This window comes from Suncus etruscus, chromosome 20, assembly GCF_024139225.1.
Source record: "Suncus etruscus isolate mSunEtr1 chromosome 20, mSunEtr1.pri.cur, whole genome shotgun sequence".
In the NCBI taxonomy this organism is placed as follows: domain Eukaryota; kingdom Metazoa; phylum Chordata; class Mammalia; order Eulipotyphla; family Soricidae; genus Suncus; species Suncus etruscus.
In genome coordinates, this window is record NC_064867.1 from 31916285 (window position 1) to 32048187 (window position 131903).

At 48.7% G+C, this 131903-nt stretch overlaps 1 protein-coding gene across 1 annotated transcript; it reads left to right on the forward strand.

Annotated features, from left to right (window-relative positions):
* Window positions 1–8056: 8056 nt before the first annotated feature.
* FGD5 (FYVE, RhoGEF and PH domain containing 5) lies at window positions 8057–107552 on the forward strand. Its single transcript, XM_049766105.1, has 20 exons — window positions 8057–8099; window positions 17931–18586; window positions 18668–20553; window positions 62158–62290; window positions 75742–75800; window positions 75894–75924; window positions 89279–89439; window positions 89611–89767; window positions 90501–90591; window positions 91460–91510; window positions 91779–91837; window positions 96155–96226; window positions 101445–101513; window positions 102690–102773; window positions 104504–104583; window positions 105247–105346; window positions 105568–105705; window positions 106415–106544; window positions 106995–107125; window positions 107532–107552. The coding sequence occupies exons 1-20, from the start codon at window positions 8087–8089 to the stop codon at window positions 107550–107552; spliced, it is 4122 nt and encodes a 1373-aa protein (XP_049622062.1). The 5' UTR covers window positions 8057–8086.
* The last annotated feature ends 24351 nt before the right edge of the window (window positions 107553–131903 follow it).

The window sequence follows — 131903 nt, forward strand, 5'->3', positions numbered from 1 at the left end:
CCCCTCCTGGGGCTCCAAGGTCAGCTGGGGCAGGGGGGACCCCTGCCCCCCAACTGGGCACTTGCAGCTCCTCTGTGCTACTTACTGGCTTGGTTCTCTCTTAGTCCTGCTTCACAAATCCTTCCATCCCCTTTCTGCTGGTGGGATCCTACCAAAGTGTAAAGAAATATTCACCTCCCCCTGGAAGCCTTCCCAGTATGTTCTGGAGCCCCTCGTGTCTCTGATCAGGGACATTCGGTGAGCTTGGCTAGGCTCTCTGGGGATCTTTGGTCATTTGCCCTCCCTCCAGGCTTTCCTTCTACTCTCCAGACACCCATTGGGTGCTGCTACAGAGAGAGGAATCTTGCCTGTTTTTGAAAGGGCTTGCTGTGAGATCATAGGTAAGGGCTAGAGACAGCACAGGGCATGTGGGTCTCTGTCACTGGCTTAGGCAGTTTCCCACTTGAAACATCTGCCCTTGTCCTGCCCAGAAAGATGCCACTAAATCAAAGAGTAACCCAAGGTTATCTCAGTGCAGTCCTGTCCCTGCTTATGCCCAAGAACCATGGGTGACATGCTCTCCACTAGCACCCATTTGAGCCAACATCAATGGGACAAAAGGAAGGAAGGAAGGAAGGAAGGAAGGAAGGAAGGAAGGAAGGAAGGAAGGAAGGAAGGAAGGAAGGAAGGAAGGAAGGAAGGAAGGAAGGAAGGAAGGAAGGAAGGAGAAAGGACAGAAGAAATGAGAAAGTGAAGGAAGGAAGGAAGGAAGGAAGGAAGGAAGGAAGGAAGGAAGGAAGGAAGGAAGGAAAAAGGACAGAAGAAATGAGAAAGTGAAGGAAGGAAGGGAGGACAGAAGCAGAGAATAAATGAAGAGGGAAGAAAGGAAGGAAGAACTCAAAGGAGGAAGGGAGGGAGGGAGGAAAAAAGAAAGGAAGGAAAGGTGGAAGGAAGAGAGAAGGAAGGGAAGGAGGGGAGGAAGAAAGGTGGGGAAGGGAAGGACAGAGGAAGGAAGGAAGAAAAGGACAGAATAATGAGGAAAGTGAAGGAAGGAAGCAGAGAGAATGAATGAAGAGGGAAGGAAGAACTCAAAGGAGAGAGGGAGGAAAAAGAAAGGAAGGAGGAAGGAGGGAAGAAGGGAGGGAAAAAGAAGGGAGGGAAGAAGGACAGAAGAAATAAAAAAGTGAAGGAAGGAAGCAGAGAATAAATGAAGAGGGAAGGATCTCAAAAAAGGAAGGAAGTTAGGGAGGAAATAAGAGAAAGAAGGAAAGGAGGAAAGGAAGGAAGGAAGGAAGGAAGGAAGGAAGGAAGGAAGAAAGGAAAGGAAGGAAGGAAGGAAGGAGGCAGGAAGGAAGGAAGATGGAAGGAAGGAGAAGAGAGGAGAGAGGGTTGGGCGGGGAAGGACAGAAGGAAGGAAGGAAGGAAGGAAGGAAGGAAGGAAAGGGAAGAAGGAAGGAAGGAAGGAAGGAAGGAAGGAAGGAAGGAAGAAGGAAGGGGAGGGGTGGGAAGGAAGGAGGAAGGGAAGGAAGGAGGAAGGAAGGTAGGAAGGAAGGAAGGAAGGGAAGGAAGGAAGGAGGAAGGAAGGAGGGGAGGGAGGGAAGCAAGCAAGGGAAGAAAGGAAGTCTGGCTTTTACTCTTGATTCAGGCCACTATAACCTTATTCAAAATGTGTCCTTGTGTGAAACAGTACTGTCCTGGTGACAAGACAGACCTAGGTTTAGCTTCAGCTCCTCTACTAGCTAAATCCTGATTAAGTCTCTGTCCTTTCTGACCCTCGGGTCTCTCCTCTATGGACTGTGACCGGTCACCCTGCAGTTTGCTCAGCCGCCCTCACTGTTCTTTTCTGGTTGCTGCTGTCCAGTTGTTCCCTGTAGCCTCCTGGGTGCAGAGGTTCCTACCTAGCTGTCCCCATATGGGTGATTCAGAACAGGGGAGTTGGCTCCCCTGCCCACCCTTCCCAGCCTCCTGCAATATGGGCTGGAGACTGCTGGCCATCTGAGCAGCCAGGAAGAGAGAATAGAGACAGAAAGAGGGAAAAGATAGGGGGAGAGGGGGCCTCCTTAGAGAACCCCCCCTCCTGCCCACCCACCTGATCTACTTACAGTGCAGTGACCCTCCCCATCCTAGCACTACAGAGATGGCCAGGGGGTTCAACCATTTGAGGGCAAATCCAAGGCAGGGCACCAGGGAGAAGGAATGTGTTTCTAGACTACAGGGGAGTCTGTTCTGGGCCCCTCTGGTTCCGGGTCTGGCTGTTTGCCTAATTTGTGGTATGATTCTACCAGTTACTTCCCCCGAGGCCTTGGCTTCTCAGCCTGGCAGGTGGGTATAACCTTGCCTGGCTGGCTCATCATCTGATGAGAATTGAGAGAGCAGGAATGACTTAGAAAAATGTGAAAATCTAGGTGAACTATTTTGCCTAGCACAGGGAAATCATGGAAGCTGATTGCTTCGAATTCTGATCCCAGCTATGACTTTCCCTCTGTGGGTCTTGGCTTTCCTGGGTGTGAGTTTGTCGATGTTCTGATAGGAGGGAAAAATAGATGCATGAAAAGTTCAGAACAGGAGAGAGAGAGGGGTTGCACCCTTCGTGGGTAGCTACAGCTGCCCCATGTTTGGAGATTATGTAGGGTTCATTTTCATAAGACCCCTGTTTCCCCATCCCTCTGGATCAGCCACAGTGATTACAAAAAGCCTTATGGTCCTTCACATCCATTTTCTCTTACTAGGGAATGCGAACAAAGGGGTGAACGTTTGATCTCACAGCTCCTCATTCCACACAATATGCAGTTTCAGCTAGCAAGTTCAGACCTGACTTCTTTCCTAACCGCCACTGATGCTATGATCTTTTGCTGAGCTTCAGCTCCCAGATTCAGTTGGAGTGGAAAACAAGGAGATGTATCCGGCCCTCCTTCCTTAGGCAAATGGACTTGTGACCACTGACTTGCTACCCTGAGGCCCTAGACTATTTTATTGCTAGGAACCCATCTGACTATTGGAAACATCTTTTCTTTGGTGCATCGAACATTGAAGCCCTTGCTCATTTGTCACTCTATCCCCCACATTTTCATCACCACCTCTACCTCTTTCAACTATCATCTCTCCTGATACCATCAATAACTCACCCAGGCTAACTCTACGGCCTCACTCTACTCCACCTACCATCTCCATAATCTTCAACACCTTAACCCATTCCAAGTCCTCTATCAACTTCTCCATCCCATCTCTATCTCTATCCCCATCTCCATCCCTTAAGGAACTCATAAAATTAGGAAGTTTTACTTAAGCATGGAATCTACAATGCCCTTTTGGACTCCAGAGACCCCATTTTTTTCTCCACAAAAGGCAAAAGGTCTAAGTACTCAGTGGCAGTTCAGAGATAAATATATATATGTATATATATATATATTATATATATATATATATATATATATATCTTTAAAGGCTAAAATTTCGTTGTTTCATTTGGGAAAATTGAAAATCTCAATTTGAAATAGAAAATTTGAAAATTTCAATTTTCAATTGAAAAATCTCGAAAATGGGAAAATCTCAGACCTGGCCTGAAAGTGGCCATAATCAAACTCTATACTGTGAGCTGTAAAATATAAAACCGGGGAATGGGGCAGGGTAGTTGGGCAGGGAGAAATCTGGTGAATGGTGTGGTATTGGAACGTTGTATGCAGAAAATCCTGTCATTAACAGTATTGTGAATCATGGTGCCTAAAAACAAGTCAATCAGTCAATTAAAGATAAAACAAATCAAACAAAACTTGAGAGCTTGGTTAGTTATTTGCAATTATTCAGTGGTGTGAAATGAGTGAGGTTTTTCTTTTTTTGTTTGTTTTCTGTTTTGTTTTTGTTTTTGTTTTTTGGGCCACACCCGGTGACGCTCCGGGGTTACTCCTGGCTATGCACTCAGAAATCACTTGGGGGACAATATGGAACGCCAGGGGATAGAACTAGATTAACGTGTACAAGGCAAATGTCTTATCACTTGCGCCACCACCACTCTGGCCCCAAGAGTGAGATTTTTATAAAGATGGGATAAAAGAGTCTTTCACAGAAGACCTCATGGGGACTTTGTCCATCCTTGCTTCGGCACCAATGTTTGCCTCAGTTTCTCCTGTATGCAGGGTACCAAGTAGCTAAGTAAAAGTTCAACACAGACCTCCATGAAGGCTATTCACCTGCTTTCAGTGAGTATATACCCAGAACTTCATGGACCAGCGGATTCATTTCTCACTTTATAAGAACGTAGGGGAAATTTTGAGATCTCTTCTCTACTTCTATACACTGAAATAGCACAGCTACTCAGGAAAAAACCAGCAACAACAAAGTTGTAATACAGATTATTATTCATACAGAGTCTGACTTCTTCCTTTCAGCCTGTGTTCTTTAACACACATCTTGCCTGCTTGTCTCTATATCTTTTTGCTTTGGCTCTCTTCCACTCAGGAGACGATTTTGCTCTCTCTTCAACACATACTTCCTCTCTTTCTCTTCCCTCACATCTAAGTAAAGCTTTTTCAATAAAAATTATCTTATACCCTAGGAACACAAAAATACAATACAAAAATCCCTTCCCCTCACCTATATTCATTGCAGCACTATTTACAATAGCCAGACTCTGGAAACAATCAAGATGCCTTTCAACAGATGAATGGCTAAAGAAACTGTGGTACATATATACAATGGAATATTATGCAGCCGTCAGGAGAGATGAAGTCATGAAATTTTCCTATACATGGATGGACATGGAAACCATTATGCTGAGTGAAATACGTCAGAGAGAGAAACAGAATAGTCTCACTTATCTATGGGTTTTTAAGAAAAATAAAAGACTTTATTGTAATAATGCCCAGAGATGAGGGCTGGAAGGATAGGCTCACGATATGAAGCTTACCTCAAGGAGGGGTGAATGCAGTTACAACATTAATAATTACCATGACAGAAAAAAAATTATCTTGCTTCTGGGGCTGAAGAGATTTACACTGTGGTAAGGCCTTGTACATAGCTGATCCAGGACAGATGGTGATTTGAATCCTGGCATCCTATATGGTCCTCCTTGCCTGCCAGGAGGGATTTCTGAGCACAGAGCCAGGAGTAATCTCTGAGCACCACCAGGTGTGACCCAATAACCAAAAATCAAAAGTATCTTGCTTCACTAGTAATAAAGGAAGATACAGGTTCTCATTCAGTAGGCTCAAAGAGGGGGTGAAGTTCTGTCTGTCTTTTTTTGAGGGGGGGTTGGTTTTGGTTTTTGGGTCATACCCGGCAGCACTCAGGGGTTACTCCTGGCTCTAGGCTCAGAAATCGCTCCTGGCAGGCTCGGGGGACCATATGGGATGCCGGGATTCAAAGCACCATCCTTCTGCATTCAAGGCAAACACCCTACCTCCATGCTATCTCTCTGGCCCCTGATGTGCTGTCTTTCTAAGAAATCCTGCTCCCCAAGACTGACCAGCTTAGAGCACTAAAGGATTGTGTCCATGCAATGAAAACATCGACTTGTCTGAAAAAGTTGGCCCAGCACAGGGCCAAAACGAATTAGGTTCCATGGAGACACCATTGAAATGCCTAAAATGCCTCAGGTCCTCTTGGAATCTTGCTGCCTTCCAAGGTCTCAACCCAACTGGTAGGAGTCAAACAGTTCTATCCTCTGCCTCCTTTCATTCCAGACAACCAAAGTGACCCTGAATGCTGATGGTCTGAACCTAGATTCTGAACTCCAACTTAGAATGGCTGGGCTATCTAACACTTAGAGGGTTTGGCTGAACCAGTGAGCAAGCAACCAGTCAACCCCTGCTCTGTACCCTCACAGTCTCCCAGGTCTCATTTCTGCATCTTCTCTTTTATTTGGTGGACAGAAAAGGGGAGATTTATGCACCATTCCACCCCAACTTCCATACAGTTAAGTCGATACTTGTCACGATCACCTTGGATGAAACTGGGCCTTCCCTCTTGTTCCCACAGAGGCCCACAGTTTACCACTCTACAGCTCTGAAGTCGCCATGCTGGGAGCTGGGTTTGGGAAATGTAGAATCTCATGGGGAACTCAGGTCTCTGTGCATATAACAAAGAGAATTTGAATCTGAGTTGGAAAGGACTGAAGTACACGGAGCTAAGTCTCAAGACACTGAAGTTGAAGATACACAAATTGCCACCACGTAAATTTATTTATTTATTTATTTATTTATTTATTTATTTTTGGTTTTTGGTTTTGGGGTCACACCCGGCAGGGCTCAGGGGTTACTCCTGGCTCTACACTCAGAAATTGCTCCTGGCAGGCTCGGGGAAGCATATGGGTTGCCAGCATTCGAACGACAGTCCTTCTGCATGCAAGGCAACGCCTTACCTTCATGCTATCTCTCCAGCCCCACCACATACATTTTATCAACAACAATGAGGTCTTTTGCCTTTTCTGGCCACAAGCTCCTCCACTCTACCCTGACATTCTACCTGGGATAGTTCGAAGTCTGTTCACTTGCCTACAGATATCAGCCCTCATGACTCAAGCCTTGACTTTGCTAGAACCTTCTCTACTCAGAAGCCACCTCCCTCTTCCCCCTAGTGCCTATGCAGGAGGCAAAGCCCTGTCTATGGCAGGGGAGACCATGGTAGAAGGAAGACCGGGAGCTCTGGTTCCCAGATTTCCCATCACACAGTCAGTTGGAAGAAGGCCCCAGCTGGGCGGTGCTATCTGAGCTTAGAAAGGCTTCTCATCCTTCAGGGGTCCCTTTCAATGTCACCCCAGCACCACCACCTTCCTGAATGACTCAGTCTCTACTGAATGTGCTTCTCAGACTTCAGCCAGGGGGTGGGTGGCCAGAGAGAGAGAGTGAGGAGTGAGGAGGAGGAGGAGAGAGAGAGAGAGAGAGAGAGAGAGAGGTGAGAAGAGAGAGAAGAGAGAGAGAGAGAGAGAGAGAGAGAGAGAGAGAGAGAGAGAGAGAGAGAGAGGAGAGAGAGAGGAGAGAGAGAGAGAGTGAGAGAGAGAGAGAGAGGGAGAGAGAGAGAGAGAGAGAGAGAGAGAGAGAGGAGAGAGGAGAGAGAGAGAGAGGAGAGAGGAGAGGAGAGAGAGAGGAGAGAGAGAGAGAGAGGAGAGAGAGAGAGAGAGAGAGAGAGAGAGAGAGAGAGAGATGCAGAGCTGGATCTTGGGCACTGCCGGGTTCTGAGGGCCACACAGTCCAAGGAACACCTGCTGGGAACCTCCCTACCCTAACCTCACCTCAAAAATCCAACTTTCCTGAAGTACCCAAAGGTTGTATTTTATACACTGTGGGATTTCTGAGCTGGCAGAGTCTGAAAGTCTCCAGGAACATACCTTTGAACCGTTTTCCTTGCCTGCGGGTGGGCTGGCACACTTTCGGAACAGCTGCTCTGCCTCCCCTATCCCTCCCCAAAAGAAAGTGAGATCTGGGGGGTTTATCCATCATCAGTCTCCCCTTCTCCTACTTAGAAAGAAGTCTTGCCCTCCTCCCAGACTCAGCCCAGAGGAGCAGGCAGGCAGGTAAGAGTGGAACTATGACAGAATCAGCAGCACCCCCAGGGTGAGAAAGGGAACCCCCAGAAGGGATCCCCCCAAAAGTCCCCTCTGTCCTCTCCATCCCCCTCATGGCCACGGCCCCTTTAAATCTCACTCTCTCACTCGCTCACTCGCGCTCTCTCTCTCTCTCACTGCTCGCTCTCTCTCGGCGGGTCCCTGACAGCTCAGAAAGGAAAAAGGCTAGAGCCTGGCTGGCTTGGGAGGAAACGGGGAGACGTCGTCGGGGGGAGCCCAGGCGGGCGGTGGCCAGAGCGCAAGAGCGCACAGCGCGCTCAGCGCCTCCAGAGACCCTCTCCGCTGGCCGGGTCACCCCAGAACCCTCCAGCCCGGCCACCCCACCCCTGGCACTCCTGGACCCCGCACCCCCTTTCCTGCCCTCCCCTCTGAGGCCCGCCCAGCCCTAGCCCTAGTGCTTGGGTCCAGGGCGCACAGGGAGGTGGAGAGGGGGACCTTGCTGGGCTGCCATGGAGTGAGGCTGGGGACGGACAGACGGAGGGACAGACAGACGGACACACCGACGGACAGACAGACAGACAGACGGACAGACCGAAGGCGCCCTGGAAGATGAACAGAGCAGGTAAGGGGACCTCCCCACGACCCACCACCACCTTTTCAGTTTGCACCTCCTGGGGGCCCCCCAAAAGTGACAATCTGGGGATCTGAGGATTGGGGTGGGGGACCTGCCCTAGACGCCCAGTTTTTGGCAAGCCCCCTCTCTTTCTGGCCAGGTACACTCAAGCCCCGGAGTAACTGATGGCCCCAATCTCTAGATTAGAAAGACACCCCTTCTTTGGTTGGCGCCCCAAGTTCCCAGCTCCTACAAGTCCCTGCGAGATGTGCCTCGGAGCTCCCCTATATCCAGGCTAGTTCTTATCTTTCGCTGCTGTCCGGACAGAGGCAGACAGAGGCGCACCCTGAAACCATTCTGCCCGCCTTTCCCTTCTCTGCACACCCAGAGACTTGGAACTCACACTCCCAAGTGTGAAAAGAGTGGAAAGGGCCCCTCTGCTCTCCCTCCTCCCTCCCCAGCTGTGCACCCCTCATTCAGCCTTCATTGCACACCCTCTTTCAAAGCCCCTCACCTCACCCTGCACTCTGCCCTCAAGCCCCCTATATCACACACACCCCTCTCTCACAGCCCCCTGCCGCCTGGAGTTCCCTCACCCCTGCTCACCCCTCCCTTATCGTGAGTGCCCTGGCAAGGGGCCCTCTTTGTGCCTGCACCCCCTTCCTTAGGCACCCTTGGTGCTGGGATCTTCCCAAGGGGGTTTTTTTCCCAGGGGTTCCTTCCCATATCTCAACTGCACTGCCTTTTTTGGGGAGAGGGATCAGCGCAGCAGCCTGCTGATCCCTGGAATGCAGGCGAGTTCTATCTGTGAAATGCCATTTAACAGATGAAGAAACTGAGGCCCGGGCAGGGGTGGTGCCCGGACTGCTCAATTCCCCACCCACTCTCCGCTCCCCAGTAAAGTTCCCTCTTAGTAGTCATGTTCTGCCTACCTGGAAATCTCCCCTTTCCGGGGCCTCATATTTCCCTGAGGGGTCAATCAATGGACTCTGCTTCCCTGTCCAGGGAGAAGTCTCCTTCCCCCTGTAGAGGCCATTCTCCAAAACACACATCCCTAAAGAAACAGGAAGCCACCATTTTGGCGGTCTTAGCATGGTATCCTGCTCTGTGTGTGTGTGTGTGTGTGTGTGTTGTGTTGTGTTGTGTTGTTAAAGGAGTGTTTCTTTTTTCTAAAAAAAAAAAAAAGCTTTTCAATGAAGTAAGTCATTTTCTTAGAAGTGTGGGTACAGCAGAAGGTACTGGGCTGGAATGGTCCCACAAAGAAGCCTCTTGGGGTACCTGAGAGGGACAAGGCAGTGGATGCAGCCAGTTCTGAGGCCCTGGACTTGTAGACCCTTGGACTAGGAGTTCTGCCTACAATGGGGGCAGCAGGGTGGTGGGCAGAAGGGCTGGCACATTGTGGGAGTGGAAGAGGCTGGCCGCCGGGTCCCAGCGTCCAACCAGCCACTCCTTGGAGGAAAAAGGTCGCCTCCTGCCTGTTCCGGCAGGGCCTGGACAGAGCCAAGTGCACTTTTTCCTCTGCTCCTAATAAAACACCAGCTCAAACAATGGTGAGAGCCATTCCAGTTTTCCCACTGTTTCTCTCAACTGCCCTGAGAACCTAGGGGCTGGAGGGAGCCTGGAGACACTTTGGATCCCAGGAAAGCTGGTTGGCTGCTCTCAGATTTCTTCCTTGCTGTGCTTTGAAGCCAGTGCACCCTGGACTCCCCTAGGAGCTTACTGTCAGGGCTGGGAATAGAATGCCACTTTTTCCTGCTCTGGGTTTCCTTCTCCGGGGCACGGTGGCTTTGGGGCTTCATGGAGCCACATCTCAGCAAAGAGCCTCTTTCTTTGATGACATGGCCACAACCAGCACGTACCATCCATGGCTCAAGCTGGAAGGTAGTTTAATTGAAGACATTGTAGTGGCCACATCAATGTGGGAATGGGACCAAGAGTCCAGCTAATTTCTTATCTGGCGCTTCAGTTTCCTTATCGAAAAAATGGGAGACAGTGAAGTCTGGGACATTAAACTTTCCTGATTAACGAGAGCTTTATTTATAAAGGGCTTGGAACTTGTCTTATGTTGTAAGTGATTCGTCAGTATTTGCAAATACTGACGGATTATGGGGGCCACTGTTCTGAGATGGTTACCTTAGTTCTGTTGTCATAACTCGGGTCTAGTTGTTAAACCCCCCCCTTTTTTTTTGGTTTTTGGGTCATGCCCAGAGTGGGGCTCAGGAGTTACTCCTGGCTCTGCATTTAGAAATCATTCCTGGCAGGCACAGGAACCATATGGGATGCCGGGATTCGAACCAGTCTGTCCTAGATTGGCTGCATGCAAGGCAAACACCCTTGTGTTTGCAAACACCATTGTGCTATCTCTCCAGCCCCTAGCTATTCCCCCTTTTCTAGAGAGGAAAACTGAGGTGGTGGGCATTTTGAGGGGTGTGATTCCATGAGGGACCTGTACAGGATTGAAACAGACCGAGCAGCTTAGCAATCTGTTTTTTTTCTATCCCCAGGCCCTACACTCTGTTCGTTGCACAGGGAGCAGGCTGGAACTGCCCGTGGGCTTCATTAGATAGCCTCTCTCCATCACTTCCTGGGGTGCCTGACAGCGTGATGAGAAAGGGGGGGTGTGTCTCTATGAAGAAATTTGGGCTCAGAGAGACAAAACTGCCTCTCCCAGATCCATGTGTACCCTGCTGGTACTGGGCAAGAGTCCAGATCCTCCTGAGCCTGGTACCCCTATCCTTCCCTGCAGCCCCGGGGTCCTTCTCCCAGCTTCGTGTCCTGCTGTGGATCACTGGACTCACTTCTCAGCAATCTAATTAGAAATCAGCAGGCGTGGTTTGGACATTCCAGTAGGCACCCAGGAATGGAAGTTAAATTTAGATGCAATTGGAAGGTGAAATTGGGAGATAATTACTCTAGGAGCATATGGTTATGAGAGTTCCAGGGGGAGAATGGTGAACTGCAGTTGAAACAGGGAAAGGAAAGAGGGGACTCAGTAGCCTCTGCTACTGGCTGCGCCCCCTTTACTCTGCTGAGAATAGAAAGGACTTGCCTTGCCATCACACCTCCAACGGATGGCAGAGCCAGGAGTTGAGTTGGGGACACCCAACTCCTAGGCGAGTGCCCCTTCCCAGAGGAACTCTGGGGCCAGTGCTCCTCCCCACGCCCCTGATAATTCAGTCTGTACATAGTTGTTGTATGTCGCCAAGGAGGGAGCAGCAAGCATGTATGTATGAGTGACAGATATTTAATTAAACTAGATAAAATATAAACGGGTGCCAGGGGGCTGCTCGGGGATGATCCTATCACCAGAAGCTGTTAACGATCTCTTCATCTTGTCACTCTGGTTCCCCAACCCACCCCCCAGTTTAACTCTTGGCATCTGGGCTGGAAGGGTACCAGACTCCTTGGGCAGTTCTGGGCCTTGGTGACTGAGGGACAGGAAGGGGTACCCTCAGGCTCTGAGATACAGGAGAGAGAAAGTCCCCGCTTATAGCCGCTAAAATGAGAAGCTCAGAAATTCAGAAATTAAACCCATGGCAGGAACCCAGCCTTGACTGATCTGTGACTCCACCTTTGCTGTGAGTTCAGCCTCTGGAAACTATTTTTTCTACCTGGGATCCCCCCGTTTTCTAGTCATGCCCCTCTGCCCACCTACTCATCCTCTAGTCCTTCATATGAGCTCCCACAGTTGCCTTTGGATGATGCAATTGGAAGGTGAGCCATTTTTATTTATTTTTGTTTTTGTTTTTCGGGCCACACCCTTTTGATGCTCAGGTGTTACTCCTGGCTAAGCACTCAGAAATTGCCCCCGGCTTGGGGGGACCATATGGGACGCCAGGGGATTGAACCTGCGGGTCGCTATCATTCCTTGGCTAGCGCTTGCAAGACAGATACCTTACCTCTAGCGCCACCTCGCCAGCCCTTTTCAACTGGGTTTTTGGGCCACACCTGGGGTTACTGCTGGCTTAGGGGCTACTCCTGGCTCTGCACTCAGGGTTCACTCCATGGCTGTACTGGGGGGGACATGTGGGATGCCAGAGATTGAACTAGGGTCTGCCATGTACATGGCAAGCGCCCCTCCCCCACTGTCCTATGATTCCAGCTCCAAGTCTGTGCAGAATCTTCTGGAATCCAGAGACCATGGGGCTCCATATGATGAGGGCAGGGGGTCCTTGGGTCCTCTGTGGCCAGCAGGCAGGGCTGAGGTAGGAGCAGCAGCTGGGAGCCCACTAACCCTTTCTTGCCTCCGCAATTCCCCTTCTGCATTTGTGAGTTCTCTCTTATAACCTCAGGCAATGGGGACACCCTCCCAGGTGGGCCCCCACTCTTTTCTCTGTCCACACTCAGACACTTACTTCTCATCAGGTTCATGCCTTAAATTCCAGGTCTGGGACGGCTCCTTTCAGTCTCCAGTCTGCCTCTCCCTACAATTCAGACAGGCAGAGCCGAGGGCCCACTTGAAAAGCTCTACTTCGGGGTGCACTTGTGGATTTGGGGGCGGGACTGGAATAGGAGCCCTTCCTGCCCCAGCTCCCACCTGGGGCCTTCCTGGGTCCAAAGTTAGAGGGGTTGGGACTCCACACCCATCTCCCTTCTTTCCAACAGCCAGTCATTGGTCAGTCCTGTCTGCCTCTTATTTGGAATCCAATTCCATCCCCTAACATTTGTACCTGCCAACCTTGCCCAAGCCCCCATCACCTCTTACCTGTATTATTATTATTATTATTTTGTTTTTTGGGTCACACCTGGCAGTGCTCAGGGGTTACTCCTGGCTCTACACTCAGAAATCGCTCCTTGCAGGCTCAGGGGACCATATGGGATGCCGGGATTCAAACCACCGTCCTTCTACATGCAAGGCAAACACCTTACCTCCATGCTATTTTTCCGGTCCCTCTCCTGCTCTTTCCATCTAGGTTATTCCATTTTTCAAACCATCCTGCGTCCAACTCAACCTCTCCCTGCTCCCCATTTCTTGTGACTCCTGTGATCCCATCTCCTGCTCTTTCCCCTTTTTTCCCCTCTCATCCTCCATCCTTAAACTTACCTGATGAGTCCTGAGTTTCCCCCATCTCTTCCTTGCTTTGTGCTCCTGTTTGTTGAGTGAATCCTAGGCTACCACTTTGTCCAAAAAAAAACTCAGTTTTTATTTCCTCACAGCTTCCCTGGTTCTTTAACATGGTCAACCAGGTATTCACATACTCTATGGCTTCTCTCTCGCTAGAAGAGAAGGTCCAGCAGGTCTTTGTTCACTAAGATATAACTCAGGAGGTTGATCCATACCTGGAGCACACAGTTATTGCTCAGTAAATATCGATTATGATGAATTAGGGTCGGGAAGTCAGTTAGAAGCCAGTGAAAGTCAGTGATTCACCGTAGATCAGGAAAGTTCTGTGACTTGAGTCCAGGCTCATACATTTCTGATTGGGCAAAGCGGGTGCCCATGTTTCTGGCCTCAGGACCCCTTGTTTCACCCTCAGTGCCATCCGTGGCAGAGGAAATGCTCACGAGGAAAAGGTTCAGGGATTGGGGTACAAGAAACATACCGAACTCTTGGAAATATGGAATCTCAAGAGCTCTGGGAACCCCAGAAATACCAGGAAACTCAAGACTCCTGAAACTCCAGAAAATATGGGAGATGCAGGAATTTTGAGAATTGTACCTCAAGAACCCTGGGAACTCCAGAAACCCTGAGAATCTCCAGGAAACTTGGAAACCCTAAGAACTCCCAGGAGCTCCAGGATCCAGGAACCAGGAAGCACCCGGAACCTGGGAGCCCTGGGAAACTCCAGGAAACCTTGGAACTCCAGGAATTCTAGATCCAAGGAAACATGGATGCCTCAGGAACCAGGGAACTCTGGAAATCTCCAGGAAACTCAGGAACCCCCCAGGAACCACAAAATCCCCAGTTCACTACATGACCCTCTTGTATCTCAGTAACTTCAGATTTTAGTGAGGGTCTGACAAGGCATTTCTGATTCTGGTGTCCTTTGCTCTCGAGGCTACTATGGACTTCAAACTGAAAGGAGATGGGCCGGAGCAGTGGCACAAATGGGAGGGTATTTGCTTGCACATGCTAACCTAGGACGGACCTCAGTTCGATCCCCCTGCATCCCATAGGGTCCCCCTAACCAGGAGAGATTTCTGAGTGCACAGACAGGAGTAACCCCTGAGTGTCACTGGGTGTATCCCCAATAATAGCAAATAATAAATAAATAAAAAAGAACTGAAAGGGGAGACTGGGGGTGTGTGGGATGCTCCTTGTTCTTCTATTTCCCAGGCTGGAGGTGGTGGGAGCATTTCCTTGCAGGATCGCACCTGATCGATAACTGGATCAAATAAAGGATGGGGTGAGAGTGGTGGGGGCCATGAAGCCAGGGTGAAGGTTATTTTTCTGGGTCCGCTAGTCACTGTCAAATCTCAGGGTGCCCTTGTGAAATGCCGCCTTTATGGATGAGAAGTGGAAGTCCCTGACCCCCAAGAATAGTTTCCTGCCAACATCTGGCCTCAGGTGGAGAGTGGGAGGCAGATGCCTTAATCTGTGTGAGTGGAGAGAGATTCCCTGAAGGAGCCAGACAAAGGCTGAGCTCTCAGAAGAGTGAAAGCTGGTTGTGTTTACTCAGCATGCAGGCCTACCCTGAGCTCTTCAATATTATACCTTGGTGCACCTTTTATCCTCAGGCCCACCATTTGAGAGTAGATGCTGCCTGTCCTCACTATACAGATGAGAAAACCAAGTTCTACCTTCCTGACTTTGAAGTGGCAGAGTCAGGATTCAAACCCAGATCAGCCAAGTACCAGAGTCTGATCCCCGCTAGGACAGCGAACTCAAGACTCAGCCATTAAAATCTCGAAAGTCCTTACTTGTTACTAATTTAGACCAATATTTTTCCTTATGAAGATGTATTTGATTGCTTATGAAACAAGGAGTCCAAAACCTCTGGCTTATCACCTGCATGTGGGTGTCTGGCCCAGGGCGTAGTTTTTGCAGAGGAAATGGGTGTGGACTGAAGTGGGGTGGGGTACAGTGGCAGTTCTCACCCCAAAGTCTTGGATTTTTTTTCTCCCTGTCTCGAAGTCAGTTCCCAGTGTTCCTGGTATAATTGTGACACCCCCGCAACCCATTCTTTTTGGTCTGTTTTTGTTTGGGGGGGCCACACCCAGCAATGCTCAGGGGTTACTCCTGGCTCTACAGTCAGGGTTCATTCCTGAAGGTGCTCAGAGGACCATATGGGGTGCCGGAGATCAAATCCAGGTCTGCCCCATGTAAGGCAAATGCCCTACTCACTTTGCTGGCCCCCACATCCCCATCTAGCCCCTTCTAATGAAAAACTGGGATCCAGAATCCCTTCATTGTATTTCCATATAAAGAGGCACTATTCTTGTTTGTTTGTTTTTTGTGGGGGGGTACATCCGGTGATGCTCAGGGGTTACTCCTGGCTATGCACTCAGAAATCGCTCCTGGCTTGGGGACCATATGGGACGCCAGGGTATCGAACCGCAATCTGTCCTAGGTCAGCTGCATGCAAGGCAAATGCCTTACGCCTGCACCACTGCTCCGGCCCCTATCCTTGGGTTCTTTCAGGAATTGAGCACATGAAATTTTTGCCCTGGGATCACTGCAACTTCAGGCCTTTTGATTACCTCCAGGGGGTCCCAGCTGAGTTTGGTGTGGTTTTCTGCATCCTGAGGAGAGGGGATACTGACTTTGACCTCAGACCTGTTGAAATTGGGGACTTGGTGGGGCATGCCATGGACATGTCTTAATTCTAGGTGCACTGGCCAATAGTCCTACACCTGTGGCGACCATCTACATCTATTATGGATATATCTGAATGGTCACATGCTATGTATTTGTTTGTTATTTGATTTTTGGGCCACACCCAGTGGTGCTCAGGAGTTAGTCCTGGCTCTGTGCTCAGGAATCATTCCTGGTGGAGTTGGGGGACGATATGGAATTCTGGGGGTTGAACCTGGCTTGGCCACGTGCAAGGCAAGCACTTACCTTCTGTGCTGTCACTCTGGCACTGTGTACTCTAGGCACATGTTTGATGGGGAAGGACTGGGTACAAGATGTATGCCAGTTGTCTTAAACTACATTTTGTGTTCGTACCGTCATGAGTATGAAGTTAGACTTGGTTTACTGGTTATGTCATCCAGGGTGAAACTGTTTGGAGTTAAGTAGAAAAGAAATGTGAGCCTCACCTGTTTCTTTTTGCTTTTTTTTTTTTTTTTTTTTGAGATGCCATGCAGAGGTGGAGATTAAAAAAAAATACTGTGAGAAACTATCAGGGGTTCCCCCTTGGTTTTTGTTGGACAGCTCTGGATTAGAGAGATGATGCGGGGGACAACTGCTACAACCTGAATTTAACAGGGTGAAGCGTATGATGCACTGCCACCCTCCTCCTCCATTTTCCCCTTCCTTCTGTAGGGGATCTTTGAGGTCACTTTGGCTTGAGCCTGGCCCTTGGTGGGGATGGAACTGAAGGAGACAGGGCAGAGTGGGGAGGCTGGTGGCCTTGGGAAGCAGGCGGAGCTGCATTCCTAGAAACCTGCATTCCTCACTCCTGAGCAGGTACTCAGAGGCAAGTACAGGAAGCAGAGAGCAAGGTGCACAGAGGAGAGATATGTAGATGTGGGGGTGGCATGTGGCATGAAAGACGTGAATGTGGGCCCACTAACCTAGATCCCCTGTCTCCTCTTCTGCACCCTGAGAAAGGAAGCTCAAATGTCCCTTCTAGGGGACCCCAGGAACCAGAGAGAGTTCTCAGAATTGGAAGGGGGGGGGGGCTCCCTAGCCAGCAGCTTGTCACTCAGGCAAGGCACAGAGTACAGTTTCAGGAGTCCCTCAGCAGCCATCTGGAAAGAGAAGAGGCTCTTTGCAAATGCCACCATGTTTCCCCCAGGCTGTCTTGATGTCCACCATTAGCTAGACTCTTGTCTTGCTGCATGATGACTGCAGAGTCCTTGTCACAAATCTCCAGCTCTGCCTTTCAGTGGTTCTAGTAATTTCTCCACCACCACCTCCCCAACTTCACAAGAGATTCTCTTCTTCCAGATCCTGGGGGCCTTTGCTGCTAGCATTATTGTGTGGAGAGGGAAGGCAAGTGTGAGTTCTGGCCACAGAATGTGGTCATTAGTTTAGTGTTGTCTAGTAGATCCCTGGCACACAGGTGTTATAAATATTATTGAATAAATGGGCATGTGTCAGGATGGGCATAACTTTATTGAGAAAGCCCCGGGTGGTTCAGGTGGGACTTGATAGCTTGATTATCTAAGAAGATAGGAGACCATGGGCTGGGAGGCCATCAACTTGGTTGTCCTCTCTAAAATCACTCAGTAAAGGCCTGAGTGATAGTACAACAGGTAGGATGCTTGCCTGGTGTGTGGCTGACCTGAGTTCTATCTCAGCATCCCATATTTTCCTCCAAGCACCACCAAGAGAAGAATAATCTGAGTGAAGAGCCAGGAGTAAGCCCTGAGCACCATTGGTGGGACCCCAAAACAAAATGAGCAAAAAGACAAGCAAAATGATGATGATGATGATGATGATGATGATGATGATGATGATAATGACAATGATGGTTGTGTAGTAGCCAGAGAATGGGTAAGTTGTTTGGCTTTCACGAGGCCAACCTGGGTCCCCACACCCCCCTATATGGCCCCCTAAATATCACCATTGGGAGTAATTCCTAAGCATAGAGTCAGGAGTAATGACTTTGAGCTCAAGTTCTGAGCACTGCCCTAAAACCAAACCAAACAACAAGATGGAGGAAAATGATAGGTAGGTAACTGACAGAGTTAATTAACTCCCCTTTCCTTTCCCTTCTTTTTACCCCTCAGATTCGCCAAAACCACCCGTTGCTCCCAAGCCCAAGTCCTCCAGTTCCTTCACTTCTGCGACACCACCCAAGTTTCCTTCATCGCCCCGGCCCGAGGGTCTTCACAGCCCCAACTCCATGTCCCGGGGCCCGAAGCCCCCCATCGCCCCAAAGCCCAGGCTGGCGGCTCCCCACGAGTGGCGGGCCAGCGTGTACGTGATCGGCAGCTTGAACAAATGCAGCAACGGGAAGTTGCTGTGTGTGGATCGAGACCTGTTTGAGGAGCACCAGCCAGACTCAGAACATGCTGAGGCTGAGGCCGATGGGGACTACATTGTGGTCCCTGAGACCCCACTCGGAGACAGCGAACCCCAGGAGGAGGACCCTTCAGAGAATGCAGAGGAGATGCCTCCCTGTCCCACTGGGGGAGAGGAGAGTGACCCTGAAGCCACAGAGACGGCTGGGGACAACAGTGCTAAGGATGAGCTTCTGGAAGAAGAGGATGATTATGGTGAAGGCTCGGTCCCTGCTGAAGAAGTCGATGGCCCATATGGGCCCAGTGCAGAGGAACAGCTGGTAGAGGAACAACACAGCCAGCAGCCCCGAGAGCAATGGGATGCTCAGGATGGGGATGAGTTTCAAGGTGATGGTCTCACTTATAACCATGCAGAGGCTCTGGTAGCCCCCACAGAGGAAACACAGCCCCCAGAGATACCCCTGGAAGAAGAGCAGCAGGAAGAGGAGGAGGAGGAGGAGAAGGAGGAGGAGGAAGAAGAACAGGAACAGAAGCCCAAAGAGAAGGAGGAGGGACAGGAGGAGGAAGAGGAGGAAGGCCATGTGGACACAGAATCAGAACTGCTAGAGTGTGTGGATTCTCACAGCCTGCCTGAAGGGGAGACTGAGGAGCCCCCCAGCCCCCCAGCAGAGGATGTAGACACGGCCACAGATAACCCCCCTGTGTCTGAGGAGCAGGAGTGTGAAGAGGCGCCTGTCAGAGACCAGCAGAATGATCAGGAGGAAAAACAGGACCCAGTAGCACCAGCCAGCGGGGTCAGCCCCCAGGATGTGGGAGAAGAGCCCCAGGGAAGCGAGGCCCCCCCAGAAGAGGAGACTGCAGAGGACAGCTGCCAGATCATCCCTTACGAGAATGAAGGTCTGGAAGATATGGAGAACATGCTGTCCGGAAGCCCCTACCAGTTCCTCCCCACGGAGAGCACATCCTTCTGCAGTAATGGCTACTCCCTGACATCCCCACAGGCAGAAGGCCTCGGCCTGGAGGAGCAGGAGGCAGCAGCGGTGGGTGTGGATGGAGCAGAGCAGGACCCCATTGTGGCCAGCCCTGGGTGTGCCTCCTTGCAGGGAGATGCCGAGGAGGGCCCCCTGGTCCCTGATGTGGTGCTCATTGATGACTCTCTCACCAACCCCTACGAGATGGGGGTTCTCGACCCTGGAGCAGAAGAGAAACCCGGGGCCTGGGTCGAGTCCCTGAGTGGGAGAGAAGATGTGAACTCAGACATGGAAGGCAGCCTGGTTCCCCTTGATAGGAAGAACATCATGACAAGGGCCAGGCCCCACTCTGGAAAGCTAGCCGGTGGTGTCCCAGAAACTGTCCCCGAAGAATCAGGGCCCGAGGCTGCCCTGGGCCTTCGTGGTGGCCCTGAGGAGCCCCCGAAGTCTGTCCTAGCCTCAGAGGGGAAGCCACAGCTACCAGAAGTGAACAGGGCCTTGCCCGCCAAACCCAGGGCCTTCACTCTCTACCCACGCTCGTTCTCTGTAGAAGGCCGGGAGCTGCCCTTCGCGGCCTATCGGGAGCCAGAGGGCTGCAGCCTGGACGAACGCTGGATGCAGAGGAAGGAGGACAATCTGTCACTGCCCTGTGTCATCGGCTCCTCGGGCAGCTTCTCCCAGAGAAACCACCTCTCCTCCAGTGGCACCTCCACCCCGTCATCTGTGGTTGACATCCCACCACCCTTCGATCTGGCCTGTATCACCAAGAAACCCATCACCAAGAGCTCCCCTTCACTCCTGCTGGAAACAGATCCCTCAGACAAGCAAGCCAAGAAGAAGAAGTCCTCCTTCAAGCGTTTCCTGGCGCTGACCTTCAAGAAGAAATCCGAGAGCAAGATGCACATGGATGTCCACCTCCCCTCTTCCCGGTCCTCCTCTGAGTCCAGCTATCATGGGCCTTCCCGCCTTCTGGACCTGGATAGAGGGAGCCTAGGCAGCTCTCCGCAGCTGAAGGCTCGAACAGGCAAGCTGAGGGCTTGTGACTCGCCCTCATCCCTTATCTTCTGCAGGGATGGCAAGAGGAAAGGGGTGCCCTTCAGCAGGACCGTGTCCCGAGTTGAGTCCTTCGAGGACCGTTCCCGGCCCCCCTTTCTGCCCCTGCCCCTCACCAAGCCCCGCTCCATCTCCTTCCCCAATGCTGACACTTCGGATTATGAGAATATCCCGGCCATGAACTCCGATTATGAGAATATCCAGATTCCACCCCGGAGGCCAGCAAGGCCTGGCACATTCACCAAGCTGTTTGAGGACCAGAGCAGAGCCCTGTCTACCGCCAACGAAAATGATGGCTACGTGGATATGAGCAGTTTCAATGCCTTCGAGAGCAGACAGCAGGGCAACGACCCAGATTCGGAAAGGTACCGTGGAAATTCTCTTTTCTCTGGCCAGGCTGAGGGTCTTGGAACCCCAGAGGTGGGATAGGCATGGGGTACAGTTGGGGAATCTTTATATTAGGAAGCTGGCACTCTGGGGCTGGAGAGATAGCACAGCAGTAGGGCATTTACCTTGCATGCAACCAACCCAAAACAGATGATGGTTCGATTCCCGGCATCCCATCTGGTCCCCTAAGTCGGCCAAGAGTGATTTCTGAGTGCAGAGCCAGGAGTAACCCCTGATCATTGCCAGGTCTGACCCCCCAAAACACACACACACACACACACACACACACACACACACACAAGAAAAGAAAACTGGCACTCTGATTCTACCCAGGAAGGAGGTTGGCTCAGTGGCTCTGGGAGGGTCACTCGCTTTCCTTCCCTGATCCCCTGGTGGCTTCATCCATGAAATGCCATTTCTTCTTGCCATTTCATCATTTGCAAAAGATGAGGGGTGAATAATGTACGGGGACGGAGGGCGTGAAATGTCACCTAGAAAACGGAACCGGCCTGTGCATTTCCGTGATTTGTGGGAATACGTCTCTTAGGTAGACGACTTTATCACTCTCTTCTGGCAAAGTCACCCAGAAAAAAAAAATAAAAGGAGCTGGAATCTGGCCAAACTAAATATCTTTCACCATCAGGAAAATACCCTAAATCGAGAATGGAGACCTTTCGATTGTGTAAATAGACACTTGAGTCAAGGGAATTAGAAAAGACAATTTATCGAAACAGTTGAAAGCGCTAAGGGTGCCCTGAGCGAAATTTCCCAATAGGAGTCTTCAAGAGATGACTTATTTATTTTATTTTATTTTTTATTTTCCCACCCCTTAGAAGTGAGAGGAAACACTGAAGTTACTGACAGCAATGGGGCTTCAGGGACCCCACCTTCCCAAGAATGAGTGAGCTCTCCCTCTCTCTTGCTCTTCCCCTTTGGAGAGTCGCCATGTCTTCCCTTTTCTTATACATTGTGGAGCCGACTTAGCTGTAGAGCTGTTGGTGTTCTTTGGGCTCATTTGCTCTGAATTAATAAAAGAAAAAAAACCAGGAGGGTGGTGATTTTTAAGACCCTCCTTTTCCTTTCTTCCCTGTGCAATCACTTAACCCAGCCTTCTACAGCTGCCCTTCTCCAATCCCAAGGGGCTCCCCAGTAATGAATAGATAAGGGCGATTTACAATTAACATAAGCTGTTGCTGGTGGAGAGGTGAGGGCCTGGCTGGGCCCCTAGGGTTTATCCTCTTGAATTTTTTACATGGTTTCCCCCCACCCCCTCATCTCCTCTCTCTCCTGTTGTGGAGCCCAGGTTGTTTGTTCAGGAGCTCTTTCTGGAATGTTTGCTGGTGAGAGGTGCAAACACCCTTTAATTTGGAGACTGTCGGGGTGTGTGGTTGCCTTGACTGTTATCAGTAGGATCTGGGGGTGGGGGGGACCCGGGGGGACCCAGCTCTAGCTGAGTGCTTTTCTCTTGGGAACACAGTCCCACTCTGCAGCTAAACTGGAGGTGCCTAATGTCCTATCTTCAATGCAACAGGGCTTCCTCAAGACACAGGGGAACTCAGCACCTCTTAGAGAGGCTCATGCTGCTGAAAGATTATTATGATCTTTCTTTCTGACTGAGAGGAAAGCCCTTTCCCTTGGCTAGCCCTGCCTCATGCCTGCAGCTCTACCCTCCTCAGCCTGGAGAGTGAGTTCACTTCCTCTTCCCGAAGCCTTTCAGAGCCGGATGGGAACTACAAACACGTGGGCCTGTTTGTTATAGAGGCAGGCGGAAACTAAGACAGAAAGAGGGAAAGGCATTTGCCTCCATCCGGTCTCCCAGCAGTTTTGTGGAGAAATCACAAGTGCCACAAGGGCCAGCGCTTGTGTTGCATGATCCTTGGGCCAGGGGATTCACCAGGAATTACATCTGGGACCATGGAGGTACAGATTGTATTGATTGTGCAGTGCCAAGTGCCCTAGGGCTCTGGTTTACATCCCCCCCCCCCCTTCTTGGGGTACAAAAGCTCTGTCTTGCCTTTATGCTATATTTTGCCTAAAGGGCAGAAAAAAAGTGTAGGGGGAATTCCCTTCTTCCAAACCAACTTGATAGGAAAAGAATAAAATGGGCAAGAAAATGCTGATGCTGCCCCCATCAGAGCTGCTTCCGGAGTGCCAGCTCTCCCCCTGGGACTGCAAGACACTTTTAGATGTGCCCGAGAGACATTTCACAGAGCAGACCGACAGGGGTAAATCTCCCGTTCAGGAACCACATCCTTTGAGACATCAATCAGTGAGGCAGGCTTTCTTCCGTTTTCTGGCATCAAACAGATGGGAGCAAAGAGGGAGAAAAATCCCTGCTTTGGGCTGGGACAGGTCTGGGCAAGGAGTTTCAGACACATTGGGGTAGAGAGAGGCAGGAGACAGCCATGGGGATGTGGCCCTGGTTTGGGATTTTTTTTTTTTTAATTTTCTTCCTGAATAGGGGCTTTGAGAACCCTGATCTGGGGGCACTCGGTTGCTTCAGGATTGAAGCAGGCGGGGCAGGATGAGCGGGTAGGGAGGTTTCTTCTTCCTTCTGTTAGTTGTCTGTCCCCCAACTTGCTTCAGTTTAATTCGAGTCTCAGAGACTGAAGCCAAAACAAACATCAGCTATCCTGGATCCGGGGAAAGCCCAGAGCATAGCTTTGGAAACCTCAGGTTCGAAGTCTGCTCCTGCTTTTTTGAATATTGTGACAAAGGCTAGGTCATGATTTGCTCCTCCCTAACCAGATTGGATCTGGATTCACTGTCCTTCGCTTGCCTGCTCTGTCTGTGCCAATTCGAGTATCCTTTTTTTGTTTTTGTTTTTGTTTTTGGTTTTGGTTTTTGGGTCACACCCGGCAGCACTCAGGGGTTACTTCTGGCTCTGTGCTCAGAGATCATTCCTAGCAGGCATGAGAGACCATATGGGATGCTGGGATTCGAACCACTATCTATTCTGGAATAGCTGAGTATAAGGAAAATGCCTTTCTGCTGTGCTATCTCACCAGCCCCTACTCAGATTAGTGCTGACTGGTTTTCTTCCCATCAGTCCACTTTTTTTCCCCGGACCTAACAGTATATCTAAAAGAGACCCAGGGATATAGCTCAGTAGTGACATGCCTGCAAAACAGGCAGGAGGCTGAGAGTTTGAAACCAGCATTCCATCAGACACCTCATCAGAACCCCCATCAGCACCCCATTCCATCAGACATGAATGCTGGTGCACTGTAGCATTGATGAGGACCAAAACTAAAAGCGTGAGAGTGCCAAGCTCAAAAGGGCTGAATATTTGCTCTGTCCTGTGGCATCACAGGGAAGGGGAAAGGGAATTTGATGGCATTTTTGGGAAATGAGAAAAGGGGTTGATTACCATAAATAGAAGACTATTGCAAAAATAAAATACAAAGAAAAAAAATAAGATAAAGACTACCCAGGCTAGGCTGCTGGAGCATCTTGTTCTTGTGTTAAGCCAGAGAGGTGAGTGGCCTCCACTTGATTGAAAGATCCAAAAACCAGAACGATCCAAAAAAAACTAAAAAGGGACTAACTCTCTTGTGGGGTGATTCAATGTTATTTAAATCCAAGTCCTTCTTCCACTCAAAGTGCCTCCCTTCACGGAGTGAGTGGAGTATCTAATAGAATTCATGGAGCCCTTGGAGACCCCGAAATCAGAGCAAGTGGTTCAGGCTCTAACAGATAATGGCAAAGTTTATTCTACGCATGTGCTTCCTCTGAGATTTGTATACACAGATGGTAGCATTTTAGTCACACCAATGAGACTCTTGACTGCATTTCACTACAGTATCATCACAGTTCTGATGATAGATGCTTTGTGTACAAAAAAAAAAAAAAAGAAGGGGGCTAGAATGAAGTAGTTAGGGCATTTGCCTTGTATGTGTCTGACCCGGGTTCGATTCCCCAACTTCCCATTTGGCCCTCGAATGTGCCAGGAATAACTTCTGAGTATAGAGCCAGGAGTAACCCCTGAGTGCCCCTGGGTGTAGCCCAGAAATAAAGAAGAAAGTAGGATGCAGGCTAGATAGACAGCACAACAAGTAAGGTGTTAGCCTTGCTTTGTGGCCACCCTAGATTCCATCTCTGGCACCCCATCTGGTCCCCAAACACTGCCAAGAGTAATCCCTGAGCACAGAACCAAGAGTAAGCCACTGAACACTGCTGGGTGTGCCCCCCAATATAAGTGGGATTCAGCCATTATGTAAAGTTCTCTGCATGATTGTGCCAGTAACACTTAAAAACAGGATGTAATGATTATGTGGCAAAAATAGGGCTTTAGAAACCTATTTTAGAAAAGTTAGTGGTATAAATTGAAGCTATGTACATTTTCTCTATTTACACAAAGGAAGGTTTCTGTACCATGCCATGACCAAATAGTCTTTGTAACACCTTGTCCTATACCTACCTCAGCCAATTGATCCTCATACAAAAAAGAATCATTTCGGCAGTGAGCTGGTTCCACATCCTTCTTTCTCCAGGACCATGTTGTATGTGGTCAGGCAGGTCTCCCAGTTGAACTTGAGAGTCTTGGTTAATGGGTTGGTCTTCGCCCTACAGGACCCTAATATGTTGATAATATACTAGGAGCCTGATAGTCATGTAGGAATCAGTAATTTTGCACCTCATCAGGGGAGAGCAGAGGGCAGGTGCTTTGTATCCACTTAAAACCCCCATTGAGGGGGCCAGAGAGATAGCATGGAGGTAGGGTGTTTGCCTTGCATGCAGAAGGACAGTGGTTCAAATTCCGGCATCCCAGATAGTCCCCCGAGCCTGCCAGGAGCAATTTCTGAGCATAGAGCCAGGAGTAACCCCGTAATCCTGAGCGCTGCCGGGTGTGACCCAAAATCCACAACAAAAGGAAACCCCCATAGAATGCAAACCTCTCTGTGGATGGGTTTGTCCTAGGTGCCCTATTTCACTCCCTGTCACCTTTCTCATCTGGTGAAGTGTGTCTGCCATCATTACTTCATCTCATGTAACAGTTCAGCCCCAAGCCCCTGGTTGCTCCAGACCAGCCTTTCACTTTGAACAGAGACAAGTTGATGGTAGTGTTGTTGTCACTGGGTTGTCCGGATGTCCTTCCGCTTCTTTCCTCTCCGTGGATCAACATAGGAATGCTGGCTTGTACCATTGGCAGTTCACCCTTAAATGGTGAATGCACACTGCAGTGCTGCCATGTCGGCGTATTAGTGCCTCTTGGTGTGGATGCCTTTGAGGGGACCCTCATGCAGGCAGATGAAGTCACTGCAGTCTGGCCATCAGCACCCTCAAATTTCTGAGCCCAGCTACCTGGTGTTACATTTGCAGAGAGCTATGCCTCACTCTCTGGGAGGCTGGGAATCAATAACTCTTTGCAGGTGATGTGATGATAATAGTACACACACACACACACACACACACACACACACACACACACCACATTGTCTCTAAGACCCAATGAGTTCATCCAGCCCAGTGAAGGCCTCATGTGCCTATACACTGAGCTACTCTGTGATGGGATCGATGCTACAGAGAGTGAAGATGGGATGTGAATTTGATAGCAGAGGTGGGTAAAAGGGGGAACTGTTCTCTACTTGTTTTTGGCTGAAGATGTCTCCAAAGTCAATCTGAGACTATGAACTTGGGCTCTTTAGCTGCAGGATGTGGGCATGACCTCTAACTCTCTGTTGAAGCCTGATTTTACTGTTGCCTGAGCCATGTGATTTACGGTCAGTGTCTGTGGAACATTATCCAGAGAGGGTAAGGAAGTCTCCTTTCCTTCTGGTGTCTTTAGTTTCCTTCTTCATGTGAGCAAATGGATTCTGTCACCTAGGGAGGGCATGGCCAGACCAAAATGCCACCCAAGTCTTCTGATTCTCAATCCAGTGTGCACTCTCTCTCTCTCTCTCTCTCTCTCTCTCTCTCTCTCTCTCTCTCTCTCTCTCTCTCATACTGTTTTCTGCTGAAAAGCCGCACATTTTCCATTTCTGGTGGTCTCCCAACAGTTATATATATGGGAGACAGGGTGTTCCCACATGATCAGAATGTTGGCTTTGCCTGCTGGGCAACGAAGATGTAGGACATTCCCTGTTCCTTTCCAGTGGCTGGTACTTTTGCTATTCTTCCTTTGGGGAGCCCCTTCAGAAGCTGGACAGACTTCCCTATGACTTGCTAGTGGGATACCCAGGTAACCCTCCTTCCCAGAACCACTGCAGGGGACTCAGACCCTCCTGCGACCAGTGTGACTATGGCCTACTGGGATCTCTAGATTTGAATAAGATTTGGATTAGCTCTGGATTGGATTCCTCTTCTGGGGAATCATGCTGCCACCCATTAGGAGTTGCAGGTGGTTCCTGTCAGCTAGGAATGACAGCTGGGGGCGAGAGGGTACTATTACGAGGAGCTTCCACAAGCTTGGGGATGCTGAAGTTTCAGACACTCCATCCAGCTGCTGCTTCCATTCCTGTTCATGGTCAGATTACAGCTTGGTCGACCTACTCAGTATTGTGGTCTGGCCATTATCTACTGTATGCATGTGAGAAGTAGAAGGTGTGTCCAAGTCATTAAATATTGGGGCCAATCTGTGCTTCTGCCCCCTTAAGCTGTATGTGTCAGTTTCCTTCTGGGAATGAATGAATGAAGGGGTGAGGTAGTGGTCCATCTCCCATTGTTGGAGGATATAACAGACTGAGAACCCACAATGCCCAGAACCACAGAACTAAATCCAGAGGAAGGAAGCCATAACTTCCAGTCTCAGATAACTCTTGCAGGCATATTAAGGGTCTACCAGAGGCAGTAGGAGAGAAAGGAACTTGTACACCCAAAGAAAAACAGCAGCATTGTTTTTAATGGGGGAAGAATGAAACTTCCTGGGGGACAGACCCTACACTGGATAAGGTATTTATTTGCCTTGCACACAGCTGACCAGGGTTTAATCCTCGTTTTCCATATGGTCCCCTGAGCACTGCCAGGAGTAATCCCTGAGTGCAGAGCCAGGAGTAAACCCTGAGCCTTACTGGGTGTGGCCCAAAAACTCTTCAGAAGATTCCGGCATAATTACAGCCTGGAAGACAGATCTGTCTGTAGACTTGGAGAGGTCTGTAATATCTCTGCCTGTAATACCTGCTCTGCATAGTCGACTGTTTGTGCCCATTGAGGCTCTCTTTAACATCTCCTGGGATCACAGTGCCCCTCCACCCCAGTAGACCCCAGACTTCTTAAACTTAAACCCTTGCTGCAGGAATGCATGAAATAGTGAGTTTTTCCTCTTCAGCTGACTTCTCTGCAGGGTTTGCAGGAGAGCAAGACCTCAGCACGGTCCAGATTCACCACACATATTTCCCCCTCCTTTTCTGGGGCTCAGCTGGCTGGGGAGACCTGCCGCTGACATCTCACCAAAGAGCTCGTGCAGTGAGACCATTTTCTATTAGCGAGAATTATTTCCCCACCTCCTGCTGGGGGAGAGGCCCTGATTTTATGAAGGAAAACCACATTATGATTAACACTTAATCAGGATTATTTTTTTTTGTGTGTGTGTATGTGTCTACCTTCTAGCTCTGAAAAGGGAGAAAAAAATTGCAGTGGAGTTAGGTGGGGGGAAGTCCTTATATCCTGCCAGTCACATTAACAAAGAATGTGTTCTCGGCACGCTTTTCTTATTAGGGTCCTTCCCTGTACATTTTATTGCATTTAATTAAAAATTATTGCTAAAAGAAACAGCTGCAGATGGTCTTATTTTAAGTCAGAAAATTAAAAACTGGATGTTCTCATCCGTCAATTTCAACAAGCACTCAGCCGCCGCCTGCATTTGGGATGGTGATGGTTTCGCGATTATAATAATTTTTATGGCGTTTCCAGGTCTTTTGAATGAAACTTAATGAAGGCTCCGCATGAGTTCAAAGCATAATAATGGGAAGGCGCCTGGCTTCCAGGCAGATCCAAAGATACCAGTGAATGCCATGGCTGGAGGTGCCAGAATCCAGACACGCATCTTTCACCCCCAGTGGTTTTAATCAGCAGGAGGCTCAGATGCAGCCAGGCTTGGCTCACCCGCATATCCACAGTTCTGGAAACTGGTACTGTGTGCTGCTCAGCATCACTGTGTTCAAAGCCAAAGTCCAGGGGCCATAGCTATAGCTCAGTGGGTAGGGCACTTGCCTTGCACACGGCCTCTCTGGATTCCATCCTTGGCATCCCATATGGTCCCGCGAGTCCACCAGGACTAATTTCTGAGTGCAGAAACAGTTCTGAGCATTGCCGGGTGTGGCCCAAAACCCAAAAACAAACCAACAAACTCAATCAAATCCAAAGTCTAGTTCAATGTTCACAGAAAATCACTTTAGCAAGCTGTATACTATGTTTGAGAGGTGCTGTGGATGAAAGAATAGGTGGGGTACTTGAGGGCGCTTTTAATGCTGAGATCAGGGACTGTCAGCCACTTCTTACAAATGTAAAGCATGAAGTGGAAGGGAACCTCCAATCCTAGTCCTGGATGGCCTAGATTACCCTAAATGAGTGCCCGCATTTGCCTTTTATGGCTGGGCATAGCCTTTCAGTTTTATTTTTTTATTTGTTTGTTTGTTTTTGGATTTGGGGTCACACCCAGTGGTGCTCAAGGGATTACTCTTGGCTCTTCCCTCAGAAAATTGCTCCTGGCAGGCACAGGGGACCATATGGGATTATGGGATGCCTGAATTCGAACCACTGTCCACTGTGAACCGGCTGCTTGCAAAGCATTTTTATTTTAAATTAATTTTATTAACATTTTTTTTTTTTTGTCTTTTGGGTCACACCTTTCAGCTCAGGGGTTACTCCTGGCTCCAGGCTCAGAAATTGCTCCTGGCAGGCTCGGAGGACCATATGGGATGCGGGATTCAAACCAATGACCCTCTGCATGAAAGACAAACACCTTACCTCCATGCTTTCTCTTCAGCCCCTTACTTACATTTTTTAAATCATTGTATTGGGTTGTTGTGAGTTCCCCAAGGATCCTGCCAGCCACTCTCAGCCAGCCAAGACAGGGTACTGCTTGGACCCTGTGGTGTGTGTAGGTTCCAGGAACACCTCAGCTGAGTAGGAGGCCTCAAGGGTCATACCCACTGGTGCTGGGAATTGAACCACTTTACTATCCTCCTGACCTCACTTATTTTAAGGACCAGTATCTTATTATGCTTTGTTGGGCCTTTTCCCCTGCCAGTTTTTTTTGGGTTTTGGTTTAGGGGGCTCCACCCAGCAGTGCTCAGGGCTGACTCCTGCCTCTGCATTCATGGATCAGACCTGGTGGTGCTCAGAGGACCATGTGGGGTGCTGGCATTTGAACCTGGATTGGCTCTATGCAAGGCAATCTCCCTTCCTGCTCTGTTATCACTCCTGTCCATTGTTGGTTCTTTTATTGAAAAGCAACTGTGGCTTTTAAAAATTGGTAGAAGACTATATGAAAGAGAAAGGGGACAGAGGGCAGCAGAGGCAGATCATAGTATCCCTGTTGGTCCTCAGCCCCATAGCTGGAACCCCGCTGGCCAGTACCCCACCAACAAAGACCAGGACCCCACTGCCCAGGACTTTGTGTCCTACCTTCCCTACCTCTGCCTACTAACCTCTGCCTACCTGGTCCATACCTGAAGCCCCCACTTTCCAGGGGGGCCATATAGATGCCATCTGCCCAGATACCCAATATTCTGCCTGACCCCAACCTACTTTCTCATATTTATATATTCATTGTGCCATGAGGGACTCTGAGTGCCATCTGGACACAATGATTCTTTCTCAAAGTCAGGCTCAGGTTTGACCCATCTCAAGTGTCTCCCAGAAGTCAGGTTCCCCCCCCCCCCCCCCGAACAATCTGGAAGCCTCCCCTTCCAGCAAAGTCCTCTTCATCTGCATGAGCCTTAGGGTAGGGACTGCTAGTCCTCTGGAGCCTGAACCAAGATGTCCATGAGGAAACATGCTGCATATTCAGACTGCATATTCCATGTGACAGACACTCTGCTGTCAAAGTGGTCAGAGCTGGAAGCCAGGGAACTCAGAAAAATTGACCTTTCCATGTAGCAAATGCCTGTTCAGTCTGTCCCCTCTATAGAGTTCTTATCACTGGCTCTCAGAATGGACCCAGGGGACTACCCGTCACTGACCTGCCCCAGGATGGCATGAAAGTGAGAGGGAATTGTGCAGTAAGATGAAAAGGATGCACCAGTCAGGAGGCTAAAGTTTCCTGGGATCACCTGGTGAGGCCAGCAAGGCTGCTGGGGGAACCTTATCATCCCTGCTTACTGTCCATCATGCGGCTGGACAGCTCCGAGTTTGCTCTGAAAGTCATTGAGCTTCCCCGGCCCCTGGGGGCCTATGTCTTTGGCGGTTTTCCTGCAAGGCAGCTGGCTCAAGGAAAAGGTTGTTTGGGGGATGATGTGGCTGGTCTCTATGTAAACAGATCCATTCTCTGCAGCCATGTGCTTGGGCTGGAGCCCTGGAGAGAGCCCAAGGGAAGTTTCTCCAGGTCAAGGCTTGACCCATGAACTTGAAGTTTCAGGCTGGCTTGCATGATTCTCATTAAGGAAGCAACACACACACACACACACACACACACACACACACACACACAGACACACACAAGTTAGGTTCTCCTGTTCTGTTTTGTTACTCTGAGCTAGGCAAGTCTGCTGCTACACTCTCTGGCCAGTAACTAAACAAATGTGGAGGACCCCTGAGCATTTTCTTGAGGTTTCCGGGACTTGAACCTGTCAGGAAATCGGAGCACTGAGGGAGTATATTTGTTATGATTTTTTTAAATTGAACCACACTGAGATACACAGCTACAAAATTGTTCTTGATTAAATTTTACTCATACAATGTCCAATAGGTATCTGTTCACCAGTGCCCATGTCTCACTACTTGTGTCCCCCAGTTGTCCTCTTTTCCTCCTGCTCGCCCACCCCTGCCTGCCTCTATGGCAGAGATTTTTCTTTCTCTCTCTGTATCTCTGTCTCTGTCTCTCTCTTCCATTTTTTTCCCACTTGTTACTAGCTGGATATCATGCATATAATTTTACCTCCTTTCAGCAACCCAGTTCTTGTCTAGAATGATCTTTTTTGTTTTGTTTTGTTTTGTTTTTTTTTTTTTGGGCCACACCTGATAAAGCTCAGGGGTTACTCCTGGCAATGAGCTCAGAAGTTGCTCCTGGCTTGGGGGACCATATGGGACGCCGGGGGATCGAATCATGGTCCGTCCAAGGCTAGCGCAGGCAAGGCAGGCACCTTACCTCTAGTGCCACCGCCCGGCCCCTAGAATGATCATTTATAACTATGACTGTCACAGTGGTCCCTTCTCTGTCCTAACTGCACTCCTCTTGGCAGGCATTTTTGACTAGAGTCAAAAGGAAGCGATTGGTGGTGTGGTTTCTGCTACATAAGATGCCATAGTAAGGAATCCAGCCTCTTCCCCTGTTCACTCAAAATGATAGGAAGGTGCCAGTCCCAGACCTGAAGGTGCCACTAGAGACAGAGAAAAGTGATTGTACAACTGTGTTGCCTGGGCCCGGAGAGATAGCACAGCTGCGTTTGCCTTGCAATCAGCCGATCCAGGACCTAAGGTGATTGGTTCGAATCCCGGTGTCCCATATGGTCCCCCGTGCCTGCCAGGAGCTATTTCTGAGCAGACAGCCAGGAGTAACCCCTGAGCATCTCCGGGTGTGGCCCAAAAACAAAAACAAAAAACAAACAAACAAAAAAAAAAAAAAACAACTGTGTTGCCTGCCCCGCATCTTTCTGAGCACTGAGCAGGAGGTTGCCCAGATGAGGCAGCCCCGGGAAGGATCCTAGTTTATATTTTAAATGTACTTTATTAAAAATTAATTATTGTATTTGTTGTTGTGGGTCCCCCAGCAGTGCTTGGGAAGCCTAGGGTCCTGCTGGCTATTGTTGGCCTATTTATTCTCTCCCTGACTTTATATTTATTCTGAGAACTGGATTCTTTTTTTTTTTTTTTTGGTTTTTGGGTCACACCTGGCAGTGCTCAGGGGTTATTCCTGGCTCCAGGCTCAGAAATTGCTCCTGGCAGGCACAGGGGACCATATGGGGCGCCGGGATTCGAACCGATGACCTCCTGCATGAAAGGCAAACGCCTTACCTCCATGCTATCTCTCCGGCCCCGAGAACTGGATTCTTATTATGTCTTGTTAGGTCTCTATGTAAACGTCCATGGAGGTGTGACTGGCTGGGTGGGGGAGGTCAGGGGTAGAATGGAGGGCTAGTCCCTTGGATCTAGGCCCACCCGTTGGAACCAACAGAGATAAGAGATAGGTCCTCTCTGCGCTTCCATGCTTGCTCACCTCCATCTTTCAGTTATGGAGGCAGGATCCTTCCAAATGCATCACTTATTTGGCACCTGATGCAGAAAGCAGATGTGATCACCACCATGTTCTCTTGCAGTAGCCAAGTATAATCTCTTGCCCAATTTCCAGTCTATGTAACTTTCTGGAATCCACTTATTTTGGGTTCCATGTGGGTAAAGTGTGTGTGCATACTGTGTGTGTGTGTGTGTGTGTGTGTGTGTGTGTGTGTGTGTGTGTGTTGGATAAAGCAGCAGGGTTGGATAAAGCAGAGTGAAGATGTGTTTTCCAGGATTCGAGCACTGGACTCACATACCATCCCTGGTTGTTTTTAGCTGTGTGTCTTAGGGCAAATGACTGAGCCTCTCTGTGCTTTGAGGACCTTATCCATAAAGGGAAAAATGAAGGCTTGACCTCAAGAAAATGTTGTGAGATCTAAGATCTCACATTAACCCCCACAATAATGATACAGCTGAGTCGAAGCATCTGTGGCCCAGGAAATCTGTTGGTTCTTGCCCACAGGACCTGAAAGTCTGTGAAGGGGGTGGTTTGGAAATCTCACCCCATCATGTAGAATCTGAGCTGGCTTCTTCCACTAAAAGCTATTTGTCATGTCTGTAATAATTTTCTTTGGGTGGTTGGGTTGCAGTTTGGTTATGCCACCATTCCTAGAAGGGAAAGGAAGATTCTATAACCTCTATCCGGGATGGACAGGAGAAGCTGGTTCGGTAGCAATTTCCCACAGTAAGTAATCCACACAGATATGAAGGTTATAGCAGGCAAGAAAACTCACACTGCTAGCTGGTCACACATAAGCCAGTTGCTCCACCACACTGAACCACAAGCTGGATGACAACTCACTGCTAAGCTCTCCTTCCTGCCTCCCATGTATTGAGATCCAATCAAAGCCCTTCCCCAGAGGAAGGGGAAAAAGGCAGATGAAAGGCAATACGCAAACAAGACCAAGAGAAAATAATTCAGATAGAAATGAGAACTATTTGATACACATGGGAACTATTTCAAAGGCCTCAATTTACCTCATACTGTCCAGTCTGTAAATCTTTCTTGGTCTCTGCCAGGGCCCCAGTGTCAGATGAAGTTAGAGGAAGTGGAGAAAAGTAGTTTCTGCCACTTGCTGTCTTGGCTCTTTCAGTCTGTGTGAAGGAGACACGCTCCCCTCAAGTTAGAGGCAGAAAGTAAGCAAAGACCTGGGTGAATGAAATAGTCGGCCAGGCTGTTCTATGTCTGGATTAGGCCAGGGTGAGGCATGTTCTTAAATGGAACCTCAAATTTCTTGCTCTAAAATGGGGCTAAAGGGGATCGACAGGTAAGAATAAGGCATGAAAGCAGGTTATTTGGGGGTTATCTTGATGCATTTTAGGGTTCTACCTCCTGTGATTGATAGGACCAAGAGGAAAAGACTGTCTAACCCCCATCACTGAGACTTTGGAAAAGGCCAAGGAAAGATGGCAGAGGGCAGGATGGGTATCAGAATAGATGCTTTCCAAGGACCCCAGGCTAGCTTGTGGCTATTCAGCCTCAAGACCCAACTATCCCTCAGGGACTATGGAATGAAGAACTGGGTTGGAGGTGCTGGGGTAGACTAGGGTGTGGCAGGTCTGGGCCATACCTGGAGCGGGAGCTGTTTGGGGTGATAACATAGAAAGAAGGTGACGTCATACATCAGGGATTGTTCTGGACCTTTTCCTCCCCTCCCGGGAAGCTCCTGTAGATGTAGCATTTGGTTTCCAGGGAGGTTCCTGGGCTGCTGCCAAGTTTCCTAGCCAGCCTGAGGCCAGGGGTCAAGGCTGGGCCAGGAGCCCAGGGTGAGTCAACTGTGCCCTGACTCAGGGGTCGAAATTAGGGCGTCTGCTCCACCTTTGGGACTAGGAGCTTCCACTTGACATCTCCCACTTCCAGTATCCAAAATCTGGTTTTATATTCCAAGAGGTCCTGGGTCTCCATCCAAGAAGCCAGGTGACATTGGCATTAAGGGGTCTTGAAACTGTGGGTCTCTCTATGACCCACTCTGTACCTCACAGGTTGGGAGCGAGGTTTCAGAGAGCACGACACCTGCCTGACCCCTATCCCATTTGCACAGGAGAAAACTGGGTCCCAGAACCCTCTAAATAAACACCTGCTAGCCACAATCATAGAGGAGGAACAAGGAGAACAGTAAAGACAGAAAACGGGGGCTCTCAGTACATTGAACAGCACCCAGAATAGAAAGCTTAATGCTTCTCAGATCCCAGAAGGCAAGACCCCAGAATGATGCCCATGTCACTTGGTCCCCATTTCTACCGTAGACCTGTGTCCCAGCTCTCAGAGGCCCAGGGCAGGGTATCCAGGGGCTGCTCTGGAGGTCCCAGAGCTCTGTGTCATCTAAGAGGGGATCCCTTCTCCTCATGGCCGCCTTCTGCACTCCTACCAGATTCTTGCCAAGCTCTGTCAGTGCTCGGATGCCAGAGTCCTAGGTGTGTGTGTGGTCAGGTAGCCATGGGCCTCTCTGCACTCAGGCAAAATATCCCTACTGCACCATTCTTCATCTAAATGCCACATTGATGGGGCTGGAAAGATAGCATGGAGGTAAGGTGTTTGCCTTGCATGCAGAAGGTCAGTGGTTCGAATCCCAGCATCCCATATGGTCCCCCGTGCCTGCCAGGGGCAATTTCTGAGCATAGAGCCAGGAGTAACCCCTGAGCACTGTTGGGTGTGACACAAAAACAAAAACAAAAACAAAAACAAAATAAATTAATTAAAAAAAATAAATGCCATATTGATAAGTGTTCTGTCACAGGGCAGACAGTTCTAGGAGCTTCTGAGAAGGAGTGCCAGGAGCCTGAGCAGCTTGTGACTAGTGATGACCTCTGAGAAGTCAGACTTTATTTGGGGGCTGGGCCACGGTGATGAGTCATCTCAATAGGAGGAACAAGAGAGGCTCCAGGATTCAAGAGAGTGTTTAGGAAAGTGATGCTGGCATCTGATCTGTTTTATAGGTGGGGAAACTGAGTCTTGGAGCAGCACTTGGGGATCCTGAGGAGAAAGGTGTTTGCATGGGACTGCCTAGCTCTGAGCCTGTCTGTGCCCTCTCTCTCCTCAGGAGCAGGAGACCTTGTTGGTTGGTGACATCATGGTCACATCATGCTGATGACATCATGGTGACATGCCAGAAAGGAGGGGTTCTCCCAGGCTCTGCCCTACCCCTTCCTGTACCCTATGCACCACTGCCCCAGCTCCTTTCTTCCTTTCCCATTGGCTCAGGCTCCATCTCTGTCAGCCCTGACACTGGAAAATATATATATATGTGAGCCCCACTTTTAGAAAGACATGTAATTGAGACATCCATTCCCCTATGGTTCCATCCTTTGTTTTCTGAGGTTCCAATGATAAAAGATTACACCTGAATGTTTCATGCTGTCAGATCTTGAGCGAGAGCAAGTGTGTGTGTGTGTGTGTGTGTGTGTGTGTGTGTGTGTGTGTGTGTGTGTGTGTGTGTGTGTGTGTGTACAGGAAAAGTTCGTGTAGAGCCAGGGGTCCCCACAGTTCCTGGTTTCAGAGGGTCTTGAAATGCATTCCCTTGTGAATAAGGGAGGAGACTGAGACAGATCCCTAGGCAGTTTCTGTAGACTCCAGGATTAGGAGCTGGCGGTCACAGATGGGGCTCTGATTGGTGGGGATCTGGGGGAGCAGACGCATACATTGTGGATGGTTGTTCATTTAGGAGAAAATGGTCTGTGTTCTGGCAGCATCCACAGAGCAGCCAAGGTGGTGGTGAGGCTTCTCTCATTCAAGGTCACCTTGCCACCTTGAGCCTGACCCAAAGGGCAAAAGACATGGGCCTGAAAATAAAACGTGTGTTTTGCAAGGCAAGGAAGACCTAAACAGATTAGAGCCACAACCCTGAGCTGGGGGGTGAGGGGGGATGAGGTGTGGAAGGTGAGAGCTCAAGGCCAGCAGCTTCTGCTTTTTCGAAGTAAGAGTGGGTGCAGAATTGAGCCTGCAGGCTGGGCTTCAGGGTCTCTTGGCAGCCTTGGGGAGACCTCCCTGCCCCCTTTTTCAGTCTCCAAGAAAGTGATCTGGAATTGCATGAAACCCTCACACACACACACACACACACACACACACACACACACACACACACACACTCCCCCATCACTCACACCCCTTCCCTCCCCTGCACAGAGAAGGTGTGGCTCTAACAATGTCTTCTGTGGCTGGGTGCTGGGCTGCCCCCCAATTATCCCTGGCCTGGCCACTACTCAACCCCCCAGGTGTCCATTCTCCTGGCTTCTAATGGGGGAGACCTCAGTGACAGGCCTGCATTAGTTTCCTTTGAATAGGCCGATTAGGCCTAATAGCTAGAGGGAAATGTATTCAAGTGGCATGGCTGGGCCTAACTTCAGGAGGCAATATTCTTCCAGATCCTGCCTTGTCCCTTCCATCTAAGGCTCTTTGTCCTGAACTGCAGCCGGGAGCTGCAGAAATGAAGCTCAGCTCTGCCCTGTCTGGATTTTCTCCCTCTGAGTCAAGGCAAGGTTCTTGGGGTCACCTTGTCTGAAGCGATTGATTCTGGCCATTCACAAATGACTGCCTTGTGATCACCATTTGCTTGGAGCCCTGGGTCTCCTACTGGGAGCAAAAACTGATCCAGAATAGGTGGGCTTTTGAACTCCCCACCTCTATTCAATTTTTTTTTTTTTGCAGGGGGTGCACACACAATGGTGCTCAGGTGTTACTCCTGGCTTTGTACTCAGGAATCATTCCTGGTGGTCTCGGGGGACCATATGGGATGCTGGGGATCAAACCCAGCTTGGCTGTGTGCAAAGCAAGCACTCTACTACTTCTGTAGTATCTCTCTGGCCCTCTGTGCAACCTTTTTATTGTACCTCACTTTTTTTTGTTTGTTTGTTTGTTTTTGTGTAACACCTGGCAGTGCTGAGGAGTTACTCCTGGCTCTGCACTCATAAACCATCCCTGGCAGACTCGGAGGACCATATGGGATGCCGGAAATTGAACCACCGTCTGTCCTGGATTGGCTGCATGCAAATCAAACGCCCTACCACTGTGCTATCCCTCTGGCTCTATTGTGCCCCACTTTTTAGGCCTTCATTTTCCTACTAGCAGAATCAAGTGTTGGGGGACCGATCGCTTATTCAGGGAGGGGCTCTCAGGCATACTCAGGGGACTCAAGATCTACTCCCAGCAAGACTTGGCTAACTGAATTGGGAAGCTCTGCCTTGTAGTTTTACTCAGGAAAGGCAAAACTGGGGGCCACCTGGGGCTACCCCCAGGGATGCTTAAGGGACTGCAGGACTATAGCTGGAGGGTTCATGCATTCCCAGGGATGAAACTGGGGCATTGCATGTGCAACACGTGAGCCCTAACCCTTGATATACATCGCCACAAAGGTAGTAATTTCCAGGGACTGTTCTGTGCTGATAGACTCATTAGTTTTCTGATGCCTCCGTAGCAAGTTAACACAACTGAGTAGTTTTAAGCAATACTGCTTCTCTTACTTATATCCCAGTTGTATAGCTCAGAAGTCCAGGGTCCGGGTAAGGAGACTCTGCTTAATGTCACAAGACCAAAGCCGAAGTGTCTTGTGGGTTAGGCCTCTGCCAGCAGATTGTGGGTGAGTAGGCCTCTGGCATCCACAGCTGCAGGCTGATTTGTTTTGTTTGAAGTCCTGGCCCTCCAGGTGGCTGCTGTTCTGTGTTCCCCAAAGCCCTGGAGCCCCCCATCAACACAGGCAAGTCACATCTTTCTCGTGATCTGAATTGTCTTGACTCCAGTCAGAATAGGTTCTGCCTGTGAGAGCTCATAAGGCTCAATGGGCCTCAAAGAGCTTCTCAGGCAAAGCTGCTTCAATTAATTTTTATCTTGACACCTTTTTATGCTCAGAAAAAAATGGGGGGGGGGGAGGCCACACTCAGCATTGCTCAGGACTTACCTCTGGCTTGGTGCTCAGATATCACTCCTGGTTGGGCTCAGGGAAACCATATGGAATGCCAGGAATCAAACCCAAATTGGCCACATGCAAGCTAAGTGCCCTGCTTCTGGTACTATCTATCTGGCACACCCCTAAGGAATTACTACATGTTTCTGGGTACATAGACCTGTATAATTGATGTGTAAATCGAACATTCACTGATAAGAAGTCATAAATAAAAAAATTGTGTTTTTGGTTTTCAGTTTTTGGGTCACATCTGGCAGCACTCAGGGGTTACTCCTAGCTCTGCACTCAGAAATCGCTCCTGGCAGACTCAGGAGACCGACCATATGGGATGCAGTGATGGAACCCTGGGTTCATCCTGGGTTGGCCACATTCAAGGCAAAAGCCCTACCGCTGTGCTATCACTCCAGCCCCTAAAATTTATTTTAAAACAAAAATTTATTTCAGGTTTGTTTTTTCATTTTTGGCCCTTACCTGGGGGTGCTGAGAGATCACTCTTGAAGGTACTCAGAGATCCTGTATTAAATCGAGGCCTCTTGTATGCAAAGCCTGAACTCTTGTTTGTTGCCCTCTATCCGGTCCTAAATATTGGGGTGGGGAGAGGTTTGGGCCACACCTGACAGTGCTCAGACCTTGCTTCAAGCTCTGTGTTCACGGATCACTCCTGGCTGTATGAGTTGGGGCCCAGGATGAGTTGCCAGGTATTGAACCCAGCTCTGCTACAGTGCAAAGCATACACGCTACCTGCTATACTATCAGTCTGCCCCCTTTGGCTCTCTCTGTAGGCCTTTCTCCTATCTACTACAATCCAGCCCCTGAGATTTCACACTCACCCCAAGTTTCATGTTCCCAAAGGTATTATCTTCTGACTCTGCTAGCTCAGTGGGCTCCCTGGAATCTCCTCCATTCCAAAGTTCTGGCTCTCAGGACCTGAGAGATGGTATGGGTCAGGCACTGGCCTTGCATGTAGCTGAAACTGCTTTGATCCCTTGCACTCACTGCCCTTTGAGTAGTGCCAGGAGTAATCCCTGAGCACAGATCTGAGACTATTATTAGAGCATTGTGGAGATGGGGCCACCTCTGCCATACCCTCTAAGAAGTTCCAGGTCTCATTTTGATAACAAGACTCACATGTGGGGAGGCCCTCAGGGTTGTTGCTGTTCTCTACATCCAAGAGACTAGAGAAGTAGGTCACTGTTCCCCAGATATAATCATGGGGCTCATTATAAAGAGTGGCTCAGAATTTCAGGGAGAACATGGAAACAAGCCAATAACATTCCAGAGGGCCCCAAAGCTCTCTCCCTAAACTAGGGACATCCCAAAGAGGCCCTGTACCCTTAGCCCTCCCTATCCTCTGTCCACAGAGACTACCAGTCTGCAGGGTCACTCAGGGCTGCACTGCCTTTGTCTTCGGGGGTTGGGAAAGCATATATGCATCATTATTCCTATCACTTGGTTCGAAGCAATGGAGGATTTTGTGAAAGGTAATGAAAGAATTAAGGTAAGACTTAACACCATGCTCTGTTGAAAGGGACTAGTTAGCCCCAAGAGAGGAGAGCTCCTGTTTCCTTCCATTGTACCTCAATACCAGGAAGTTGGGGAAAGTGCACTGGTATCCAAGAGGGATCTGCCTTTCTCTCATCCTGGCTGGAAATGGGAATTCCTATCTGTCTCTGAGTCTCTTAGTCTCATCTGCCCTAAAAGGGCACTAGTTTTGCAAACCTTAAGGGTGGGATATGACTATCCAATAGGAGAAATTTAAATGTTATTGAGGAAGCCAGAGTGTACAGCTTGTATAGCAAATAGGGTGCTTGCCTTGCATGTAGCCTACCTAGGTTCAGTCTCCGGTGTAAATGAAGCTGGGAAGGTCAGATCCAAAGATATAGAAGTCACCAGTGAGATCAGAGTTGCTGGATGTAGAAGTCACTGGTAAGATTGGATCTCGGACCAGACAAGTAGAGTACTCACAAAGAAATATCCATCAGGGGCCGGAGAGATAGCATGGAGGTAGGGCTTTTACCTTGCATGCAGAAGGACGGCAGTTCGAATCCCGGCATCCCATATGGTCCCCCGAGCCTGCCAGGAGCGATTTCTGAGCGTAGAGCCAGGAGGAACCCCTGAGCGCTGCCGGTTGTGACCCAAAACCGAAAAAATAAAATAAAAAGAAATATACATCAGACACTTCAGAGTATTGTAGGTTATATAATAAACCTTAGTTTCTTATATTTCATTTATTTATTGTATATAAAACATAAAATATATACATTAAATATAAAATATATGATATAAAATATATTTTATTTATTACATTAGGGGAGAGTAAGATGTAGACTCTTGTCAGCCAATTGGGTAGGATATGAGAGGGGGTTACAACAGGGTGTGTGCTTCTGTGTTTAGGGAAGACAAGGTAAGGGAATTAGGAAAAGCAGAGTGTGTGCTTAAGGTGATTAGCTACACCCCACAGCATCCCATTTGGTCCTCTGAGCACCTCAGGAGTGATTCCTGAGTGCAGAGCCATTACCCGCCTGGTGTGGTCCAAAAGCAACAGCAAATGACATAAATGTTATTGGGATAATTCCCTGGAAAGTAAAGTCACATGCCAGGAGATGCATCATGCGTGTATGCATTTACGTGTGTATGTATGTGTGTCCAACTCATTTTGGTTCAAAGACACTTAAGGGGCTGGTGCAATAATACAATGGGCAGAGAGCTTGCCTTGCATGTGGTTGACCAGGGCTTGATCCCCAGCACCCCAGATGGTCTCCTGAATCCACCAGGAGTATGGAGTAAGTCTGTGTACTACCAAGTGTAGCCCCAAAACCAAAACAAATAAACAACAACAACAAAAAGAGCCAATTGGGGCTGGAGCAGTGGTGCATCAGTAGGGCATTTGCCTCGCACACAGCTGACCTAGGATGGACCACAAGTTTAATCCTCCGGCATCCCATATGGTCTCTCAAGCCAGAGTGATATCTGAGCGCGTAGCCAGGAGTAACCTCTGAGCATCACCGGGTATGCCCCCCTCCAAAAAAAAGAGCCATTAAAAATGATTTCTAGGGCCTGGAGGAATAACATAGGGGCATAGTGTACTATCTTGCAAGTGCATGGTCAGGAATTCAAATCCTCAAGTCCCTCCCAGCCATGCAACACATGATCCTGGCAGTCCTGAGGTTGAGCCTGGCAGCCTGGCCATCTGCCTTCCCTGGTGCTGAATCAGTTTCTACAGTCCCCCAACAAGGTGTGAGTAGAAGCCCTCATAGAGCTGTGACTCATGGGGCTTTCTGCATCAAAGCAGCATGAAAACCAAGACTGACAGTGCAGCCACTGGGCTGTGTGTGTGTGTGGGGGGGGGGGGGGGAGGTGAGTTTATGTGCCAGCATCTCAGTGAAAGGTGAGCAAACCCATGTGGGCACTGGAACTACATGTGAACCTGATGATGTGCCCAGCAAGCTCCTGACCTTAAAAAAGAGGGGCAAGGGACCTGAGAGATAGCATGGAGGTAAGGAGTTTACCTAGCATGCAGAAGGTCAGTGGTTCGAATCCTGGCATGCCATATGGTCCCCTGAGCCTTCCAGAAGCGATTTCTGAGCATAAAGCTAGGATAACTCCTGAGCGCTGCTGGGTATGACCTCCCAAAAAGGGGGAGGCAGTGTAGTATCTCAGCTAGGCCAGGGCCTACCTAGCCCATTCACTGTAGCAGTGACCTTCAAAATGACTGTGGAAGGGAACAGGGAACCAAAGTCTCATAGAAGGTCTCAGGCAAACCTTTTGTGCATCTGTAGAAAATGGAGGGTGAAAACAGAGCACAGTTACTAAGTTTGATAGAAAAAAAATCTTACAATATTAAATATGCAATATTTACAGGGAAATAACTGCCCTATTTGATCTCTTACATGTGGACTTTAAAAAAAAACAAAAATTAAACTTGGGACCAGGAGATTGTAAGTTGTTAGGGGTACCGGCCTAGCATGCACCCTTCCAGGGTTCGATCCCTGGAACGAACCGTATAGTTCCTTGAATATTGTTGGGATATCTGGATGTATTTTCCATATGATCTGGGTGCCCTGACCTCTCAGGCTGGGGAAGCTTGGGATTGAACCAAAGATCTCAGCCTGTACCCCCTGCTCCAACTCCTCTGGGCCTTCTTAATAGTACTCCCCCAAATAAATAAATGGATAAATAAAATTAAAAAGTCAGGCTTGGGCCAGGGAGATGGCTCAACAGTGACAGGCAAGTATAGAGCATGTATGGGAATCTGAGTTTGAACCCCAGTATTATATGGACCCTCCAAGAACCACTGAGGATGTCTTGGAATCCTTAAATGGCCTTGGTGGTTGCTGGCATTCATTTAGCTTCTTCAAGCTCTCACACTGAGCCCCCTTGGGAGGTCCTTTCTCCAACCCCCCATAAAAGACAAGTTCATAGATGAAAGAGAAGAGCTTGGTGGGGTTGGGAGGGAAGGAGAGTAAAATGGGTTTAAAAATTATAAATTTTTAGTTAGAAAGCAAGTAAGATCTGGGAGGTTGGTGTCTATGGACCCTAGAGACTCAAGTTGATGGTAGCATATTGCCTGTTTCAAAGTTGTGAAGAAGCTAAGAGCTTCTCAGAGCAGGAATATTGTAACTAGGAAAAGAAGTCAATTAAAAATTGATGGGGTAATGTTACAAAGGATGGACTTTTTGTTTTGGGGGTTTTTTTTGTTTTGTTTTGTTTTGTTTTGGGACCACACCCAGTGGCACCCAGGTGTTTTACTCCAGGCTCTGTTCTCAGAAAGAACGCCAGGCAGGCTTTGGGGGACCATATGGGATGCTGGGGATCAAACTTGGGTCAGCCTTTTGCAAGTCAAATGCCCTACCTGCTGTGCTATCACTCAGGCCTCCAGGATGGACATTTGTTTGTTTGTTTTGTTTTGTTTGGGGGCCATACCCAGTGACGCTCAGGGGTCACTACTTGGCTCTGCACTCTGAAATCGCTCCTGGCTAAGGGTACCATATGGGATGCCAGGGATTGAAGCCAGGTTCGTCCTGGGTCAGCCACATGCAAGGCAAATGCTCTACTGCTGTGTTATCTCTCCGGCCCCAGAAAAAAATGGACATTTTTTTTATGGTTACATTGAATACTTGAAATGAATCAATGATCTGCGTTCATTGTATGCCCTTTTATTTTTATTTCCTGGTCTTCTAAGCAGTGCCCAGAAGCTGGGGGGTGGTGGTTGTAGGGGGGACACTGGGATTAATTTTATCCAGGTGGGTCAAAATCCCTGTTTGGGTCCTGGGGTTCCACCCTGGTGGTGGTGCTTGGGGGAATGTCCAGAAGTCGAGCTTGAGTTTGTACCCTAACCCCTGTACTATTTCCCTGACCTCTAAATGTCAAATTTAAAAATAAACTGAAGGGCCACACTCTATAATGCTCTGATAACAGAGGACCATAAAAAGAATGCCAGGAATGGAATACGGGTTGGCTGTATATAAGACAAGTGCCCTACCTATCTCTCTAGTTCCTGTAAATATTGATTATATATTTAATGTTGGGGTTTGGTGCATTTGGGTCATACCTGGCAACGCTCAGTGGGTTATTCCTTGCTCTGCACTCCTGCCATGGCTTGGGGGACTATATGGGATGTGTGGGATTGAACTTGGATTGGCTGCATGCAAGGCAAGTACACTATCTGTTATATTATTGCTCTGACCTGAAATGTTACTATTATTTCTATGTTTGTGCTTTTGTTTTGGGGCCAAACTGGTGGTGCTCAGGGATTACTCCTGGCTCTGCACTCAAAAATCACTCCTAACATTCCATCCTATATGGGATGCCAGAGATTGAAGTCGTCAAGTCAGCCAAATGCGATTGCTCCAGCCCCCTGAAAAAAATTTTTTTAAAAAGGGAACATCGGGAGGGCCGGAGCAGTGGCACAGGCAGTAGGGCATTTGCCTTGCACGCACTAACCTAGTTCCATCCCCCAGCATCACATATGGTACCCCAAGCCAGGGGAGATTTCTAAGCGCATAGCCAGAACTAACCCTTGAGTGTCAATTGGTGTAGCCCTAAAACAGGGAAGAAAAAAAAAAAAAAAAGAACATTGGGACCAGAGTGGTAGCACAGCTGTAGGGCATTTTTCTTGTATGTGGCTGTCCCAGGACAGATGCGGGTCCAATCCCCAGCATCCCATATGGTCCCCCTGAGCCAGGAGCAATTTCTGAGCTCAGAGCCAGGAATAACCCCTGAGCACCATCAGGTGTGACCCCCCCCAAAAAAAAAGGGGAAAAGGGGAACATACACTCTAAAAATCGGCTCTGTAGGAACATTTAAACCTCCTGTCCTTGGCCCCCACAGATGCAGACAAGTGTATATCACCTATGGGGGTAATTACTTGCACCCACACTTAAATCCCCCCCCCCCGAATATTTCTTTTTCCAGCAGAAGTGGGACCTGACTGGATGTTGACTCTGGTAAAGTTATGTGGGTCTGCCCACTTCTTTCTAATGTTGCAGGACACTCCAGTGTCTCAGCCATGTTAGCAGGTAGCTATGTTGTTTCTGGGCCCTACAGTCTGAAAAAGAGGCACTTGCTAACTTTACCTGCACAGTTTGCAGATAGATCTGACAGCAGCTAAAAACGAGCTGATATACTTACATTTTACATCGGTTTCTTTTTTTTTTTTATGCCATGTGTTGCGGGTGTGTTTAAAGTAGTTGTACTCAAGTTGTTCATAAAATCTCCCATCTTAGGGCCAGTGAGTTAGCACAGGAGTTAAGGCACTATGGATGATCCCAGTTCAATTCCTGGTATCTCAGGGTCCTCCAGACACCACTACATGTGGCCGAGGAGGCCCCTCAGGTGTAGTTCCAGTGACCTAGATGAAGGGCAAGAGACATGTCAGATCATCAGGTCTTGCATTGGACCACTGTCCTGGTTAGCCAAGAATTTCCAGGAGGGGTCCCAGGAATCCACAAGGACTCCTGAGAACCCCTGAAGACCACAAGGACTAATCCTTATCTAAAACTGTTGTGTCTTCTTATACTCCATATTTCTTGATGTTATACACCACTTTTTTTTGTTTGTTTGTTTTTGTTTTTTGGGTCACACCCAGCAGCGCTCAGGGGTTACTCCTGACTCTGCACTCAGAAATCGCTCCTGGCAGGCTCAGGGTACCATATGGGATGCCGGGAATTGAAACGGGATCCATCCTGGGTCGTCCTCATGCAAGCCAAATGCCCTACCACTGTGCTATCATCACTCCAGCCCATATACACCATTTCTTTTTTTTTTGTTTTTTTTTTTTTTGTTTTTTGGGTCACACCCGGCAGTGCTCAGGGGTTATTCCTGGCTCCAGGCTCAGAAATTGGTCCTGGCAGGCACGGGGGACCATATGGGTCGCCGGGATTCGAACCGATGACCTCCTGCATGAAAGGCAAATGCTTTACCTCCATGCTATCTCTCCGGCCCCACCATTTCTTAAATGAATAAACATCCCTAAGGTATGCCAAGCTTTGCCAGGCCCTGTGCCAAGCTCTGCCGTGAGAGTAGGTGACTACCCAGGTATTCAGTTGTGGCCCCTAAATCACTGTCTTTGTCTTGCAATTGGAACACTAGGTGTATCTAGCTACATGGGGGAGAGCACTGAAGCAAAAGAGCAAATCTGGGACACAAGTTCTTCAGTGCATGGGGTTTATTTATTTCCACAGGAGATATGGCAGCCAGAAAGGGTGTGTGTGTGGATTTGCCAAAAATCTCCCAGCGGGTCTGTGCCCAGTGGTCCTCAAGCTTGATATGAGTGCCCTTCCTGTAGGGGGATTCAATCTCCTAGGGGCCATGAAAACTTCTGGTGCAGAAAGACTTCACCTCAGTAACTGTGGGACAGTGGGAGCTATGGAAGGTTCCAGCCACAGCTCTTGGCAGCAGTACCTGCAGCTGGCCTAAGGCCACATTGTTTGGTGGCACGTTACAGAGAGCTGCCAAACCGTGGAGATGGCTGTGAGCGGGAACAATTCCAGAATCCAAGACACGCAAAGGATTCCTGAAGAGAGGAAGGCGAGGAGCAGGGCTAGCGAAGGGGAGAGGCATGGTGCTTCATGTTGGCTAAAATTTCTGAAGAGTGGCTGAAAAGTCAGGGACGTGTTCTCTTTTCTAGACGGGAACTGGGTGTTGGATTGGGGGTGTCCCAAAGGCTGTTCCCTGAATCTGGTGTGAAATGAAAGTCATGCTGACCAGAGAGGGTCTGATTGGGGAGTACCTGTCCCCCTTTCTTGCCTGCTTTCCACATCCCAGTTATAAGAATGCTTCTGGGCCCGGAGAGATAGCACAGCAGCGTTTGCCTTGCAAGCAGCCGATCCAAGACCAAAGGTGGTTGGTTCAAATCCCGGTGTCCCATATGGTCCCCCGTGCCTGCCAGGAGCTATTTCTGAGCAGACAGCCAGGAGTAACCCCTGAGCATCTCCGGGTGTGGCCCAAAAAACCAAAAAAAGAAAAAAGAAAAAAAAGAATGCTTCTATCCCTAGGTTAGCAACCCCTGGGGCCACCCTCTTAGGACTTTCTCAGACCCTGGCTTTCTTTGGCTTTTCTTTTATTGATTGATTGGTTTCTGGGTCACACCCAGCAGCACTCAGGTGTTACTCCTGATTCAGAAATCACCCCTGACAGGCTGGGGAACCACATGGGATGCTGGAAATCGGACCGGGTTCCTCTCAGATGTGAGGCATGCATGTAAGTCAAATGCCCTACCGCTGTGTTATATCTTCAGCCCTCTTTCTCTGGCTTTTCAACCCCAAAGGCAAAAACCAGATAGTTACTTGCTTTCAGGCATTTGGACTGGTGGATTTGGGGGTGCTTTTTCTCAGGCTACCCAACACACCAGCTGTATTGGACACATTGGACACAGTATCATCAGAAAATGTCCCCCATGTCCTCTCACTGACTGGCAGTGCTCCCAGCCTCATCCCCCCAACATCCCTCCACAGAGCGAATGAAATTTTCTGGGACCCCAGATCACAGTAGTTCCCCTCCTGCCACTGGGATCTGGAACTCACCTTCGGGGGGCCAATTCTAGCAGTGAGTGCCTAGTCATCCCACCTCCAGAACCTCTCTTTGGATTCACCACTCTCCTGCCTGCTGCAGGAATTCCACCTGGCCCTTACTTGCTCCATGCTCTGGCTGGTCTGTTCTGTGCTTTCATCCTGTTAGTCAGACCCTACCAATGGTCAGCCATTTGTCATTCTGTTTTTTAAGTCCCACCTTCTCCCTGAAGCCTGGCTTGTAGCTTTATTTTTTTTTTTTTTTTTTTACAAATTTTGTTGTTGCTGTTGTTTGTTTTTGGGTCACATCCGGCAGTGCTCAGGGGTTACTCCTGGCTCTACGCTCAGAAATTGCCCCTGGCAGGTTCAGGGACCATATGGGATGCCGGGATTCGAACCACCATCCTTCTGCTTGCAAAGCAAACGCCCTACCTCCATGCTATCTCTCCAGTCCCTACAAAATATTTTTATTTTATTGTTGGGTGTTCAGAGAAGAGACCAATATGACAATGATAGTTGAAAAAAATCACTCTGGACAAGAACTGAGTGCTGAAAAGTGATAGGCGTGATATCAAGTCAGTAACAATATTGTTACAGTGAAAGAAAAAAAGGAGAGGGGGAGAGAGAGAGAGAGAGAGAGAGAGAGAGAGAGAGAGAGAGAGAGAGAGAATATGGGACCTGCTTTCGTCATGGCTAATACAAATCCTCAGACAAGGCTTGAGGCTTCTCTGACTATTAAAAATGGATCATTTTTTGGAAGGATTTTGCAAGGACTTAAGTGAAATATGAAGTTTCTTGTTCTTAATCACACAACCCTGAGCATTGCGTTCTCCATGTTTCTTTGAGAAGCAGAACCCCAAAGTTCAGCCAGTTGCCTTTTCATCTATTTGCTGTTTTTTTTTTTTTTATTTGTTTGTTTCTGTTTCGTATTTGAGTGGATTTCTTCTTTGCTTTTTAGACTCTGGCTCTTGCTCAAAGCACAGACCCACCCTGGGTTTAGCATTGTATTGTGCTGTGCATTCTGGCACCCGGGCAGGGTTTCTGTTAGTAGCTCAGCAGTCTAGGGTGTGAGTGTAGTTTGGGGGAACCCGACTCTGGGCACCCTTTGGGGGGGCTGTTACTCCCTGAGACAAGAGCCAAGCAAGGTGCTGGCCAGATGTTTCCTATCAAGCTAGCAGGTGGGGCCTGCCCCCCCCCCTGTTCTGGACGATGCTCATGGGGGTGTGACAGTTACCAGCAGCAGACAGGCCTCCACCCAGGCCTTTCATGCCAGCTCCATCTGGATGCCATCTGACTGTGGGCAAGGGGGGAGGTGCGCTGGGGTCCCCCCATTCCCACCACTGTGGATGAGATCTCATTCTGTCCTTACCTACCAGGGAGCAGTTCTGTGGCAGTCGAGGGGCAAAAGGGGGCATGGTCTGGGGTCTACACCTGGGTCCTCTTCCTCTTCCAGTGAATGGAAGGATAAGAGTCCCCTGAAGGTGGAGAAACATATGCTCTAAAAAGCAAAGGGACTTGCCCAGTGTGGCACAAAGAGGGGAGCAGGGCTTGGGGCCCAAATCTCTGGGTCTCTCATCTGCCTTAAAGTTTCAGGTTTTCTGGGGCCGGAGAGATAGCATGAAGATAAGGCGTTTGCCTCACATGCAGAAGATCAGCGGTTTGAATCCTGGCATCCTATATGGTCCCCCGAGCCTACCAGGGGTGATTTCTGAGTGTAGAGCCAGGAGGAACCCCTAAAAAAAAGAGTTTCAGGTTTTCTTTCTTCTTTTCTTATTTTTTGGGGGGGTTGTTGTTTGTATTTTTGGTCATACCCCAAGATGCTCAGAGCTTTCTTCTGGCAGGGCTCAGAGCACCATATGGAGATCCAGGGATTGAACCTGGGTGGGCCACATATAAGGCAAGAATCCTACCTACTGTACTATCTCTCCAGTTCCAGATTTCAGAATTTCATATGCCTTAAAAAAATACCCCCTGGGCCCAGAGAGATAGCACAGCGGCGTTTGCCTTGCAAGCAGCCGATCCAGGACCAAAGGTGGTTGGTTCGAATCCCGGTGTCCCATATGGTCCCCCGTGCCTGCCAGGAGCTATTTCTGAGCAGACAGCCAGGAGTAACCCCTGAGCACCGCCAGGTGTGGCCCAAAAACAAACAAACAAACAAAAATACCCCAGTAGTTTAATTTATTAAAATTTTAAACTTAAGAAAAGCTTTTGCCTTATTTTATTCCAGTTTGGAGACCACTCCCCCCCCCCAGATGAGACATTCAAACCACAGATCAAACATGCAGGTTTTGTGCCCAGAAATCCTGAGGTTCACAGGGATAGGGTCTGTTCACAAACTTTCCATAGTATCCCCAGTTTGTCTTAGAGAGACACAGCTCTGACCCTTTGGCTTCTCCTCTTGGGGTGGGTGGGTGAGGCACAGCCTGTGAGCTGGATGACAATATGACATTTAGATGAGGGAATGGGGGCCCCTAAGGTAGGGTCTTGAGGGTAAGATTAACTCCATCAAGTGGTTGCAGGCCCAGTGTCAGGGCACCATTTTTAAGTGTTTGGGTGGCCTGCTTTTCAGTGTCTAAGCACCCTACTTTCCAGCCCATGGAACCTGCCCTGTGGCTAAATCTTGCCCTGTACCCCTTGTACCTTGGTGTTCCCATCTGCAAGATGGAGTGGTCAGCGCCTGTCGCAGGAGTCCATGAAAGAACTCAGCTGGTCAGGGAGGTGTCTGACTACCCAGTGCAAGGCTACCCTCAATGGGAAGGAAGTCCCCACTTCTTCCAGCCCCTCCATACAGAGCCCTTCCACTCTTCTCTCTAGTCTCCCCTCTTCCCTGTGCACCATTAGGCTGGAGAGCAACTTTCATCCCAGGAGCCTCTTTCTCATGTGAGTGAATGAAACGGTCCCCATCCCAGGGGTGGGAAGCAGTCAGGAGGGGTGGCCTCACCCTCTGATCTGCTCCCAACTAGAGTTTGAGCTCATTCCCAAGCCCCCTGGGGTTCTGAGCTTTGTTCTTTCTCTTTTTCTATCTTCCCCTCCTGGATACTGGCACCATCCTCCCAGGCCACCCTGGGAGATTTTTCCCTAAGTGCTCTAAGTGTAGAAGGGACTCCTTGGCCATCAGGATATCAAGGCAGCCCTGAGCATATCCTGAAATCACCTGCAACCCAGATGGCTTTGTTTCCTCAATTTCTCCAGCAGAAGTTTGCATGGATGTTGCCGGAGCGATAGCACAGCGGTAGGGGGGTTGCCTTTGCATGCAACCAACACAGGATGGACTCTGGTTCGATTCCTGGCATCCCAGATGGTCTCCAGAGCCTGCCAGAAGTGACTTCTGAGTGCAGAGCCAGGAGTAACCCCTCAGCGTTGCTGGGTGTGATCCAAACACACACACACATATACACACACACACACACACACACACACACGATTTGTATGGGAATGAAAGGGACTCTGATCTCAGTGGGGCTGGAAGGACAGGGCTCTTGAAGTGAGGGCTTGGGACTCACAGCATGCCATGTGCTGGATGTCAAGTGTGAAAAGCTGCTGGTAGCTCTCACTGTTCACATCCTGTAGCTCAGCCAGGCTCTGCAGTTCTGAGCCAAGCCCAGAATGCAGCCAGAGGCCAAGACTCAGGTGGGACAGACCAGGCAGGCTCTCGGGGACAGAGGATGAGGCCTTGGGATGCTTAAAGAGTAGATCGGGGAAAGTGGGTATGGCTTAAGGGACTTGAGGTCCTTCTCACTTGGGTAAATACAGCTGTCCCAGAACAGCCCTTCAGCAGGCAGTCATTGCCTCACACAAGATGTTTCTCTTGGGGCCAGAGTGATAACATAACAAGCAGGTAGGGCATTTGCTTTGCACAGCCAGCCTAGGTTCGATCCCTGGCATCTCATATGGTCCCCCTGAGCCTGCCAGGAGTGCAGAGCCAGGAGTAACCCCTGAGCACCACCGTATATGGCCTTAAAAAAACAAACAAACAATAAAGATGTTCTCTTGAAGTTGGAGTGGTAGTAGAGTGGGGAGGGCACTTGCCTTGCATGCTGCCAATTCAGGTTTGGCCCCCAGCATCACATATGGTCCCCTGTGCCCCACCAGGAGTGATCCTGGAGTACAGAGCCAGAAGTAAACCCTGAGCTGGGTACAGCACATAAAGCAACACAAAACAAAACAAAAGTTTCTCTTGAATCCCAGTAAGGGATTCATCATTTTATGCTTCTTGTTTTATTATATATATATATAGAAATATATTATATAAATATTATATTTATTTATTATATTGTTATTAGTATTAGTTTATGGGGGCCCCACCCAGTAGTGCTGGAGTTTAGGGAGCTGACCCAACTTCTTATATACCAACCTGTGCCCAACCATTTGAGCCACATCCCAAACTCTTTTTTTTTTTTTTTGTTTTTGTTTTTGGGCCACACCCGCTTGACGCTCAGGGGTTACTCCTGGCTATGTGCTCAGAAATCGCCCCTGGCTTGGGGGGACCATATGGGACGCCGGGGGATCGAACCGCGGTCCTTCCTTGGCTAGCGCTTGCAAGGCAGACACCTTACCTCCAGCGCCACCTACCCGGCCCCACATCCCAAACTCTTAATTAATCACGGGTGCTGAGCCTGCACTGCACGTGGAAGGAAATGTCTCAGCTGGTTTTGGGGCTGAGGGATGCTCCCCAGGAAGCTGACAGAAGAGTCGTGAGGATGGGCTGATGGATGCGGGGGGCATGCCATGTGGGGGCATGAGGTCTGTGTTCCAACTCACTGTCTTTTTTTCCAGCACTTTCTTTCGTCCTATGCCAGCAGAGCCCTGTGAGAGGAGCTTGTCCTGACCCCTCCATTGTTACAATCTCTGTCCTGGGCGTGAGGAGAAGGCTGAGCCAGCTGGGGTGCTGCCGAGCTCTCAGAACCCCTATTTCAAAGCGGTGACTAACAGCCCCACCGCTCCTCCCCTCAAAAAAGCAGGCTTTGCTGCCCAGCTAGTAAATAATTCCAGATACCCAAACTTGGGTCCTAGATCCAGATCACAGGGCTCCTGAGCCTTTAGGGGAGCCCCCTGGCCTGCCCCCCAATTTGTGCCAGGCTCAGAATTGTGGACACCCCACCCAGGGGGGCCTGCATGTGGCTCAAGGGCAGACCACATGCCTGGCATGTATGAACCCTGTGGGGGTGCTCTTGTGGTTCCAGCCTGGAACACCCCTGTCCCATGCCCAGTATGGGATTTCCCACCAATGATATCTTCATGCTAAGGGGAGACTTGACAGCCTTGGGGCCAGATGTCACGGTTTCCTCTACCCTTTGTGCCCCTTCTGGGCAGGTCACAGGACTTCTCTTCCTCCTCTCTGTTGGAGGTACTGTGCACCAAGCTGAACCCCAAATGCCTAAGCCTGAATCCTTAGGGATCTGTGGCCTGAGCGAGCACATTGTCCTCAGTGATGGGGGGGTCTCTGTTCCTGAGACCAGCTCAGGGAATAGAGGCAGGTGTGGCACTCACATCATCATGTGAGCTCTGAATCTTGAGGTTTTGGGGACAGCAAGTTTTGTTTCCCCTACCTACCCCAAGCCCCTCTGACATGTTGGTTTGCTTTTTTCTCTCTTTTTGGTCTTCCAGTCCATGTGGTGGGCAAAGCAGTGGCCACTTGAGAAGTTGAGGCATAGAAGAGAACAGTCATTTATGCCTCCCCTCCAGGTCATGGGACCAAGTTCCTGACAGAACAAGTGTCTCCAACCTCCAGAGCAACCTTTTCACTTGGGATGTTTTGGGGGAGGCCACACTCAGCAGTGCTCAAGGGCTACTCCTGCCTCTGGACTCAGAGATTGCTCTTGGTGGTGCTTAGAGGACCATGATGGGATGCTTGGGATGGAACCCAGGTTGGCCTGTACAAGCAAGGCATGTATCCTACCTGTGCTGTTGCTCCAGCCCCTCCTTCCGAACTGTTTTGTTTTGTTTTGCCTTTTGTTTTTCGTTTTTTGGGGTCACACCAGAAGCACTCAGGGGTTACTCCTAGCTCTATGCTCAGAAATCGCTCCTGGCAGACTCGGGGGACCATATGGGATGCCGGGTTTCAAACCACTGTCCCTCTGCTTGCAAGGCAAATGCCCTACCTCCATGCTATCTCTCCGGTCCCCATTCAGAACTATTTTAAGGTCAGAAATCTATGTGTCCCTGGTGGCTTGTGACCTGCAGTGCTGACTCTGTACTTGACCGGAAAGGTCAAGACACAAGTCAACAACACAGCCCCAAGTGTCGTCACAATTGTCCTCGTGATGTCCCTTGGTGCCAGCTCCTGAAGTCCTTCCCCAGAAGGCAGGGAGATAGGTCTATCTTCTGTTCCATTAAGCAGATAAGAAAACCTAGGAGCCAGAGAGATAGCATGGAGGTAGAGCATTTGCCTTGCATGCAGAAGGACCGTGGTTCAAATCCCAGCATCCCATATGGCCCCCCGAACCTGCCAGGAGCTATTTCTGAGTGTAGAGCCAAGAGGAACCCCTGAGCGCTGCCAGGTGTGACCCAAAAACCAAAACAATAAATAAATAAACCAAGGCCCAGGGAACTTGCTCCGACTGGCACAGTGGGTAGCAGGCCAGCTACAAAGTCTCTGCCCCCAGATATTCTCCTAGGGGGACTCAATTTGAGGGTCAGCATCGAAGGGCTACTGTCCAGGCTTACGTACACTGAGCTGTGTCCTGCCCATCCTTCAGCTTTGCTGGGCCCACCTCTTGGCTTTTCTGGGGAGCAGTGGTCAATGTTTGTGTGGCTGGGATGTAGAGCGACCCATGCACTGTGGTGGCCAGGTGTGACTTCAGCTTCCAAGCCCTCCCCAGAGGAAGTAGCCATGTTTACAGGAAATGGAGGACCAGGCCCAGGAGGCGGTGGCTAGAGAAGGGTGGGGTTCCCCACCCCAGAAGACGTGTCTGGGTGCTGTTGGGATCCCCTCCTCCCAGCCCAAGGTGCTGGCACTTTGTTATTGAGGGACCCAACCCACTTCCTTGCTGACCTGGCCCTCCTCACCCCTGCAGCTCTGTCATTTGACCTCAGCTCCTTCCTTATTCCTGCCCACCCTAAACATTACTTTCCCCTTCCTTAAGTGGGGGAGTCTCCCCCCTGCCTCAATTTAAGCAACAATGTGGGACTCGGACATGCCAGACCCCGTGTCACCCAGGCAGACAAACTTGACACAGAATGTTTCTTGAGAAGGTTCTGGAACGAAATTGGGTAAAAAATGGATCAAGTAGTTTATTTTTAAAAAGCTTGAGTAAAAATTGGATGGGAATTTACATTCCCTGAGCCAGGCCTGCTTTGATGGAGACAGGATGAGAGTCCCAGCCAGGGGTTGGGGTGCGGTTGCAGCTGGGGGTGCTTCAGGAGAAACCCCACCTTCTCCCAGACTGTGTCCTCCCCAAGGCTCCCCAGGCTCCAGCTTGGGCTTTCTCATCAGTCTGAGCTCATCAGGTTGACCCTTACCTGGGGTACAGCAGCAGCTGGCTGCCCTCCCACCCCATAGCCAAGGGCTTTCACTGCACATTGCTAGCTCCCTACCCCCATTGCCTCTCTCCACCCTCCTTACCTGGAGATGGATATTGCGGGGGGGGGGGGGGGGGGGGGGGGCGGGGCACCCAAAACACACACAATAATCCCCTTTTATCTCCAGTGCCATGGCTGCAAATTCCCTGGCATGTTTGCCCCTTCCCTCCCTGCTAGAGGGTCCCTCCGTTCCCCACCCTTTTCGCCCCTTTCTTCCATGCTAGAGGGACCTCCTGCCTATCACCTCTTCTCCACCCTCCTAGCTTCCAAAGAGGGACATATGTCCCATGTCCCAGGCTCCTTCCCTGGAGATCATGATTACTCACATATATCTCTTATAGCCCCTTGCACACACAGGCAAACATGTATCCCCTTATGCTCATACACGTATGATTACATGTTTGCACACTCAGTACTCATATGCACGCTTCTGCATGCTTTTATTTCTTTTGTTTTATTTTTGTTTTTTGTTTTGGGGTCACACCTGGCAGCGCTCAGGGGTTCCTCCTAGCTCTACGCTCAGAAATCACTCCTGGCAGGCTCAGGGGACCATATGGGATGCCAAGCTTTGAACCACCGTCCTTCTGCGTGCAAGACAAACTTTGCCTTACTTCACACTGAGGTTTGGGGGTTCCTTTCCTGGTCTGCTTCTGAGCACGGCTCAACTTCTTGTCTTCTGTCTGTCTTTGAGCATGGAAGTGGCCCGGAGCAAAGAGGCATGAAAGGTGCTTAAGGGGCAGACAGAAGTGCAGGGGATCTGATGCTGTCAGTGACGCTGGTACTGGATTGGGCAGGTCAGATTCTGGAACTTTCCAACCTGAGTGTATTCAGGCCCTGGCATACTCGTGAGTCCACAGGGGTCAGTGAAACTGGAAGTGACTGAGCAGAGCTCTCAGACATGCTCAGTGCTGGGGGCTAGCAGGGAGAAGCCCAGGCTAGGGAGGGCGAGAAACCATATGAAGTGCTCAGGACACAGCTGGATGAGAGGAACCTATGGCTCAGGACAGACAGGCGAAGCTGTTGTGGCCAAACAGGGGCAGGCTTTGAACAAGAGTTAGAATGTCTCTTCGAGAAGACTGTAGAATGAAGAATAGAAAATAATTGAGGAGGGCCAGAGAGATAGTACAGCAGTAGGGTGTTTGCCTTGCACACAGCTGATCCAGGATAGACGGTGGTTCAAGTCCCAGCATTCCATAAGGTCCCCCATGTCTGCCAGGAGCGATTTCTGAGCATAGAGCCAGGAGTAACCCCTGAGAGCTGCTGGGTTTGACCCCAAAACCATTAAAAAAAAAAAAAAAAACCGATACAACCTGGAAAGGGGCCCATTAGCCAGTGTACGGCCTGAAAATTGAAAATTGAGCCTTATCAGCTTCCCTGATAGAGTGGCCTTGATGGTCAGGAAGGGCTTCCTGGAGGAGGAGGGGGGCTGGGAGCTGGGCCTGGCTGCTGTGAGGGAGCCTGGGTAGCAAATACTTCCTCAGATGGTGGCTGCTGCTCTCTCAGAACTGTGGGATCTTACAGGCCTTGAGCGAAGGGTGGCCATTCTGTGAAAATGTGTCTTTGCTGCCAGTGCCAAGTTGCAGGACTTCCAGGAGTGTGGCATCCAATACTCGTGACTCCATCTTCCCTGCTGGTTGGAACCTTCCGGCTGGCTCTGTCTCGGAGTTCTCTGGGTGTCCCGACCATGCAGACTCAGCAGACAAAGAGGCAAAGGACGGTCTTCACTGCTGCTATTTTGTGGCTCTGTCTGGGGGCAGCTGCTGGGAAAAGAGCCCCAAGGGAACCTGGCACCTTCCAGCTATTCATAGAGGTGACACGGAAGGGGGCGAGTATCTAAGCAATCAGGATTGGGGACAAGGTTGTCCCCAAAGTATGCAACTTAGGACTCTGGGAGAAGGAACCTCAGCAACGGGGGCACCTGGACAAACTTCGACTCCAGCTATGCACCTGCAGTATAGACTCCATCTACCACTGGGTTCCTGAGGCTCCTGGCCCACACACCATCTCCTGTACCCTATGCCCCATGCTCCAGCTGTGTCTGTCCTTGGAGCTGGGGACCATGTTTCAGATTCCCCACCTTTACCAACCACCTGAGTCCCTCTCCCAGTCCCTGGCCGCTCTGACAGGGCCCATGATTGCCAACTGTGTCCTCGTCACACTGTCCACACTGCCCGAAGCAGGCAGAGACAGCCGTGTATCTCTTCCCATCTCCCTTGTGCCTGAGGCAGCAGGAGAAAGTGCAGAAGTCTTCAGCGTTGAGCTGGGGTTTGGGGTTTGTAGCCCGTGACCTCAAAGCCCAGCTTACAGGTGGGAACACTGAGATAGCCTGCAGAGGGGCCAGATCTGACCCTGAAGTGCTGACCCACCTTCTTTGCCCATCTCCAGCTGGGAAAGAGAATCTGATACCTTCCAGACTGGGGGAGGCTGTGAGAGCTGGGCCTGGTGAGTGGCCTGTCCCCAGAGGACCAGATGGGATGTCCCAGGGATGCAGGAACATGAGACAGACAGAACTCTCATGGGTACCAAGGCTGGGGAGCAGTGGGCAGTGTTGCTTTTAGGGGTGATGGAAAAGCTCTAGAGGCAGGCTATGACAGTTGGCTGATCTGCCTTGTTCACTGCACGTCAATGGGCAGCTATGATGGTCTGAATGATCTAGACTGAAATCCCAGGATTTCAATCCAGCCCAGGATGCCTTGAGGAGAATGTGGACCCTGGTTCCATTTGGTGAAAGATGGCAGACTACCCTTGCAGGGCCCTCCTTCCCTGGGATTTCTACAGTAGTGACCACTCTTTGGTTGACCTTATAGGTAGGCAGAAGACCCCAGGCAGCCCCCAACCTATTCCCACCCCATGGGCTATCCCCCAAAGAGCCCCCCTTCCTGTCCTATCCCATAGAGGGTGTTCCAGGCAGCTGCTCCCTGCCTGCCTCCACCCCATGGCAATGCTCCTGCCTTAGGCTCACGGAGTGGACTCATCACCATCCAGTGAGCTCTGACTTTCATGTTCTTAGACACCTTCACTGAATGGAGCTGAGCAGCGGGTGGGGGTGGGAATCTGCATCCCAAAAAATCTCTGTCCCTTGCAGTGGAGTAATAGAGGAAAAGGAAATGTCTCAGACTGGCCTAGAGAGAAATCTGAGGGACTCTCTCAGAGGGGAGGGACTGGCAGGCACAGGGTTGACTGAGTGTTTTGGGCTCCTGAGGCCTTCCTGCTGCATGTCTGAATTCCGAATTCACATCACAAACTCTGGCTCCAGGCAGTATAGCCCCCAAACCCTGCATGTTCTCCATCTGTCCCGTCCCCCAAAGATGACAGTTGCAGGAAGATCTAATCTCTGAGGAGACAGGTGATGCCACCAGAACCTTCAGCCTGGTTCACAAGTTCTCACCCCAACACGGCCAGGGTTTGAGGCCAGAGTTGTGCCCCCCACCCCCCCAGACTCCTGCCTAAGTATCTTCCTTAGGAGCTACTGGACAATTTGGTTGCACTTAAGCAAGTGGCACCTGGCACAGGTCACCTGACCTAGCATGGAAAGGGCAGTGAAGGGGCGGGTTACATCATGTTTCTCCCCAACGGGACTTCTGGAAAGTGGAAGACTCCTTAATGTAACACTGCCGGGCAGTGTGGACTGATCTTCCTGAAAGGCACGTGTGGCCCAGAGGGAGGTCACAGCTTTGTGGAGATGGCCTGGGGTTATAATGTGGCCCTTCTGCAGGGTCACTGGGCTGGCCAAAAAGTCCTGCCACACGACAGGCAATGGATGATCCTGTCCACTGTCATGTTTTTTCCTTCGTCTCACACAGAACTTTCCAGATCTCCATGTAACTTCACTTTAGATTATGAACAGAAAGGTTGGGTGACTGGCCAGAGGTCAGGCAGTGTCTGGATTTTAGGCTACTCAGTCTCTGTAAGAGCTGCCCACCCTGTCTTTTTGTTCCCTTGGTGGGGAAATAGCAGTCCTTATGGACAGTGTGCCCATTTACAGGCTGGAAAACAGATACAAGAAGATTAATGTGCTAAAGGCCAGAGAGATAGCACAGTGGCAGGGTGTTTGCCTTGCATGCAGCCGACCCAGGAGGGACCCAGTTTGATTCCCGGTTCGATTCCCGGCATCCCATATGGTCCCCCAAGCCTGCCAGGAGCGATTTCTGAGTGCAGAGCCAGGAGTGACCCCTAGCACCACTGGGTGTGGCTCAACAACCAACGAACCAATAAATAAATAAAGTTAATTTAAAAAAAAGATTAAAATGCTGGAAGAGGAAGAAAAAGGGTTCAGATCAGGCAGACTGACTTTGAGCCTTATCTCTTCCCCAGCTTTGCACCGTGCCCTTCTTGGGCCCAGAGAGATAGGAAGAAGGTCAGGCTTTTACCTCCTGGGCTCAATCCTCAGTATCTTGTATACCACCTCGATCCCTGAAAGGAGAGATCCTTAAGCAAATCCAGGAGTAAGACCTGGTGTGCCCTCTTCCATTCCTCATCTTTTCCTCCTTTTAGCCATCATCATTGTTTTGTTATTGTCACCAGGGGCAGCACACACAGTTGGTTGTGGTGGTTACATACATTCTGGTCATAGCAATCTTTGGGGTGGGTGGGTCACACTCTTTAGTCTCAGTATTCACACACCTGGCTGGGGATGTGCCAGAGATCACACACTCTGTTGTGTCTCTGAGCATTTTAGACAGCAGAGCTACTGGTGCTCCAAGACCATACTTGGAGCATGTGGGTAGCACTGGGGATCGAACTCATGGAGTCATGCTTGTAAGGCAGGGGATTGGGGCACCAGGCCACCAGCACTGTCTTTCTGTGAGCCAGGCCAGTGCTTGAAGCCATCTTTGATTTCTCCATATGTGATTTTCTTGAAGTAGGTTCTGATCTGTATCTATGCAGTAGCAATAAGAGAATAGATAGATGAGAGGGTGGCTAGATGAATGGAAGCATGGATGATAAATAACGAAGAGGGTAGAAAGTTGAATGTTAGAAGGTAGTGGGCATGTGGATGGATGAATGGCAGATAGATGGATGGAGGAAGGGAGAGATGGTGTGGGTAGAAAGAGGAAGGGATGGATGGAATGGATGGGTGGGTGGGTATATGGGTATAGGAATAGATGAACAGAAACATGAATTCATGGATGGGTAGAAGGATGACTGAATATGTATAAGGATGGGTGGATGGGAGAGAAATAAGTACCCTTTGCAAGAGTGATTGAGAATATTTTTTATAATAATTTTTTATTTTGACCAAAGTAAAAAGTAATATTTTAGATACATATTAACATTAAATCAGGGGAATTCCCATCACCAGAGTTGTCCTCCCTCCACCCCTGTCCCCAGTTTGAATCTCGTATCCCCCTCCCTTAACCCCCCTCGCTGCTAGTATAAGTGGTCCCCTCTGTGTCTAGCTTACTACTTAGTGATCATACAACTGTTTGGTCATGGTGCCCTTCATTATTTCCCCCTCAATTGGAGAGGGGGACTTAGATAGTTCAAGTTATGTGGTTTTGTTTGAAGAAAAGAAAAGCAATAAAATGGGAAAAAAATCGAATAAGCCGAAAATAGTCAGAGTCCTTCTAGAGGCTCTCAACCTCAGTTCGAGAGAAGAAAGAAAAAAGAGGAAGCAGAACCCAGAAACAATGCAAAGGGAAATATCAAATAAAAAAAATCCAGTGAGCACTACAGCAATAAAGATGTATTTTAAGGGCAGAGAACTGCCATGGCCATAGGCCTAGGTGCACATAGTAGGAAGTAAGGCCTTGGACCTCATAGAGTCAGTCAAGAAAGGGAATGAAGTATCCTCCCCACATACCAGCTTGACATAGATGCCCTGAGCAGATCTCATCCAGGGTAGAAACATATGCATCACACACCCTATCCTCTGTCACTGGATCCCTTTCTGAGGCCCAAAAGTCATAGCCACTTTGAGGGATGACACTGCTTTGACAAGGTCAGTCCAGATCGCCCAGGACCAAACATCCCTGCCTGTAGAGCAGTGCTTCTCAAATAGTGGGGCACACCCTCCGGGGGGTGCAAGGCTCTGTAAAGGGGGGTGCGTTTGACCTCAGCAAACACTGTCCTAACAAGCTAAGCTCTATGTTTTTGTCTCTGTATGTCTCTGGAGCTGAGAGTTGCTGTGTCCTGCTTCAAACCCCGCTTCGAAAACCTATGCATTGCAAAACATGTTCATTGGAGCATTCATCCAGACATCACCTCTGATGAAAAAAAAAAAAAAAACAGCTCAAATTATTTTATATATTTTTGTTTTGCAGGTTAAAGTTTTTTTTAATAAAGATACTATTTACAGTCGCATGGGGGGTGCGAAAAATGTTCTCTTCTTCCTAGGAGGGCATCACAGAAAATAATTGAGAAGCACTGCTGTAGAGTGAAGAGGAGTGAAGGTTTTTGATTTCTCCTCAGCGTGGGCTGCTGTGTATTAGATGAATCCTGCTGTCTTAGCTGGCCCAGGATATAGGACACACAGATCTTTGCATGCTGTATCTTTGCAGCTGAGCACTTGCCTTGTATGCGTGATGTCCCTGGGTTCAATCCTAGGTAAACCAAAACAAGAACAAAAACCAAAAACCCAAAGGAGGCCAGCCTGGCTGGAAGGGTAGTTACAGGTATGGAGGATGGGAGGGTTGGATGTGGGTCTTACCTACTTTTGTAGCTGGGGAAGCCCTCAGCTTTGCCCACCATGTGCTGGCTGAAGGCTTCTGGCCTATGTGGAAGCCCAGACCTCTTCCTCTGTCCCTTGCTTGCTGACCTTTCTCCCCTGTTCTGTCCTCAGCGCCTACACGGAGCCCTACAAGGTGTGCCCCATCTCGGCAGCAGCCCCCAGAGAAGACCCCACCTCAGATGAAGAACAGGGGAGCTCAGAGGAGGAGGACAGCACTCCCAGAGACCCCAACCTCACACATAAGGTAGGTTCCCTTTCTTGTATCCACAGTTTCCTGGTCCTGGCTGGACCCAGAGGCTGGAGCCATAGGCCTGGGAGGAGACCTGGATGTTGGAGCCGTGACACCAGAGTCACTGGGGCTGCTCTTTTCCCCTTGAGTCTGAGGAATCTGAGGACTTCCCAGAGCCTGTATGGATGAAGTGAACTAGCACTGTTGGATTAGAATGAATTCCCAGGCCTCAGTTTCCCCCTCTGTGGTGGGAATGGTAAATTGGGGATATGCATGAACTCCAAGCATGCTGCTGAGGGTCCTTAGACAGAACAGGATTCTTTATCTAAAGGCAAAGGAAGCTGGTGGGTTTCCACCAAGGCTTGGTAGAGACCCAAACCTTTTTCCGGGTGGAGTGTTGGGGTCCGGTACTTTATCGGGTGTGGATAGAGAATTCACACTCAGATTTCCATCAGTGACAGTTCTTGATCCTTCTAGAAGCCCCCAGTATCTACTGCATCTCACAGCAAAAGAAAGAGCCAGGATCCCTTTATAGATAGAAAACAATATGGAGATTGCTCAAAAACTGGAAATTGAGCTCCCATATGATCCGGCTCTACCATTCCTAGGGATATACCTTAGGAACACAAAATTACAATTCAAAAATCCCTTCCTCACACCTATATTCATTGCAGTGCTGTTTACAATAGCCAGACTCTGGAAACAACCAAAATGTCCTTCAACAGATGAATGGCTAAAGAAACTGTGGTACATAAACACAATGGAATATTATGCAGCCGTCAGAAGAGATGAAGTCATGAAATTTTCCTACACATGGATGTACATGGAATCTATCATGCTGAGTGGAATAAGTCTGAGGGAGAGAGATAGACATAGACTAGTCTCACTCATCTATGGATTTTAAGAAATATTAAGGACATTATTGTGATAAGGCCCAGAGATAATAGAGATGAAGGCTGGAAGGACCAGCTCACGATATGAAGCTCACCACAAGGAGTAGTGAGTGCAATTAGGGAAATAACTACACTAACAACTATCATGACAATCTTAATGAGTGAGAGAAGTAGAATGCCTGTCTCAAATATAGGCAAGGGTTGGGAAGGAGGGAGGGGGCTTTGGTGGTGGGAATGTTGCACTAGTGAAGGGGGGGGTGTTCTGTTTATGACTGAAACCCAACTACAATCATGCTTGTAATCATGGTGCTTAAATAAAGATGATATATATACATATATAATCTTTATATATATAAAGGATCAGAGATAGGACAGGCCTAGGGGTGGGGAGCAGTGAGAAGCCTTCCCCCGTTTCCACACTGAGACTCCCACACCTCCAGTCTATGGAGTGTGCTTCATGAGGGGGTACTTGTTGCTTTCCAGGCATTTGACAAACACTTGTGTAATTTTACTGGGCATCTTTGCATCCCTGGTTTTCACTTCAAGAGTCTCTTCTTAAAAAAAAAAAAAAAAAAAAAAGAGTCTCTTCTTGCTCTTTAGATGTAACTTGCCAGGGCCTGTGTGCAGCGAAGGAGGCTCCCGCATAGGCTCCTCTCTCCCCCACATCCTCCACACCCAGATCAGGGCCCCTTGTGTCTCCCGCTAGGCTAAGCAACTCTCAGGAGCTAGCAGGAATTGCCCTTGCTTGGCAATCGCTGTGTTCCTCCATATGAGAGCACAGGACAGGCCTTAAGAGAGGCTCAGTCTGAGATCACAACGCACAGGCCAAAGGGACTTCAGTTCAAGGCTGTCAGTGATTTTTTTTTTTTTTGGTTTGTTTTTGGTTTTTGAGCTATATCCGGTGGTGCTCAGGGGTTACTCTTGGTTCTGTGTTCAAAAATCATTCCAAGTAGACTTGGGGAACCATATTCCCTTATGGGGTGCCGTGGATCAAATCCAGGTGGGCCACAGGCAAGGTAAATGCCCTACCCGCTCTATCACTCCAGGCCATGGTTGCTGCCATCAGTCCTTCTCTCAACTCTGATCCAAGGGAAGTAAGTTGCCTCCATTGAGAGAAAAGAGGCTTTTTCAGGTTCCCAAAGGTTTGGGTATGTGGGAACCAAAGGACATGGGCCATCGTTTGAGCCCCTGCTCTTATATGGGTCTTGGGGTGGAGGACCCAATTCTGTTAACCCTCCCACAAGACAACCTTCCACTCTCAGGAGGGACGACCCTGGCCTGTCACTTCCTATGGGGAGGTCTCAGTTACCCCAGTTACCCTTCTCTGGATAATATTGATATGTAGGTACCAGCATGGTCTGGTGCTCCTAAATCTGGGTGTGCAACAGTGGGACTAGCCTGATCCAGACACCTATGTGGGCATATGACCCCGAGTCCAGACATGACACCCTTCAGGTCTCTCTCTCTCTCTCTCTCTCTCTCTCTCTCTCTCTCTCTCTCTCTCTCTCTCTCTCTCTCTCTCTCTCTCTCTCTCACACACACACACACACACACACATAACACTTTTCAGGTCTTTCTCTCTCACACACAGATATACATGATATCCCTCAGGTCTTTCTCTCTCTCTCTCTGTCTGACTCTCTCTTTCTCTCTCTCTCTCTCTCTCTCTCTCTCTCTCACACACACACACACACACACACACACACACTGCCCTACAGTGTTTCCTGGTGCCCCATCACAAACACAAGATGTGGACCAAGTGACACCACATGACTCTGGAAGCCCCTGGAGAACCACGCAGGGAGCGGCCTGAGAGAGTTTAGCTGCAGGGGCACAGGAAGAGCAGGTCCCACTCCACTTCTCCCCCTGCCCTCCCCCTGTTCTCACATCTGGCCCTACCCCTCCTCTTCCCACTCCTCACATCGCCCCCAGTCCCCCATCTTGCTCCCCCTGGCCCAGCTTCCAAGTCTTACAAGGGGGATCAGAGTTGTAATCATCTGAAGAAATCATGGTTCATTTTTTCTTGTTTCTCTTTTTGGCTTTTTTGGTTAAACCTGGCTGTGCTCCAGGCTTATTTTTTGGCCCTGTGCTCAGGGCTCACCCCTGGGGAGACTCAGGGGACCACATGTATAGTGTTACTTTGGTCATCCATGTGCAAGGCAAGCACCTTACCTCTGTGCTCTGCTCTTTTTTTGTTTGTTTGTTTGTTTGGTTTGGTTTGGTTTGGGGGTTACAACAGCAGCACTTAGGGGTTCCTCCTGGCTCTATGCTCAGAAATCACTCCTGGCAGGCTTGGGGGATCATGTGGGGTTCCGGGATTCAAACCATATCCTTCTGCATGCAAGGCAAAAGTCCTACCTCCATGCTATCTCTCCAGCCCCTGCTGTGCTCTTTTTTATAAATAAGCCAGACTTCAGGAAATTTTACTTCTTGTAAAACCTGAAATCACTTTGGATGAGGAACCCTGGGACCTCATTCCCAAGTCCTGTGTCATCACGGAGAAAACTGTGGTGCTATGGGCCCCCCTAGAATTTTCCTCTTTGTCTCATAATAACTGAAATGTGGATAGTATTGTTGGTGCAGTTGCTTCATGTGTCATCTTAGAAACCTGGGATAGCTTGCCTCATTTCCTCCACTGGTCAAGCAAAATTGTTTTAATTTTGGGGGCCACACCTGGCATTGCTCAGGTGCACGGTACCAGTGATCCTGTCCAAGCTTGAGCCATATCTCCAGCCATAAACAACTTTTATTGTTTATTATATACCAACCCTGCCATGATCGGGGTACCATATGGGATGCCGGAGATTGAACCCAGATCCGTCTTGAGTCAGCCGTTGCAAGGCAAATGCCCCACTGCTGTGCTATTGCTCTGGCCCCTCTAGTTTCCATTATTTGTTGAACCTCCTACTGCCTTGCTTATCAGCTGGTGTTTTGGGGATACCCCTCTCTCTCCAAATTGTCCTTAGCTTTGCAGATATCCTCTTCTCTGCTTTTTCTTCCTCAAACATGTTCTGCCTGCACCAACCCTTGAGGGGTGTGTGAATAGACCTGCAAATCACCCACCCTCACTGTGTCCTGTGTTCAAAGCTGATCCTTCCACAACTGACCTGATCTCTCTATGGAGACCCACTGTTGGCTTCCAGCCACCATCTGGGCCTGATCTGAGCAATGCCACAGGTTCGTACTGCAGAGCCTGGCACCATCTCGCAAGGGCCTCCAGCTACTTTTCCTCTGCAGCTTGCCAGTCTGTTTATTTGCACTAGGTTGGCAGATTGGAATTCAAATCACCTTGGGTTGCCATGTTATAATTATAGATCAAAAAGGGATTTTTACAGAGTGTCCTGCAAGCAATGCTGCAATTGGAAAGCACACAATAAGTCTACCTGGCCTTACAGGCACCCCGAGGCCTTTGCACTTACAGCCTGTACATCCTCTCTGATGATCTTGAAAGACATCCCAAGACCTTTGTATGACAGAGTCCCCCACCAGAACTCCGCCCACCTTTGCAGAAGTTTCAGCCATGATTGTAATATCCCCAGAGACCTTGCCTATAACATCCTGTTTATTCCCTTCCTCATGCTCGCCTCTTGCAGTGATCTTCCATCTCATTATGTTTCCACTGCTTTACTTATTCTTTTGGTTTGTTTGTTTGTTTGTTTGTTTATGGGCTGTCCCTAGTGGCGGTGGCAGTGCTCAAGGGTTACTCCTGGCTCTGCACTCAGAAATTGTTCCTGGCAGGCTCAGGGAAACCATATGGGATGCCAGAGATGGAACCTAGGCCCATCCCGGGTTGGCAGCGTGTAAAGTAAATGCCCTACCACTGTGCTAACACTCTGGTCCCTGCTTTGCCTATTTTTGTGGCTGCAGGCACTGGCCCTGTGCAGGTCCCATTCTGCAGTGGCACTGACTAGGGGAGCCCAGTAGAGTATAGCCTGCCATAGCCCTCTGTCCCAGTGCTCGAACATGCAGAGACTCACCTCCCCAGAACTCCTGCAGGCTGGAGAGGAAATCCAATCTCACCACACGGGGTTAGCATACCCCCAATCTTACTAGGTTGTCAGGTGCATTGAGTTAGACCCTCTTTTTCCCCTACCTCAGCCCCGCTGATAGCCTCCACCCTGAGCATCGAGTATCAGGGCAGCAGGCAGTGTGGGAAGTCCAGAGGCTTTTCAAGGCATGGGCTGGAGCCATCATTTAGCAGAGAGGATGTTTACTTTGCACACAGCCAATGCAGGTTCAATCCCCAATAACTCATAGTGTCTGCAAACCTCATCAAGGGTGATCTATGGGGCCACAGTGATAGTACAGTGATAGGACATTTGCCTTACATGCCACCAACCCAGGATAGACCTGGATTTGATTCTCAGCATCCCATATGGTCCCGCAAGACTGCCAGAAGTGATCTCTTAGCACAGAGCCAGGAGTAACCCCTGAGCGCTGCCGGGTGTGACAAAAAAACAAAAAACAAAAAACTAACAAAAAAAAACACAAATAAATAAATAAATAAGAGTGAACCCTAAGCATGAGGCAGGAGTCAACCCTGCTCACTGCCAGTGTGACCCCCCAAAAACAAACAAATCCCCCATAGAGTTTTTTTCAATGATGTGGGAGTTGAGGAGAGTAAAGAGGAGGCAGAAACAGACTCTGAGGTCTGGAGTTGGGTTATCTTAGGCACCCACAAGGCTTAGACCACTATTCAGAATACTGGAGGTCCCAAAGGGCTGGTAGTGGGATGGTTTAGATGGTAGGCCCTGCTGGAACTTGTCCTCCTTAGCTGTGACCAGTCTTCCTTTGTGCCCTGTCTCAGGTCACATGCTGCTGCAATTCACCCCAGGCCCTAAATTGCTTCCTGATCTCCAGGTTGTTATAAGTGGCTGCATCAAGCTTAATCTGACAGTTGGTGTTTTTTTGGGGGGAAGTCGAGGAAAGCCAGGTACCATCCCTTGCTGGGCCAGGGGATGTGCCAGGCCAGGGTCCATCTTTATCCCTCTCTTGTCCTGGAATATTAGTCCTGTGGGGACACAGGTGACAGATTACGCAGAGAAGGTGCCACTGCCCCTGACCCCTCCCAGTTTCCCAGCTGCCTTTGGGAAATACCAGACCAGTTGCAGTGGAGGGAAGATCTTGTCTTCCAATATCAAGATCTCCAGATATCCATTGGGAGAAGCACTTGCCCTTTTCTACATGTGCCTGTAAAAGCTCTGGGTGAAACCCATGGTCAGGTCCTTTCCAATACTGCCATCTGGAGGAAGATCTCCCTGGTGGTCTCACACAGCCTGTACATAGGTGACCCTTGCTCTGACTAAAATTCTGGGGGCCTTAGTCACACCTGCCTTACTGCTGTGTCCTGTCACCCAAGTACCCACCCCTACTTCAGGGAGGTGTGACCTGAAAACACGGTGACATTCCAGGTACCAGAACCTGGATGGGTCAGAGAAGGCGCAGAGGTGGGGAAAGTCAGAACTGCAGGAATGAGAAAATTTGGGGAGTCAGGAGAGGTGTTGGACATAGTGGTAGGGCCTAAGGCTCAACTGAGGGTCATCGTAGGGTCCTGCATGCCTAGTACTTGGGACCAGAATGCTGGATGCAACTGACCAAGAAGGGGATGAAGAACAAAAGAGCTTCTGCAAGTGTGGCCAGGCCCTGGAAAGTAGGGTGGAAGGAGATCTGAGAAAAGGGTGTCCAGGAGGTAAGAATGAAAAGTCCAGGGCCAGATGAGACTACTCGAGGCTGGAGTGGTGGCACAAGTGGTAGGGCGTTTGCTTTGCATGCGCTGACCTAGGACTAACCACAGTTTGATCCCCCGGTGTCCCATATGGTCCCCCAAGCCAGGTGCGATTTCTGAGTGCATAGCCAGGAGTAACCCTTAGATGTCATCAGGTGTGTCCCCCAAACTAAAACCAACAACAACAAAAACAGATGGGACTAGTACAGGTACCTAGATGGCATGACTTGAGTCTTGGCAAGGAGATGGGGCAGAGATGCTGCTAGGAACAGCAGGAGGCTGCAGGCAGATTCAGGAGGCAGAAAGGTACTTGCTTGGTTTCATACTCATACGCAGGTCTGGATATCGTAGCCAAAGATTTGGGGCCCCTGTCTCCTTGGGTCCCCAAACCCTGGGGCACTCTGGTCTGCTTGTGTGGGTGATTCTGAGGATGAGGTTCCTGACAGGGACAGACTCTGTTCTCTCCCATTCATTACTGAAAATAAGTCCTTTTCCATCCCCAGTCTGTGCCAGCTTTGGTAATAGCCTCTAACAGAGACTTCCGGGGCAGGTCTGGGTCTCGAGGTCCCCCCACTTATAGATGGCAAGGGAGGCAAAATAATAATACAGCAGTAAGGCTCTTGCCTTACATGCAGCTGATCCAGGTTCAATCCCTTGGCATCCAATATGGTTCCCTGAGCCCACCAGGAGTGATTCCTGAGTGCTGAGTCAGAAGTGAGTTCTGAGCATCGCTGGGTGTGGCATAAAAGAATGACATGAAACCTCAAAAAGATTTCTGTTCCTCTGAGTTCTAACCACTTGAGAAAGTTATTGCAAGAATAAATGTAAAAATTTAAACATGAAATAATACAAAGGGTAAGGCACTTGCCTTACATGCTATCAATCCTTTTGTTTGTTTGTTTGTTTGTTTGGGGGGGGAATCACACCCAGCATGCTCAGGGGTTACTCCTGACTCTGAAGCTCAGAAATAGCCCTTGGCAGGCTCGGGGGACCATATGGGATGCCGGGATTCGAACCACCATCCGTCTGCATGCAAGGCAAACGCCCTACTGCTGTGCTATCTCTCTAGCCCCACATGCTATCAATCTTGATTTAAGTTCCCAGCACTGGATAGAGTCTCCTGAGCACCAGGAGTGATCACTGAATTCAGAGCCAGGAATAAGCCCTGAGCATCGCTGAAGTGGTGTTCCCCCAACACAGATCAAAATACAAATAACAGTGAAACCATTGCATGTATATGGGCAGCATTTTTAATGAGAGATGTCTGTTTTCAGAACCATTAGAAGCGTAATTTTAGATTTGTTTTTCTGCCAACATGGTGTGTGAGGTGACTCCTTGCTCAGTGCTTGTTGGGGTTGTGAGACCTGGATTGCCATAGACATAATTAGAAAAGGGGCCCAAAGGGGGCTGGAATGATAACATAGTGATAACACAGAAGGTAGAGCTTTGGCCTTGCACGGGATCAACCAGGTTTGATCCCTTCATCCCATATGCTTCCCCCAAGTATCATCAGGAATGGCCCCTGATTCAGTGCAGAGTCAATAGTCAGCTCTGAGCACTGCTGAGTGTGGCCACAGAACAAAAACAAAACAAAAAAACTAAAAAAAGAAGTCAGGGGCTGGAAAGATAGCATGGAGGTAGGGTGTTTGCCTTGCATGCAGAAGGATGGTGGTTCAAATCCCAGCATCCCATATAGTCCCCTGAGCCTGCCAGAAGTGAGTTCTAAGCATAGAGCCAGGAGTGACCCCTGAGCGTTGCTGGGTGTGACCCAACCCCCCTAAAAGAAAAAAAAAGTAAAAGAAGTCAGAACCTCAGAGATTCCAAGAGAATCCCAGAAAACTGCTGTCCTTAAAGCAGGTATTTCCCCCAAGTATTACCTTTAGAGAAACTGAGGCAGACTGAAAGGGCCCAGTGAAGCCATCTCTGTTTCCCCTCAAGGGTCCTTACCTCCCAAGGGGGCCCTCCTCACCTGCCCTAGTACCGATATAGCTCTGTGCAAAGCCTGTTTGCTGGAAGCTGGGAGACAAAGGGTGGCGGGCAGCCCTGGGGAGCCGGGTTGATAAGGCCCAGAGCTGGCAGCCTGTGGACACCCCAAGTATCACTGAGAACAGCTATGGCATGAGCACCCCACCCCCATGCTCCTGGGAGGAACCCCATTCCCAGAAGTCTGCCCCGGCAGCCTCAGAGTTCATTTCCTGGTTAAACAAACATCGCCATTAAATGGCCCAGGCTGGCGGTCAACGCCCAGAAGCAACTTGTGTGGGTGCAGGGCATAGACCCACCCGGCCTCCGCCTGTCACATCCATCATTGGCCGAGGCCCCCAGAGCTCATAAGCTGCCAGTGTCCCACCCGTCTGGCAGCAGGGACGTGCAGAGTGGCCGGAGCCTGTCCCTGACGTGGAGACTAGAACAATGCTGATGGCAACAGCTCCAGAAGTGTGGTTGGGTTCATGCCAGGCCCACAGGCCTGGAGCACATGTTACAGATGGGTAAACTGAGGCACAGCAGCTGGGCCTGATTGGGCCCAGTAGGCACAGACCAAAGGGTGGGGATCAAAATGAGCTGAGGGTGCTAGGCCAGCCCCGTCTATGGGCCTGGGGACAGCTGCATGATAGGTCCCTGCCTTATGGCCCTGATGCCAGAGGGCCATTCCTTGCCCTGGCACCAGCCCACTTGCCCTAGGATCCCACTGGCACTGCCTATTAAGGGGCTCCACATCACAAAAAAAGCACACCCTCTCCTGCACACCAGGGCCTGTATGCCAACCGAAACAAATCTCCCAGTGCTCCAATGGGCCCCTAAGCACTGAAGCGAGGCCCTCAGCACTGGAGTGAGCCTCCCAGTGCTGCAGTGAGTTTCTCAAGTGCTGCAAGGAGGCCCTCAGTGCTTCACTGAGGCCCTTAGTGCTGCAATGATCCCCTCAGAGCTGCAGGGATTCCTTCAGCAATGCAATGAGGCCCTCAGCACTGCCTTGATCCTCTCAGAGCTGCAGTGAGTCCCTCAGGGCTGAAGTGAGGTGCCAACTAAAAGCACAAGGATACAGCTGAGTACTGCCAGCGAGGCTGCAGCAAAAAGGAGAGACAAGTGGAGACTTCTGTGGACTAAGTATAGGCTTTAGTGCAGGACACCCAGGTTGGATTTCTGTGCACTGAGCCAAGAGTAGCGTCTGAGTACTACTGGGTTTGCCTTCCCCCAAAAAAGAAGAAGGAAGGGAATGAATCTAGCTCTCCAACTTGGTTTTTGTTTGTTTGTTTGTTTGGGGGCCACACCTGGTGACACTCAGGGGTTACTCCTGGCTATGCATTCAGAAATCGCTCCTGGTTTGGGGGACCATATGGGAGGCTGGGGGATCGAACCACAGTCTGTCCTAGGCTAGTGCTGGCAAGACAGATGCCTTACCACTCTGCACCACTGCTCCGGCCCCATGGCTCTCCACCTTGAAAGCATCCCCTCTGGAGTGAGTAGAGAGGCTAACACTGCATTTTCTCACTAGGCGTTGGAGCTGAATTTCAACTGTCACTGTGGTGGTATAAGCAAAAGGAAGCATGGCTAGAAACCTCAGTTTCTTCATCTGTAGAATGGTTATAATAGTAATGGAGCTCTAGGAAGGGTTAGGGAGATAATGCCGGTGAAAAATGCCCTATTACGGGGCCAGAGCCAGGGAGATCAGGGGTGCTGAGACCCAAGATTGAACCCTGCACTACATGCCAACCCAGACGCCACAGAGTGTTGGAGTAAGCATTTTTGTTTGTTTGGGAGTCACACCCGGTGGTGCTCAAGGGTTACTCCTGGCTCTGAGCTCAGAAATTGCTCCTGGGTAGGGGGGACCATATGGAATGCTGTTTTATCTCCCTAATGTATGTGGATTATTTCCTGTGTTGGTATTGCTTCCAGACCCATGTTGCCCAATCCTGAGGGATTGGAGCATGAGGCTTTCACTACACTTGGCACCCGAACAGGGATTTGAACTCTAGCCACTACAGCAGAGTGTGACCCTGGACACCCAATCAGCTAAGAATCTCTGGGAATAGACCCCAGGTCCCCAATATTACTTGAGAACCCACCTGCCTTTTCAAAAAACGCTTAGGGGGCCAGAAAGGTTGGGTGTTGGCCCTAAATGGGGCCAACCCAGGTTCAGTTCCCTGTATCCTATATGGCCCCCACTCAGTGCAGAGCCAAGAGAAAGGCTTGGTTTTGGGTGTAGCCCCCACAAAATAAAACTAAACAAAACCCAAAAAGGCTGAGAGGTCCCAAGCACAGCACACCACTAGAAGTCATCCTTTTAAGTACGTATTAATGTTAGATTTATTACATAATAAGTGTTCAGTTAATGTTAGCCTCGGTTTTATTAGCGTTGTGATACGTTTTACCACTGCCAGTAGGTTTATGTAGCACAGGACTGGGCTGATTAGCACAGGAATAAGTTTTATTAGCACAAGAATAGGTTTTATTAGCACACGGGAGTCATTTTTATTAGCACTGTGAGTAGATTTGTATTAACATGGGACTTGGTTTTATTAGCACTGCAAGTAGGATCTGTTAGCACAGGAGCAAATTTTATTAGCAAGGGAGTAGGTTTTATTAGCACCGTGAGTAGGTTTTCTTAGCTCTGGGACCAGGTTTTCTTAGCTCTGGTGGTGGTGCCACATCTATTTTGCAACAGGGCCACAGGGGAGAGAAACACCCTGACAGGGGCACTGACCTAGAATCCTGTGGTCTTCCAACCCCAACTCCATCCGCAGGACACAATGAAACCACTCAGATCCCTTTCACATGTCTTCACCGAGCCTCAGGCCCCTGACCCTTCTCCATGGGTTCAGAGACACTTATGTCCCCACTGCTTTGTTCGTACTTAGGCCATCCTCATATGTGCATATGAGATTCCATCATGCTCCTGCATCCATTTCACAAATAAGAACGTAGAAGATCGGACCAGAGAGATAGCATGGAGGTAGGGCGTTTGCCTTGCCTGTAGAAGGACAGTGGTTCGAATCCCGGCATCCTATAACGTCCCCCGGCATCCTATAACGTCCCCCGAGCCTGCCAGGAGCGATTTCTGAGCATAGAACCTGGATTAAACCCTGAGCACTGCCATGTGTGACCCCAAACCAAAACCAAAACCAAAAAAAAAAAAAAAAAGAACATAGAGGGCCAGAGACATGAAAGGACTTTTGAAAAACAATTTTCAGAAAGAGACAGAGGCTGGGTTTGAGTTCAGACCACCTCCTTTCAGCTTGTGCTTACTCTTCACAGGGAGAGACCCATTCAGTTGCCCACTTTTGGGGGGCTTCTTGGGTTTGGCAATGCCCCAGCTCTATACAAAAGAAAAGCTGGGGTCTGTCTTCTGCATGTCGTAAAATGGATGTACTGGAAGGGGGTATCTTTCCGGCAGCCCCCTCAGATTTGTTGGGCTGTCTTGGGTGCTATTTATTTATTTATTTATTTATTTATTTATTTATTTATTGGTTTTTGGGCCACACCTGGCAGTGCTCAGGGGTTACTCCTGGCCCTCAGAAAATGCTCCTGGCTCGGGGGACCATATGGGATGGCGGGGATCGAACCCAGGTCTGTCCTGAGTCAGCTGTGTGCAAGTCAAATGCCCTATCCCTATGCTATCATTTTGGCTCCTCTTGGGTGCCCTTTATACTCTAGAGTCCAGAAGCACCCAACACTTTGAAGGTCCCAGAGGAGGGGCTTGCCATGGCAGGTGGATCAACACCTCTTCCCAGCCCTTCCTGCCTATATTCTAGGTCTGCTAGCTGCTGGCGTTGGCACTCGGGTCAGAGGGCTCACTCCAGGGGTCAGCCTACAGAGGAAGCACCCCTGAACCCCCATCCCTGAAATATGTTTCCTCATTCATTCTTTCCATAAAACCAAGAACTACCTTTCTGCCCTAGCATAGTGGAATACATGGTCCCTGCTCTCTGAGATAAACATCTGGGGCCTGCAAGGGGAAGACTTATGCCCCCTGCTGGTGTTTCAGGGGGGAAAGAATGGAGAAAGGCTCCCTGAGGGATAAGCATTAGTGGTTGGGAGTCATTGTGGGGTGAGAAGCACCACAGAGGCAGAGCAGGGAGGATCTTTAACAAAGTGCAGCATCAGGGGGCGGAGAGGGGACACAAGCAGTAGGACATTTGCCTTGCACACACTAACCTAGGATGGACCACGATTTGATCCCTGGTGTCCCATATAATCCCCCCAAGCCAGGAGCGATTTCTGAGCACATAGCCAGAAGTAACCCCTGAGCATCACTGGGTGTGGTCCAAAAACCAAAATATATACTAAAATAAATAATAAATAAATAAATAAATAAATAAATAAATAAATTGCAGCATCACTGCAAGCATGCAAGCCCCAGGCCAGCTGCGGATTTTCTGTATACCTCAGCTAGAGGTGTGACTGTACCAGATATGCCAGCACCATAGGAAATATGCACAAACAAACTCCTGCAATCAAGTGCTCACACCAAGCCCATGATGCAGCAAGGGGAAGGACAGGACGGAATGGGTAAACAGGAGAGTACCCCCCACCACACACACACACACACACACACACACACACACACACACACACACACACACACACACACAAAACCACAGCTTGACAGGGGCCATAATGCACTGGGCGTGGAGGCTGTGTTCTCCATGTTGGCCTCTATGCCTAATGTTTACACAGCAGCTTCTGCCATCCATCCACCCTCAGAGGAGGACACGAGATGGGATGTGTGGGATCTGAGGTTCACATGAGTACTGGGTGCTCAGTTGGTGTGGAAAGCACCATGGCATGGCTGCTGTGCATGCAGCCGTGGGCCCCCAGGGGAGCCCATCTGACGAGTGTCTCTTCCACAGGGGGAAGGCCAGTCCCGTGCCTATGGCATCGCCCAGGAGCTGCTGGCATCAGAGAAAGCGTGAGTGTTGGTGGCTCCCAATGGCCTTCGTGACAATGGCATCTACTGGGTGTCTATAGGAGGTAATGCAGACACACCCCTGTTTCCTTGCAGGTACGTGGACATGCTCCAGCACTTGCACCTGGTGAGTTCCTCGTTTCCACGCCCAACCCTTTCCTTTTGCTGTGATGGAAGCAGCTGAACAGGGGTCCGGATGGGACAGTTTGCAGGACAGACACAGGCCACAAGCATGTACTCCAGAGACTTGGGCTGGGTCTCTATGTCCTGCCCAGGTGCTCTGCGTGCTGGGTGGGTGGGACAGGGTGAGGCAGGGCAGAGTGGGGACGGTGCAGAAGTGTCCAGAGAAGGACGCTGTGTTTTGCTTATCTCTTTTGTTGAAGAGGGCAGAACAGATGTAGTGCCCGGGCCCTGTTATGTCCATATATGTTAGTGTATGTGCATTATATGTACGAGTGCATGTGAAGGGCTGTGTTTGAGCATAAATTGTGTTGCTGCGTGTATTTTCATGTGTGCATGTGTTAGTATTCATGCATGTTCATGTGTGTTTGCATGCCAGCCTGTGTGTGTTTGCATTTTGGGGGATGTGTGAATGTGGGTATGTTAGTACATGTATGTCTGTGTCTCTATGTGAATGTGAGTTACCGTGAGTGCGTGTGTTTGTATGTGCTCATGTTTGTTTTATTCTTTCTGGAGAAGGAATGTAAAGTAAAGGTATCTGGGGACAGTGAGAGGGATGTCTTCAGTTTTCCCAGCATTGGGGGGGTCATCAGGCTTGAGCCCCCAGGGAGGTCCTCTGGTCTTTCAGGCTCCAGAGCCCAGCTGGCAGACTCAACTGTCCACTCCACCCACAAAAACTGAGTCAGTCTGATTCCTTTGGACAAGATTTGGATCATGGCTCTGACCAGAACTAGGCAATGGCAGGCTGGATCATTATATACTGGCCCAGCAAGGAGACAGAATAGTGAGTGGACAGTTCTTATTCAGGGCCCAGTGGAAGCAAGCGTTTGGCAACCTTGGCCAACTTCCCTGAGGAGGTGACCTTTGTTCATTTGCTCATTGTAGGACAGGATGCAGGGAGAGGATACAGCAAGATACAAGGGCCTGCAATATATGCAGTCACCTGTGGCCACTGTGATGGCTCCCCATGGCTCCTAGCCCTGTGCAATTACCTTGAAACTTAGTATCCTGATCTTTCTCACCAAATCTTTCTGAGTTTAAATGTGCTAGACAATTCATTGGGGGTGATCTAGTGGCCTAGGAACCCCAAGTTTCCTGACTGTGCTTAACCACATATTGAGCACCTGCCCCTAGCTCCATTAAAGCACCTAATCCCATCCAAAAATGGGGAGAAGAAATGGACAGACACTTTGACAAAGAAGAAATACAAATGGCCAAAAGACACATGAAAAAATGCTCCACATCACTAATCATCAGGGAGATGCAAATCAAACAACTATGAGGTACCACCTCACACCCCAGAGATTGGCACACGTCACAAAAAATGAGAACAAGCAGTGTTGGTGGGGACGTGAAGAGAAAGGAACTCTTTTTCACTGCTGGTGGGAATGCCGTCTAGTTTAAGCTTTATGGAAAGCGATATGGAGATTCCTCCAAAAACTGGAAATCGAGCTCCCATACAATCCAGCTATACCACTCCTAGGAATATACCCTAGGAACACAAAAATACAATAAAAAAAATCCCTTCCTTACACCTATATTCATTGCAGCACTATTTACCATAGCAAGACTCTGGAAACAGTCAAGATACCCTTCAATAGATGAATGGCTAAAGAAACTATGGTACATATACACAATGGAATATTATGCAGCTGTCAGGAGAGATGAAGTCATGAAATTTTCCTATACATGGATGTAGATGAAATCTATTATGCTGAGTGAAATAAGTCAGAGAGAGAGAGAGAAAGACACAGAAAGGTCTCACTCATTTATGGGTTTTAAGAAAAATGAAAGACATTCTTGCAATAATAACTTTCAGACACAAAGAAGAAAAGAGCTGGAAGTTACAGCTCATCTCATGAAGCTCACCACAAACAGGGATGAGTTTAGTTAGAGAAATAACTAAGTTTCGAACTATCCTAATAATGAGAATGTACGAGGGAAATAGAAAGCCTGTCTAGAGTACAGGCAGGGATTGGTTGGGGAGGAGGGAGATTTGGGACATTGGTGATGGGAATGTTGCACTGGTGATGGGTGGTATGCTTTTCATGACTGAAACCCAAACACAATCATGTATGTAATAAATTTGTTTAAATAAAAAATTTTTAAAAAGTAAAGTAAAAACAAAAAGCATCTAATGGTGGGGACCTCACTGAAGGCGGCAGAACACCAGGTGCCTGGCCAGGACCTTGCTAACCACAGCTGAGATTCCCTCAGTGACATCATTCTGGGTGCCTGGTTAAGTGAGCAGGGCATCTGGCAGGGGAACAGAGCATGTCCCTGGCCTACACCTGGCCCCCCCATTTTTTCTCATCATGTGCTTTGTGTGCCTTAGATTCCCTAACAGTGCTCCCCTTTCTGCCACACCTGGTTTTACGTTTCTCCCACCAGCTGCTGAGCTGGCAGCTTTCCGAGAGGGGACCACAGGAGCCTTTGTTCTGTGACTCTCTTCAGAGGGTTTTCGCTGAAAAAATTCCATCTGTGTTTGCCTTGCTTCCTGCCTATTGGAAAGATGCTGAAGCATAATGCCCCAGGAAGGGGAATAAAAGGAGCTCATCCAACTCACAGCTCATCAGAGCCCGGCAGCTAGCCCCACCCCCCAGAATGTTGAGTGTGGCCCCAAAACAAGATTGAAAAATGCACCAGCTCCTAGGTAGGTTGCAGGAAGTTGCATTTCCCCTGTTGCTTATGGGACTAGATAGAAGGCCTCTAGTCTCTGCAGGTCTGAGCCAGGCATGGTCTCCAAGAGGAATTTTGGGCCACTCTCTCTCACTCTCTCCCTCTGGCCTGACTCCATCCTGATTTCTCAGGTTGGCAGGTTCTCAGGGAATATTTCTTTGGGTTGAGGAGAAAATAGAGATAGGATAGAAGGGCTGCCCGATCCTTGGTGTCTTTAGTGGGAGACGTCAGAGTCACCTCTCGTTAAACACTATGAATGTCTCTGTTTGGGTCATTGTCCTTGTCTGTGGTAACTCTGGAACTGCTCAAGTCTACTGTCATCCAATGTGGCTTTCCAATGGTCAAAGATTTTACCTCTTTCTGAGGATTTGTGTACCAAGGCAAAGAGTAATATATGACCAAGACTGTGGAGTCCCTAAAACTGTCTGCGCCTGCTGACAGTGCCATGCACAGCTCCCCCATTTACGACCCACAAGCCCTCCTTTTCTCCCAACTCATCCATGGACACATTCCTTCTGGAAGGAACATCGCAATCTGTGTTCAAAAGCCACATGGATGCCATGGATAGTCATGAGAGGAGATGGACCAGAGTCTGTGGCATTTTACTCTGTGCACCAATATGAATGAAGATGGGAAGAAAATGTGGTGTTTGGTTCCAAGGTGGGTGGAAGCCAATGTAAGGGTTCTACCTTGGCTTCCTTTACCCTTAACTATGACTTGGGATGAGAAATTCTTCAGTTGAGATGGGTGGTTCTCAGCAGCACCTGGAAGTCCCATATAAAACTGCTTGCATGGCCCAGCCATGGGTGGTTTGTTTTATAAACTTTACTTATTCATTCATTCATTCATTCATTCATTCGTTGTTATATGGGGCCACACCTGGTGGCACTCAGGGGCTATTCCTGGCTCTGCACTCAGAAATCGCCCCTAACAGGCTGGGAGCCCATATGGGATACCGGGAATCAACCCAGGTATCTTTTTTAAACGAACACTTCATGGACTTCTTGTAGATATAGCACCAAAGAACTACAGAGAACTTTGAAAATAGGGAACCAGGGGCTGGAGCGATAGTGCAATGGTAGGGCATTTGCCTTGCACGTGACCGACCCAGAACAGATCCCCAGTGTCCCATCTGGTCCCCCAAGCCAGGAGCAATTTCTGAGTGCATAGCCAGGAGTAACCCCTGAGCATCACCGGGTGTGGCCCAAAAACCAGAAAGAAAAAAAAGGGAAGGAAGGAAGGAAGGAAGGAAGGAAGGAAGGAAGGAAGGAAGGAAGGAAGGAAGGAAGGAAGGAGGAAGGAAGGAAGGAAGGAAGGGAAGGAAGGAAGGAAGGAAGGAGGAAGGAAGGAAGGAAGGAAGGAAGGAAGGAAGGAAGGAAGGAAGGAAGGAAGGAAGGAAGGAAGGAAGGAAGGAAGGAAGGAAGGAAGGAAGGAAGAAAGAAAGAAAGAAAGAAAGAAAGAAAGAAAGAAAGAAAGAAAGAAAGAAAGAAAGAAAGAAAGAAAGAAAGAAAGAAAGAAAGAAAGAAAGAAAGAAAGAAAGAAAGAAAGAAAGAAAGAAAGAGAAAGAAAATAGGCAGCCAGGGACTGGAGCAATAGTTCAGCAGGCAGAGCCTTATATGCAGAAAATTTAATCTGCCTTCGATTCCCCAGCACCCCAAATGGTCCTCTGAGCACCATCAGGAGTAATCCTGGGTACAGAGTCAGCATTAACCCCTGAATATTGCGAAGTATAGCCCATAAAATATATATAAATAAGGGAGAGGGTTGTCACGATGTACTTAAATATTACTATGAAAAATTTGTAATTCACTTTGGCCACTATAAAAATTTTTTTAAATGTGGAATTTGCTCCCTTCCTTTTGAGAATACCATAGAGGTATCAGACCGAACATTTTTTTTAAATTTATGTGTTTAATTTTTACTAATGAAATGGATGTGCAAAAAAAAACAAATTGGGGAGATGGGGGACAAGAGCAATAGTACAACAGGTGGGGGCACTTGCTTTGAATGGAGATAACCCAAGATCTATCCTTGGCATCCCTTAGAGTCCTCTTAGCCCCTCCAAGAGTGACCCCAAAACAAAAAGAAATAAAATTAAAATATGGGGGCTAGGGTCCCATTTTTGGAGATTTGTATTTGCTGCAGAGCTCTCTGGGCAATTAGAATTTGCACCCCAATTTGATCCTGGTGGGAAAGCAGCAAATATATTCAACACCAAACTGGCCCCATCCAGGGGTGGAAAACAAGAAGCAGATGAGCAAGATGGCTCTTTGCATAGTTAGAAAAACAGGAAATGTATGTGCAGAGTCAGGCACTGTATGAGCAGCATAAGATTTTGTGCAAAGTCAGCGCTCTTGCAACTGGGCTGTATGCTATCAGCCTCTGGTGCACAAGAGGGGCCCAGCATCCTCCTGGCCAGAGAATAAACAAAGCATATATTTTCTAAGAGTCTTGCTTTGTTCTAGATACATAATTTTAAATAAATTAAATCAGGCCTGGAGTGTAATATAGGAATATGCATTCATTTTTTTAAGCTGAAATGTGAGACTTTGTGGGATCAGAATGATCCCCAGATCTCAAGAGGCAGTAGGACTTTTGACAGGTGGTTGATGTAACTCAAGATGGCTTCGTAAGGTAGAAGGCCTTTGAGGTAGTTTTCAGATATGACCAAGATGTAGTTCATGTGTTAGAAGCTTGGAAGAGACACCGAGAATGGAAAAAACCAACGAACCAACCTGAGGGGTGTCCTGGGATGTTTCAGAGCAGTGGTGATGGTTTACATTCTCTCCAATAGGGGGCAGGCCCCCCACTTTCAAGCAGCTCTTGTAAATACAATTATTTTTTCACTTTCCAACATCCAAGGCAGTAAGTGATATTTTGATTTTGCGTTTCTACGCTTCTGGAGTGCCTGATTAGTTGTTGTTGTTGTTGTTGTGTTTTGATTTTGTTTTGTTTGGGGACCACACCCAGCAGTGCTCAGAGGTTATTTCTGGCCCTAGAAATCACTTCTGATGGGTTCTGGGGACCATATGCGATGCCGGGGATTGCAAGGCAAGCGTCCTACCCGCTGTGCAATCTCTCTGACCCCAATTTTATTTCTTTCTTTTTTTTTTTTTTTTTTTTTTTTTTTTTTTTTTTTTGGTTTTTGGGCCACACCCGGTGATGCTCAGGGGTTACTCCTGGCTATGTGTTCAGAAGTTACTCCTGGCTTGGAGGACCATATGGGACGCCGGGGGATCGAACCATGGTCCGTCTAAGGCTAGCGCAGGCAAGGCAGTCACCTTACCTCTAGCGCCACTGCCTGGCCCCCACTTTCTTATTTCTTTGAAGAAACGTCTTTTCCCAATCCTAGTCCATTTTTAATGGATGTCTTTTTTATCACAATTATGCTTTTCAAGTCCTTTCAGACACATGATTTGCCAAAACTTTCCTCTTGTTTTTGTGATGCTCTGGGGTTACTCCTGGTTCTGCACTTAGGAATTAATCTTGGCAGTGTTTGGGGACCATATGAGATGATGGGAATCAAACCTGGGTCTTCTTTGGCCGGTTCCAGGGATTATGGAAGCATTTTCCCCACTGGTTTAGCTATTGAGATCCATCAGAAATGAGGGGGCGCAGAGGGGAAGGGGTGTCCGTCGACTCACCTGGAATGGGCAGCTGGGATTTGAACCACCGCTGGTTCTGGGTTGGCTACTTGCAAGGCAAATGCCCTACTGGTGTGCTATCTCTCCCAGCCCGGTTTGATTTTTTTTTTAACCATACTTGGCTGGCTGTGGCGTTCAGGGGTTATTTTTGACTCTGTGGTCAGGAATTACTCCTGCCAGTGCTCAGGGGACCATATGGGATGCTGGGGATTGAACCTAGGTCATCCACATGCAAGGTAAATGTCCTTCCCACTGTGCTATCGCTCCAGCCCCATTTGGTTTAATTTTTAAAATTTATTTCCCCCTTTTTCCTTTTTGTTGTTGCATTGACTTCATTTTTACACACACACACACACACACACACACACACACACACACACACACACGCACGCACGCACACTAGGTCACATGCTCATAGAGTTGCCCTCACATATTCAGTCACAGGACAAGAGTTTCCCCACTCGTTTCATTTTGGGGAGCCTGCAAGATGGACAGTGCTGCCCAATGGTATTTGCCTTCTGGGTGGTGCAGAGATCTCAGTCCCTCAGCCCCTGAGCCTTTCTATCCCCTCTAAGTTGCTTTCATGAAATGTTATTCTACCATTTTACCCTTTCTCCATCGCCATCCTTTTGTAAGTGACCTCCACCTTTTTCTTTAAAATAGTTTCACTTATTCCGAAGATAATTTAAATAGGAGTAGTACAGAAAATAGCCAATTTTCCTTTCTCAGAACTCATTTTGGAGGGACATGTTTGGCTCTATGCCCAGTGGTGCCACATCTGGTAGTGCTGGGAGACTATTTGGTACTCCTTGGATACTATTTGGTTTTGTGTTAATGTTTAGCACTGTCTCTTCAGTGTTCATTTGTGCTTCTCTTTTTATTTTTAATTTTTATAAAACAGGGGCCAGACCGATGACAAGAACCTCTAGAAGAATTCCGCTTATTTTCGGTGTATTAGACTTTTACCCCAGTTTATTACTTTTCTCCTCTTCAAACAAAACTGCATAACTTGAACTACCTAGCCCTGCCTCCCAATCAGAGGGGGAAATAAGGGAGGCATCAGGACCAAACAGGTGCAAGACTACTAAGTAATAGGATAGGTACAGAGGGGACCACATATTCTAGCAGCCCTGGGGGTGAGGGAAGAGGATATAGGAGATAGGACAAAAACGGAGGAGTAGGGAGGACAAACCGGTGATGGGAATCCCCCCTGATTTTATGTAAATATGTACCTAAAATATTATTGTCAATAATATGTAAGCCACTATGATCAAAATAAAAATTATTTAATAAATAAATTATACTGTATATAAGAGAAAGAACATAGAAATTAAATTTGAATGTATTAATGTGACAAAAAATTTTTTTTCTATTGTCACTGTGATTTACAACAATTCAGAGTTGAATTTCAGGCAGACAATGTTCCAGTCCTGATTCCACCAACAGAGACAACTTCCCTCTACTAATGTTCTCATGTTCACCCTGTTCCCTTCCTCCCCTGCCTGCCTCCTTGATATGCACATATTAAAGTTTAGTTTTTGTTTAAAAAAATAAATAAATAAAAATAAAACAGGGGTCAGAATGATATTACAGTGAGTAGAGTTCTTTCCTTGCACATGGCTGACCCATGTTTGATCCCTGTTTCCCCAGAAGGCCCCTAAGTTCACCAGGAGTAATTACTGATCATAAAATCAGAAGTAAGCCCTGATTACCGCTGAGTGCGGCCCCCAAACAAAACCAAAATAGTACATTTTTTTAGAGCTATATGTGGTCGTGCTGGTGGAGGCCAGAACCACTCCTGCCATGCTTGGCTGGAAGTGCCAGTCTGGAGGTTAGAAGCTGGAGCCACAGCACTGAAGGGTGAATGCAGTCGAGGGCCTAGGCTCTGATTCCAGGGTTCCGGTGCTCCCCCTGCCCCATCCTTACTCCTCCCGGGGTAAAGTAGAATCGAAGATTTCCTGCTTCCACATAGACTCAGAAGTCTGTACCATGGAGAGTTACTTTCAGGACTCCCCAGGATTCTCAGTAGCCAACTAAACCAAGTGAAACGAGGTCCCCTGGGCAACATCAGACATGGTAGGACATGGTTATTGGGCTAGAGGGAATCCTAGCACGTCCCTTGCACCTCTGACAATGACATCACTGGCTTAATCACTTCCTGCATCCCCGTTGGCCAGCTTCCCATACTAATTCCCTCCAATGAAACAGCAGAAATGGGAGTAGGAGAGAAAGCACAATGGGTAGGGCTTTTGTCTTGCACATGATTGACCCAGGTTCGATCCTCGGCATTGCCTAAGTCCCCCTGAGCCCTGCCAGATGTGCTGCCTGAGCATAGAACCTGAGATAAGACCCAAGCACCACTGGGTATGGCCCCAAACAAACCAAATCAAAAATGATCATTTGTCGGTGTGTTGATGGCTGTGGGGAGTGACTCGATGAGGAAGAGACAAGTTGAACTTCTGAAGCCTTGCCAAGAGGGTAGCAATAGGCAGGCTCCCTCTGGGGGTACTGGGAAGTCAGTGAGAAGTCAAACACGGGGAGAAGGACAGCACAGGACTAGGTGACCCAAATCATCACAGATAAGTATGACTGTTGCATGCACATGTGTGCATATATGTGGATATGTGAACAGGTGCAGACTCTCTAGAAAAGCTCTTTGCATATTTGGCAAGTAGGGACATGGAGGTTACTGGAAAGGCAAGGGACTCAACCAGAGGTCAGCTCTCAGTAGCCCAGAACATGGTGGTGGCGTCTAAGCTACTGGTAAAGGGAGATTGGAGGGACCTGCACCCCCCAGACAGGCAGCTCCCTCTACAATGTGCCGCTGGTCCCATTCCTTCTCTCCTGTCCCTTGTGGTGTTGTCTTCTCCTCTTCTCTTCTTGATGGCTGGGAGTCTCACTCCTGCTCTGGCCACTTCTCATTTGTTTTCCCCACAAACCCACTTCCTGACCTTTGTTACCCCAGGTGTGAAAAAAGCTTGTGGGGCTATGAAAGAGATCCTGCCAGTTCTCCGGAGCAAAAACCACCATGGAATGAGGGAATTATTTTTAAATACTTTTTTGTTTGTTTTTGTTTTTTTGGGGGGGCCACACCCGGCGTTGCTCAGGGGTTACTCCTGGCTGTCTGCTCAGAAATAGCTCCTGGCAGGCACGGGGGACCAGATGGGACACCGGGATTCGAACCAGCCACCTTTGGTCCTGGATCAGCTGCTTGCAAGGCAAACGCCGCTATGCTATCTCTCCGGGCCCTTAAATAGGTTTTTTTTTTAAGTTTATTTATTTATTTATTGATTGATTGATTGGTTTTAGGGCCACACCCGGCGATGCTCAGGGGTTACTCCTGGCTCTGTACTCAGAAATAGCTCCTGGAAAGCTCGGGAGACCATGTGGGATGCCAGGAATCAAACCAGATCCGTCCCAGGTTGGCTGCATGCAAGGCAAATGCCCTACCACGGTGCTATCTCTCCAGCCCCAGAATGGGAGAAATTATTCACTCAATATACATCTGATAAAGGGGTAATATCTAAGATCTATAGGGAACTGGAAGAAAATAAAAACCCAACCCCATCCAAAACTGGGGAGAAGAGATGAACAGAAACTTCCTCAAAGAAGAAATACAAATGGCCAAAAGTCACTGACATCACTGAAAAAACCACATCATTAATCATCAGGGCGATGCAAATCAAAACAGCAGTGAGATATCATCTCATATCAGAGACACTGGTACATATCAAGAAAAACAAGAACAACCAGTGTTGGTATGGATGTGGGGAGAAACAAACTCATTCACTGCTGGTTGCAATGACAGCTGGTCCAGGCTCTTTGGGAAGCAATATGGAAACCATCTTGTACTTCTAGTACTCAGACCCCTTGCGCCGAAATCTTTTTCTTTCTTTCTTTTTTTTTTGTTTCTATTTTAGGGGGAATGGGAGGGCATGAGGAGGGGAGGGGAGAAAGGGAAGAGAGGAAAAGAGGAAGAGAAAAGAAAAAGGGATAAGGGGAAGAATATGGAGGGGAGAGAGAAGGGAAAGGGAACACAGAAAATGAGAGAGAAGAGGATGGGACCAGAGGGAAGAAAGTGGAGAGAAGCGAGATGGAAAGAAGGAAAGGGGAGGAGGAGGAGGGATGAAAAGAGACTGCGCCGAAATCTTATTCTCTCATTTCTTTTTTTTTTTTTTTTGGGGGGGGGGCCACACCTAGCAGTGCTCAGGGGTTACTCCTGGCTGTCTGCTCAGAAATAGCTCCTGGCAGGCACAGGGGACCATATGGGACACCGGGATTCGAACCAACCACCTTTGGTCCTGGATCGGCTGCTTGCAAGGCAAACGCCGCTGAGCTATCTCTCCGGGCCCTTATTCTCTCATTTCTTAATTCAACCCCTGCCTACATCTGACCTGAGTTGTGGCATTGCTTTTTTTTCCGGGTATAGCAACGTGACAGTGTTGGGTATTTGTGGTATGTGTTTCTGTTAGTACTTGGGTTTCAGAGTGGTGTGGGGTACCTTGGTGTGACAATGATGGGATGTTTGTGATTGTGCTTGTGTGTGTTTATATTTGGGTTCCTGAGTGGTGCCAGGTACTGGTGCTGTGACTTTGCTCCAGTTTCTGGAGTGAGTCATGTTGATGAGAACTTGCTGATCACAGGGAAGTGGTAATTGAGTTAGAATTAATCGAAGACCTGGGGCCAGAGAGCTAGCATGGAGGTAAGGCAAACGTTTGCCTTGCATGTAGAAGGTCATTGGTTCAAATCCCGGCATCCCATGTGGTCCCTTGAGCCTGCCAGGAGCGATTTCTTAGCATAGTGCCAGGAGGAACTCCTGAGCACTGCCGGGTGTGACCCAAAAACAAACAAACAAAAATTTATCGAGGACCAGAAGGATACCAGCAAATGATTCCTGCTCCACTCCCTACCTTCTTCTGCCCCCATGTAGGTGTACCTATCTGAGACCCTGGATTTAGGTGTAGCTACCTGAGACCCACCCATTTCTGGGAGGGGTCTTGGGAACTAAATATTAGGTGTGACCTTACCTGCTAGACCCCGCCCATTCCTGGGAGGGGTCTTGGAATAGGTAGATAAACCTTTGAGCGAGGGGATTAGGGGTGGTTTGCCCTGCTGCGCCCTCTGGCTTTTGGGTCTCTGCCTCTTTTGGTCTTAGACTAGGATGAAGGTCAAAGGAAGATGGCTGAAAGGAATTAAGATGCAGGGTAGCTAAGAATAGCAATGCTTGAAAGGTTATAAGATAGGCCACACACATGTGGTGAATAGGGCATGAATAAGTTGATGCTTCCTGATGCCTGCCTGTGAGTAAGTCTTAATTCCGCCGTTCACCTGGGCCTGGGACCCGTCGGCTGGATGGGGGTTGCAGAGCCACGTGGCCTGGGATGGCATCCACCTCCATCCAGCCCCATCTTTAATTATTTGATTCAACATCTGGCGCCCTTATTTGATTCAACACCCCACACAGCCACTCTCCCTACCCTCTTTCCATGGAACTCCGTGTGCCGATGTGACCCAACCAGTGGGGGTCCCCATGACTCATTTTCCTGTGTCTGCTTAAGGAGGGGTTTCAAGGGCCAAAGTGATTGTTTATGTTCACTATGTGCATGTGTGTGGGGGAACATGTGCAAGCGAGATCACATGTATGTGTATATGTGGGAATGTGTGATTTCTGTATATATGGCGTCTAGTGTGCTTTGGGTGCCTAGATGAGTGCATTGACCATGCACTGGTTGTGTACATGTGTGTTAACATGTGTCTGCATTATATGTGATACACACGTGTACAGTAGCTATAGCCACTGCCTGAGTAAGAGCACTGTCCCCAGAGGATGTTCTCTCCCCAGCAGTGCTGGGAAGATCCTCTGGGTCTTGTTTGGGTCTCTGAGCATGGAGACTCAGAGGGAGAAAGGGAGCCCTACATTTCTATATTCATTGCAGCACTATTCACAATAGCCAGAATCTGGAAACAACCCAAGTGTCTAAGAATAGACGAGTGGATAAGGAAACTGTGGCACATCTCTGCAATGGAATACTATGCAGCTGGTTAAGAGAAATAGTAATGAAATGTTGTTATATATGGGTAAATATGGAGAGTACTATGCTGAGCTAAATGAGTCAGAGGGAGCCGGATAAACACAGAATAATCTCACTCATTTGTGGACTATCAGAAAAATAAAAGACAGTGTGGTCATAATATCCAGAGACAATAATGATGAGGGTCAGGGGGCCATGTTAGGAAGCTTGCCGCAAATAGGAAGGGGAGTGCAGTTAGGGCAGAGAAGGGATAACTGTGACAATGATAGTTGGAACTGATCACTCTAGTGATCAGTGAACAGAAATAAAGTAATAGGCATGATATCCCTTTATTAACAACAGTGAGAATCACAATGTTTAAAAGGAGAGAGGAGAGAGAGAGAGAGAGAGAGAAATATAGAGAGAGAGAGGAGTAAAATACTTGCCCCAGCACAGGTGAGGTGGCGCTAGAGGTAAGGTGTCTGCCATGCAAGCGCTAGCCAAGGAAGGACCGTGGTTCGATCCCCCGGCGTCCCATATGGTCCCCCCAAACCAGGGGCAATTTCTGAGCGCTTAGCCATAGTAACCCCTGAGCATCAAATGGGTGTGGCCGCCCCCCCCCAAAAAAAACAAATAAATTACTTGCCCCAGAGGGAACAATGGGGACATTGGTGGTGGAAATGTGCACAGGAGATGGACCCAAGCAGAGAAATCACTTTGTCTTTCGACTCTCCCAAAATGGAGCGTGCATGGGTGCTTGAGAGGAAGTGGGGGCAAACAGGTTCATCCATGCTGCATGCTGGAGCAGCCAAGCATTCTGGGGGCAGCAATTCTGTGAGTGACAGGTGTGGCCAGGCTCTATATGTGCCCTCTGACACTTCCACGTCTGTTGAACAGGCCAGTCCACCAGCCCCCACTGGCAGGACTCCTGCTCAGCATAGCTGTGACTGACTTTTTGGGGTTTCAGGATTTCCATGGAGCTGTCCTGAGGGCCTTGGATGAGATGGACCAAGAAGGCAAGGACTCACCTGGCAGGGAAGAACTGCGACATGGCCTGAGCGAGCTACCAGCTCTCTATGAGCTGCATCAGGACCTCCTCCAGGGGCTGGAGACGAGACTGCTGCATTGGTGAGATATGCCTGGGCCACTGTGGCTCTGGGGTCCCCATCCACTGCCAGGGAGTTGGCACAGTGCAGTGTTCGGATGTTTGCCTGCCCTGGGGGAAGGCTGCGCTCCTCCTCTTCTCCCAGGCTGGTTCCCCCAGCCCAGCTCTCACCGCCCACTTGCCCTGGCCTACAGGGAGAGTCAGCAGAACGTGGCCGATGTCTTCCTGGCCCGAGAAGAAGCCTTTGACCACCATGCGGCTCACATCCAGCAGTTCGACAGGTACCTGAGTCTGCTAGGGGAAACCTGTCTGCATTCGCCCCGGCTAGCAGCTGCTGTCCGTGAATTCGAGGTGAGGTCCAGCCCTCAGGCTGATGGGATGGGGACACAGAAAGGGGTGGAAATGGGGGCTCCTTGGCAGGTGAGGCAGAGCACAGTGGGGAGAGAGCAGATCCAGGCTGGGAGGAGCAGAGGGCAGGGTGAAGGAGACAGAGAGCTCCAGGCCAGGATGGGCCAGCAGCCATTTTTCTTGTCCCTGCAACAAAGGAGAAAGTCAGGGGCTGGGGAGATGGAATGACAGGCTGGAGAGACCACAGATGGCCACAAGCTAAGGGCTCAGTTATGGGGTAGAAAACCACGCGTGGGGCCAGAGCGATGGTCCAGCAGTAGGGCGTTTGTTTGCCTTACATGCAGCTGACCCAAGATGGACCTGCATTCTATCCCCGGCATCTCATATAGTCCCCCAAGCTAGGAGTGATTTTTGAGTGCATAGCCAGGGTAACCCCTGAGCATCACCAGGTGTGGCCCAAATACAAAAAAAAGAGAGAGAGAGAGAAAAAAAAAGAAAACAGTGTGTGTGTGTGTGTGTGTGTGTGTGTGTGTGTGTGTGTGTGTGTGTGTAATATGTGTGTATGGTGTGTCCATGCATATTGATATATGCAGCCTTTTCTCATACTCACATCAGACACAAAGTGGGGACTCTGAGAGGTGTGTCCCCATGCTCCCCTGGAGTGTTCCTGTGGAGCCCCCCACCCCCAGGCTGGAGTGGGAAAACTGGGTCTCTGAGGGGCTTTCTGTCTTGGCAGCAGCAGGGTGTGCCCGGAGGCGGCGTGGCTGTGAAGCATCGGCTGCTGAAGGTGGTACAGCGGCTCTTCCAGTACCAAGTGCTGCTCACAGGTGGGTACTCGCCCTTCTGCTACTACCAGGCTCCAGTCCTGACCATGGAGTCCACCCCGAATGCGCTTGCCCCTTCCTCCACCTGTGGCCAAATCAGCCTCCCCCAGCACTTTCTGCTGCTGGAAATGAAGTGTTCTCTGCCCTGCCTCCTTCGTCTCCACTTCCAGAAACACCCACTTCTGTCCTGCACTCTGGGCACTCTTGCCCAGCAGCCCCCACATGGGGTTGAAACCCCCATCCCAAGTACCAGCATCTCAGGGAACATGGCCCCAAGCATGGCTGCAGCTGTGGTAGCAGGTCAGGCTATGAGGACTGCGCAGAGCTGCCCCCCCAGTCTCTGATTTGTGGGTGTCCTGAGCCCCTGCCCCCCATGCACACACACACACACACACGAGCACATAAGCACACATCTACATACACACAGATATACACACTGGGCTGCTAAGTGTGTCAGCAACTTCCTTCCACCCTCTTTGCTCTCACACCACCCCATAGGGGTACAGCAAGGAAGTGGGGTGGATACAGGGATGGGGCTGAAAGAGGAGGGAGGACATCCCCTTGGACTCTGGGAGAGGGCACGTGGGAGGTGGGGGCTATGTGCCATGACCCCAGGGGTGGGAATATGCAGGTTCCTGCCTTCCCCTTTAGGGACTCCCCCAGAACCAGGCTCAAGGCAGGTGCTCAGGAAACAGTTGATATGGGGGAGAAGGGCTGGTTGAAGTGGCACTGTGCTAATCAGGCTGAGAGCGGGCTGGGTGTGGTATAGGGGCAACAGAGTTGGGGGGTGTTGCCTGTTCTTGTGGAACTTTCCTTCAGTCTTTGAGATGAATGAAGGTTTCATAGCTGACTCTGCTCTTTCTCCCTGCAGATTATCTCAATAATCTTTGCCCAGACTCAGCCGAGTACGACAACACACAAGGTAAGTTGGGGCACCAGAGGAGGGGATGCATCCCTGCCAGAAGCTATGTACCCCACTCTGGGCTCTGCCCTTCTCATAGTCCTGTCCCTCCATACTTGGGTTCTGCCCTGTCCTTTTTATGGGCACTTGATGGTGAGTTTAGACCTGTGGCCTGCACCTGGAAACTTGGGCCCTCTATGACAGTGGCACTATGGTTCCAGGGGCCATGGGGAGGAGGAATGGACCGGCTTTCTGACAGCCCATGTCTTTGTTCTGTTCCTCTCCTCAGGCGCACTGACCCTCATCTCTTCCATCACGGATCATGCCAATGACAGCATGGAGCAAGGGGTGAGTCCAGACTCTAACCCTCCCTTGGGTGAAGGTTCCAGAATGTTTTACCTTCCCTTAGGACTACTGTGTCCTCCTTAGCTTTGGGAAGAGGCTGTGGAGGATTCAGGGGACCTTAGAGTCTAGCCCTGCCTTTCTGTGGAACTGCAATTACTGACTGATTCCTGGGCCTTGATTCGACTTTAAAGGAGTGAGGGAGGCTACAGCTCTCATAACTAACTTCCTGGGAGTAGTCTGAGGCCATCTGCATTGGCTCCCAAAGAGCCCCAAAATCCCAGGCTCACCTGAGAGCCAGCCATCGAAATCTTGAATGTTTAACAAACACTCCAGGAGCCCCTGAGCTCTAAGAATACCCCTCAGTTCTGCCAGTGGTATTCTGAGTGTTAGATGCTGGTGGGATATTTGCTGGGCCTCCGCCAAGGGTGGACCAGTCTGTGTGTGTATCCCCCTCAGTGTCCTTGGTTCCTTGAGTCCAGATATGTCCTCTGCTCTGCTAAGGTAGAAATGTCCTAAAGCTTCATTTTGAAGATGAGTCTGAGGGGCTGGAGAGATAGCACAGAGGTAGAGCATTTGCCTTGCACATAGCCGATCAAGGATGGACGGTGGTTCAAATCCCACCATCCCATATGGTCTTCTGAGCCTGCCAGAAGCGATTTCTGAATGCAGAGCCAGGAGTAAACCCTGAGCTCCACCGGGTGTGACCCAAACACCAAAAGAAAAGAAAAGAAGATGATTCTGAGACTGAAGCCCCCCATTGAGTTGGGGAGGAATTCTGTGATCAATTGGTGATGTCTTCAGTGAAAATTCAGTGATGGATTTGTGAGTCTTCATGGAGGTGTGGATACTTTTCTGTAGCAGCTCCAGTCGCCATCAGGTAGAAGAAGGAGAAAGGAAGAGCACCTGTGGGCCTCTTACATGTGTCCCCACCTTGTGTTGGGAAAGAGGACACAGAGATGAGAATGACTCCCCACCCTGTGGAAAGCTCAGTTTAGTAGGGCGGTAAATGCACAGACCCAGAAAACTGAAGCCAATGTGGTAGAGTGGGATAAGAGGCCGCCAGGTCCCAAGGAGGGAGATGTCCAGATTCTGGTGGGGTCTTGCTCAGGGAGACCTAAAAATACCCTCTGCTCATGAAGGCAGAGGGAGAACTGGGGTGCCAGAATGGATATTGGCAGGGCACATATATGGAGGTAGCAAATTATGGGCTAAGGTAGAGTTCTGAGGGCCATCCAACATGGCGGGGAGGCTAAGACAGGGTAGGTAAGAAGATCTGGGGGCAGGATGGATAGGGATCAGGGGTGCTGAAGTCAGATATTTCAGATATATCTTACGGTCCTCAACTCCCCTCTGCTGGCATGAGCCAGTGTCATGTGGCCATCTCAGACACATGGCAAGACCCCACCACCACCATGTATGTGGCTGAAGAGAAGGGCTATTTGGGGGCCTGACATGTTGATCAGGTTTTGTAGCAGGTGGCCTGGGTCTTCCACGTACCCCTTCACCATGGGTTCCTCTAATGCTGAGAGGCAAAGCCAGTCAGGAAAGGTCTTGGCATCTCTCCTGAAACTGGAGCAGGGACAGGGCAGGTCAATGCTTACCAGGGTTGGACTTTAGTTACACAGCACCACTGACCCTGCATCTCCCATGCTGTCTGTGCATCCAGCTGGTCCCAACCTCAGGCTTGGACACTATGGGGGGTGTAAACACAGTGTAGATAACTGAGATAGAGCCTTGTGGCTCTCAAGGATAGATTGGGGGCTTTTTCTCTCTGTCCCTACAGCTACTGCACAGCTCAGACCCCACACCTGCTGCTTGGAGCTATTCCTGCCCCTCTTGGCTTTGGGCCAGGGATCAACCTAGGGTTTCATACTTGTTTGCTTGTTTTTTTTGTTTTTGTTTTGTTTTTGGGTCACACCCGGTGATGCTCAGGGGTCTCTTCTGGCTCTATGCTTAGAAATCGCCCCTGGCAGACTCAGGAGACCATATGGGATGCCGGGATTCAAACCACCGTCCTTCTGCATACAAGGCAAATGCCTTACCTCCATACTATCTCTCTGGCCCCAGGGCTTCATACTTGTATTCAAACAAGTATTCTACTCTGAGCTACAATAAAAACCCAGCCAATTTGCTTTTTTGGAAGGCCATGCCTCATGATGCTCAGGGGTTACTCCAGGCTTTGCACTAAGAAATTACTACTGGTAGTACTAGGAAACCAATGGGGTTCTGAAGGTCGAAATTGGGTCATCCAAAAAGAGTACCTTACCGGCTATACTCTCTCTCAGCACCCCCTGCCCATTTTTCTTATGAAGCCCTTTTTTTTTCTCTTTGTGATTCAGTTGAAAATGCTCTCTTCTTACTTAACTTTTAAGTTTGTTGATTCTCTTTCACCTGTGTTCACAGTTCTGCCCTCCTCACTAAAGGGCTTTCTCAAGGCCAGAGCGATAGTACAGTGGGTAGGGAGCTCTCTGCTAAAAATTTCTTAAATGTTCATTCCCAGGGCACCTTCCTCCATACTCCTTGAACCTGTGCTCACAATTTCTCTAGCATTTAGTTCTTCCATGTGGCTTGCACAGTGGAATAGAGTCCTGTGACTCTACCCTGAACAGGGTAGGCGGTTTTGCAGAAAATGTGACAACAATGAAAGGTTTCTGAACAACCAACCACTGAAAATTAATTCAAAACTAAATATGTCCTGACTCCAAAGGGATCATAAGTGGAAAAAGGCAAAGAAGTACTGGGTTAGGGTCCCTGGTTTCTACTGGCTTCCTGTGCACACCCCACAATTCTGGCAAATGTTTTAATGTCTGGAAGATAATTTGAGGTTTATCTCCCAGCTTCTGGGGTGTTTTCTTTTGGGTTTGGACTATACCTGGTGGTGCTCAGCGCTTACTCCTGGCTCTGCACTCAGGGATCACTCCTGAAGGGACTCAGGGGGCCATAGGCAGTGCTTGGAACTGAATCCGGGTCACCAGTTTGCAAAGCAAGTGCCTGCGCCTCTATACTGTTGCTCTAGATGGGGTGTTTGTTGTAATATTAAATGAGCAGCACCCCAGAAACACTGTAAAGACTAAGGTCACCTTGCTGTCACTTTTCCCATCATGGCATCATCTGGGGAGGGGGTATGCAGTGGCAGGAGGTGAGACAGTAAAGTTGGGATCTTTCTGAGCTGGGTTTGGTATTGTGGGCCTCATGCACGCATCCAGCATGACCCTGGACCCCTCTGCTCAAGCCCCAGCTTCTGCTCTAGCTGCCCTTGTGGTCAGTCTCCAGGCTGGTGGGGAGGAACATCCTGCTCCCCTTATATGCCTTTTCCTGTTCTTAGAGTGAAGCTAAGAGGCCTTTCCAGGCCTCTGTGTCATTCCCAAACTTCTGTTTGCAAGGGACCACCACAGACCCCATGTTTGGGGTTCCCGGATGCACTCAGCAGTCCCCAGGTCTGCCCACTTAAACTTGACCCTCTGACATTTTTTGTGCTGCCACCAGAGGGCAATAGTGCCCAGGACTCCACCAGGGACCCATGGGTCTTTGGGATTCAGTGGGAGGCACAGGGAGGAAGGAGACTTCCTGTTCCAGGCCTTTCCTCCCATTCTGGTACATCATCCATCACAAGCCCTATCTGCAGTCACTTCAGTGGTCTTTTCGCCCCACTTCACAGGATAAGTTGACTTCACAGCCTGACTCTGTGAGGGGTTCCAGCATCACCCCAAACCTCACACACACAACACACACACACACACACACGCACGCACGCACGCACGCACGCACGCACACACATTGTGTTTGCTTTTTCTTTGTTGTGGGGAGCTCTGCTTAGAGGGTGAAGATGCTTCACTTTGCATGTGTATTCCCCCAACCTCAGGTGTTCAAGGGCTCAGGCCTTTGCACTCTCAAAGGTGCCCCTTCTCTGCTGCCAGACAGACAGACAGCCTAACCCAGAGTGTCTGTCACCTTGGGGTCCTCATTTCTGGAAGCCCCCGCCTTATGGAGACTCGAGTTGATGGCTTAGCAGGACTATGGAACAGCACAGAGAGGCTATATGGTCCCCCTTAGCCACCCATCCTACAGAAAGGACTGTTGGATCCCAGATATCAGTAGTGTTAGATCATTCAGGAAGTGGCTTGATCATGGGGTGGCACCCTGAACCCCCCTCCCAACCTGGGGGACATCCCTCTTGGTCCTTCTGCTGCCAGGAAACTGAATGGAGCCATCACTTCTACGGGCCATCTTCTTCCTCTGAGGCAAAAGCCATACCAGCCTGTCCAGAGGAATGAAATCCTTTGGGGTGCCCTGACCATCACCTCCTCCCCTTGCCCATAGGAAAATCTGCAGAAGCTGGTCCACATTGAACACAGTGTCCGGGGACAGCAAGATCTTCTCCAGCCTGGAAGGGTGAGTGCCAGGCGTGGACAGGGGCGAGGGCAGGGCGAGGGCAACCTGGCAGGCAGTGTGGCCTGATAAGCCCATTGTTCCTTGGGCTGCCTCCAGACAGCAGACCCCTGCTGTTTACCGAGGGGACAGGCTGGGACGACTTTACCGGGACCTTCAGTCATTGCTCCCCTTATGCTGCTGTTGGGGACACCTTTACAGAAACACTGTCTGGGGGCTGGAGAGATAGCATGGAGGTAAGGCATTTGCCTTTCATGCAGAAGGATGGTGATTCGAATCCTGGCATCCCAGAGCTTGCCGGGAGCGATTTCTGAGTGTAGAGCAGGAGTAGCCCCTGAGCACTGCTGGGTGTGACCCAAAAACCAAAACAAGAAAGAAAGAAAGAAAAAAGAAAGAAAAAGAAAGAAAGAAAGAAAGAAAAAAAGAAAGAAAGAGGAAAGAAAGAAAGAAAGAAAGAAAGAAAGAAAAAAAGAAAGAAAGAAAGAAAGGAGGGAGGGAGGGAGGGAGGAGGGAGGGAGGGAGGGAGGGAGGGAGGGAGGGAGAGAGAGAGAGAGAGAGAGAGAGAGAGAAAGAAAGAAAGAAGAAAGAAGAAAGAAAGAAAGAAAGAAAGAAAGAAAGAAGAAAGAAAGAATAAAGAAAGAAAGAAAGAAAGAAAGAAAGAAAGAAAGAAAGAAAGAAAGAAAGAAAGAAGGGAGGGAGGGAGGGAGGGAGGGAGGGAGGGAGGGAGGGAGGGAGGGAGGGAGGAGGGAGGGAGGGAGGGAGAGAGAGAGGAGAGAGAGGGAGAGAAAGAGAGAAAAAGAGAAAGAGAGAAAGAAAGAAAGAAGAAAGAAAGAAAAAGAAAAGAAAGAAAGAAGAAAGAAAGAAAAGAAAAAGAAGAAAAAGAAAGAAAGAAGAAAGAAAGAAAGAAAAGAAAGAAGAAAAGAAAAGAGAAAGAAAGAAAGAAAGAAAGAAAAAAAGAAAGAAAGAAAGAAGAAAGAAAGAAAGAAAGAAAGAAAGAAAGAAAGAAAGAAAGAAAGAAAGAAGAAATACTGTCTGGGACTCAGTTTCTGCAAGTTCTCCCCTCAGAGAAGTGTTTTTGGATTAAACTAGTGTTGCTGTGAAAACCCAGTCAAATACCCCTCAGAGCTATGGATGAAGCATCTCAAAACTTCCTTTTATTTTTTTCATTCCTGAAAGACAAACTTATTCCTACTTAAAGTTCCACATAAAAGGGGAGCAAAGAAAAAGTCAGACTTAACTCAAACACCAAGTCAAGAGTGTATCTGTGGGGCCAGAGGGATGGGCAGCCAACCCGAGATAGATCCAGGTTTGATCCCCAGCATCTCATATGGTCCCCCAAGCCTACTTGGAGCGATTTCTGAGTGCAGAGCTAGGAGTAATCCCTGAGCACCGCAGGTGTGACCCAAAAACCAAAAGCAAACAAACAACAACAACAAAAGAATATGTCTATGTGGAGGTCCAGGTACAAGTGGAGAATCCTGAAGAAGAGAAGGGCCTGGAAGGGCGTGGCTTTGGTGGCTGAGGCCAAGACCTGTGCCTCTAGCTGGATGCTAGATTTCTTCTCTCTCTCTCTCTCTCTCTCTCTCTCTCTCTCTCTCTCTCTCTCTCTCTCTCTCTCTCTCTCTCTCTCTCTCTCTCTCTTTCTTTTTGTTTTGGGGCCACACCCGGCAGTGCTCAGGGGTTACTCCTGACTCTACACTCAGAAATCGCTCCTGGCAGGCTCAGGGGACCATATGGGATGTCGGGATTCGAACCACCATCCTTCTGCATGCAAGGCAAATGCCTACCTCCATGCTATCTCTCCGGTCGCTTCTGTCTCTCTCTTTGCCGAAACTTCTGTGAGGATTGCTTCAGTGACTTTCTCCAGACCACCGAGGCTGTTTTTCATGGGCTCTTTAATCTAAGAGCTTCTCAACTGAGAACTGTCTACGTATGTCAATTTTTTTTTTTTTTTGGTTTTTCAGGCCATACCCGGGGGTGCTCAGGGGTTACTCCTGGCTGTCTGCTCAGAAATAGCTCCTGGCAGGCACGGGGGACCATATGGGACACCGGGATTCGAACCAACCACCTTAGGTCCTGGATCGGCTGCTTGCAAGGCAAACACCGCTGTGCTATCTCTCCAAGCCCATATGTCAATTTTTGACTAGAATTTCTGCAGGAAAAGCCCTTGGTGCATAATTTGAAGTTGATCAATGAATCACACCCTCGGAATCAGCCCTGATGATTTGGGCTTCCACTGAAAGGGAACACGACTAACTCCATGGTGAGATAGAGAATTTAATTAAAATTCAGGCTCTAGCTGTTTCAATGGAAGATGGCAGTTTTCAGGAAGCAGCAGAAGTCTTTGAAAAGAATATTTGATGTCCCAGATTCTTTCATGCCTTTAAAAATGAAGTTGCTTAAGAGAATCTCTTGGAAAGAAGCCTTCAATCCCATTTTCAACACTTTAACTACTAACCACTCCATGGGGGAAAGTTAAGAGTTAGGTGAATTGTATGCTAAGTGGAAAATCATCATCTTGGGGCTGGAGAGATAGCACATTTGCCTTGCTTGCGACTGATCCAGGAGGGACCTGGTTCGATTCCAGCATTCCAAATGCTCCCTCAGTCTGCCAGGGGTGATTTCTGAGTGCAGAACCAGGAGTTACCCCCTGAGCACCACAGGGTGTGGCCCAGAAACCAATCAATTAATCAATAAAATAAATAAAGTTTAAAAAATTAAAAAAATAAAAATCATCTTTTCTAATAAATGCAGCAAAAAAGGTAGTAGAAAGTTAAAAAATGCAGAATCTCACATTGTTTTTTTGTTTTTGTTTTGGTTTTGGTTTTGGTTTTGGTTTTTGGGCCACACCTGGCAGTGCTCAGGGGTTACTCCTGGCAGTCTGCTCAGAAATAGCTCCTGGCAGGCATGGGGGACCACATGGGACACCGGGATTCGAACCAACCACCTTAGGTCCTGGATCGGTTGCTTGCAAGGCAAACACTGCTGTGCTATCTCTCCGGGCCCAGAATCTCACATTGAATCTAATGGAAACTGAAGTTAATTTGAATACAGCATGAAGGATCTCTTAGTTAAGTTAAAGCATAATAGCCAACAAGAACATTTTATTACTGAGGAAGATCTTTACAGGTAACACAAATCAGAAGAACCACTGAAACAAGGAAATTTGTTATAAACAGCAAGTCAGAAATTACTGAGCAAAATCGTAGAAAAAAAAACAAGTTTAGAGTTGGGATGTAGACTACAGTCTAAAATGTGGTATGAAGGAAGGTGTTTGGAGAAGGAAATTGGTCTAAAATACTGTCAAATATAAATTTAACAACCTGACAAGTATTGATGAAGACTGAAATGTGTTCAGAAAAATGTAATAAAAGGATAATTAAATATTTTGATTACCATAAAAAAAGAATGTGGGGTCGGAGAGATAACGTGAAGGTAGGGTGTTCGCCTTGCATGCAGAAGGATGGTGGTTCAAATCCCGACATCCCATATGGTCCCCCGAGCCTGCCAAGAGCGATTTCTGAGCATAAAGCCAGGAGTAACCCCTGAGCGCTGCCGGGTATGACCCAAAAACAAACAAACAAAAGCAAAAAGAATGTGTGTATGTAGGGCCAAAGAGATAGTACAGCAGGTAGTGCATTTGTCTGGCACATGGCTGACATGGGATAGATCCCTGATTTCCCATATGATCTCCTAAACATCTCCAGGAGTAATCTCTGAGCACAGAGCCAGAAGTGAGCCCTGAACTCTACTGGGTGGGGCCCAAAAACTAAAACATTAATTTAAGATTTTTGTTTTGTTTTGTTTTGTTTTGGGGCTACACATGGTGATGCTCAGGTGTTACTCCTGGCTATGCATTCAGAAATCACTCCTGGCTTGGGGGACCATATGGGACACTGGGGGATTGAATCGGGGTCCATCCTAGGTCAGCACGTGCAAGGCAAATACCCTACTGCTTGCGCCACCACTCTAGCCCCAAATTTAAGATGTTTTTTTAGAGGGGCCACATCCAGGGGTGTTCAGGTCTTACCGATGCTGGTGCTCAGAGATCACTCCTACCGGGCTCAGGAAACTATATAGGGTGCTGAAGATTGTACCTATATATATTGGCTGCATGCAAGGCAAATGTCCTACCTACTGTAATATCACTGCAACCCTTAATTTTAAAAATAAATGTTTAAGTTTAGAAAGACTATATCTGTGAGATATATCAGAGAGATAGCACAGCAGGCCAAGAGCTTTAGTCACACGTGATCAATCTAGGTTCAATCTCTGGCACCCCATATGGTCTCCAGAGCCCCTCCAGGACTAACCCCTGAGCACTGCTAGGTCTGGCCCCCAAACAAAACAAAATAAATTTGTGTATGTGTGTGTGTGTTTGAGAGAGAGACAGAGAGAGACAGAGAGAGAGAGAGAGAGAGAGAGTATGCACGCATAGGGGTTAAACACTTGCCTTGTATTCTGCCTACTCCTTTTCTATCTCCAGCACTGCAGATGACCCCCCAAACACAGCCCAAAGTGACTCTAAGCTCAGAGCCGAGAGTGTCCCCTTTGCACCCTGGGTTCCATCCTTCAGTCTGAGCCACGAACCACAAAGGACAAAAACCGGGCCCGGAGAGATAGCACAGCGGTGTTTGCCTTGCAAGCAGCCGATCCAGGACCAAAGGTGGTTGGTTCGAATCCCAGTGTCCCATATGGTCCTCCGTGCCTGCCAGGAGCTATTTCTGAGCAGACAGCCAGGAGTAACCCCTGAGCACCGCCGGGTGTGGCCCAAAAAGCAAAAAAAAAAAAAAAAAAAAAAAAAAAAAAAAAAGGACAAAAACCCAGGATAAGCGCTCACCCAGAGCTCTGGGGGCTCATTGCCCTGAAACTAAATTCTCACAGCTTGGCTCTCAGTGCATTTGTTGTTTGTCTGTCTATCTGTCTGTCTCCAGAATCACAGGGACTGGGACCATCATTCATGGCAACCGATGGCTTTAACCACCCTCTCTCCATCCCTCCATCCCTGTCTTAGGGGCTCCCGGCCATCACACGGGGTGGGCATAGGCTGAAGATCTCCTGATGGCCAGAAGGGTGAGGGGCTGTGTGGGATCCAGGCTAGGGTGCCCCTCATGGGGTCTGACTCTTAAGCAAGAGTTTGCCCGTACCCCACTTCCCGCCCCCCAGGTAGTCCTCTAAGTTTCCCACCTTACCCCATGGTCTGTGCCCCCCACCACCACAGGAGTTTCTGAAGGAAGGAACACTGATGAAGGTGACAGGGAGGACTCGACGCCCCCGACACCTGTTTTTGGTGAGTCTCTGCCCCCCAGCCTGAGCAGTGGAGTAGGAGTAGGAGATGGTTTCCTCTGTCCCCAATAATCCACAACCATCTGTTTACCTGTGGAAACTCGCCCACTTCCCATTTTTCTGCTCCCAACCAGACCACCCCAAGACCAGGGTTCCCCCTGCTTACCTAGTACAGGACAGCAGAGATCCAGAAAAAGATAACAGAAAGACTAAACTGGGGGGCCGGAGAGATAGCACAGTGGTAGGGAATTTGCCTTGCACACAGTCAACCCAGGACGGATGGTGGTTCGAATCCTGGCATCCCATATGGTCCCCTGAGCATGCCAGGAGCAATTTCTGAGCGCAGAGCCAGGAGTAATACCTGAGCACAGAGCCAGGAGTAACCCCTGAGCACTGCCGGGTTTGAACCCCCCCAAATAAAAGACCTTGTTGGGACCTAGGGTTGGACAATGCCCTTGAGCACTCTGTTGAGCTCTTTCTGCTGCCCCCCAGCCTTGACAAGAGCTGCCCACAGCTTTGGTCACTCAGCTCTGGCCAGTCTCAAGCCTCAGGACCCACAGCACCCCCAGAAACTGCCCAACAGCCAAGGAGTCTTTCCCACAGTCCTTGCCTTTCAGTGGTGGACCTTGGAGTTCAGTGGGAGAAGCCATGCCAGCCACCAAGTTAGCGTTCGAACATTTGAAAACTATGTTTTAATTCTTCAATTTTGGGGGGAGGCTTTGGGGGTCCACTCCAGCCATACTCATTCCCCACCCTGGGTGCCTGCGGCTGCTTCTGCACCCTCAGATCCTGGGTCCTGGGCCAGAGCAGTGGCACAAGCAGTAAGGCATCTGCCTTGTCCGCTCTAGCCTAGGACGTACCGTGGTTAATCCCCCTGGCGTCCCATATGGTCCCCCAAGCCAGGGGCGATTTCTGAGCACATAGCCAGGAGTAACCCCCAAGTGTCACAAAACAAAACAATCAAATCCTGGGTCCTAAGCAGCTGGTCCACCTGCTCATTCCATGGTAGTCTTTATGGGCACCAGGCAGGATGTGTTAGATACTTTGAGGGTGTGTGAAAAGCAACAAAGCCTCTAGGAACTTTCTGACCCCTCAGTACCAGTCCCTCCTAGCACCCTGCTCCCCTGACATGGAACTAAGTAAGAACCCAGTCCCCTCTGACTCGCACCCCCGTCCCCAGATGAGCGACGTACTTCTGTACACATATCCCCAAAAGGATGGGAAGTACCGGCTGAAGAACACACTGAAGGTGGCTGGAATGAAGGTGAGTGCTGAAAGGAGCAGCTCACAGGTTAGCTGGGAACCCCAGGAACTGGAGGTCACAACCGGATAGGAGCAGAGAGGAATTCCAGAAGCAGGGGACTCCGTGTGATTTTATAACTAGAATTTGGCCAACTTGGATGAGGAGGTGTCCCTGGATGAAACCCAAGAGCCTGGGAGAGTTTTGCAAACTGTAGAACATGCATGCCTTGTTTGTTTGTTTGTTTTTTGCTTTTGGTTTTTGGTTTTTGGGTCACACCTAGCAGTGCTCAGGGGTTACTCCTGGCTCGCCGCTCAGAAATCACTCCTGGCAGGCTTAGGGGACCATATGGGATGCTGGGATTTGAACCATCGTCCTTCTGCATGCAAGGCAAATGCCCTACCACCATGCTATCTCTCTGATCCCGAAAATGATGGTTTTAATCTTTGAATTATTTCTTTTTTATTTATTGTTTGGAAACTACTCTTGGCTCTGTATTTGGGAGTTGCTCCTGCTGGCACTCAGGACCCCATCTGAGGTGACAGGCAGTACCTCACCCCTGCAGGTGCTCAGCCATTGAGTTTCCCTCTAGCCCCCTTGTAACACATTTCCCCACAGCCACCCCATAGGGGACAGCTAACTCCCTGTCCCTCCCCCTGCCCCCGCTAGCCCCATGCAATCCCCACCTCTGTGACTGCATAAAATCTCAAGGCATTTTTCCTTGGGGCCTGGCTTCCTTCCCCTGTGGATGCTCTTGGAATTTGTCCCCGCTGTCCCTCCTTACTAGTGTTCAGGCCATTTGGGGTGCAGGGAGAACCCAGTGGCTTACCCTTTCATCTGCTCAATGGCTCTCTACTAGCCACACCAAGAAAGTGATGCCATATACCTGACTAAGTCAGAGGTGATGAAACAGACTTAGTGGAGAATGGGAAGCCTATGGGGCTTTGCCCCCCAGCAGTGAGACTCGGCTCCTGCCGGGAGCAGAGGGGGTTCTGAGCACAGGTTTTCAGGAGTTTGTTCTGCCCAGCACAGAAATGGACAAGAGAGGGGCCTCAGAGGTTACAGGTGTAGGAATCCATTGCGGAGCTTCCTGGCAGACAGGAGAAGAGTTAGTGGAACCCTCTACCGTAAGGACTTCATCTCTCCCTCTCTGAGCCAAGAGCTGCTCCTGAAGAGGGCAACACCCAGAGAGTAGAAGAATGCACCTGGAGAAGAGAGGAAAGAAAAAGGATGTACCTGGCAGGGAGGTTCTGGACATTGGGCCCTGGGAGTGATATTTCTTGCCATCCTAGCAGAGAGGTCCAAAAGCAACCTCCAATATAAACACACATCTACACACATACACTGATACATAAGGCGCACTTGTATGTACGCATGTTTGTGCCTATGCAAGGCACCTGTGCACATGGAAGCACAGTATGTACGCCATGTACCATGTAGACATGTACATGATCACTTGTCTACTCCCATATACACAGATCCATACCCCTATACAAGACACACATATATACATATACCTGGACAGATCTTTGCGTGCATACATAGAGGGCATGTAACCTGCATGTGCACACACGATCTGAAAGATTACTACCATGTAGAGAAGAATCAGGGTCCTGAGTGGACAGTGGTGGAGTTGGGGGGACTCAGGGCAGGGCCACTCGGAACTGGGGGACTTGTGGCAGGGGGACTCAGGACTAGGGTACTCAGGCCAAGAGTTGACCCTGGCACCCCGCTGAGTGGTCACATGGTTCCAGGTCAGCCGCCCTGTGATGGACAAGGTGCCCTATGCCCTGAGGATCGAAACCCCTGAGTCCTGCCTAACTCTGTCTGCAAGGTAACGGGGTGCCTCCTGGGGCCTAGGGGAGCCTGGGCCAAAGGAATTTAAAGGGTTTTAAAGCGGGAAGGCTTGGAATAGTGGTGCATGCATGATTTGATTCAGTGATTAGAGGGCTGCTTCCTTGGCAGTTCCCGAGCAAGCCCTTCCTTACCTCTTAGGGATCCCCATGCACCCACTACCTTCTCAGTGCTGGATGTGAGCGACACCTAGTGTCCACTGTGGAACTGCTCCGACTGCTCCCAGCCTTCCAGTAGGCCATTTAGAAGCTCCTGAGGCCCAGTCCCCACTACCCCAGGCCCAGCGTGGGCTGTGGGGTCATGTGGGCATGAGAAGGGGGGAAAGTGGAGATAATGGGCTTCCACCAGCTCCCACTCCCAAAGCTTGCAGCCCTGTCTGGGACCAGCTAGCTTGTCCCTCCTGAACAAGGGCATTTTTGGGGGTCTCCCTCACCCACTGGCATGGCCTCTGTGTAAGTCTTTCTGGTCCCTGGGATGGTCATTAGAGAAGTGACTCGACTGTTCCCTGTTGCACTGTGATCACCTGGCTGGTGGCTGGAGGTGTGTGTGGGGGGTTGGGGGGCTGGAGCAGCTCATAATATGTAGGAGGAAGAGGCAGGATAGGAAGGTCTCCTGCATCAGGCTCACCCCCAGACCTCTGCAGCTCCTGTGCAGAGAGAGATGAATGGCACAGCTGCCTGAGCAGAGCTCTCCCCGAGGACTACAAGGCCCAGGCCCTGGCCGCCTTCCAGCACAGTGTGGAGGTGAGTGGGGTACAGGGGGCCCTGGGAGGGGGTGCATACTCTCAGCCAGTTCCTGTGCAGCCCCTCTGGTTTCGACACCCGGAGGAGGTAAAAGTGGGGCACCCAAGGAGACAACATGTAGATTTTAATCCCTGAAACCCTTCCCCACCGATGCACAGATACCCCTCAGAAAACGGCACCCACCCACCCACCTCACTGCCTTCTCCATTCTGTGACTCCAGATCCGAGAGAGGCTAGGGGTGAGCCTGGGGGAGCGGCCCCCCACTTTGGTGCCTGTCACTCACGTAATGATGTGTATGAACTGCGGCTGTGACTTCTCCCTCACGCTCCGGCGTCACCACTGCCATGCCTGCGGCAAGGTGAGGGTCCCAGGATGGATGGGGATACTAGGGATTTCGGGGTATCCAGTATTTTGTGGTCATACCCAGGGCCAACCCCCACTGGAATGGTCAGGATTGTTGATTCCCTTCTCCCTGACATCCTTGGGCCTGATCACTGAGTCCTACTAGACATGTCTCCATGGGGAGATGACAGGAATGCGGTGCACTGACACATGTAATGTGACCATATAATGTGTCACTGTTGTCAGTATCCCTCTCTAATCACTGTTTGGGGCCACATACAGCAGTGTTGGGTGACTCCTGACTCTTTGCGGGGAGTCCTTCCTGGAAGTACTAGGGAATCCTGTAGTGCCAGAAATGGAACAGATTTTGCCCCTTTGTCTCTCTTGCCCTGAGCAAAGTAGAGACAGACCCGAGTTATGTTGTCAGCCTGATGGTAACATCCTGTCAGTGATGCAAAAGCATCCACAGGGTCAAGGACGTGACTTGTGGTAGTGCCCTGTCACACACACACACATGTGAGACCAAAGTTTGATTTCCAGCAGAGCAAAGAGAAACAGGAACGGGGAACAAATTGCACCACGCTGAGTTCCTCAGAAACTCGGGGTCCCTGGAATGGGGGACAGGTGGGGTGATGCTGGCCTGGTGTGTGTGTGTGTGTGTGTGTGTGTGTGTGTGTGTGTCCAGGAAGTGTCTGTGACATGTACCCACTTGCTCTGGCCCCCAGATCATCTGCAGGAACTGCTCGAGGAACAAGTACCCCCTCAAGTACCTCAAGGACCGGATGGCCAAGGTCTGCGATGGCTGCTACGGGGAGCTGAAGAAGAGGGGCGGGGACGTGCCCAGTCTGCTGAGAGGTGAGGTGCCTGAGCCTTCTTCCACTCTGTGCCCCCTAGACTCTAGCTGAGCTTAAACAGCAGAGCTTGGGGTTCAAATGCATCCCTGTGGGAGCCATATTTACACCCACACCGAATGTCTTATGGGACCATGTGTTTACACCCACACTGAATGTCGAATGGGACTGTGTTGTGGGAATCTGAGGGTAAGGATCATGAGAGGGGAGAGCAGAAGAAGTGGGTGCAGGACATGGTTGAGGGGACTCTGACTAGGGTCAGGATCAGGCCCAAAGGAGCTTCCACTCCACTCCTCTGTTCCCCCAAGATAGGCAGGATGAAAACCAGAGTCTGCAGAAGAGCTGTGTACCCCTTTCTGATACTTAATCCCACAGCTGGCATTTCAAGGGAGTGGATCTGAGAAGTTGGGCCTATCGGTCACCCCTCATGCCCTCATCCCCATCTCGGTTGCAGAGCGTCCCGTGAGCATGAGCTTCCCCCTGGCTTCTCCCCGCTTCTCCAGCAGCTCCTTCTCATCCGTCTTCCACAGTATCAACCCCACCACCTTTAAGAAGCAGAAGAAAGTCCCATCAGCCCTGACTGAGGTGAGCACAGGGCAGGTGGGGGACCCCACCCCCACTGTTCAACCAAACCAGGCTCTTCAGGATTAAGGGAACCCAGGGCCATCAGGACTGACTGGACACTTATGGGGGTTGGGGAATAGTTTATGGGCTACCTTAGCCTAACCTGGGAGAAACCTGCTTCTGAGTATAACCAAGCAAATGGATCAAGATATCAGGGGACCCAGAAATATTTTGTGATGCAACCTGTCTTTCTGCTTCTGGCTGCCCCTTCGCTTCCTGCCCTGGGCTATGATTGGCTGGGCCTAGGGTGCTGATAAATCACAGGCCTGCCCTTTGATAATGGTGGCTTCTCCTGGAGACCCCCTCTGGCTCAGTTACCCCGAGAGCCCACAGGACCTTGTGGGGCTGAATTCAGCTTTGCCCACAGGCCTCTGTGTTCTCCTCCTGACTATGAACAAACAAACATGCTGCCATGATGTCAGCCGCCAAAGCGAATAAACACCATGAGCTGCCCCCCTGGGGCCCATTCCACTGATTGGCAAGTGCAGGTGGTGAGGGGCACATCTGTGTCCCTTAGTTTGCATACTAAGAACCTGGGAAGTAACAGGATAAAAAGGTCTTTTTGACAAGCACAAGGGGGTATTTGATGAGAAACGTACCTCCTGCTTTTCTGTCCCTCTCTTCAGCCACAAGTCTCCAGAGGTCACCACCAGTGTTTCTTGTGGATCCTTCCAGAAAACTTAAGTGCATCTAATAAAGACACACTTTATATAATATAACATGTAAATATAATAGTCTCTTCAGAGGGGCCAGAGCGATAGCACCGCAGTAGGGCATTTGCCTTGCATGCAGCTGCCCTAGGACAGACCGCAGTTCGATCCCCCGGCGTCCCATATGGTCCCCCAAGCTGGGAGCGATTTCTGAACGCATAGCCAGGAGTAACACCTGAGCGTCACCGGGTGTGGCCCCAAAACCAATGTGTGTGTGTGTGTGTGTGTGTGTGTGTGTGTGTGTGTGTGTGTGTATTTCTTCAGAGATTCTTTTTTCTAACCTTCCCCATTTGCGCATACTCAGAAGTCTTTTTGCCGACCTATCTTTGTTCTGGTGTCAGTGGGTTTATAGGACTTGGGGGTGTTCTTGGAGTGCAAAGCTTGGGAGCCACCACCTTCACCTTTCCTGAGCTTATTCCAGACTGCCCTGTCCTGGCGCTTTGTGGCTCTGCCCTTGTGTGAGACCAGAATGATAACTTCTTGTTCCCTGGCAAAGATCAGCAATGTTCCCTATCTCCGCCTGAACCTGTTCCCCCAGGGGATGTGTGTATCTGTGGTTTTTACTTGTGTGTATATGTGCTTATATCTATATGTTTCTACCTGATGTATGTGTGTTCATACCTGTGCGTTTATGCCCATGTATAGTTACACTCAGTGCATGGGTGTTTATACCTGTATGGCATATACAAACGTTTTATCTGTGTACCTGCATATTCACACCTGTGTGTTTATGCCTCTGTATATTTGTATCTGTGTATAAGTGTGTTTATGCCTGTATGTTTATACCTCTGTGAGTGTATACATGTACGGTCTTCTAAATGGGGACATCCAATGAGGTTGTTGGGTACAGGTCCATCTCTAGAATTCTCCAAGCAGTCCAGGCTAATGTTGGGGTGATATGGGGTATATGTGCCAACCTTCTGAGTTTTGGGGTCTTGGGGGCAAGATCCTGCTCCTTCTTTTTGGGTCACATCCGACAGCACTCAGGGGTTACTCTTGGGTCTATGCTCAGAAATCGCTCCTGGCAGGCTCGGGGGCCATATGTTATGCTGGGATTGAAACACCGTCCTTCTGAATGCAAAGCAAACGCTTTACTTCCATGCTATCTCTCCGACCCCTGGGCCTAGTTTTCTTTTTTTGTTTGTTTGTTTTTGGCCCACACCCGGCGGTGCTCAGGGCTTACTCCTGGCTGTCTGCTCAGAAATAGCTCCTGGCAGGCACAGGGGACCATATGGGACACCGGGATTCGAACCAACCACCTTTGGTCCTTGAGTGGCTGCTTGCAAGGCAAACGCCGCTTTGCTATCTCTCCGGGCCCTGGGCCTAGTTTTCTAACCGTGAAACAACTCAGGGAAAATTTTCCCACCCAGGCTTCTGTACTGATAGTAAGATTAATGGTTCATGACAAAAGATGGCCTGTTGGAGATTTGTCGTAAACCACTGGCCTCTTTTCTTACTGGCAAGGAGCCTGAGGCTCCGGGCAAGTCAGCTTCCTGGCATGGGTAGAGAGAGTTTGGACTACATACAGGCCCAGATCTTCTGTTTGTTTTCCTTCCTCTGTCTCCCCCTTCTCCTCTGTCCCCCACTACTCCCCCTTGCTTTCTCCTCTTCTCTCTCCCACCCCCCTTCTCTCTCTTCTCTACTACTTCACAGTGGAGTGTGGAGGACACTTGTCTCCCACCCCCAGTTTGCAGCAATGTTGAATTTGAATAAGTCTTCTACCCTTAGCATACCAGACCCCCTCACCGAGCTGATTCTCGAGTTCCATCCACCATGTGGCCCCTCTCAGTCTGCCAACCCAATCCAGTTGCCCCTCTGTGGTCAGAATTTAAGGATTTGGCTCATTTGCTTTGAGTCATTATCTTCCAGCTGAGAGGGATCTTACCGTCTGTTTTTCTCCTTCTGACTTGCCCTTTAAGTTCCATCTGTGTCCTGACCCCCCCACAAGGGACCTGTCTATCAAATGAAAGACAGCTAACTACTTTGGCACAGAGCTGACAATGAACAGAGAATACACCCCATTAGCAGGAAATCCTGAAACTTTTTTTGTTTTATTTTTGGGGGGCCACACACTCAGGGCTTACTCCTGGCTATGCGCTTAGAAATCACTCCTGGCTTGGGGGACCATATGGGATACCAGGGGATTGAACTCCGGTCCATCCTAGGTCAGCGCGTGCAAGGCAAACACCTTACCGCTTGCACCACTGCTCGGGCCCCTGAAACCTTTTGTTGTTGTTTTGGGGCCACACACAGCAGTGCTCAGGGGTTCATATGGGATAAAAGGGCTAGAACCCAGGTTGTCAGTGTGCAAGGCAAGCATCCTCCACGCTATACTATCACTTCTGCCCGAGATCCTGAAATTCTTAAGTATTTTTTTCTCCATTCCACCCATGGAACTTTTGGTACAAAGAATCCCTCCTGAAATGTATGAAACAACAAAGATTTAAAAAGTGTCAGGTTTGGGGGCCAGAGAGATAGCACAGCATTTGCTTTGCATGCGGTCGACCAGGGATGGACCCGGTTCGATCCCCAGCATCCCATATGGTCCCCTGAACTTGCCAGGGGTAATTTCTGAGCACAGAGCCAGGAGCAACCCCTGAGCATTGCCAAGTGTGGCCCAAAAACCAATAAATAAATAAATAAATAAATGAAAGTGTCAGCGATTGGGCTTTTTCCTTGCATGGTACTGACCTGGGATAGACTCAGGTGCAATCCCCAACATCCCATATAGTTCCCAGAGCCTGCCAGGAGCAACTTCTGAGCTCAGAGCCAGGAGTAACCTCTGAGCGCCACTGGGTGTGGCCCAAAAACCAAAAAAAAAAAAAAAGAGAGAGAGAGAATAAAAAGAAAAATATGAAATCCTGCTTAGGGGACCCTTCCGCCCAAGACCACCAAAGTTGATTTGTGGAATGGGAATGACCACTAGAGGATAGCAGGCCCCAAGGCAGTACTGGGCTTGGGTCCATTCAATACCTCCATCTCCAACATCCACCATTCTAGTCATTCTTTCTTCTCTAGGCCTGGCTCTCTGCTGTGAGGGTGCTGGATTTATCTCCACCACATCTCAGATGTCACAGCTCTCTCTCGGTCTCCTTCTTCCCCTTGGCCAAAGGCCAAGTCCCTTTGGACTTCTAGTGCTCTGACCGGTGCTTCCCTCCCACAGGTGGCCGCCTCTGGAGAAGGCTCCGCCATCAGTGGCTACCTCTGCCGTGGGAAGAAAGGCAAGAGGCGCTGGAAGCAGCTCTGGTTCGTCATCAAAGGCAAAGTGCTCTACACCTATATGGCCAGCGAGGTAGTGTGGGTTGGCCTTCCCCTGGGGTCACATTCAGCACCCCAGATATCCTGTCCCCAATAGGCAAGTCCAGACCTGCTGGTGTTTATTACATCCCCTGTCCCTATCCTCAGTGAGCCCCATGTTGAGTGCTGCTGTGACTGCAGATCTGGGGGATAAATGCATTCCCCTTGCCTGCCTTGGTGGTCTCTGTGCTGCTGCTCCAGGGGAGCAAGCAGGCTGTTGCCAGGAAAAAGGGTGGGGTGAGTTGTGCTTGCACCACACTGTGGAGCCCCCCACTCCTGGAGCTAGCCCAAACTTCCTGTAGAATGGACACTCGCCCCATGTCTGGACCTATATCATCTGATGGTTCCTGTGGACTCCATCTGCTTTGAAAAAGGATTCAAAGCTCTGGTGGGTTATGGGGCCATGTGCATGGGGCATATCTTTCTTGGGGCTCTAAAGCTCCCTTCCTGAGGACTCTCCATGAATCTGGAGCCCCAAGTGTGGGCGCCCAGACCTGCTGCTTGGGGCAGCGGTGACAGGATTTGCTGTTTCTAGAACATGCTGGAATGTGATACAGTGCCCATCCTACGTTGGCATTCCCCAGGAGCTCACGGTTCTCTCAACACTGGGCTCAGGTAGAAGCCCAAGGTAGCCATCCAGGGGCTCCCTAGGTGATGCTGCCCTAATGTTACAGTGCTGAGGTGTGCTATGTGCCTATGTCCTCGTGCAGTGAGGCCCAAGGTAGGCCAGAGTCTTTGCAGGGATCCTTGCATCCAGATGCAGCTGACAGTGTTGCTGGCTGAGGAAGCCAGGGAGAGTGGAAGGTACCTGAGAAGGGCAAAGCTGTTCTCCAAGTGGAGGCAGCTACTGTATCAGTGGCAATATGAACTAAAGATGGTTTTCTTTCTTTCTTCTTTCTTTTTTCCTCCATTCCTTTCTTTCTTCTTTCTCCCTCCCTCCCTTCCTTTCTTTCTTTCCTTCATTTCTTCTTTCTCTTTCCTTTCCTTCTTTTCTTTCCTTCCTTCCTTTTCCTTCTTGATTCCTTTCTTTCTTTTTCTTTCTCCCTTTCCTTCCTTCCTTTTCCTTTCTACCTTTCTTTCCTTCCTTTTTTCTTTCTTCCCTTTCTTTCTTCCTTTCTTTTCTTTCCTTCCTTTCTTTCTCTTATTTATCTCTTTCCTTCCTTCCTTCCTTTCTTTCCCTTTTTCTCCTTCCTTTCGTTTTTCACTCTTTTTTTTTTGGTTTTTGGGCCTCTCTCGGCAGTGCTCAGGAGCTACTCCTGGCTCTGCGCTCAGAAGTCGCTCCTGGCAAGTTTCTTAAGGTCTGGAAAGTGTGAGTCCCTGGGCTTGATCCCCAGAGCCAGCCCCAAATGGAAATCACACAAAAGCATCCTACGCAGTGGAGACTGGTCCCAGTGCAGTTTCTTTGGAGAGAAATTTCTGATTTTTCAATGGGCCTTTTCAAGGAGTGGGGCTGCCTTTTCAAAATCCATCACAAAAAATTTAAAACTTGGAGAAGTACCTTGATAATTTATACAGTCTGTTTTTTTTTTTTCCTCAACATTTTCCCGAACTTATCTCCTTCTTATGCCTCCACCCCCATTCTACCAACTTGACCTTTTATCTTGTGCTGGGTTTCCCCACACCCTCCCATTTACATGACTTTCACCCAAGTTCTCTTGGTTCGAGGGGACCTTTATGGCCCCTGGTTAAGAGGCCATGAACCCATCATGTGCTCAGAGTTGACCCAAAGCTGATGGAAACTTACTCTTCTCTATAAGTCCCAGGAAGAATAAAAATCAAGAACTACTTTTATTAAATAAATATCATTCTGAAAAAAAAAACTTCTGCCATTGAACAGAATAGAATGTTAGTTGAATATTTATTTATTTATTTATTTATTGTTTATTTATTTTGCAATGCTGGACAGTCAACTGAGATCTTCACACACATAGGGCATACTTAAGGGATTCTTTTTGGGGGAGGGTCACACCCAGCAGCGCCCAGGTACTCTGCGCTCAGAAATTGCTCTTGCCAGGGCCGGAGAGATAGCATGGAGGTAGGGCATTTGCCTTGCATGCGGAAGAATGGTGGTTCAAATCCCAGCATTTTATATGGTCCCCGGAGCCTGCCAGGAGCAACTTCTGAGTGCAGAGGCAGGAGTAACCCCTAAGCACTGCCGGTGTGACCAAAAAAAAAAAACAAAAAAAAAACAAAAAAAAAAAAAAAAAAGAAAGGATAAAAGAAATAATAAAAAAGAAATTGCTCCCCGATCCTTTACTGTGATCAGTGTCTGGGGGTCGCTTACACTCACTGCCATGGTTTTCTTGGGAGCGACCCTGAGGGTCGCTTGACCTTGAGCTGGGTGTAAGCCCTGAGCACAGTTCACTTACACACTGTTAGGCATTGGCCTTTCATGCAGAAGGTCATTGGTTCAAATGCCGGTATCTGCCAGGAGCGATTTCTGAACGTGGAGTCAGGAGTAACTCCTGAGCACTGCCAGGTGTGACCCACCACCAACAACAACAAATAAAGAAAAGGTGCTTCTTCTTGCCTGCTACACAACCTTTCTGGTGTCTCTTCGAAAGATCTATGTACGTCTTAGATTTATCTTCTCAGGAGCTTGTAGTTGATTCCTTGATACATGTTTCTGGTTTTAGACACCCTGTGCTTAGGTTAGAAGTTTTTCTTTACATTTTCCTGTGATGCGCTTATGCAAACAGCCGCTCTTTTATTATTGACTAATTTTTCTTTTAATAATTGTAGACAATATTGTTTGTTTACTAAAAACAAAAGGGGGAATTGTTGTGTATGTAAATATTTTGGGGGATTACTATGTTGCTCACCCTAATCTGATTAGGTGATTGTGCCCTACCCTAGGGTGTGACCTGGCATTCTGCCCCCCACCCTAGGGTAGGACCTGATTCTGCTTCCACCATTGGTTGGTATCTGATCCCACCATTGGGTGGGACCTGACTCTGGACTATAAGAGCAAGGGTCTGTGGAAGGCGAGGGCTTTTTGGCTGGCTGGAACTGAAGCTGAGTCTTTGGACTTCAGTTTTGTCCATCCGAATAAAGCAAATATTTCCACGAGCCTGACTGTCTGCGAGCTGTTTACCCGCCGTTTCACCTCAGAACCGTGGGCTAGACAGGGTGGCAGACACGTGCTCCGAGCTGGAAGAAAAGGGCCTCATTCTCCATCCCTCCATCAGTCAACCTCTTCAGGGGCTGTCCTGCTACATGGCACAACTAATATCTATCAAGGAGTTTACTATTCCTTGTATCAATAGGACCTCTCCTTAATTCCTATAACTTTACACTTTCTGTGGGGAAGGAGGTTTGGTCCACACCCGGTGGTGCTTAGAACCAGATCCTGGCTTTGTGCTCAGGGATTATAGCTGGCAGGACTTGTGGGACCAGATGGGATGACAAAGTTCAAACTAGGATTGTCTGCATTCAAGGCAAGTGCACTTCCCACTACACTATTTTAAAGTCAGTTGTTAAAAATCCCTCGATTTTATTCTTATAGATTGTTTTGAGTCTTCTTGTCTTTAGTGTTTCCATGTACACTTGACAATTAAAATAAAAGAAACCTGCTAAAAGGGATTGTTGTGTCTTGAAATTAAATTCATGGGGCCAAAAAGATAGCACAACAGTAGGGTGTTTGCCTTGCATGTGGCCTCACCCTGGAGAGATCTGGTTCAATTACTGGCATCCCGTAAGGTCCCCCAGCCTTCCAGGGGCGATTTCTGAGTGCAGAGCCAGGAGTAATCCCTGAGCACTGCTGGGTGTGGCCCAATAATCAATCAATCAATCAATCAATAAAAGCTATTTTTTTTAAAGAAAATAACTTCAGAGAATTGAATCTTCCCACCCACAAGCATGGTATAAAAATTTATTTTTGGGGGCCGGGAAGGTGGCGCTAGAGGTAAGGTGTCTGCCTTGCAAGCGCTAGCGTAGGACGGACCACGGTTCAATCTCCCAGTGTCCCATATGGTCCCCCCAAGCCAGGAGCGATTTCTGAACGCATAGCCAGGAGTAACCCCTGAGCGTCAAACGGGTGTGGCCCAAAAACCAAAAAAAAAATTATTTTTTAAATTTCTTTTAAAGTTTAATAGATTTTAGGGGTCGGAGTGATAGCATAGAGATAGGGCATTTGCCTTGCTTGCTGCTAACCCAGGACGGTCCTAGGTTTGATCCCTGGAGCCCCATATGGTCCCCCGAGCCAGGAGCAATTTCTGAGCGCATAGCCAGGAGTAACCCAAGTGTCACCATATGTGGCCTCCCAAAAAAACTTTTAGAAAAGTTTAATAGGGCTGGAGAGATAACATGGAGGCAGGGCATTTGCCTTGCATGCAGAAGGACGCTGGATCAAATCCCGGCAACCCATATGGTCCCCCAAGCCTGCCTGAATCGATTTCTGAGCACAGAGCCAGAAGTAACTCCTGAGCACCGCTAGGTGTGGCCCAAATAACCAAAACAAAAACAAAAGCAAACAAAACATTGATTATAAGTGGGCTGGAGCAATAGCATAGTGGATAGGGCACTTGCATTACATGAAAACTGGGTTTGATCACTGGCATCCCTTGTGGTTCCCTGAACTCACTAGGAATAATTCCTGAGTGCAGAGCCAGGAGTAACCCCTGAACACCACCACTAGGTAGCTAATCCCCAAAAATGATCATGGAGTGAAACAACAGTACATTGACAGGACAGGGTGCTTGCTTTTCATGTAGTTCAATCCCTGGCATCCCATCTGACTCCCATCACAGGCCCCCTCATCCTACCAGCAGTGATTCCTGAGTTCAGAGCCAAGAGTAAGAGTAAGTCATTACTTTTTTGGGTTTTGTTTTATTTTTGTTTTGGGGCCGCACCCAGCAGCATTCAGGAGTTACTCCTGGCTCTGTGCTCAGAAATTGCTCCTGGCAGGCTCTGGGGACCATATGGGATGCTGGGAATTGAACTCAGGTCCATCCTGGGTTGGCTGCGTGGAAGGCAAACGCCCTACTGCTGTGCTAACTTTCCAGCCCCCAAGAGTAAGTCAGGTGTGCCCTTCCAAAAAAGACAAAAAAAAAAAAAAAGAAAAAAAACAATAAAAGGAAAGGTAATTATCCTATTACTAAAAATAAATATACAAATTATTATAAAAATAATAAATCCTTACTAGATTTATTTTAGTTCTCGTAGTTGTTTTGTAATCGGATGTTCCCCTATAGACATAGATGGGTGCTCCTTTTTGCTTTTATGTCTTTCATTCCTTTTTCTTGCCTTAATGCAAAGGCTAAGACATCCAATACAATGTTGAGCTTGTTTTTCTGTTTTAGTACTACCTGGCAGTGCCTGGTGTTATTCCTGGTATAATGTTATTATATATATATATATATATATATATATATATATATATATATTATTCCTGGTATATATGGTATATTAAAAAGCAGTCGTTTAAGTGAAGTTTTTTTTAAAAAATCAAAATTCAAGTTAGCGAGAGACATACAATTTGCTTTTGCCAGCCTAGCTTTTTTTCCCCCCCTTTTTGGGTTTTTGTTTGTTTGTTTGTTTGTTTTTGGTTGTTGGGCCACACTGGTGGCGCTCAGGGGTCCCTCCTGGCTCTATGCTCAGAAATCGCTTCTGGCAGGCTCAGGGAACATGTGGGATGCCGGAAATTGAATAGAAGTCCATCTGGGTTGGTCACCTGCAAGGCAAACGCCCTACAGCTGTGCTATTTCTCTGGCTCTCCTTTCCTTTTTGGTGTTTTGAGTCACACCTAATGGTGTTCAGGGTTTACTCTGAGCTCTAAATTCAGGAATCACTCCTGTTGGAACATAGGACCATATGGGGTGTCGGGGATCAAACTTAGGTTGGGTGTGTGAAAGGCAAGTGCCCTCCCTTCTGTACTATGGCTTCAGATCCTAACCCAGCTCTTTTTGAAAATTGACTCCTTGTTCTACACCAAGCTCACTCACCACCGTCGCTGCCATTTTAACGAACTGTCTCTGGTCCATGTACTTAATAAGCATTCATTTTTCTATAAATATGTGCCTGTGTGAATATATTTTGTTTGTTTGTTTTTTGTTCTTTGGGTCACAGTCAGCAAAGTTCAGGGATTACTTTTGGCTCTACTCTCAGAAATTGGCCCTGGCAGTCTTGGGTGGGGGACCATATGGGATGCTGGGATTCAAATCACCGTCCTTCTACATGCAAGGCAAACACCCTACCTCCATGCTATCTCTTCGGCCCCTGTGTAAATATATCTTTATAAAAACTTCCTTATCCGGGGCCCGGAGACATAGCACAGCGGCGTTTGCCTTGCAAGCAGCCGATCCATGACCAAAGGTGGTTGGTTCGAATCCCGGTGTCCCACATGGTCCCCCATGCCTGCCAGGAGCAATTTCTGAGCAGACAGCCAGGAGTCATCCCTGAGCATTGCCGGGTGTGGCCCAAAAACCAAAACAAAACAAAACAAAACAAAAACAAAAAAAACTTCCTTATCCACTGACAGTCCAAGGTTCATCTCTGTGTGTTCTCAGGTTCGTTTCCTAGAATTGTTCTCAACCTTCTCATTTGACCCCTGAGTACTTGCCAGGGTGCCATGAGGTTGCTGAGGAAGGAATAGAGAACATATTGCCAGAAATAGTTTTGGGGGGGCTGGGAAGATAGTTCAAGTGGAGCATCTCCTATGCACAAGTTCATTTCTCACATAGGCTGTACCTGCCCAATTATGCCAGAGGTGACCCTAGGTACCTGAGGTCCCCTTTGAGGTATTGCCTCAACTGGGAAAAACTGAGTCAGTATAGGATTACAAGGTGGCAGGAGTTCAAATTCTGGCTCTGCCCCTTACTTCGTTTTCTTCCTGGCCACACCCGACTGTGCAAGGGCTTACTCCTGGCCCTGTGCTGAGAGGTTACTTCTGGCAGTGCGGAGTATATGATGTTAGAGATGAAATCAGGGTCAGCCACACGCAAGACTTGTGATTTAATCCGTGTGCTGTCTTTGTGGGAATGACACCTAAAAATTGTGAAAATTAAATACAATGAAAATGCCTGGATCCTAGCTGTCACAAAATGCTTTGCTTTTTGAGGGGGTCCTAAGGTATTTGGTCCCCTGAGTACTTATCAGGAGGCCTGGACGTCCACCATGGCCATTGTTGGCCAGTGGCTCAATGTAAGGGCCTGAGCATATGATGCTACTCATGGTCTATGGTGCTGGGCAAAACTTTGTCCACCCTGGGGGTATTCAGGTTCCAGGGCTGCTTTCATTGGTGGTAGGGATCGACTCAGTCAGCCACAGATGAAACCTTGCCTTAACTCCTGCATGATCTCACTGGTCCCTTCTCATTTTTGTTTGTTTGTTTGTTTGTTTTTGGTTTTTGAGACACACCCGTGATGCTCAGAGGTTGCTCCTGGTTATGTGTTCAGAAGTCGCTCCTGGCTTGGGGGACCATATGGGACGCTGGGGGATTGAACCACAGTCCATCCTAGATCAGCATGTGCAAGGCAAACGCCCTACCACCACGCCACCACTCTCCCTTCTCTCTCTCTCTCTCTCTCTCTCTCTCTCTCTCTCTCTCTCTCTCTCAATTTTTCTGGCCACATCTAGGCAATGCTCAGGAAACCCTTTGGTGCCAGAGTCTGCCCCACACAATGCATGGATCGGAAACCTGGGCACTTAGTAAAGACCCAGCTGGTGCCCAGCCAGTGTTGCTTAAATCACCTTCTCCATTTGCCCTCACAGGACACCGTGGCCATGGAGAGTATGCCTTTGCTGGGGTTCACCATTGCCCCCGAAAAGGAAGAGGGCAGCAGCGAAGTGGGACCTGTCTTCCACCTTTACCACAAGAAAACCCTATTTTATAGCTTCAAAGCAGAGGACCCCAGTTCAGCTCAGAGGTACAGAAAACACACATTTTTCCCTGCTGTGCCCCAGCTCTGAGGCTCTTCTGGGCCATCCCCTCTCAGCAAATCCCCTTGGGCCACCACATGGCCCCATCCTGAGATCCCCAAAAATGATTCCGAGTTGTTGCTACCCACAAACTTGTGCAGTGTTCCAGACCTTTGGCTAAAGGTTAAGGGGACAAGAATGAAAAGGACATGAGCCCTGCTGTCAGGCTAAAGAACAATCTGGTCCAGCTATGTCCCTGGTCAAATCACTGGCAGAGGTCCTGACACCGAATGTCTTCCCACCTCTCCCCCTTTCTGTTTTACAGGTGGATTGAGGCCATGGAAAATGCGAGTGTCTTATAGCAGTTACCAAGCATGTGGACTGAGAATAAACTCTTACTTGCATTATGGACCTTTCTGGAAACCAAGCCATGTCCCCACTTGTCTGGACCACACGTGGCTTTGGCACAGGACCTGACCTTGTTTTGCTATCATCTCCCTTCTCCCCACTTCCCAAGTGGAACCCTAATGGATATTTATGGACTGTTCCTCATCTTTCTTCGTGTTTTCCACCCCTTCTGCCACCCACGGGCAAAAATTCTTCTCTTCCCTAGCAGTGAATTAGAGTCAGCACAGTTCGGTGTGCCAAGCAATGAAGAGAACCTTTTTCCAAGGGCTGAATGCTTCCTAGAGATGAGCCAACACCTCTTCCTCCAGGCAGATATTCTCACCTTTCCTGCTGTTGACTACGGTGCCTCAGTTGACACGAGAAACCACCAGCTACTCTCGTCAAAAGCACTTTATCGTTTTCCTGCATTCCCAGTGAGTCACTCAAACCAACAAGAGCTGGAGTCCCATGGACTTGGTGGCCAGTAGTATTTGACCCAGTTGTACTAGAGCCCCGTGCATGGGTCCCTTGTGGGAGAAGTAATCCTCCTTTGTTCTGGAAGGAGGAGGGAGGCACACTGCACTGGTCTCCAAGGGGCTCTGTGACCTTTGTGCCTGGTGACTTAAGAGAGTGACTGTATTACTCTGTGAGCACTGGAAGACACTCAGCAGGGAGGTCGCCGTACCTTCCCAAAGAGACAGGTTGGCTTTGGCTTCTGCACAGTGCAGCGATGAGCAGGAAGATACACACAGGCAACCTCAGGGTCTGGCCATGACTTGAAGACTCTCTGAATGCCTGGGCTCAGTCCTCAGAACTACCACTTACTTTGCCAGACCGTTTTGGCATACAGCAGCGGGCAGACCAGTGGGCAGACGCATTCCTTGTTTCTTTCCTTAAAACAAGGAACAATTGGGCCGGAGCAGTGGCATGGAGCGGTAAGGCATCTGCCTTGCTGGCACTAGCCTAGGACGGACCTCAGTTCGACTCACCCGGCATCCCATATGGTCCCCCAAGCCAGGAGCGATTTCTGAGCGCATAGTCAGGAGTAACCCTGAGTGTCACCGGATGTGGCCCAAAAAACCAAACCAAAACCAAACAAAAACAAGGAACTATCACTAGGGTCTGGAGAGTAACCATCCAGTAAGGCACATGCCTTAGATGCGGGCTCAATCCCTAGCACCCCTTATGGTTACCCTCGTCCCACTAGGAGTAATCCCTGAGCAATAAAGTCAGAAATAAGCCCTGAGCACCACTGATATGGTCCCAAACATCAAAAACGAAATCACTAGTCATATCATTTCTGAGTCTGTCCCCATACCAGCCCCCACCCCAAAAAGCATTGCTGACAAACCTTTTGTAAAAGCGCCATCTCAAGGAGTTATTTACATTAAATATTTTCAGGGGAGTTGCTTTTTGGTTTTCTCCTTTGCAGTTCTTTTCTAGTGTTTGCATTAGGACTCAAATCTGTACAGCTCAGCAGTAGAAATAAACCTGGGTTCTAGCACCAAAAAAGTAAGAAAAGATTATATTAAGCATAGAATGAGGGGCCAGAGAGATAGTACAGTGGGTAGGGCATTTGTATTGGCGTCCCATTTGGTCCCATTTCTGAATGTAGAGTCAGAAGTAACCCGAGTGCTGCCGGGTAAAGCCCCCAAACCAAAACCAAACAAAAAAATTCACAGTATGATCAAACTATGTTATATTACAGGTCTTATTTTTGAGGGCTTAATTCCAGTGGGATCAGTTATACCATGTGGCTTATCGAAATGAACCTTTAACCTAAAGAGTCCAGCATGGACTGTCTGGAAGACTCAGAAGGCCTATTCTAGTGTAATTCCATGTTTCTACTGCTTTTTCGAAAATAGACATTTCAATTTCCCAGTGAATGGTCACGTCAATAAAAATGCAGAGCTGGAGAGAACACAGTGGTAAGATGCAGCAAGACCTTTCCTGGCCCCTTTGTAACTGGGAAGGCCCTGGCTGATTTAGCTGGACCCTGATCTTATCTGTCTTGTCCACTCTTCCCGTTGTCCTTTGGGATCACACTTCATCTGGTGTCCGCTAGCTGGCTTTGCTGGTTGTCCGTCCAAGAGGCCTACCCAGAGCTCCTGGGGGTAATGCTGTTTCTTTTACTACTGTACATCTCCCAGGGTCAAGAGCCCCCCATGGCATCTGCTTGGATTTCTTGGCCAGAGCAGAGAACCTCCACTGGATGTCCTCAGTCTGGGCCACTTTCTAGGGAGGAAGCTGCTAGGTGTCATCTGTGTGCAGAAATTAGAAGCAGAAACATGTCACCCACCTCATTAATGTCACTGTCCCATCACCCAAGTCAGGGAGTAAAAGATAAGCTGTACCTTTATGAAAGGGAATTTGTGATACAGAATGGAGAATCCTGGGCCCTGTCCTCAGCCAATGGGCAGTGAAGGAAATGCACACCTAATGTTTCCAGTGAATTGGTGCAGTTCTTCCGGGATCACCTTCTCTTTGGCGTGGAGTGATTTGTTGGCTTCTGCCTGCCCTTCTCTGAAATGGAGTCACCTCTCACAAGTCAGAGGGTTTACTGGCACCCCACAGTCCTTCCGTGCCCTCTCACTTTTCTGCAAACTGCTGCTCTCCCATCCAGGCCCCAGCTCTCCCATACACAGCACTCTAGGTATGTACATGGTGAAGTTAGAGGATGCGGCCACATTCCTGGGGCCCAGTACTTAGTAATGTCAGAAATGCACTAAGCAGCTCTGGTCAGGCTGGGGGACTGATGCTAATTCTGCTGGATGTAGCCCAGTCTTTTCTTCTGAGGGTACAGCAAAGGGCTTGCTGGGTGAGCATCCTAAGGGCCAGAGCCATGGCCTCTAATGGGGGACAGGGCCATGTTGGGTCCTCCTGTCCTCTAGTCTAGTTACTTACTGAACACCAAAGCCCTAAAGACTCATAGCAGAAGGAACTGGCCAAAGCCTGATCCTTCCTCAGTGTCACTGTCGGAGCATTCCTGTTACTTGACTTGTGTATACTTATGTCTCCTCTGATCAAGAACGCTTTTGTGCTTCCACAGGTTAACGGACAGTTGAGAGGACAGATGTGTCCACTCTAAGATGTCTGCCTTTGACAGCAATTAAAATAAGCCAGCCTCAAAGTGTGGTCAATACAAGCCAGGAATTAACAGTAGCGGCATGGTGTAATATGAGAAAATGTCCCTCCCAAAATCAAGCTCTCTAGTTTTCTCTGTTGTCTGTTAGCTGGATTGCAGGGGTGGCTCTCCAGGGGCTGACCAGTGACTGCCCAGGTCTCAGCCAAGGAGGACAAGTCTGGTTCCTTTCACCAGTTTTTTTCCTAGCAGCACCCACAGAACCCCACATTGCTACAGGTACACATTTGTGGGCTAGCAAATGGCAAAGACAACTCAGCTGGGACAAGAGAAGATTGCTACGTTTACTCACAATGTCCATTCCAGATCACATCTTCTGGATTGGGTAACTGGACCGCAGGGTTGCAGTCCATGGATTTAGGGAATAAACTGTGACAATTAATGGTATTACTTGGGCCTTTTGTTAGACTATTCCTGTAAGTGGCTATTTCAGCTGCTAATCAAAATTCAAGGTTAAATCAACACCCAAACTGCATAGCCCTCCGACTCCTGAGGAAAACAGTGAGTAGTTTTTAGCAACAATAGCCAAAAATTGTGCACGATGTCCATCCACTAAATACCTTCACGCCGTTATTTCATCTAATTCTCCCAAGGAATTGCTGAACCATGTTCTGTTGTTATCCTGTTTTTCAGGTGAGGAGAGTAAGGTGTCCTAAAAGTGACAAATATGACTACAGAACAAAAATTCATAGAACCTTTGTTTCTAGTCACTGCACTAGGCTTAACTGAGTAGGACTGCCTAATCAATAAGACTACCACAAAGGCCAGTCAGACATTCCCTTTCCATAGAGCCACTCTCTGGAGAAGTTCAGTGACCCTATATGTAGCCGCCCTCCCAATGTCCTGGGCACCTTGGGAGAGATTTTGTACGGTTAGTTCATGGGCACGCTCTGCTTCTTTGACAGATAACATGATGCCTTCTTACAGGAAAAGGCCTCTGTGTTGAGAGTAGAATGACAACAGGCTCCCTTCTCTACTTTGATCAGGTGGGTGCCGGTCTCAGAAAGAGACTGGCAGGAAACAAAATGTACATTAAGAAAGTGCCAGAGGGAGCCAGAGAGCTAGTAAGAGGTAAAGATCCTAGCCTGGCATGTGGCTGGCTACAGTTCAGTTCCTGCCATCACATATGGTCCCCCAATTCCCACAAGGGGTAATCCATGAGCATAAAGATGGGCATGGCTCTTCCCTCCAACAAGAAAGTATCAGGGTTCAGTCTCAGCATTGTACTTCGATTTCTTCAAACTCTGAGAGCAGAAAATGAAATCATTGTAATGGGTCATAACTAGTAACTTCTCCCCATTTCATCCTTACACACACATTGGGGGACATGGTAAACACTGAGCTGGGAAGTAGTTCTAAGCATTGCAATATGTGACATTTGTATTTAATCGTGTGAATATATGAAAAAATACACTGTTGATGTCAAGTGTATACTTACAGGAGATGATGGCCAGATAGTTTTATTCCACTAGCATAATAGTTTAAGGCAAGAAAAAAAAAAAAAAAGCTTAAAGTTGCAGTGAAATATATATTGAGCCAAAACAAGTCTCCTCTTGTATATATCATCTCTAGGATTTTTTTTTTTTGGTCATACCTGGCAGCTCTCAGGGGTTACTCCTGGCTCAATGCTCAGAAATTGCTCCTGGCAAACTCAGCAGACCATATGGGATGCCCGGATTCTGCATGCAAGGCAAATGCCCTACCTCCATGCTCTCTCTCTGGCCCCTCTAGTTTTGTTTTTAAAATGTTCATGCCTAAGATCTCATGCCTAAGGCATGAGAAAAGGCTGCCCACTCTTGCCACTTCTGCTCAACATAGTACTAGAGGTACTTGTCATAGCAATTAGGCAAGAAAACTATATTGAGGGCATCTAGATAGGAAAAGAAGTCATAAAGCTGAGTGCAGAGGGGGCCGGGCGGTGGCGCTGGAGGTAAGGTGCCTGCCTTGCCTGCGCTAGCCTAGGATGGACCGCGGTTCTATCCCCCGGCGTCCCATATGGTCCCCCAAGAAGCCAGGAGCAACTTCTGAGCGCATAGCCAGGAGTAACCCCTGAGCGTCACAGGGTGTGGCCCAAAAACCAAAAAAAAAAAAAAAAAAAAAAAGCTGAGTGCAGAACCAGGAGTAACCCCTGAGCACTGCTGGGTGTGGCCCAAAACCTAACAAACAAAAAAAGAAATCATCAAGCTATCACTATTTGCAGACAACATTATGCTATATTTAGAAAATCCTAAATACTCTTTAAGGAAATCTCCTAAAGGGGCCAGAGTGATAGATATAGTACAGCAGGTAGGGCATTTACTATGCATGTGACTTACCTGACTCGAGTTCAATCCCCAACATCCCAAATGGTCCACAGAGCAACACCAGGAGTGATTCCTGACCATAGAGCTAGGAGTAACCCCTAGCTACTAGTAACCCCTAGTAAAAACAACAGATTTGTACAGGAAGGTGGCAGTCTACAAAATTAATATGCAAAAGTCTATTTGCATATAGGTTTCACTATATACATGGGTTTCACTATATACAAAAAAATAGAATAGAGAGAGGGGCCAGAGCAATAGTACGTTTGCCTTGCATGTGGCCAACTAGGACAGACCCTGGTTCAAATCTCGGCATCCCATATGGTCCCCAGAGCCTGCTAGGAGTGACTTCTGAGTATAGAGCCAGGAGTAACCCTTGAATGCTTCCGGGTGTGACCCAAAAACCAAAAAAAAAAAAAAGAATAGAGAGATATTTTAAAAACAATCTTGGGTCAGGGATAGTACAGAGGATAGGAGATTTGCATTGTAACCAGTTGACCCAGGGTTCAATCCTGGATCCCCTGAGCACTACCAGGAGTAATTCCTAAGTGTAGAACCAGGAATAAGTCCTGAGCACAGCAAGGTGTGGCCTAAAAACAAAACAATAAACAATCCCATCACAACTGTACCTCTGAAAATAAAGTTCCTAAGAATCAACTTAAAGAGGTGAAAGATTGGGTCTGGAGTGATAGCACAGTGGTAGGATGTTTGCCTTGCACCTGGCTGGCCCAGGACAAACCTGTGGTCTATCCCCAGCATCCTATATAGTCCTTGAGCCTGCCAGGAGCAATTTCTGAGTGTAGAGCCAGGAGTAACCCCAAGTGTGGCATCAAAACAAACAAAAAAGAAACTTCCTCAAAAAATACAAATGGCTAGAAGGCACATAAAAAAAAAAAAAGACACTGCATCACTTTATCAGGGAGATGCAAATCAAAACAACTATGAAGGGGCTGGTGAGATAGCCTGGAGGTAAGGCATTTGCCTTGCATGCAGATGAATGGTGGTTCGAATCCTGGCATCCCATATGGTCCCCTGGGCCTATCAAGGGCAACTTCTGAGTGTAGAGCCAGGAGTAACCCCTGAGCACCTCCAGGTGTGACCAAAAACCCACCCAGATGGTCTTCTAAGCACTGCCAGGAGTTTCAAGTGCAAATCATTGCTGGATATAACACCCCCAAAAGCCCAAATAATAATAACAACAACAACAACAACAACAACAAAAACAGTGGTTAAAAAAATAGTATAGTGGATAGGACACTTGCCTTGCATACTGGCCTGGATTCAATTCTGGTACAAATATGGTCCCTCCAGCCCTACCAGGAGCATAGAGCCAGAAGTAAGCCCAGAGTACAACTCAGATTTTCTCTGTGTATCAGTTCAGAGGAAAAGCACAGTAGTTTGAGTTGTATGTCTTAGCTTTATCCAAACAGTGGTGGTTAATCTGTGGTTGAGTGCAAGCAGAAAGCCATATGTTCTTTACATGTTCTTCTTATGCACCATAAAAACAGATCAGGGTTCAAATGAATTGTCATCTCCAGTAAAAATTGTGGCTCTTCCAATTCAGTGGACTGTACTTAACAACCCGCTAGCAATGCCATCCTAGAATTTATGAACGTATAATAGAGTTGTCCTGCTGTGAACAGCATACAAGGGAAAATAAATTACTTCTTGATCATTACAGTAATTGTCTCTGCCCCAAAGCAAAATATTTGATTATTCCAACACGCATAATTATGAAAGTTATTACTGGCATAAAATTAGACAGCTCTTTTTACCAACACAGCTATACCATCCCTCAATATGACCCTGACTCTTACTTTATGGGGCAAGGTGAAATATGACTATAGATTTTACTACAGCAATTTAATTAATTTCTTTTTAGTCTCTCATTAAAAAAAAGAGGTGAACCTGGGGTCGGAGAGAGCAAGGAAGTAGGGCGTTTGCCTTGCATGCAGAAGGACGGTGGTTTGAATCCCGGAATCCCATGCGGTCCCCTGAGCCTGCCAGGAGCGATTTCTGAGCATAGAAGAACCAGAAGTAACTCCTGAGCATTGCCGGTCCAGGGTCAAACCTAGCTCTGTGCTTGGGAGCTATGCAATAGTGCTTGGAAGACTCTGTGGTGCCAGGAATACAATCTGAGATTCCCAGATACAAAACAAATGCTTCAGACCTTTGAGGCTCCCCAGTCCCCAAACAATAAAAATAGCATTTTTAAAAGGCTTTTTTTTTTTTTGATGTTCAGGTGTGTTCACATTATTAAGCTTTCTTCTGTGAAAAAATTTTTTTTGTTTGTGCTAGGTCACATCCAGAGGCGCTCAAGGGTTACTCCTGGCTCTGTGCTCAGAAATTGCTCCTGGCAGGCTCGGGAGACCAGATGGGATGCTGGGATTCGAACCACCGTCCATCCTGGATCGGCTGTGTGCAAGGCAAAAGCCCTACAACCTCTCTCTCTGGCCTTCTGCTGTGAAAAATTTTAAGAAAAGTCTTCCTTATTTAGGGAATCTAAAGGGAGGAAAAGGACATGATTTAGTGTTTCATTTATTTGAGAGGACTGGACCACCTCCAGCAGTATTCAGAGACAACTCCCAGCTTGGTGCTCATTCCCAATGGTGCTCAAGGGATCAAGTAGTGCCAGGGATTGAGCCCAGGTCTCTAAAAAGCAGAACATGAGAACATGTGCAGTAATCTGTGGAGCTAACTCTCCAATCCACAGCAGTGTTTCTTAAATGCTCTCTTTTGGAAAAAAAAATGTCATGCTAAAATATTTGCTAACTGGCACATTTCAAAATACATAAGACACTAAAGGTTTTTATTTACTTAATTTAAGGTATTTTTTTCTTTGGTTTTGGGTCACACCCGTTAGCGTTCAGGGGTTACTCTTGGCTCTACGCTCAGAAATCGCTCCAGGCAGGCTCGGGGGACCATATGGGATGCCAGGATTTGAACCACTGCCCTTCTTCATGCCCTACCTACATGCTATTTCTCCGGCCCAATTTAAGATATTTAACTTAAGGCTCAGTCAGAAGCTTTTAGATTCAGCACCCTTTATACAGAAAGTCTGAATTTACTTAAGAAATGTGACCCCAGGCCAGAGAGATAGTATGAGGTAGGGCATTTGCCTTGTATGCAGGACAGTGGTTCCCATCCCGGCATCCCATATGGTCCCCTGAGCCTGCTGGGAGCAATTTCTGAGCATAAAACCAGGAGTGACCCCTGAGCGCTGCTTTGGAGATAATTAGTTGTATGAGGTAACATTCTGGCAAAACTGTCACCACCTTGAACCATAGGTTTTTCTTAGAATGTGACTCCAGATTGTTGGACTATGTATACACTCCCCTTGGACCTAAAAAGCCCTTTGTAACAGCACAATAAATAGCAAACAGAGGAAGTGACTATATACAATAAAATGCTACTTTGTTCTTCTATAACACTTGACCTTGGAAGGCTTCCAGCATGCTGTCAGGAAACCCAGGTCACAGAAAGTCCCCATGTCAGCATTCAACTACATGAATGCCAACTACTTCAGACACAGGGAATCCTTCCATAGGATTCCAGCTCCAGTCACGAGACTCTGAGAACCTCTTGAACCCACAAAACTGTATGATTAAAAATAAGAGAGAGGGCCCGGAGAGATAGCATGGCGGCCTTTGCCTTGCAAGGAGCCGATCCAGGACCAAAGGTGGTTGGTTCGAATCCCGGTGTCCCATATGGTCCCCCGTGCCTGCCAGGAGCTATTTCTGAGCAGACAGCCAGGAGTAACCCCTGATCACCGCCGGATGTGGCCCAAAAATGAGAGAGAGAGAGAGAGAGAGAGAGAGAGAGAGAGAGATCATTTTTAGTTTTTAGTTGAGTTTCACTGTGATTATGTGCCAGAAAAAAAATCAGGAAATAAGCATTTTCCCCTCCTCAAAACACACTGAAAGGACAGTAAATTAATAAAAGGAAATCATCTATGAGGCCTGAGCAATAGCACAGTGGTAGGGCGCATTTGCTTTGTATGAGGCCGATCCAGGACTGACCTCGGTTCGATCCCCATATGGTCCCCCAGCCAGGAGCAGTTTCTGAGCACATAGCCAGGAGTTGCCCCTGAGCATCACAGGTTGTGGCCCCCAAACCAAAAGTAATAATAATAAAGTAAAACCATCTAAAAAAGAAAACATGAGGAGACATAAGCAGTATGGAAACAGTTGACTCATACTTAGAAGACTAAGCTTGCACAGAGGCCATAGAGAAAAAGCTCTATGAGAAAACAGCACACAACTCTTAAAGATTTAAACCAGGGTAAGCTGAAGGGCTAATGGAGTCTCTGGAAAAATCCCGAGGTCCTCAGATTCCCCAACTCTACCCTGATAGGAGATAGTTTTATTCACTAGTGAAGAACCAAAATAGACGGGGGCCTAAGTGACAGCGGGCAAAGTTGAGTGCAGCACAATACTTCCTAGGAGGACGCTGTGCTCCTGGGAGGGATACTTTTCCTGTCTCCTGTGGACTTGGGCTTCTGCCTGCTCAATTCTCTTTTCTTGTTATGAAATTCCAAACCATGTTTCTATTGGAAGACCACTAAATGGTGCTCTAATCCGCAGGTGGTTGAAAAGACCCACTGTGAAGGTCTTCCAATGGTTTCGCTCCACTTGGATCATAGCTGATTAATCAGAGGATCAAACTAGAACTACAGAGCTCCTTGGCTAGAATAATGATGAATGAGTGTGTGTATATGTTTATAAATTGCCATATCTGAAAGGAAAAAAAATCCCTTTATTTATAGATCTGAATTTCTAAAGTATCAAAAAATAGATCCCTTATATATTACTACATTTTAGGTGTCGAAGATAATCTGGTCCTTAACTTTGAGCTTTCTCAGCACCACTAGAACATTCTATATTATAGGGATGCTTCTATTGGTTAGCTAATCTTTTATAGATTGCCAATGACACGCAGCTCACTCCCTCTACTTTAGGGGGAGTACTCAAAGTAGGGAGAGTTCTCACTTTAGCCCTAAGTATTGCAGAACCACTGACTAACTATAAATAAATGAGGGCTAATGAAATGACAGTTTCAGAATTCTGGGGCAACAGTCAGAAAGACAATTGGGATGACTTGTTGGGTAGATGGGGAAAGGGAGCTAGCTGGTCAGGACAGGATAGATAGACAGGAAACAAAAAAGAAAAAGATAGGAAACCAAAAAAGTGGCAAAGAAACGCCTACATTAGAGATGAGGATTAGGATGGATATAAGGGCAGAACCAAGACAATTTTATTTATTTTCAGACCCTCTTTCCTCAGTTTACCTACCTCTTCCCAGAAGAAAGGCAAACACCACAGCAAAATACAGAAGGGAAGAGAACCTTTGACTTGGCAGCACATTTCTGGGCTTAGGTAATCTGAAGAAAGAGGGTCTGAAAACTGCTAGGTATGGCCAAGCCCCCAGAGCCCCAAATCACTGCTAACTGTCCTACCACTTTTTAGTCCTGTGCCTTTGGAGAAGCTATCTCCCTCTTTACGCCTCGGTCTCTTCAGCTGTAACTAGATAATACCATTTACTTCACAGGTTATTGTGAAGATTAAAGATTAAAGAGGATAACACTTAATTAAAAGAAACATACAATTTTGTATCTAGCAAATAGATGCTATGATTCCAGTCAAAATTAGGCTAATAACAGATAAGAGACTTAAGAGTTTATTTTATAAACATGTCACAATTATACAAAAGATAAACAGAAGTTCCATACAAGGTAACTATATTTAGCATTAAAGATATTACAGAAAAATTTTATTGAAAAGATGTCGGGGCTGGAGAGATAGCATGGAGGTAAGGCATTTGCCTTTCATACAGGAGGTCATCGGTTCGAATCCCGGCGTCCCATATGGTCCCCCATGCTTGCCAGGAGCAATTTCTGAGCCTGGAGCCAGGAATAACCCCTGAGCACTGCTGGGTGTGACCCAAAAACCAAAAAAAAAAAAAAAAAAAAAAAAAAAAAGAAAAGATGTACAGTACACCAGGATAATTAAGCCTTCCTACTCTAGGATTATAAAAAGGAAAACCATTATACTATCCTAAAAAAAATATACCCTTACAAGTAAAAGTACCTACTTATTAGCAATGACAGCACATCTAAAACTATTTCGTAAAAATTATATTTCCATTGAGTCAACATATAGGCTTACATGCAAACTTACAATAGATGGCACAATACATGTTCAGTCTGCTAAGTACCAAACCTCATGTTAAGATTTCTACTCTTGGGCTGGGTGAGATAGCACAGCGGTGTTTGCCTTGCAAGCAGCCGATCCAGGACCAAAGGTGGTTGGTTCGAATCCCGGTGTCCCATATGGTCCCCCGTGCCTGCCAGGAGCTATTTCTGAGCAAACAGCCAGGAGTAACCCCTGAGCACCGCCGGGTGTGGCCCAAAAACTTAAAAAAAAAAATAAAAAGATTTCTACTCTTTTTTTTTGGGGGGCAGGGTCACACCCAGTAGCGCTCAGGGGTTACTCCTGGCTCTATGCTCAGAAATTGGCAGGCTCAGGGGACCATTTGGGATGCGGGGATTCGAACCACTGTCCTTCTGCATGCAAGACAAACACCCTACCTCCATGCTATCTCTTTGGCCCCTTTTAAGTTTTTGCTTTTGAAGGTTTCTACTAATACATTCACAGATAAGTCAAAGAATGATTGCAAAAGAGTCTAAGTGCTGAGAAAGAGAAATGACCTGTAGGAACCTGAAAGATAGCACAGAGTAGGACATTTATTTTTCTTGCACAAGGTCAACCAGGTTGAATCCCCAGAATCCTATGTGATTCCCTAATCTTGTCAGGATTTTTTTTTTTTTTGGTTTTTGGATCACACCCAGCAGTGCTCAGGGGTTACTCCTGGCTCTGTGCTCAGAAATCGCTCCTTGCAGGTTCGGGGGACCAAATGGGATGCCGGGATTCGAACCACCAACTTTCTGCATGCAAGGCAAATGCCTTACCTCCATGCTATCTCTCCGGCCCCAGAAGTGATTTCTGAGCTCAGAGCCAGGAATACCCCTTGAGCACCATTGGATGTGG

Excerpts from the sequence above, each read along its gene's own strand:
- FGD5 (XM_049766105.1), top strand. Across the intron at positions 75,925-89,278 it reads TGCTCCAGCACTTGCACCTG|GATTTCCATGGAGCTGTCCT; the intron begins GTGAGTTCCTCG and ends TTGGGGTTTCAG. Across the intron at positions 90,592-91,459 it reads GTACCAAGTGCTGCTCACAG|ATTATCTCAATAATCTTTGC; the intron begins GTGGGTACTCGC and ends TTCTCCCTGCAG.